The sequence below is a fragment of the Rhinoraja longicauda genome, chromosome 20 (genome assembly GCF_053455715.1).
Source record: "Rhinoraja longicauda isolate Sanriku21f chromosome 20, sRhiLon1.1, whole genome shotgun sequence".
Taxonomy (NCBI): Eukaryota; Metazoa; Chordata; class Chondrichthyes; order Rajiformes; family Arhynchobatidae; genus Rhinoraja; species Rhinoraja longicauda.
The window spans coordinates 8,785,673-8,929,851 of record NC_135972.1 but is presented as its reverse complement, the minus strand read 5'-3'; the positions used below and the strand labels follow the sequence as shown (position 1 = coordinate 8,929,851).

General features: G+C 46.6%; 3 protein-coding genes across 14 annotated transcripts in view; all 3 read left to right on the top strand.

Annotated features, from left to right (window-relative positions):
- Window positions 1-2,422, top strand: part of cadps2 (Ca++-dependent secretion activator 2) — a 454,296-nt gene extending 451,874 nt beyond the window's left edge. For all 9 annotated transcript variants that reach the window (XM_078416922.1, XM_078416921.1, XM_078416924.1 and 6 more), the window contains one exon: window positions 1,430-2,422. In XM_078416922.1, the coding sequence (XP_078273048.1) occupies window positions 1,430-1,609 (180 nt within the window). In that variant the 3' untranslated portion in view covers window positions 1,610-2,422. The remainder of the gene's footprint in view (window positions 1-1,429) is intronic.
- A 37,700-nt stretch (window positions 2,423-40,122) lies between these two features.
- Window positions 40,123-48,077, top strand: fezf1 (FEZ family zinc finger 1). 2 transcript variants are annotated; one of them, XM_078416505.1, is made up of 5 exons: window positions 40,123-40,214; window positions 43,940-44,942; window positions 45,259-45,393; window positions 46,690-46,822; window positions 47,643-48,077. In XM_078416505.1, exons 2-5 carry the CDS (start codon window positions 44,046-44,048, stop codon window positions 47,906-47,908), a joined length of 1,431 nt encoding a protein of 476 aa, XP_078272631.1. In that variant the 5' UTR covers window positions 40,123-40,214; window positions 43,940-44,045; the 3' UTR covers window positions 47,909-48,077. The 2 variants fall into 2 exon arrangements, with proteins under 2 accessions (XP_078272631.1, XP_078272632.1); XM_078416506.1 differs by lacking the exon at window positions 40,123-40,214 and having other exon boundaries at window positions 43,856-44,942.
- A 30,480-nt stretch (window positions 48,078-78,557) lies between these two features.
- On the top strand, window positions 78,558-142,772 carry aass (aminoadipate-semialdehyde synthase). Of its 3 annotated transcripts, XM_078416912.1 has the most exons (25): window positions 78,558-78,811; window positions 79,684-79,763; window positions 85,586-85,825; window positions 88,249-88,425; window positions 92,713-92,797; window positions 92,902-92,969; window positions 94,857-95,003; window positions 97,728-97,806; window positions 99,508-99,635; window positions 102,631-102,779; window positions 103,359-103,481; window positions 103,854-103,965; window positions 106,150-106,212; window positions 106,324-106,391; window positions 112,884-113,005; window positions 116,971-117,100; window positions 119,848-119,958; window positions 120,693-120,801; window positions 124,269-124,409; window positions 126,209-126,376; window positions 134,706-134,801; window positions 137,857-137,972; window positions 139,653-139,741; window positions 140,437-140,613; window positions 142,324-142,772. In XM_078416912.1, the coding sequence occupies exons 3-25, from the start codon at window positions 85,604-85,606 to the stop codon at window positions 142,437-142,439; spliced, it is 2,796 nt and encodes a 931-aa protein (XP_078273038.1). In that variant the 5' UTR covers window positions 78,558-78,811; window positions 79,684-79,763; window positions 85,586-85,603; the 3' UTR covers window positions 142,440-142,772. The 3 variants fall into 3 exon arrangements, with proteins under 3 accessions (XP_078273038.1, XP_078273040.1, XP_078273039.1); XM_078416914.1 differs by lacking the exon at window positions 79,684-79,763; XM_078416913.1 differs by lacking the exon at window positions 78,558-78,811 and having other exon boundaries at window positions 79,159-79,763.
- The last annotated feature ends 1,407 nt before the right edge of the window (window positions 142,773-144,179 follow it).

Here is a 144,179-nt window from a genome sequence, read left to right as displayed (position 1 = left end):
CCAACTTTGTTGCTGCCCACCAGCAACTCTCACCTGTATCCACCTATCACTTGCCAGGCTTCGCCCCACCCCCCCCCCCCCTCCCTTCCAGCTACCTTGCCCCACCCGCCACCATCAGTCTGAAGAAGGGTCGCCACCTATCCATGTTCTCCTGGGATGCTGCTTGGCCCTTCTGAGTTACTCCAGAACTTTGTGCCATTTTCTTTACCCGAAGAAAGCCCCCGTTTACAGATCTCCTTCAAAGCCCAGGGACATTCCCTTGAGTCCATGAGTTGCACTTTTGCAACAGAGCAAAATCGGTGACTAATGCGTGACTAATGACAGCAAGTTCCAGAGAGCACCCGAGGGTGATGCTGGGTGAATACTGCTTTGGGTGCTTGGGTGGACTATCCAGTTGTTCTTTCAATTGACATCCGGTTGGTCTTTCATTTGTTGTTTGTACCTTTTCAGACCTCTAGTTCCCCCCCCCCCCCCCCGACTCTCAGTCTGATGAAAGGGTCTCGACCCAAAACGTTATCTATTCCCTTTCTCCTGAGATGCTGCCTGACCCGCTGTTATTCCATCATTTTGTGTCTATCTTCGGTGTAAACCAGCATCTGCAGATCCTTCCTACACATACAGCAAAGAGGCAGGCCCTTAGACACAACTCATCCAAGATGTCCCATCTATGCTGATCCCACTTGTCTGCGTTTGGCCCATATCCCACTAACCTTTACCCATCCATGTACCTGTCCAAATGTCTTTTCAAAATGTAACGTGATCTGGACAATGGAGATATAAGGAACTGCAGATGCTTTCCCCCCCCCCCCCCCCCCTCAAAAAAAGACACAAAGTGCTGGAGGAACTCAGCGTGCAAAGCAGCATCTCTGGAGAACGTGGATAGTCGACGTTTCGGGTCTGAAGAAGGTATGAGGAAGGGAACTTCACCTGTCCATGTCCTCCAGAGATGCCGCCTGACCCGCTGAGTTACTCCAGCACTTAGAGTCACAGCATGGAAACAGGCCCTTCGGCCCAACTTGCCCACACCGGCCAACATGTCCCAGCTACACTAGTCCCAGCTGCCTGCGTACAGTCCATATCCCTCGAAACCTGTCCTAACTGTGTAAGACACTTTGTGTGTGTGTGTGTGAGTGTGAGTGTGAGTGTGTGTGTGTGGGTGTGAGTGTGTGTGGGTGTGTGTGTGGGTGTGCGTGACTGTGCGTGTGTGTGGGGGTGGGTGGGTGGGTGTGTGTGTGTGTGTGTGTGAGTGTGTGCGTGTGTGTGTGAGTGTGTGCGTGTGTGGGTGTGTGTGGGTGTGTGTGATCCAGACAGCGGTTGTTTTGTACGGTTTTGGTAACTAGGGATGGTTTTCTCCAAACGTTGGCTTTGTACGTTCTTAAAAAAAAAAAACACAAATGTACTTTACAAATATGTTTTTCCCTTGCTTTAGAAATCCTACAGGGATTTCCGACTGCAGGGAGTTCTGGAAGGGACCTTGAACTGTAAGATGTACGAGACGGTGCACACCCGGCTGACGGTGGAAGAAGCCACGGCCTCGGTGTCGGAGAGCGGTGGACTGCAGGGCATCACCATGAAAGACAGCGACGAAGAAGCCGAGGACGTGAAATAGGTGAAAGGGGAGATGAACGCAGCCGGACCCTTTTAGTCTGGTGACCTCTCGGCCATTGTTTGTTCCATTTCTTCAGAGGTGATCAACATCATTCAAGTTGACTAACTCAAGTGTAAGTCGTCCAACTCTCTCGCAGAGAGCAGGCAGCAAGGGAGGAAAGGAGATGACATTGTTGAGTCCCACCTGGGCCGCTTCGCCACGCCCAATGTGCCCCTCTGCTACCGTACCATCTACAGCAGCACCTTGTCAATATCTCCCCACCGCCATAAGAGAGAAGGGGGGGGGGGGGCTGGGAGCAAAGAAAGTTTGGCATCTGACAGACAAAACAACAATGGTATCAACAGTCTATCATGTCTGGAGAATGTCCCTAAAGCCCTGGTGTCATATGGACAGTGTAACACTCTCAGCGGAGAAACCACCATCAAACACTACAGTCTCAGTCCTTTGGAAGTGAAGTGTGTGGGGCTATTTTGTTATCTGTGCTCTTTGTGGTCTTAATTGGTGAGATAAAGCGGCTTGATAGAATACAACAGCCGTGTCATATTGAGATGTCTTTCGCGCCTGATGTTCTGGGCATCGTTGTAAATACAGTAATGCCTGTAGAATTTGCTGTTCGATAACACGTGCGAGCCTCTGTGTGTTTAGAGATGCCTCTTTTTTTCCCCGACTTCCCCATTCTGCCTTGCCCCTACTTCACGGAATCATCGCAGGTCCGCCGAGCATCCCGCCTGGGGAGGGTGAGAAGATACCGAGAATAGTGGAGTGTTTCATCTCAAACCAGTATGGGTGATCCTTGTCCGTCCCACCCCTCCCCCCCCCCCCCCCCCCCCAACATGTTACAAGTGTTTGCTGCAACATTTCAAAACACTCATCGATGGCAAATATATATATATATATCTTCAATATTCGTTTATTTTGAGGCTTTGATTGTAATAAAGTCGTCTGTATTTCCAATTTACATTTATATTTATTTGACCTGCTTCGATTGTGAGTTTGTAAGTTTGGGATAAAAGTGTCATTTTATTTGGTTTTTTTCTCTCTCTCTCTCTCTGCATATGTGTGTGTGTATATATATATATACATGTGTGTGTGTGTATGTATATATTTGTGTGTGTATATATATATACACATGTTTGTATGTGTGTGTATATGTATGTGTGTGTGTGTGTGTGTGTATATATATACATGTGTATGTATATATATGTGTATGTGTGCATATATATATGTGTGTGTATATATATATATGTGTGTGTATATTTGTGTGTATATATATATATATATTTGTGTGTGTATATAAATATGTGTGTGTATATATGTGCGGGTATGTATATAGGTGTGTGTGTGTGTGTATATATATATATATGTGTGTGTGTGTGTAGGGAAAAAACTGCAGATGCTGGTTTAAATCGAAGGTAGACACAAAATGCTGGAATAACTCAGCGGGTCTTGACCCGAAACGTCATCCATTCCTTCTCTCCCGAGATGCTGCCTGACCCGCTGAGTTACTCCAGCATTATGTGTGTGTGTGTGTATATATATATATATATATATATATATTTGTGTGTGTATGTGTGTGTATGTATATATATATATATGTGTGTGTGTGTGTGTATGTATATATGTGTAAATGTATAATTATATATATGTGTGTGTGTGTGTATGTGTATATATATATACACACACACACAGGAAAGAACTGCAGATGCTGGTTTAAATCGAAGGTAGACACAAAATGCTGGGGTAACTCAGCGGGACAGGCAGCATCTCTGGAGAGAAGGAACGGGTGACGTTTCGGGTCTGAAGAAGGGTCTCGACCCGAAACGTCACCCAGAGATGCTGCCTGACCCGCTGAGTTATTCCAGCATTTTGTGTCTATTTATATATGTGTGTGTGTACAGAAGTTACTCTTTAAAAACATTCTTAAGAAACATTGTGTCTTTGGATGTCTGCTGACCTGACGATAGCAAGTATACGATTAAGTGATTTGATTTTCATTTGGTCGGAAATTGAGTTTGTGAGTGACTTCGTCAGTGACGTGTGGAAAAATATGTGTAAAATACATATTCCGGTTTATATGCCAAAACGTATTAATCGGTCAGCATTTGTACAGTGAAAGAGGGGACGAGAGAGTGAACATAGCTCTCTCTCTCTCTCTCCCTCTCTCTCACGTCTTTTGATTGAGCGTTCGGGAGCCGTGTGAGTGAATTCGCATCGTAATCAGAAATGTCAGCTTGAATCCAGCATCCAGCGAGCGGAATAAAGTAATGGTTCGCTCTGCTGTCGCGTTGCGGAGAATGATTATTCCATCTCAATAAAATGTGAACAAACTCACGTCGCATACAAAAACTGGTGGAGAAACATGCAAGAGTTACTGGGCGAGATTATATTTGAGCTTTGAGCGCTAGTTCGATCCCACGACTTCCTCGGAACCTGCTACACATTATTTCTTCCCCCCTCTGCTTTAAATCTCTGCTGCAAATCCCATTGAGTTAAGGATGCGATCAGGGAGTCTGGGCCACAAATTTACCATTAAGAATTGTTACATGAACATGTTGCCTAAACATTGCGGAAATAATCTTTCGTTGTTCTTTCAATTCCTGAACAATGTTCAGCGCACGGTGCAATCGGAACATCATTGGGGTTTACTGTGAAAAAAGCAATTGAACGGTCTCTTTTCTGCAGAGATGCTGCCTGACCCGTTGAGTTACTCCAGCATGTTGTGTCTACCTTCGAACTGAAATCATTCGTTGTCTCTGATGTTTTATAAACCCAGTTTAGGGAGAGAGGTGTATGACTCCGTTGACCACAGATACTAATTTATTAAACACAAGTCACTCATTTATTTGGCGCCCAAGTGGGCTAAATAGCACCGAGTATTTTACTCGAGTTACTAATCACCATTTTGTTCGAAATGTAATTGCAAAATGAGGTATAATTTTAGACTATGTTTGGCAAAGAGGGATACAGAAAAATAGTGGTGGCATGAGTAATTTAGGTAATATTATGTAAAGTTTGTTTAATTTAATGTGTAGGAAGGAACTGCAGATGCTGGTTTACATCGAAGATAGGCACAAAATGCAGGAATAACTCAGCGGGTTAACTCGGGAATAACTCAGCCTAACCCGCTGAGTTACTCCAGCATTTTGTGTCTATCTTCTGTTTAATTTACGTTGAACGGCAATTGCCACAAACATTTTTATTGAAAGTAGGAAAATTCCAACTCGGGTGTTTGTGATATATAATCACAAGGACAGTTCCGATCTTATTGGTGATACCTTGCGTGTATCTATCTCTAAAGTCTAAAGACGACATCCTGTCGTTTGCTGCGCGCTTTCCCAAATCGCCACGTTTGCCGAATGATTCTATTGAACTTGCACCGATGGCTGTGAGAACAGATGGGAACGAAAATGCAGCGACACCTCCCTTAACGTGTCAATAGCAACGCTTACCCTTAATGCTGTAAATATGGATTGCCCATCCATCGAGTGTAATTTCAAACCATCTTAAACTGGGCTAAAAATGCCACAACGCCGGAGATAGCGGGGGTTGCAATTTGAACAAATGTGAAGTGTCTGTTTTCTGATCTCCCTAATCAATGGTTATTCGTTGTGGTGAATTATTTGAAAACCTCGAGGTTGAACCTACAACACCGAGGTGTACGATTCGACCTTACAGTCCATTGCCAGAGAGTATTAATGCCCGTGAAAACCTCCTAGACATTCCTCCCTCCCCACCAGTCTGTCTCGCCTTCTATACCATCCCGTTTTTAGATGCTGGATAGGACTTCCTTTAATTTGCCTGAATTCTTTGCGCGAAGAGTTTATTAACTGGAATTCGGCAGATTGATTTCCTCTGAATGAATGAAATTGTCACCAATCTGTTCTTGATTCGAGTTATAACGCAATGGCTGCAATAGGCCGCTTGAAAGGACCTTATCGCCATTCGGGGCATTTTCCATTGCTATTAAAATGGTCCATGAAAGTTCCTACAAGTTGAGCATTTGAATTTGACTGTGGGCAGATAAATAGCCTTGTCCCTACTACACTCGCAGTGTTAAGGTGGTCTACTATCGTTGACAATTCTCCCCTCCTGCCTGAAATTACCATTCACACACTAGTTTACAAGCCACACATGTGCATGCAAATGAGTGTGTGTCTTCACTTAGTCCTTCGGGTTCTTCGCTGACTGTGATATAAATGTGATGGGATTAGTCCCAGAAAACGGCACCAATTGTGTTTATACCAAGCGCACGCCAAGGCTTCACACCGGGCGAGCAGTGAAAAAGGGGGGGATTTACCCAAATAAATAGGTTAAAAAATAAATAGTTTTTTTTTTAAATTCAAGGAAAAGTGCGTGTAATTGTTTCTGTGATCTAGAGCGCAGCATTTAATTTTGAAGAGATCGCAACCGCTTTTGTGTAAAATAAACAGGACGTCTTACTCGCAGATGTATTGCGAAGCCAGACTTCAAAATCGACAGCTGGTTACTTCAAAGTGGACACATTTAGTAAAAGGGGACGGAGTCAGAGTGAGGACAAGATATGGAAACACACACACACACACTAAAAAAAAATAGAAAGTTCATTAACTCAACGGCGCAGACGGGCTCACTTTAAACAGGTCGTTATTTCTGCACAAATTCGCATCCCAGTGTGTTGGTCCTAAACTGGCCCACGCCTCAGGATTTTGACATTTTGCCAAAATGTTGTAAATTCAGGTAAATGCTGACGATTCCCTCGCTTTTGGCGTCGAAAGGAGACAAAATGCAACAAAAAGAAAATAAGTACGTGATCTTTAAAAAAAAAACGCTGGACACTAATTTATAATATTTTATGAGAAAATGGTATTATTATGTGTGGCGAATACTCTCTTTCCATCGGCTAAATTGTGCTTTACAGGAATAATTTGGGGGATTACAGCGACCGCGTGTTGGTATCAAAAGTAAGTCGTTTCAGAGCCGATTTCTAATTCTTTCGTACAACCTAAGAATCCTATCGCAGGAGTCGTGGTTATTTGCACATTTACCAACCGATTTTTTTTTTCTTTGCAACGTGAATGTAGTTAGTTCTTTTCTCTGTCGGACAACAATGGTGAAAGACTGTTATCTGACAGAGGGAGGGGAGCTAGAAACGGATTTTTATTTGTTTCGGTGGAGTGCCCCTCTCTCTCACAAAAAAAAGGCAGAAGGATTTCAAACACAGCAAGCAGTACGTGTAAATGTCCCGAGGTAGAACATTGTATACGCGCAGCCTTTTAAGTGACCTTGAAACGGCGCCTTGTAGTACAACTTGGAATAGCCCTGTAATAAGGTGCAGCACAATGATGCGAGCCCAATAACCACCAGTAAGTACATTCTTTTGTCAGTGCTTTGTAATTGAAGTGCTTCCAGTTCAACTGCATTGTCAGCTTAAAAAATGCTCTGGGACTCTAATGGGCTATCCATACATTTGGAAACTGGGGCAGCGAAGTTGTCAGATGCAAGGTATTATTGATGCTAACGACGTTTGTGGTGCGGATGTAATCGCGCTGCTTATTTCCGACGGGCATGAACAATATCTAGCATTTTAGTGTTCAAACTCGCCATTTGTTTTCTGTTGTTGCGGCCACGTACTGCGAGACTCTTGTCAACAACCCCTTGTGTCAAAGTTCCCATCGAAGCGCGCGTTTCTGGTCCATATTCTGCTCTTTTGGGGGGGAGTACCCGATAATGCGCCGGGTGCATGTGATAGCTCTTCAGATGTTTAATTGGTAACGAGGAGAAACAGCGGCTGAACGCCGTGTTAACTCTGCATTAAGGGATCAAACATAATAGACTTTTAATGCAAGACGACGATGAACCGCCAATTTGATTGTGTTGCATTCACAGCACGTTGCTCAGAGAAATGGCATTTAGTCGGAGGTAAATACGTCTTCAATTTAACACTAAATGGATTGCTGACGAGCCGCATTGAAAGGGAACGGTCTGAGAAATATTAAAATCATTGTCGAAATCGACCTAGACAACACGTTGCAAAAGATGGTCGCAAAAATATCCTAATATTATGAGAAGATCACACTTAATAAAAATCCTTCGTTATTATTTCATTATTATCCTCCTTAAATTGCAACCCTCGTTTATTTTCTATAATTAAGACGCCTAATTTGAGAACGTGACGTCTTGACATATGCCATTAATATAAGTGATTGTCAGTGTATCCGCCCACACATCGAGCCAGTCCTTTCAGGCTGGTGTGTGTCTCACTAAAAACTAAGGTCATTTAGCTTTATCAAACACAAAGCGATTGTCGAATGAAAATAGGACATTCTGGAAACGCGGGTCGCCCTGATTATTTCCAGCATTTCCTCTGTGGACCGATCATTGTGGACGGTAGAGATTTGAAATCTCTTTTATAAAACGATTGTAGGATGTGTAAGAAGTGCAATGTTTTAATATCCACCGCTGTGGCAAATGTAACCACAAAAAAATACCCTTCCTTCAGAAACATGTCTATCATTTGTTTCAATGTTGAGTACGTTTTGCTAAGCATAGTCGAAATCTCAGTCTGAAGAAGGGTCTCGACCCGAAACGTCACCCATTCCTTCTACCCAGAGATGCTGCCTATCCCGCTGAGTTACTCCAGTGTATATATCTTCGAAATTGAAGATATATCTACAACGCCCGTGGTACAATGTACGGAAAAAATCGATCCATCCATCCATCCACTGCCTTTTAAACCCCCAATCTTTCTCTCCTTCTCATCCCCTCACTTTTCGATAGTTTATGTGGAAGATAGTCTATCTTCGGTTTAAACCAGCATCCGCAGTTCCTACACGGTAGTTTTATGTGGCCGATTCAAACAACGATGAATTATTTGCTGAATTTCGTGGTGAAATCACCACGCTTCTAGTGACAACCGACGGTGAAAACTTTTCAAATGTGTTTATGAATCTTTGTTAGTGGGTCTTATAAATTTGGTCCCGTTCTCTCGGTCAGAGGGGGTCGAATTCAATCGGAATATTCCGAGGCCCTTGTTTCTCGGTTCGAGACTCCTTCAAGCTTGCTTTAATGCGCCACCGAATTTAACACAGTGTTTTTTGTGTTGTTGATTCAGCACCGCTAATTAAACTCTGCCTTCTCTCGCTCGCCCTGCTTGGCTTGAACTTTTTTTGCAATACTGATGTCAACCTATTTTAGGCGTCCTTTTTTCCCTCTCTGCCATTTAATGATGCTCTTGAGTCGTTAATTGGACGTTCAAACAAAACCGGCCTGAAATCGCGCCGCGTTCCAAAATGGACATCACGAAATCTTTGTTGTAAGAGTCCTTTTTTTTTTACACACAAACCGTGGGACGCGTTTCAGTCGGGATAAAAAAACGGGATACGTATTTAAATGCAAAATAAGTGATATCAAATTGCGAGCCACTCTTGCAGAATCATTTGCCCTTTTAAACCATTATGTCGAGGCACTGGTCTTAACACTATCCAATTAACACTTAACACTATCGAAAAATAAGACATTTTAACCATCGCAGAAGACAAATGAATTCTGCGGATTGCGGGTTTTTTTTCTCTCATCCAAATATGTGTTGAACTGTGTAGAAAACACACATCATCGCGAAAGCATCACTTATTTCAATTTGTACATAGGAGTCTGTAGAAGGGTCCCGATTCGAAAAGTCACCTATCCCTGTGTCGGAAGGAACTGCAGATGCTGGTTTAAACCGAAGAAAGACAGACACAAAAAAAGCTGAAGTAACTCAGCGGGTCAGATAGCATCTCTGGAGAAAAGGAGTAGGTAACGTTTCCTTATCCATGTCCTCCAGAAGTGCTGCCTGGCCCGCTGAGATACTCCAACAATTTGTGTGTGTGTGTGTGTTTTGTACAATATTTTAGACTGGATCAAGATGTTTTTCTGGGTAGATTTTGGTCGCCGTTTGCTAGTGTGAGCTTTTACTCTCAGTGTCGTCCTTTCTCAAACCCCTGCGTTCAACCCAACCAAATGAAATCCGAAGACGCCAAGGGGGGGGGGGGGGAAATAATGTTATTTCATACATTAAACATGCATTACACTCTCAAAACAAACGAAATTCAAATGAAAACAGTGATGCAACATTTGTGAAAACGCTAGGGAAACAATTACACATCAGCTGAAATGTGGTAACGGCCTTTAATTAAGGATTGTTCGTTTTGTTAATAAGCCTCTCTCGTCCTGTTAAAGTCACCAGGTGTTAAGCTGCAGACTGTCAGCGGCGGTGAACACGCGTGAAAGGTACAGAGGCCGGAACAAGGAACAAGAATGGAGCTGGCAAGGAGACTGAGAGGCTGGTTATGCCGAGTCTTGTTTTTTTTTTTTAAATCTCCTGGTTTGGAATCTGCCACACGTTATTCCGATTACAATCAAGGCGCTGAAAGATCAGAAAATCTAGTCTTGGTGGGATTTTTTTTCCGTTTGGAATTCCCACAGATCTCTGCAATTCCGCGACCATCTGTTTGCAGACGTGTACGTGACATCACGCTGAATAAACCAGGTGAATCGGCCAAGAGCAGATCAGTTTATGTCTCCGTGTAGACTATGGGATTGGGGGTGGGGGGGCTGCATTGAAAATACTGATGCGTTATAGTCGAGACAAGGCAGATGCGTGGAGAGTCATAGAGTCACACAGCGTGGAATCAGGCCCTTCGGCCCAACTTGCCCACAACATGTCCCAGCTGCACCAGTCCCACCTGCCTGCGTTTGTTCCATATCCCTCCAAACCTGTCCACTCCATGTACCTGTCTAACTGTTTCTTAAAGTTTGGGATAGTCCCTGCCTCAACTACCTCCTCCGGCAGCTTGTTCCATACATCCACCAGCCTTATAGAGTCTCAGCATTACATAGGAAAACATAGAAAATAGGTGCAGGAGTAGGCCATTCGGCCCTTCGAGCCTGCACCGCCATTCAATGTGATCATCCATTACATCTCGGGTCGGGACCCTTCCTTCTTCAGATTGATCGACCAAAATCTACTGTTTCCGAGAAACAAGGAATTGCAGATGCTGGTTTACAAAAACAACAAAAAAAGACACACAGTACTGGAGTAACTCGGCGGGTCAGGCAGCATCTGATCAGTCTGAAGAAGGGTCCTCGACCCGAAACGTCAACTATCAATGTTCTCAGAGATGCTGCCTGAACCGCTGAGTTACTCCAGCACTTTGTGTCCAGAAACATTATTGGTTTGAACTAACACAATTCAAGCCTGTAAGTTGTAATTTTGGAGTCAGCTTCGATGTTTTTTCACTCAGTGGGTCAGGGAACATCTCTGGAGGACATGGATAGGCAACCTTTGGAATGTCATCCACCCATGTCCTCCAGAGATGCTGCCTGACTCGCTGAGTTACTTTAGCACCGAAACATACACACAAACACTAGCACTTTGTGTGTGTCTGTGTGTGTTTTGGAAAACAGCATCTACAGTTCCTCCTACACATGATGCTGCTTGTCTCCCTGAGTCACTCCAGAATTTTGTGTCTATCTGCTGTTCCTAGTGTCTATCTCTTCGATTTGTTATGAAGTTCTCGTTGTTGGAAGGGCTTCCATTTTCTGACCCTCTCTCTACAATAGCACAACGTCGAAGGCCGAAGTCCCCAACATCAAATGGGCCAATGCGCTTTGAAAATCCCAGGACGCTATCTGGATTGACGCTTCGCAACTTCCAACGCGGTTAATTGTGTAGCTCAGTGAATACGTGGGGTGCCGAAGTTATACCCATTACGCATTAGGGCGCAGCGGTAGAGTTGCTGCCCAACAGCGCCAGGGACCGGGGTTCGATCCCGACTGCGGGCGCTGTCTGTACGAAGTTTATACCGTCTCCCTGTGACCGCGTGGGTTTTCTCCGAGACCTCCGGCTTCCTCCTACACTCCAAGGACGTACAGATTTGCAGGTTAAATAGCTTCGGGTATGAGTGTAAATTGTCCCTAGTGTGTGTAGGATAGCGTTAGTGTGCGGGGATCGCTGGGCGGTGCAGACTCGGTGGGCCGAAGGGCCTGTTTCCGCGCTGTATCTTTAAACTAAACTAAACATTACCTTCTGTGCAAATGGTGATATTCAATGATAAATGCTCGTAAGTGCGGTCCTGCCGCACACTAACACAATTTACCCAGAACATGTGTTCAGTTATAACTAGACTGAAATCCTGACATCTCCGTTTGCGGGGCAGCCATTCCCAGTTACTGATTCGCCGTGGCTATTAAACAATAATCAGCTACCATTTCACGTTAACAGGACTCTCCTCAGCGCTTAACCTTGAAATTATGCTTTGAAACACGGAGACTCGCATTTTAATTGTGCAGTTAATTATCGACCTGCAGAGGCAATTTGATTCAAAGTGCAGAGCAATGACTGAATTATTACTCCAATTTAGCAACGCCACACACCAGCTTTTCTTCCATGGTGCAAGTAATCTTCTTCACAAACGCCGCGGTCTCACGGTGTATTGTGGTTTATTCATCCTTGGCACACAATATGTTTAAAAAAAAACTTGGAACACGTTGAACCAGCAGCGTGGAAATTGTTTATTAAAACCCTGAGACGTGGCAGGACTATTGGTTAACAGTCTGAAATTAAATGGGGATTTCTTTGCAACTGGCCAACGCCAATGGTGTGGAACAGAGACGAAGACAGACACAAAATGCTGGAGTAACTCAGCGGGGCAGGCAGCATCTCTGGAGCGAAGGATAGAGTCTCCTCGTGTCCGGTACTCTCTGTGTGGAATTCTTTGCCTCAGAAGGCAATGGAGACCAATTCTCTGAATGCATTCAAGAGAGAGCTAGATAGAGCTCTTAAGGATAGCGGAGTCAGGGGGTATGGGGAGAAGGCAGGAACGGGGTACTGATTGAGAATGATCAGCCATGATCACAATGAATGGTGGTGCTGGCTCGAAGGGCCGAATGGCCTCCTCTTGCACCTGTTGTCTATTGTCTATTGAATGGGCGACGTTTCGGGTCGAGTCCCTCCGTCCCGATTCGAAAAGCCGCCCCGCCCATTCCATCTCACCACCTGTCCCGCTGAGTTACTCCAGCATTTTGTGTCCATCTTCGGTGTAAACCAACATCTGCATTTCCTTCCTACAAAATGTGATAGGAAGCGAGAGAGGGGGACGCGGAAATTTAGAAACGACGAATTTACAGATGCTGTTTGACATACAAAAGGACACAAAGTGCTGGAGTAACTCAGCGGGTCAGGCAGCATCTCTGGAGAAGGTGACGTTTCGGGTCTAGACCCATCTGAATTTGGCCAGGCAGCATCTCAGTCAGACTTCCCTGCCTCAACACTATCAACCCTCAGCATCCGAAAGCTCAACCAAAAACCAGGAAGAACTTAGAAACAGAAATCGCAGGTGCTGGTTTACACATAAAGACACAAAATGCTGGAGTAACTCAGCGGGTCTGGCAGCTTCTCTGGAGAAGAGTAATACGGACGTTTCCAGTCGGAAATATGGGTTCTTCTTCAGTCTGACTCCACCATTTTGTGTTCTCCTTTAAAACTACAAGAAACCTTTGTGAGGAAGGATGAAATTGATTAAAAGATGAGTGGCGCCAGAACAACTATCTTGCTCTCAATGTTAGCAATCAGCTGATTTTGATTTCGGTCCCTTTTTCTTCACACACACCCCTACAAATAATTTGCCCTGATGTGGACTCAATTCCCTTTTGAAAGAGTTCTTTGACTTTGACTCTATATAAAAGAAGCTTTCACATACAAAGTGCCGGACACAAGGAGTCTCTACCCTAAACGTCACATATCCATGTTCTCCAGAGATGCTGCCTGACCCGCTGAGTTACTCCAGCACTTTTTTCGTGTCCTTTCTTGCTGGAGTAACATGGCAGGTCAGGCAGCATCTGTGGAGCAAATGGACGGACGATGCTTCGGATTGGGACGAAAAAGCTCAATCAATGTGGCCTCACATCAGCTTCTGCCAACAGATTCATGCTGAGCTTCCTTCATTATTTTGATCTTTTTATTTTAAAGTTTATACTGTTTCTCAGAATTGATCCCATTTAGTTACCCATCAACAAATGTGAACACCAGTGGGGCTAAATGACATCATTAGTAACTAACTAATGAGCCCACTGTGTTTGTTGCTTGAACATCATACTCCAATGTTGGTCTGAGACTGTCAGTGGCATCAAACGACCGCTTCAATATATTCAACTGAAGAATTAAATATCAAAACTTTTGATTTGAGCAAACACATTCTGCTTGTATTTACACACTGAACAATAGGCAAAATGTATGTTATATGTATATTATATATATAAACAAAATTATATAATCAGTTTAGATACTATTTTGGCTTTGGGCTTGGTTTTCTTGGTTCAGCGCTTATCCTGGTATTATCGCACAAGCATATATATATATATATACAAAATTACAATTAAAAAAAGTATCCCTTGTTCTATCATACCAGGATAAGCACTAAACCAAGAAAACCAAGCCCAATGCCAAAATAGTATCTAAACTGATTATACAAACTTATGCTAAGGGCAATAATTAACTCCACATGCAATAATCAGCTACCTGCATGTTAACAAGCACTTAAAAACTGATCATGTAGATACAAGTATATAATTGGGGTTATCAAGTGGGCACCTCCCTTCATTGGTGTTTCGATGAGTTAGGCCCACAACACCTATATATATATATATTTCTATATGTTTGTGTGTTCGTTTGTATAGGAGCAAAGAGGTCCTTCTACAGTTGTACAGGGCCCTAGTGAGACCGCACCTGGAGTACTGTGTGCAGTTTTGGTCTCCAAATTTGAGGAAGGATATTCTTGCTATTGAGGGTGTGCAGCTTAGGTTCACCAGGTTAATCCCCGGGATGGCGGGACTGTCATATGTTAAAAGACTGGAGCGACTAGGCTTGTATACACTGGCATTTAGAAGGATGAGAGGAGATCTTATCGAAATGTATAAGATTATTAAGGGTTGGACACGTTAGAGGCAGGAAACATGTTCCCAATGTTGGGGAGTCCAGAACAAGGGGCCACAGTTTAAGAATAAGGGGCAGGCCATTTAGAACTGAGATGAGGGAAAACCTTTTCAGTCAGAGAGTTGTGAATCTGTGGAATTCTCTGCCTCAGAAGGCAGTGGAGGCCAATTCTCTGAATGCATTCAAGAGAGAGCTAGATAGAGCTCTTAAGGGTAGCGTAGTCAGGGGGTATGGGGAGAAGGCAGGAATGGGGTACTGATTGAGAATGATCAGCCATGATCACATTGAATGGTGGTGCTAATTCATTCCATTCATGCTAATTCCATTGCAATATTATTGAATTCAACACTACCGAGTCATTTATTTGGAACTGCCTTCCCCCTCTGCTGCCAGGCTTTTGAACAGTCCCTCCATAAGAATCATACAAGCCAACCCCCTTTCCATTGACTCCATTTACACCTCACACTGCCTTGGCAAGGCCAGCAGCATAATCAAGGACCAGTCGCACCCTGGCCATTGCCTCTTCTCCCCTCTCCCATCAGGCAAGAGCTACAGAAGTGTGAGTACGCACACCTGCAGATTCAGGGACAGCTGTTATCAGGGAACTGAACCATCCTACCACAACTAGAGAGCAGTCCTGAACTACTATCTACATCATCGGAGACCCTCACACTATCTTTGATCGGACTTTGCTGGACTATATCTTGCACTAAATGTTATTCATGTTATTCCCTTTATCAAGTATCCGTAATCTGTGGACTGCTCGATTGTATTCATGTATTGTCTTTCCGTTGACTGCTTAGTATGCAACAAAAGCTTTTCACTGTACCTCAGTACACGTGACAATAAACTAAACTAAACTAAACCTCTACCCCATTGCGGACATGGGGCTTTGTCAATAGAATTGTTACAATGCCGAGAACTAGATTTATCTTCCCTTTGATCTGATCTGATTGAAAAGCATGCCAAAATGCTTTTCACTATCTCATTGCATGTGACAATAATGAACCTAAATCCAAAGCCAGACTCTTCTGGGCAGGAAATGTTATCACATGAGCCTAGTAAACAGGTAACATTTGTGTTAGCAGTCCCATCCTGTTTTATGTCTACGATTCCAAATGCTATTGAATTAGACACTGTCAATTTATGCTTCTGGAGTTAATCTGCCTGTAGACTATGATGAACCAAGTGCACTGCAGAAATGAGCACAATTACCAGTTCTCCTCAAGATCCCAGCCTATGGCTGACATGGTGAGGAAAAAATGCGTTGGAAGAAACTGCAGATGCTGGTTTACACCGAAAACAGACACAAAATGCTGGAGTAACTCAGCGGGACAGGCAGCATCACTGGATAGAAGGAATGGGTGATGTTTCGTGTCGAGACCCTTCATCTGTAGAAGGGTCTCGACCCAAAATGTCGCTCATTCCTTCTCTCCAGAGATGCTGCCTGTCCCGCTGAGTTACTCCAGCATTGTGTGCCTATCCTCACTGACATGGTGATATTCCGCTCAGTGTCTAGCCTCAGGGCCTGAAGTCTATACGATGCAAACTCAGTTTATTGATTGTTTTACAGTTAGAGAAAATAAATCAATCAATCAACCCACTCACTGGTAATATGTGAAAACACTTTCTGAGATGCCGTGAATGGCCTGCAGGTCATAGCTTCCTAATAAAAGGACGTGTCTTTAGAAAGATGATGAGGAATTTCTTTAGTCAGAGGGTGGTAAATCTGTGGAATTCATTGCCACAGAAGCCTGTGCTGGCCAAGTCAATGGATATTTCTAAGGCAGAGATAGATAAATTCTTGATTTTTATGGATGTGAGGGGTTTTGGGGAGAATCCAGGAGAATGGAGTTGAGAGGGAAAGATAGATCAGCCATGATTGAATGGCGGAGTAGACTTGATGGGCCGAATAGCCTAATTCTGCTTCTGTCCAGACTCTGTACACTCTGGTTTCACAAATTAACTTTTCAAAGATCTTTTAACGACGTACAGGTTTCACAAATTAACTTTTCAAAGATCCAAAGACATACAGGTATGTAGGTTCATTGGCTGGGCAAATGTAAAAATTGTCCCTAGTGGGTGTAGGATAGTGTTAGTGTGCGGGGATCGCTGGGCGGCACGGGCCCGGTGGGCCGAAGGGCCTGTTTCTGCACTGTATCTCTAAATCTAAAAAAAAACGTTGTCTTGAACTAAGTTGACCATCTCTTTGTACTCACACTAATTGGACTGCTGTTGAAGAACAGGACTCTGTCATGGGTACATCCAGAAAATATATTTATTGGCGAGGCTTCATCTTGTTCGAATACAGACTAAGGATTGCTGAGTGGCTGTGTCTCACCATTTAATTGAGTTGCTTGGAGTTCAAGGTTGACATTAACTCTGCTGGAAAATGGAAATAAATGTAATAAGTGGCATGCTCACCAAATGCATAAATGATATAGTATTACTGCATTAATAATGCCTTCCTAACTTCCATACATTAACTCAAGACAATGTAAAGCATATCGAACATAAGCAAGAGTTCATATTATTGCAGGTGCTAATCTATTCCTTTTTGATCCAGATTGTAAATGCATCGGTGGAACTAAGTATCACAAATATTATAAACTTATAAAATAGGACCGACCTTTTGAGTCTGTATGTTAACCAGCCCTATTTGTTCAGAGCCTAATGACTATATATCAAGCATACAACTTTATTTTTAGAGGAACTTTTACTACCTGGGATTTCAGGAAATTTAAAACTTAATAGCTTTTGAAAAGCAACATGAATGCACCATTTGTTTCCATAAGCAAGGGGCTGGATTTAAAAAATGATCGAATTGAATAAAAGGTACAAGTGAAAAGAGTGGCCATGAAACATTTGAATCTAAATGGTTTGCTAACGTCTTTGAAGAAAGAACTTCTGACAATATTTGCCTCACACATTTATCACAACAGAGCCACAACAGTGGGATGGTTTCTTAGCTTCTCTCTGTGGTCACTTAAAGTCAGAGAGTGATACAATGTGGAAACAGGCCCTTCAGCCCAACTTGCCCACACTGGCCAACATGTCCCGGCTACACTCGTCTCACTTGCCCTTATTTGGGCCGTATCCCTCCAAACCTGTCCGATCCATGTACCCTGTCTAACTGTTTCTTAAATGTTGGGATAGTCCCTGCCTCAACTACCTCCTCTGGCAGCTCGTTCGACTTAGAAAGGCATTTGGTTGGCTTATCAACATTGTTACTGAGTAATTGCGAATGGGCAATGAATGCCTGCTGGCATTGATGCCTCAACAATAAATATAGTTTTAAAATTGTGCTAATGCTCTGGAATATCCAACAATTGATAAAGTTGCTGTGCATTGTCATTTTCAATTGTGTTGATATTTTGGGTGGTGGCACATTCCACTGAAATAATGCTATCTGGCACTTTCCTGTGAATGTTTTTTTGTTTATGATGGAATTCATATTGGCTCGGTAGAGGCATTTTCCAAGCACGCCACTTCGAAGATTTATATTTTGATTCAATGCTGGTGTTGATATAATTGCAGTGTAAAATGATTCAGTATACTCATAATGATTCAAACATACAATTGAGTTGGAGCATGCAAGAATTCAACGGGTTAAACAAGTACATCCTGTTCATGTCCACATGCAAAGGATATCTCTTGACTCATGCTACAAACATTTGACTTGCCTGCACGCAAATTTATAAGAAGCAGAGAACAGTATTAATCAGGAAAATGAGTCCGTTTGTATTCATGTGTAGGAAGGAACTGCAAATAGACTGGTTTACACCGAAGATAGACACAAAATGCTGGAGTAACTCAGCGGGACAGGCAGCATCTCTGGATCGAAGGAATGGGTGACGTTTCGGGATGAGACCCTTCTTCAGACCCGTGTCTCGACCCAAAACATCACCCATTCCTTCTATCCAGAGAAGCCGCCAGTCCCGCTGGGCTACTCCAGCATTTTGTGTCTAACTTCAGTTTATATTCAGGTGCATTTAAAATGCCCTAAAGAATCTTCCTATTTTATTTTAAATAACGCTCCTCTGTCTGCGTTGTTATGATTAAGAAAAACCTCCATACACATATATAGAGTCGCAGAGAGTCATAGAGTCATACAGCATGGAAACAAGCCCTTTGGCCCAACTTGCCCACGCCGCCCAACATGCCCCATCTACACTAATCCCACCTGCCCGCTTTTGGCCCATATCCCTCCAAACCTGCCCTATCCATGTGCCAGTCTTAATTTGTTAAAAGTCTCTGTATTCACCCTATCTATGTGCCATATATTTCGTTTCTAATCTCGAACTAAACTACAAATTGCCTGGGTTGCAATTGGGACATTGGACTTTGTTTTGTTTTTTCACTGCATTGGGCTTTTCATTTATTGAATTTATTTTGTGTTTGCTGTGTTATATATTGAGTACTGTGTTAACAACCTGTTGTGCTGCTGCTGCAAGTCAAAAATTCATTATACCGTTAAATATGACAATAAAACACTTGACTCTTGACAATGCATAATCCCGCAACCTGCATATTACTCAATGACATAGCACCTGATATAGGTGTTTTATTCCAAATCTCCACCTTACTTAAATCCTTCAGCCCAACTTGCCCACACCATCCAACGTGTCCCATCTACACTACTCCCACCTGCCTGTGTTTGGCCCATATCCCTCTAAACCCGTCCTATTCATGTACCTGTGTAATGTTTCTTAAATGTTACAATGGTACCTGCCTCAGCGACCTCCTCTGGCAGCTCTTTCCATACACCCACCACCCCTTGTGTGAAAAAGTTACCCAGGTTCATATTAAATCTTTCCCGCCTCACCTTAAACCTATGTCCTCTGGTTCTCGATTTCCCCTATTCTTGGCAAGGGACTCTGTGCGTCTACCCGATCTGTTTCTTTCATGAGTTTGTACACCTCGATACGATCACCCCACTGTATGTTTCTTTTTTTTTCCCCTAATCAGATGTGCAGCACTTTGGTCAACATGGGTTGTTTTTAAATGTGCTATACAAATAAAATTGACTTGACTTGACTTGACTCAACCTCCTGCACTCAAAGGAATAGAGTCCTAGCCTGTTCAACCTTTCCCCTATCGCTCAGGCCCTCGAGTCCTGGCAACAACCTCGTAAATCTTCTCTGCACCCCTTCCACCTTGACAACATCTTTCCAAAACATGGCGCCCAGAACTGAACACGATGCTCGAAATGCGGCCTCACCAACGTCTTACAATAACTGTAACATGACCTCCCAACTTCTTCACTCATATAAGGTGCACGTATTTTGTTTTGTCTTCCAAGCTTTCAATGTCAGTCTCTTTGTAATAAAACATAAAAGTGCTGGAGGAACCCAGCGGATATCAAGCCGCCTGACCAAGAAAGTTCCTCCTGCACTTTGTGTTTTGCTCATGATTCCAGCATCTGCAGTTCTTTGTGTCTCCGGTCAATTTGTTACGTTGTTGTAAGGTGGTTTACATTTTACATTGTTGACAGCAAGAGACTTGACACCACACACAGAATATAGTCTCACTTCAGTTTCATATCCAATGCAGCAGAATTCCAGCCAGTACAAAAATAGGAATTAATATTAAATTGCAACTTGTATTACCGTGCATACAAGTGATGTCTGATGATACACACTGTCTCCATTTGCTGGGCAAAGACACCAACAGAGACTCAGAAGTTTCGTAGGAAGGAACTGCAGATTCTGGTTTAAACCGTCCGAAGAAGGGGTCTCGACCCGAAACGTCTCCCATTCCTTCTATCCAGAGGTGCTGCCTGTCCCACTGTTACTCCAGCATTTTGGGTCTATCTTCAAAGACTCAGAATTGACCGTGATATCAGGTCCACAAAATCAAAGGAACTCTAAAAAATCACATAGTATAACGTGCCATCAAACCTTGAACACATTTCTGTTACAGGTGTATTGAAGAAGGTTGTGAAAGGTGTGATCCTGCATATTGTTTTAGTACTGGCCGAGTAGAGGTTGATATGTGGATCTGCACATTGTCTGATGACCAATTGGCAACTGTGCCCCTTTGCCTCTTTGGAGATGTGTTAGCTCCATCGGACAACACCGCCCGATTGAATAATGGAATCGCATCAGACCTTTGCTAGACTTGATAATTGGATATCCAAGTTAGCTGGTGTCCAGGTGATCTAGTCACCGCTGGCGATTGAATAGGTAATCTGATTCTTTGTTTGAAACCCGAGAGGCAGGGATAGTAGACAGATGGCCTGGAGTAACTCAACGGGTCTCGACCCGAAACACCACCCTTTCCTCCTCTCCAGAGATGCTGCCTGTCCCGCTGAGTTACTCCAGCATTGTGTGTCTATCTACGGTTTAAAGCAGCATCTCCAGTTCCTTCCTACAGGAATGGGCAGGGTGCTCCAGTCGAGAGACAAGATAGAAGATAGAAAGTCTGAAGAAGGGTCTCGACCCGAAATGTCACCCATTCCTTTTCTCCTGAGATGCTGCCTGACCTGCTGAGTTACTCCAGCATTTTGTGAAGATAGAAACACATTTATCCACATTATGCTGCACCTGCCCTCTCGCCCAACCTGTCCAAGTCACCCTGCAGCTTCATACAATACAATACAATACAATACAATATATCTTTATTGTCATTGTACCCAGGGGTACAACGAGATTGGGAATGCACCTCCCATACGATGCAATAATTTAAGTAATTTAGACAGCAGCAACCCAACGAAACGAAACAGTTTTGGACAGGGTAAAGTGCAGGGTATAGCATCATCCTCGCAATTCACGCTGCCACCCAGCTTTGTGTCATCTGCAAACTTGGAGATGTTACATTTAATTCAGTTCAGATCAGATATTTCAGAACGCTCAACGCTGGGTCGTCTACCAGCGGTATCACCGACGCACCTTTGAAGGCTCGCAAAGTCTTTTTAATTTTGCAAACTGTAGTCTTTCAAGTTTATTTGAAGCGAGGTTTAGTTTAGCGACACAGCGCGCAAACAGGCCCTTCGGCCCACCGAGTCCGCCCACCCCCACCGCCGATCAGCGATCCCGTTACAACCAGCTCTGTCCGACACGATCGGGACAATTTGCAATTTTACAGAAGCCAATTAACCTACAAACCCGAAACCGCAGCGCCCGGAGAAACCCCACGCGTCCACAGTGAGAACATGCAAACTCCACGCAGACAGCATCCGTGGTCAGGATCGAACCCGGGTCTCAGGCAGCAACCAATGCCGTCCCAAAATATGCAGAGGCAAATATAGTTTGTCACTCTGATAATCACCCAGACAGGTGATTTGTTCACCCTGGCGGCCTCATCTTTTCAGATAAACACTTAAGAATTGCAAAACATTCCTGGTGATCACAAGGTCTTATTTTGTCATCAATGGAAACAAATACGTTGACTTTAATCGATTAAACAGCCGTGCAGCGTCGAGAAGCGATGTCAGTTTATGCTGCCTGCTCGCTTGTTCATAAACAAACTAACATGGAAACACAATGAACAAGGACACGCGAATCCAGAACGTTTTAACTGCAGCGACGCCATCCAAAGCAAATGAAAAGATGCAGTGTTTTAAAAACATCCAGACTCCAATTAATGTAAATAAAGTGTAGGATGGAACTGCAGATGCTGGCTTACACCGAACATCGGCACGACCTGCTGGAGTAACTGAGCGGGACAGGCAGCATCTCTGGAGTTCTGTGCCATCTGTGTCATTTTGTGTCTTCTTTCTTCAATGTAAATAAAGTGCCGTGTTATCGTAGAAACAAAGAACCGCAGATGTTGGTTAGTACACAAAATGCCCTTACGTTTCTAGGACAATTTCCACTGCGGGGAACTTCTTTTAAATACGTTTTCCTTTGGCAGCGATGTGAAATATTTTGAAAACAAGCGTCAGCGTAAGCTCTTTGACATGTACCCGAAGCAGCATATATCTGCCGGATAAATAAACTGTTTAGTGGAGGGTGATTTGGAGCTGATTGGTGAGATGGGGCTTCATCTACTGTGAACTCTGTGTTCGCCTCGCTGTGTATATGGCTGGCTAAGATACACCTCTGTGACTTCACATTAGACCAAAAGGAATCGCCTCCCTGAAGCATGTTATGACAGCTCGGGTTTGAGACTATTTATACATCTTCTTTAGCCAGTGGGGTGGCGAATCTGCGGAATAGACGGCGGTGGAGGCCAAGTCATTGGGTATTTTTTTGTTAAGGCGGAGATCGATAGGTCGTAGAAACAAAATGCTGGAGTAACTCAGTGGGACAGGCAGCATCTCTGGTGAGAAGGAATGGGTGACGTTTCGGGTCGAGACCCTTCTTCAGACATTAGTGAGGGTGTCAGGGGTTATGGGGAGGAGACAGGAGAAAAGGGTTGAGAAGTAAAGATAGACGAGCCATGATCAAATGGCCGGGCAGATTCGATGGGCCGAATAGCCTAATTATGCTCTTCTGGCCTATGGTCTTATGATCTATTCTTAACTTCAAAACCTGAAACGCCGAGAATAGATAATACATGCCAAGTGACACCCTGGAAAAAAAAAGCAACGAAGGTGAATTTCTCAATGGTATTGACGTGGTGTTGTGTGATTCTCTGGCACCGTTTAATAATCTGAATAAAGAATGAGAATATCGATTTAAAATGTAGATTAAAACGATTTCTCTGACCGCTCTGTGGTTGAAAAACAATTGCAATGGAAATCATCGGCGGCAGGCGGAAGAATAAATTTGTGATTACCACGGTTCAATTTCTTGGCTTCTCCGTTGCTCAAAATACATATTTTGCTGCCAAGCGCGAAACAACACGTTTCCTTATGGTTTTATAAATGGTCGTTAAAATGAAACAGGCGGGGTGGGGAACGTGTTCCGATCGCCATTGAAAACGGATTGCTTAGGGAGGAATTGCAGATGCTGGTTTAAACCGAAGATAGACACAAAAAGCAGGAGTAACTCAGCGGGACGGGCAGCATCTTTGCAGAGAAGGAATAGGTGACGTTTGAAACATAGAAACATAGAAAATTGGTGCAGGAGTAGGCCATTCGGCCCTTCGAGCCTGCACCGCCATTCAATATGATCATGGCTGATCATCCAACTCAGTATCCCGTACCTGCCTTCTCTCCATACCCCCTGACCCCTTTAGCCACAAGGGCCTCATTTAACTCCCTCTTAAATATAGCCAATGAACTGGCCTCAACTACCTTCTGTGGCAGAGAATTCCACAGATTCTCCACTGTTTGGGTCTGAAGAAAGGTCTCGACCCGAAACCTCACCTGTTCCTTTTCTCCAGAGATGTTGCCTGACCCGTTGAGTTACTCCAGCTTTTTGTGTCTATCTTTGAAAACGGAAGGTTTGAAAATAAATATATATGTACATCAATATAGTTCAACCTTACGAGGGCCACACCGGCTGATCAAAGTTGACAGAGGGTGGAGCTACGATGTTCGAGCGCGAAGGAAACTTAGAATATGTTAACAAGCAAACAATTTCATGGAAAGGACAAACGGCGATGAGAAATCCGAAACGGAATCTTGAAGCTAGCTAGTCTAGTGTGAAGCTGAAAATCACTATCGGTATGTGTAGCAAGGAACTGTAGATGTTGGTTCACATCGAAACAGATACAAAATGCTGGAGTAACTCAGCGGGACAGGCACCATCTCTGGAGAGAAGGTATGGGTGACGTTTCGGGTCGATGCCCTTCTTCAGACTGAAGAACACTATCGGTGGATGCTCTACTGAGCATTTCAATTATATATTTATTGCTTGAAATGTAATACTTCGTCATTTGATCGACCCCAGTCCCATTAAACGCCTTCCAACATAAACACTTAATTCAAAATCATCTGGCATTCTGCTATTCAAAATATACTCTTTGCAATAGTGATTAAAATCAACATTTGCGTCAAACTCTGACCCTGGCCAACAAATTGACATGGACCCATCCACCTTATTCCAATCGTCACAATATAAGAAAATAACTGCAGATGCTGGTACAAATCGAAGCTATTTATTCACAAAATGCTGGAGTAACTCAGCAGGTCAGGCAGCATCTCAGGAGAGAAGGAATGGGTGACGTTTCGGGTCGAGACCCTTCTTCATAACGGTACATTTTCAATTCTTTTCATTTAAAGGATACATTGCAGTTGTCTCTAATATTGGACGATGTTTCTATTTGTAAAAAAAAGATTGTTTCCAGTATAGAAATGTTAACGTTATTTCCGCAATCTTGCATCTCTAGGAGCGGAGGGGGAGGTGGTGGGGAGGGTGGGGTGGGGGGGGGGGGGGGGTTGGGAGTGCCTACTGGGGACTTAAAGGACGGCAGATGCTGTCATGTGGAGCAAAGGACAAACTGCAAAAGGAACTTGGCGGGTCAGGCAGCATCTATGGAGGGAGGTGGGCTGGTCAACGTTTCGGGTTTTCGGACTGACTTAGGAAGGGTCTCTACCCGGCTGACCATTCGTCTCTACATTTGCTGCCTGACCCACTGAGTTCCTCCAGCACTTTGCTTCGTGCTGAGAGACCGTTGGCGCCATCGCCCAGTGCACGGGCGCTGCCCCTGTGTCGTTCACACGTCTACAGTAGGCTGAGTATCATACATCAACCTACGTCTGGAAACAGATTCCATCCCTGGAGGCTGCAGTTTATCCAGTATATTTAAAATATGGATAGTTTAAAAAAAAATCCGTGGCACCACACAGGATTATGGAACATTCCCACATCAGAAATTCGAGACAGACAGATGGGAGCTCTCAACGCCCAGATATTGCACGTTCAACAACACCGGGTCAAAGATATCTCACTGGAACACGCTGGCAATGAAGACTGAATGGGGGAAACACAATTGGCTTTAACCATATTTCATTTTAGTCGCTTGGTATGTTGAGAGTTAGATAGAGCTCTAGGGGCTAGTGGAATCAAGGGATATGGGGAGAAGGCAGGCACGAGTTATTGATTGGGGACGGTCAGCCATAATCACAATGATTGGCGGTGCTGGCTCGAAGGGCCGTTTGGCCTCTTCCTGCACCTATTTTCTATGTTTCTTTGTTTCTACGGCATGTTTCTTTCATAAATTCATGTGATAGGAGCAGATTTGGGGCCATTCGGCCCATCAAGTCTACTCCGCCATTCAATCATGGCTGTTCTATCTTTCACTCTCAACCCCATTTTCCTGCCTTCTCGCCATAACCCTTGACACCCGCACTAATCAAGGATTTGGCTATCTCTGCCTTAAAAATATCCATTGACTTGACCTCCACAGCCCTCAGTGGCAATGAATCTCACGGATTCACCACCCTCTGACGAAAGAAATTCCTCCAAATCTCCTTCCTAAACGAACGTCCTTTAAACCAGAGGCTCTGACCTCTGGTGCTAGACTCTCGCACTTGTCCTTATTTGAAACCCTAACTCGTTTGTATTTTGTTTTTGCTGCAATTTTTGCTTTCCTCCGATCCAGTCGCAATTTGCAATCTTGAATTGGTCAGTAATGTTATTTTATTTAATTTACAATTGCACGTTTGGATTCTGTTTTTTTATTTAATAGGCTACATCGCACATGAAATCTCCGTACAGTTTGCAGCAGCAAGAAGTGATTGCTGGTTAACTGAGTAATTAAACGTGGCGGCACGGTGGCGCAGTGGTAGAGTTGCTGCCTTACGGGTGCTGTCTGTACGGAGTTTGTAAAATTCTCCCCGTGACCGCGTGGGTTTTCCCCGGGATGCTTCGGTTTCCTCCCACACTCCAAAGACGTACAGGTTTGTAGGTTAATTGGCGTGGGTTTGCAAACTTGATAATAATGAACTAGCTAATAATGAAGTAGATTTTCAAAGTCTACAGAGAGACTTGGGCCTTTTGGAAGGGTGGGCTGAAAGATGGCAGATGGAGTTTAATGCTGATAAGTGTGAGGTGCTGCATTTTGGTAGGACAAATCAAAATAGGACGTACAGGGTAAATGGTAGGGAATTGAGGAATGCAGTGGAACAGAGGGATCTGGGAATTACCTTGCATTGTTCCCTGAAGGTGGAATCTCATGTGGATAGGGTGGTGAAGAAGGCGTTTGGTATGCTGGCCTTTATAAATCAGAGCATCGAATATAGAAGTTGGGATGTAATGTTAAAATTGTACAGGGCATTGGTGAGGCCGAATCTGGAGTATGGTGTGCAGTTCTGGTCGCCAAATTATAGGAAGGATGTCGACAAAATGGAGAGGGTACAGAGGAGATGTACTAGAATGTTATATAAGAAAATAACTGCAGATGCTGGTACAGTCTGAAGAAGGGTCTCGACCCGAAACGTCACCCATTCCTTCTCTCCCGAGATGCTGCCTGACCTGCTGAGTTACTCCAGCATTTTGTGTACTAGAATGTTGCCTGGGTTTCAGCACTTAAGTTACAGAGAGAGGTTGAACAGGTTGGGTCTTTATTCTTTGGAGCGTAGAAGGTTGAGGGGGGACTTGATAGAGGTTTTTAAATTTTTAAGAGGGACGGACAGAGTTGACGTGGGCAGGCTTTTCCCTTTGAGAGTGGGGAAGATTCCAACAAGGGGACATAACTTCAGAATTAAGGGACAAAAGTTTAGGGGTGACATGAGGGGTAACTTCTTTACTCAGAGGGTGGTGGCTGTGTGGAATGAGCTTCTGGTGGAAGTGGTGGAGGCAGGCTCGATTTTATTATTTAAGAGTAAATTGGATAGGTATATGGATGGGAGGGGATTGGAGGGTTATGGTCTGAGAGCAGGTAGATGAGATTAGGTCAGAGAAAGTGGTCGGCGTGGACTGGTAGGACCGAACGGGCCTGTTTCCGTGCTGTAGTTGTTATATGGTTATATGGTTATAAATGTAAATTGTTCCTGGTGTGTGTAGGCTTGTGTTAATGTGCGGGGATCACTTGGTCGGTGTGGTCTCGGTGGGCCGAAAGGCCTGTATCCGCGCTGTATCTCTAAACTAAACCAAACTAAACAAAAAAATTAAGTTAGTATCTTGTGAAGGGGACTCATCCCACTCTCGTTTTTCAGCTGTTTAGATCAAACTGATATTGTTCACATTAACCCGACGTGATGAAGCTTCACACCCACGCCACTCAATAGGACCGCAATTAAAAAATAAAAGCGAGGGCCATCTGTTCATTCTGCCGCTGCTTTGCCCTCCGTCCTCTCCAGTGCCACAGAAACACCGGGGGCCAGGACCGACCGACCACAATCCACTACCAGGAAGCAACCGCAGATGCTGGTTTCAACCGAAGATGGACACAAAATGCTGGAGTTACTCAGCGGGACAGGCAACAACTCTGGAGGAAAAAAAACCGAATAGGTGACCGTTTCGTGTCGAGACCCTTCTTCAGACTGAGAGTCAGGGGAGAGGGAAACGAGAGATGTAGACGGTGATATAGAAAGATAGAGAGCAAATGAATGGGGAAAAAATGGGGGGAAAAAATGTAACGATGATAAAGGAAACAGTTAATTCCTGGAACCTTGACTCGGCGAATTAGAAACCTTGAACAAGTGTGATTTTTCTTCAAGAAAACATTTACCGCCGTAACTGATTGAACGGGTGCATCAGTGGGAGTCCACAGAGAAAGAGGTTTCGAGGTACCTTTACTGGGTGCTCCAGCAGCTCAGGCCACGTCTATTCGGGAGATCGGTATCCTTAAGTGTATAGTAATGCAGATATTGTGTAAGTTGTACTAGCACTGTTCAATATTTGTGCCCCCACAGCGCACGTCTATTGATGCTTGTTGCTTTTATAATGGATATTTTATTCCAAGGCAGAGGCGCCTGCTCGCTGTAACATCATCAGCACCTGTCTTCTTCATGCACAGAGATAAATCGTTGGAAATCCTTAATGGGTGTTCGGATTCCGACATTCCTCTCGGTCTAATGTAGAATTTAGGTACAAAATGCTGGAGTAACTCAGCGGGTCAGGCAGCATCTCCGGAGAGAAGGAACGAATGGGTGACGTTTCGGGTCGAGACCCTTCTTCAGACTGAGAGTCAGGGGAGAGGGATTCTAGAGATATTTAAAGGTACGGTGTGCATTTACACGGCATGTAGCAACTTCGAAGTAAACAATGAAAAGAGACAAACGTGCAAAACGGCGAGTTCAGAAGAAAAATAAATAAGAGGGGGTCGTATTAAAGGATAAAAGTCACATCTTGGGTTTTGCTCGCTTTGGTAGATTATGTTTACTTTAACACTGAATATATTGGGGAACGTAAAAGGCACACAAAGCGCTGGGGTAACTCAGCGGGACAGGCAGCATCTCTGGGGAACATGACTGGGTGGCGTTGCAGGTCGGGACCGCTCTTCAGAATCTGAAGAAAGGTCGCAACTCCAAAGGTCACCTATCCATGTTCTCCAGAGATGCTGCCCGGCCCGCTGAGCTACTCCGGCGCTTTGTGTCCTTCTGCTCAAAACCAGCATCTGCAAGAGAGACCCGCGCGGGAAGGAACTGGAGATGCTGATTTACACCGAAGATAGACACCAAATTCTGGAGTAACTCAGCGGGACAGGCAGCATCTCTGGAGAGAAGGAATAGGTGACGTCTCGGAACCTCGTTCTGAATTCTACGCTTGAAGGTAAATGTGGGACGAGGGGTTGGGGTGGGTGGGGTGGGTGGGTGGGGGGGGGGGGAGGGGTTGGGGGGGGGGTGGGGGGGGGGGAGGGGTTGGGGGGGGGGTGGGTGGGTGGGGGGGGGGGGTGGGGGGGGGGGGGGGGGAGAGAGGAGGAGGAGGAATGTGATTGGATTTCAAATGCGTGCTAATGGCCATTAAAAGTTAAAGCAGCTGGCTGGACTGATGGTTATTGTTTAGGGGGCCGGGTCCCACATACCGTGTGTTGGCCACTCGCCAACACAAATGAAGCTCCACAGAGCAGAAATGTAGAAACAAAGAACTGCAGATGCTGATTTATACCAAAGATGGACACAAAGTGACTCTGCGGGACAGGCAGCATCTCTGGAGGAAAAAGGATAGGCGATGTTTCGGGTCGGGACCCTTCTTCAGACCACAGAGCTGACATATGTTTGCAATTATAGAGACTGCCCATACGCTCACTCACACCCACTCCACCAGTACACCATCTTATTAAGAGGTTGGACACGTTGGAGGCAGGAAACATGTTCCCAATGTTGGGGGAGTCCAGAACCAGGGGCCACAGTTTAAGAATAAGGGGTAGGCCATTTAGAACGGAGATGAGGAAAAACGGAGAGTTGTAAATCTGTGGAATTCGCTGCCTCAGAAGGCAGTGGAGGCCAATTCTCTGAATGCATTCAAGAGAGAGATAGATAGAGCTCTTAAGGATAGCGGAGTCAGGGGGTATGGGGAGAAGGCAGGAACGGGATACTGATTGAGCTAGATAGAGCTCTTAAGGATAGCGGAGTCAGGGGGTATGGGGAGAAGGCAGGAACGGAGTACTGATTGAGCTAGATAGAGCTCTTAAGGATAGCGGAGTCAGGGGGTATGGGGAGAAGGCAGGAACGGGGTACTGATTGAGAATGATCAGCCATGATCACATTGAATGGCGGTGCTGGCTCGAAGGGCCGAATGGCCTCCTCCTGCACCTATTGTCTATTGTCTTCCTCGACTTAATTTGCAAGAACAGATGCAAACTATAACAAGACCTTTCCTGTCAACGACAGTGGCATTTCATTGTCTCTCTGCTAATGCTCGCTTCAGGTTAAGAGACAAAATGCTGGAGTAACTCGGCGGGACAGGCAGCATCTCTGGAGAGAAGGAATGGGTGACGTCTCTGGACTCTGCCGAAGGGTCTCGACCCGAAAAGGTCGCCCATTCCTTCTCTCCAGAGACGCTGCCCGCCCCGCTGAGTTACTCCAGCGTTGTGTGTGTGTGTGTGTGTCTGTCTATCTATCGTTACTGTAAACCAGCATTTGCAGTTCATTCCTACGCAGTTCAGACGTTATTACCTACCTGGACTCTCCGACCTGCTGCCCATTCGCTGCGCTTTGTCGGGAATCCGGACCGGCGGGTCAAAAGGATCCTTTCATCGAGCACACACATACACACACACTCTCTAAACCTGGCGAAATATCCCGCCCCTCTCTCTCTCTCTCCGGCGTTGCAACTCGCCAGCCTGTTCTCCAGGGATTCCGAGCGGTCCTGTCGCCGACTCGTCGTCCCTGGAGCGGGTTCCCTCTGTTTGTTCAGGCAGTCCCTCGGGAGGCCGGGGCTGGCTTGCTTTCAGTCCAAGGTCGGCACAAAATGCCCGAGTAACTCAGCGGGTCAGGCAGCGTCTTTGGAGGCGACGTCTCCAGTCAAGACCCTTCTCCCGATTGAGAGGGGAAACGAGAGACGTGAAGAGGTGCATGGAACAAATGGACGGCAGGTATGCGAGAAGACAGATCGAAGCCAGCGACGATGATCAAGGAGAGGCGGAGCCCACAATGGTCCATTGTTGGCTGTGGGGAAGAAGATACAAGCAGTGAAACTCAGCAGGGCGACTAGGGTGGGGGAGGGGCGGAGAGAGAGGGGATGCAAGTGTTAGGCGAAGTTAGAGAAATCAATACCCATACCGCTGGGGTGTCAGCTGCCCAAGCGAAATATGAGGTGCCTGTTCCTCCAATTTGCGTTGGGCTTCCCTCTGACAGTGGAGGAGGCCCAGGTCAGAAAGGTCAGTGTGGGAGTGGGACATGTGCCGGTTCTGAAGTGTTGGTCAGATTATACCTGTTGATTTTTATTTGTTCATTGTATAATATTTGCGTGTTCTTGTTCTTGCAGGCCTGTTATGCAGCTGCGTTAGAATTAGATCAGCCCTGACCGAATGGCGGAGCAGATTCGATGGGCCGAACGACTTTATTCTGCTGATATGTCGTACGATTTAATTTAATGGTTCCGTTGTCACGATAATGAAACGCCCATGAGTCTTGGAGTGAGGCTTGTTGTTTGGGGGGTGAGGTGTACATTGTAATAGATGGAGTTCAGAGGCTGATGGTGGTGTGAAATGTTCAGTTCCGTTCAATGTGTAGGAAGGAACTGCAGATGCTGGTTTACGCTGAAGATAGACACAAAATGCTAGGAGTAACTCAGCGGGACAGGCAGCATCTCTGGAGAGAAGGAATTGGTGACGCTTCGGGTCAAAGAAGCATCTCCGGAGAAGATCCATACTCCATACTCCGCCACCTCCAGTTTAGATCCCATTTGGAATATTTTGGAGGACCAAGAACCAAGAAGAAGAAGAGGAAGAGGAAGAGGAAGAGGAAGAGGAAGAGGAGGAGGAGGAGGAAGAGGAGGAGGAGGAGGAGGAGGAGGAAGAGGAGGAGGAGGAGGAAGAGGAAGAGGAAGAGGAAGAGGAAGAGGAAGAGGAAGAGGAAGAGGAAGAGGAAGAGGAAGAGGAAGAGGAAGAGGAAGAGGAAGAAAGTGCTGCCAGTCCCGCTGAGTTACTCCATCATTTTGTGTCCAGTTCAGTTCAGTTTAGTTGATTGTCACGTGCACCGAGGTACAGTGAAAAGCTTTTGTTGCGTGCTATCTAGGCATCAGAAAGACAATACATGATTACAATCAAGCCATGAGCAATGTATACTGTAGATACATGACAAGGGAATAACGTTTAGTAAGGACAAACTGAACTCTCTCCGTGTTCCATCTGCATGTGTGTGTGGAGGGGAGAGGGGGGGGGGGTGAATAATAAATAATTAGTTCATCTCTAATGGTGTCTCTTGCCCCATACGCCTTGGGACTCACATGCTCACTTCAACAAACTTCCAATTTCTAGACCCCCGTCACGTTGCCTTGACCTTGCCCATGGACGTCTAGCCCCTCCACACCTCCATTTCCATTCCTTCCTTCATTCCTTCCTTGAACAAAGACCCAACCAGTTCCCCTCGACAAACACTCTCCTCTGCCAGAACTTGTTCTCGCCCTCAACAATTTAACTTTTGACTCCTCCCACTTTCTTCAAGTCAAAGGTGTCGTTAGGGGCAGTTGTAGAAGCAACGAGCTGCAGATGCTGGTGGAAAACGAATGGCCCGCTGATTTACTTTGTGTATTTTTTTTCGTGTGGCCATGGGCATTCAATTGACAATAGACAATAGACAATAGGTGCAGGAGTAGGCCATTCGGCCCTTCGAGCCAGCACCGCCATTCAATGTGATCATGGCTGATCATTCACAATCTTCTCTATCAGTACCCCGTTCCTGCCTTCCCCCCATACCCCCTGACTCCGCTATCCTTAAGAGCTCTATCTAGCGCTCTCCTGAATGCATTCAGAGAATTGGCATCCACTGCCTTCTGAGGCAGAGAATTCCACAGATTTACAACTCCTTGAGTGAAAATGTTTTTCCTCATCTCCGTTCTAAACGGCCTACCCCTTATTCTTAAACTGTGGCCCCTGGTTCGGGACTCCCCCAACATTGGGAACATGTGTCCTGCCTCTAGCGCATCCATCCCCTTAATAATCTTATATGTTTCAATAAGTTCCCCTCTCATCCTTCTAAATTCCAGTGTATACAAGCCTAGTCGCTCCAGTTTTTCAACATTCATCAGTCCCGCCATTCCGGGAATTAACCTGGTTAACCAGATTATGCACCCCAGCTACACTTACATTTTGTTGGTTATGTTGGACATTCCTTGTTCTGAATGCACCAGCCACCATTCCCTCACCCTTTTCCCACCAAGGCTGCCTCTTGCACACATGCAGTTTTCCTCAGCTTTACTACTAACTTTCACCCTGCCCTCAACTTCACTTGGACTTTCTCTGGTGGTTTCTCCCCTTTCTCAATCTCCCTTTCTCCATCACTGGGGACAGACTATGTATTGCCATAGTCATAGAGCCATAGAGTGATGCAGCGTGGAAACAGTTCCATGTGCCCAACTTGCCCGCACCGGCCAACATGTCCCAGCTACACTAGTCCCACCTGCCCGCATTTGGCCCATATCGCTCCAAACCTGTCCTATCCAAACGTTGGGATCGGCCCTGCTTCAACTACCTCATCTTGCAGCTCGTTCCACACACCCACCACCCTTTGTGTGACATCTATGACACCCACGGTTACCTTGACCACCCCGCTTCCCACCTGCCTCTTGCACCCATCCCTTACTCTCAATTTCTCCGTCTCCACCACATGTGCTCCCAAGATAAGACTTTAAATTCTAGAATGTCTGAGATGTCCTGGAAGAGCCATAGAATCACACACCTCGAACAGAGGTTCTTTGGCCCAACCTGTCCACTGCGACCAAGGTTTCATGTTCATATGTATGTAGGTTAATTGGCTGGGTAAATGTAAAAATTGTCCCTAGTGGGTGTAGGATAGTGTTAATGTACGGGGATCGCTGGGCGGCACGGACTTGGTGGGCCGAAAAGGCCTGTTTCCGGCTGTATATATATGATATGATGATATGATACGCGGTAGGAGCAGAATTAGGCCATTCGGCCCATCAAGTCTACTCCGCCATTCAATCATGGCTGATTTATCTCTCCCTCCTAACCCCCATTCTCCTGCCTTCTCCCCATAACCACTGACACCCGTGCCTATCAAGAATCTATCTATCTCTGCCTTAAAATATCCATTGACTCGGCCTCCACAGCCTTCCGTGGCAATGATTCTCCCATCTACGCTAGTCCCACTTTTTTTTAGATTTTTTTTTTAGATTTAGAGATACAGCGCAGAAACAGGCCCTTCGGCCCACGGGTCCGCGCCGCCCAGCGATCCCCGCACACTAACACTATCCTACACCCACCAGGGACATTTTTTTAAACATTTGCCCAGCCAATTAACCTACATACCTGTACGTCTTTGGAGTACACCTGCTCGCATTTGGCCCATATCTCTCTAGCCAGGTATGTAGGTAAATTGGCTTGGTAAATGTAAAAATGATCCCTAGTGTGTGTAGGATAGTGTTAGTGTGCGGGGATCGCTGGTCAATAGACAATAGACAATAGGTGCAGGAGGAGGCCATTCGGCCCTTCGAGCCAGCACCGCCATTCAATGTGATCATGGCTGATCATTCTCAATCAGTACCCCGTTCCTGCCTTCTCCCCATACCCCCCTGACTCCGCTATCTTCAAGCTAGCTCTCTCTTGAATGCATTCAGATAATTGGCCTCCACTGCCTTCTGAGGCAGAGAATTCCACAGATTCACAACTTTCTGACTGAAAAGGTTCTTCCTCGTCTCCGTTCTGAATGACCTACCCCTTATTCTTAAACTGTGGCCCCTGGTTCCGGACTCCCCCAACATTGGGAACATATCATATCATATCATATATACAGCCGGAAACAGGCCTTTTCGGCCCTCCAAGTCCGTGCCGCCCAGTGATCCCCGTACATTAACACTATCCTACACCCACTGGGGACAATTTTTTTTTACATTTACCCAGCCAATTAACCTACATACCTGTACGTCTTTGGAGTGTGGTAGGAAACCGAAGATCTCGGAGTAAACCCACGCAGGTCACGGGGAGAACGTACAAACTCCTTACAGTGCAGCACCCGTAGTCAGGATCGAACCTGAGTCTCCGGCGCTGCATTCGCTGTAAAGCAGCAACTCTACCGCTGCGCTACCGTGCCGCCCTATGCCGCCCTATACCATGTTTCCTGCCTCTAACGTGTCCAACCCCTTAATAATCTTATACGTTTCGACAAGATCCCCTCTCATCCTTCTAAATCCTCACCTTTCCACACTTCCTAGTTTCCCTGGCTCTCGGTCTGAAGAAGGGGCTCGAGCCGAAACAACCACCACCCGTCCATTATCTCGAGAGACGTCGCACTGGCCCGCTGAGATACTCCAGGACATTTGTGTCCATCTTTGATTTGGAACTCACGCCCCTTGGCGCTCTGGGATCTGTCCTTTGAAATGTCCACTCCCCTCCACAGATGCTGCCTGACTCGCTGAGTTCCTCCAGCACACTGTTTCTTTTCCTTACAGATTCCGAGGAGCCCGTTTCCATGCCGTGCCATTTGACTCCCTAAGCATTCTTTCAATAGACAATAGACAATAGGTGCAGGAGGAGGCGATTCGCCCTTCGAGCCAGCACCGCCATTCAATGTGACCATGGCTGATCATTCTCAATCAGTACCCCGTTCCTGCCTTCTCCCCATACCCCCTGACTCCGCTATCCTTAAGAGCTCTATCTAGCTCTCTCTTGAATGCATTCAGAGAATTGGCATCCACTGCCTTCTGAGGCAGGGAATTCCACAGATTCACAACTCTCTGACTGAAACAGTTTTGCATGTCAATTTAATCAAATGTCTTAAAAGAAATGTCTTAAAATCTGAAACCTATTCTCATGCATTTGTCAAATAAATATATACTGTATCAGAGAAACAAGCAACTTGTCAAGAAGTTAATGGATATTTTTAAGGCAAAGATAGATAAATTCTTGATTAGTACGGGTGTCAAGGGCTTTGGGGAGAAGGCAGGAGAATGCGGTTGAGAGGGAGTGCTATATCGGCCATGATTGGATGGCGGAATAGACTTGATGGGCCGAATAGCCTAATTTTGCTGCTACCACTTATGAACCGCAGATGCTGGTTTACATCAGAAAGACACAAGGTGCTGAAATAACTCGACGGGTCAGGCAACATCTCTGTCTGAAGAAGGGTCCCGACTCGAAGCGTGACCTTTCCATGTTCCCCAGAGATGCTGCCTGACCTGTTGAGTTACTCTAGCATTTTGTGTCATCAATTCTATTAGAGCTTGGTGTTTCTACTTTGAAAGGGGGGAGCAATTTTTAAGGTCTAATTTTGATCCAGTCAGCACAACAATGTAGATGGACGCAAAGTGCTGGCGTAACTCAGCGGGTCAGGCAACATCTCTAGAGAAAAGGAATAGTTGAGGTTTGGGGTCGGGACCCCTTTTTCAGCGGGTCTGACAAGGGTCATGTCCTCCGGAGATGCTGCCTGACCCGCTGAGTTACTCCAGCACTTTGTGTCTATCTTTGGTATAATCCAGCATCTGCGGTTCTTTGTCTCTACGTCACATAAATTGAGTTTATTGATCACCTGCATATTTGCATTGGTGTATATTCCCGGGAATGTTTAAAATAGCAAACGACTGTGAAACGTGTACTAGTTTCACCAACACAGAATATGAACGTTTCGCGTTAGTGTAGCGCCTTTAGTTACTGAAGGTCGAGCCAAAAGGAACCAAAATAACTTCTTTTGAAACACCGTTACTTTGCAATGAGCCCGGACTGACAAATCTAAGTCATTTTTTTGTTTGGACCGCCTTCGTTGGAAACAAGTTTTAAGTTCAAATTTTAGAATGTACACATGGGTCGGGCTAGGAACTTGATACAACTATCACTAATTTTGAATAATCAAACGGAAGTCAATGAGGTTTTCAACGAAAAATAAAAGGAATACTGTATTGCAGACGAAATATATAGGAAGGAACTGCAGATGCTGGTTTAAACCGAAGATAGGCCCAACATGCTGGAGTAACTCAGCCGGGCAGGCAGCATCTCTGGAGAGAAGGAATGGGTGACGTTTCGGGTCGAGAGTCGAGACCCTTCTTCAGGCTGGAATGGTCACCGATTCCTTTTCTCCAGAGATGCTGCTTGTCCCGCTGAGTTGTTCCAGCATTTTGTGTCTATTCACTGTATGCAGATGCGGGAAATCTAAACTAAAAACAGAAAGTGTTGGAAATATTCAGCAGGTCAGTCCGCATTCACAGGGATAGGACGTTTCTGGTCGAAGAACAGCATTTATACTGATTTTATTTTATATTTAAAGTCGTCCGTGAGTCCAATTTACTTCTAAGATGCTGATTTCGACGGTTTCCAACCAATGAGCAATTCGAGTGTTGCTACGCTGTGAAGAATCGTCTCACGCGTTCCCCTCGTGTGTGTGATCCGCGCTGCGATATCTGAACCCGCCCGACACAGAGGAATATAGTGAAGGAATATATCCATCCCAATAAATGTCAGACGGGATTTGTTGATGCTGTAACCACCGGCTATCTAATTGTCCCGGCAGGTTCCGCTCGCGTCCGGCAGAGGTACAGAAGCGTGAAAGCGCTCGCCTCTGGACATAGGGACAGCGTCTTCCCCTCTGTTATCCGGCATCTGAACGGCCCTTCCATAGGCGAGTGACTATCCTGTTCATCTCGACCCCATTGTGGACATTGGACTTTGTCAATGGAACTGACGCTCTGCAATGCTGAGAGCTATATTCTGCAATCTATTGTGCGAGTGTTTGACTTGATTGTAGTTGTGTATGGTGTTATCTGATCTGGACACATAATGCTGGAGTAACAGCGGGCCAGGCAGCGTGTCTGGAGAAAAGGAATAGGTAACGTTTCGGATCGAGATCCTGCATCACAACCTGATAGAGTCTGATGAGGGGCCTTTTCTCCAGAGATGCTGCCTGCCCCGCTGAGTTACTGCGGCATTTTGTGTCTATCTTCGCTGTAAACCACCATCTGCAGTTCATTCTTACACGCACTGTCTGATCTGTTTGGATAGCGGGCAATACAAAGCTTTTCAATGTATCTCGGTACACTTGACAATAATAAACTTAAACCTATGAAAGTGAAGGCAGGAGACGTTTCATCCGCATTATACCAACGATCGTTGCTCTGGCAACATCGCTCTTGGCCGTACATATCATATCATATCATATCATATATATACAGCCGGAAACAGGCCTTTTCGGCCCTCCAAGTCCGTGCCGCCCAGCGATCCCCGTACATTAACACTATCCTACACCCACTAGGGACAATTTTTACATTTACCCAGCCAATTAACCTACAATTGCTTGCCATCACACCAAGAAGTAAACTTCACCTTGAAGGGTATAACGGGTGTCAGGGGTTCTGGGGAGAAGGCATGAGAATGGGGTTAGAAGGGAGAGCTAGATCAGCCATGATGGAATCGTCTCTATCTCTCTTATCCCTCATCCCTAACTAGTCTGAAGAAGGGTCTCGACCCGAGACGTCACCCAGTCCTTCTCTCCAGAGATGCTGTCTGCCCCGCTGAGTTACTCCAGCTTTTTGTGTCTATCCTCGGTTTAAACCAGCATTTGCAGTTCCTTCCTGCACAGCCACGATTGAATGGCGGCGTAGACCTGTTGGGCAGAATGGCCTAATTCGGCACGGTAGCGCAGCGGTAGAGTTGCTGCTTTACAGCGAATGCAGCGCCGGGGACTCAGGTTCGATCCTGACTACGGGTACTGCACTGTAAGGAGTTTGTACGTTCTCCCCGTGACCTGCGTGGGTTTTCTCCGAGATCTTCGGTTTCCTCCCACACTCCAAAGACGTACAGGTATGTAGGTTAATTGGCTGGGTAAATGTAAAAATTGTCCCTAGTGGGTGTAGGATAGTGTTAATGTACGGGGATCACTGGGCGGCACGGACTTGGTGGGCCGAAAAGGCCTGTTTCCGGCTGTATATATATGATATGATATGATCCCTTATGACCTTATGAACTCGATGGGTGAATCGGTAAGTGTGAAGTCTACACTCTTCCCAATCTGCACTCATGCATTGCTTTTCCCAAGTAGAACGTTTATTGAAGGACAATATTCAAAAAGTTTCCGGAGGGAACACAAAATCTCGAATCAAATAAAATATTAACAGGTGGGGTTAAATATGCCTTGAGGATTCTACCCAATTTCTCGTTTCTCTCTGGCACATTATTGTGGAGAATGAGCACGGGTACTGTCGGAAGAAACATTTTGGCACGGGATTGAAGATTGGCTGGCTACCAGTAAACAGACAGGAGGCTCTAAGCTAATGGGTCGTTTTCCTGTTGTCAATGTAATGATCTGCACGCCGTAGGATTCGATGATGGGACACCGACATCTTGGAATTGATATCGATGATTTGGAAGGTAGGACTGTTCAATTCGCTTAATGAGTTATAGATAAAACAGTAAGCTGTGAAGAGACATAAGGAGACTGTGTCGGGGAACAGATTAGGTGAGCGGGCAAAGAGTTGAGAAATGAACTAGAATGTGGGGAAATGTAAAGTTGCCCAATTTAGCAATTTTTTTTCCTTTAAACAACATATCAAAATTCTGAGAACTTTGGGTCCTAATCAATTATTTGCAAAAGGCCTCTGGCCTATATCCTTAAAGTCGTGGGATAAGATAGAACTAGTGTGAACTGGTGTCAAATAGTCAACGTGGACACGGTGGACCGAAGGATATGTTTTATGCTGCTTCTCTAAACCAAACCAAACTCAACTAAACGATGTTTCAACTAGTGGGAGAGTCTGGGACCAGAGGCCATAGACTCAGAATAAAATGACGTTCCTTTAGAAAAGAGATGAGAATGAATTTCTTTAGTCAGAGGGTGGTGGATCTGTGAAACTCATTGCCACTGACGGCTGTGGAGGCCATGCCAATGGATTTTTTTTAAGGCGGAGGTTGATAGACTTGATTAGTACGGATGTCAGGAGTAATGGGGAAAAGGCAGGAGAATGGGGTTGAAAGAGAAAGATAGATCAGCCATGGTAGAATGGCGGTGTAGACTTGATGGGCCGAATGGCCTTATAATGCTCCTAGAACTTATGAACTGATGAACTAAACTAAACTAGTTAGGGACGCTAACAGGATGCTGTTCTTTAATGCTAGCCGTATGGAACGCAAACGTTGGGAGGTTATGCTTCTTACAGGGTGTTGATGAAACCGTTGCTGGAGGATTTGGGGCTGAAAGCAAAACAGAAAATGCTGGAAGAACTCAGCCAGTCCAGCAGCATCTGTGGCAAGGAAGAGCAACACTCTAAAGACGTGCAGGTTTGTCGTTCAATTGGCTCCAGTAAAATTGTAAATTGTCCCTCGTGTGTGGGATAGAGCTAGTGTATTGCTGGTCGGCGCGGTCTCGTTGGGCTGAAGGGCTTGTTTCTGCGCTGCATCGCTAAAGTCTAAAGAGGAAGCAAGCGGAGTGTAAGAATCTGTTGAGGTAGAGGAACACAGATTCCTGATTAGCAAGAGGATGATGGATTACCATGGGAATGTGAAGTTGAGCGGCGATCTTATGATACGTGGGAGCAGATTCAAGGGCTAGAGTGGTTCACTCATGCCCCTGATTCATATGATTATGTATTTTATACAAAAAGTAAACATGATATGATATCGATCGCGCAAACAAACGTCAACAGTGATATAAGCAGAAACGATTTGGGAATATAAAACCGTGTGGCACCTAAGCTAAATTCTCAAAATGCTGGAGTAACTCAACAGGTCAGGCAGCATCTCAGGAGAGAAGGAATGGGTGACGTTTCGGGTCGAGACCCTTCTTCAGACTGAATCATTCTGAAGAAGGGTCTCGACCCGAAACGTCACCCTTTCCTTCTCTCCTGAGATGCTGCCTGACCTGCTGAGTTACTCCAGCATTTTGTGAATAAATATCCTCGATTTGTACCAGCATCTGCAGTGATTTTCTTAAAGCTAAATTCTAGTTTGCAATGTGAGTCGGGGGGGGGGGGGGGGGGGGGAACTGCAGTTGCTGGTCTATATGGAAGATAGACACAAAGTACTGGAGTACCCCAGCTACCTGACCCTCGTGTCCATCTCCCAGTTTGCATTGCTTTGTCTCTCTTGTCAGCGGTGAAGCACGGCTTCCAGGGCGTAAACGCTGTCAAATTAAATACCCAAGAACATTTAAAACATAATTAGTCCGAGGAAGGGTCTCGGCCCGAAACGTCACCCATTCCTTCTATCCATAGATGCTGCCTGTCTCACTGAGTTACTCCAGCATTGTGTTTATATCTTCGGTGTAAAACTGCATCTGCAGTTCCTCCTACGCTTCTAAAATATAATTGCTTATTGCTGATCGCATGCACCAGTATTTACCTGCATGCGTTGTAGGTCACAAACCTATCCAAGATAGGCGCCAGGAACGCAGCACAAATTTAAGGCCCTTTTATAAAAAAGTTCTGGTTTAATTAATAACTCTATCAGAAATCGTCCAATTCTAACCACATTCTCTATTTTTGACACCCATCGCTACTCCGCTCCCTAACGACATAATTTGATACAAACATCGCCATCCAGAACTGTCTTCGTGCGGGTTGGTAGAATTGCAGAACCTGGAACAAGGGCATGCAAGAGAAAGTCAAATAAGGATGCAGGCAAATGTTCACGTCAATAGTTTGAAGTGGACACGTCTCCGCTGGAATTACAGAGTCCCCCAGAACAACCCGGAGATCTAACAGGCCAACTGTTGACATTATCGACCACCGCCTACGTGTCGCCTGGAAATGAGAGTTTCGAAGGGAAAAGGCAGGCTGAGGTTTACCGCGAAGATGGACACAGAATGCTGGAGTAACTCAGCATCTCTGGAGTTTAGCGCGCCGCTCTCGGCAATACCGCTCCAGGTCTACTTAAAATCTCACCCCGGCCTCTATCACAGAATCTCCACTGGTACCTTTAATCTATAGTCCTCTTTCTCTCACTTTGCAGGGCGCTGTGCCTTGCCAGCGTGAAGTGTTTTTTTCCCCCTTCGAATTTACAGCTGGAAGCTTTCTTTCGGGTTCAATACCTTTTCTCTCTCTCCTCTGAACTGAAAGGGTATTTGCATAAATGAAGGTCTATTTATAACACTATATTGGAACTGTCAGCAAACGATAAAATAGATTATATCACGCTGCCAATTAAAAACGCATTGTTTACATAAAAGCACTTGAAAAAAAAAAGTGTACAGCGCATAATGACTTGCCGAGGGTGTGTTGTAGCTTTGTGCAAATTGATGTTTCCGATAATGAATTCGCTCTTCGTTAACGAATACCGTGTTATTGAACAGTACAATGAGCACAAACCCCTATCCTAGAACATAGGATTTGAAAGCAAGGCGCCCCCAGTCATTTACTCGCAATACCTTGTCCGTCTGAACCTATGTTCAGGAAGGAACTGGTTTAAACCGAAGATGGACACAAAAACGCTGGAGTAACCAGGGCAGCATCTCTGGAGAGGAGGGAATGGGTGACGTTTCGGGTCGAGACCCTTCTTCAGACTAGAGTGAGCAGAAAGGGAGACGAAAGGGAAAACGCGATGGTGTTGAGAGATATTGAACAAATGAATGAAAGATATACAAAAAAAAAAGGAACGATGATAAAGGAATCAGGCCATTTGCAACTGTTTGCCATTTTGCCCAATTCTAACCGTTTTTTCCCCAATCCTACGTTTCTCATAATTTCTGCATTTTAAAAATAGTATTGCATTTATATCATGTCTTTCGTGATTTCAGGACGTATTAGTCGAGCAGCATTTTAGTAGTAGGAAGGAATCAAGGGATATGGGGAGAAGGCCGGCACGGGTTACTGATTGTGGATGATCAGCAACGATCACAATGAATGGCGGTGCTGGCTCGAAGGGTCAAATGGCCTCCTCCTGCACCTATTTTCTATGTTTCTATGAACTGCAGATGCTGTTTTACAACCACAAAAATGCTGGAGTAACTCAGCGGGTCAGGCAGCATCTCTGGTAAAAAGGAACTGGCTCTTCAGACTTGCAGTTTGTAAGCGGGTGGGTAATCGGGCTGATTCTAAAACTATTTACAATTGTAAAAATTGCTATTTCCACATTTGGAAACACACATGTTGTTTATAACTCGTAATCTGTGCCCAGGAATTGTTCTTAAGTGTAGAATATGCCCGATACTGGGATTTCAGAAAACTGCGCGGTTACATTTTTTAATTCTTCAGTCTGAAGAAGGGTCTCGACCCGAAACGTCGCCCATTCCTTCTCTCCTGAGATGCTGCCTGACCCGCTGAGTTACTCCAGCATTTTGTGAATAAACACCTTCGATTTGTACCAGCATCTGCAGTTATTTTCTTATACATTTTTTTTATTGTCAACAAGTGTGTGTCAACCTGGTTTCTCGAAAACGTAGGGATGCAGTGAAATGCAACGATCGCCCGCTGTCTGTTCATGTCGGAAGTGGCCGGGATTTAAAAAATAATAACAATTTGGCCTCCCGGGGAGGCGATTGTGAGATTTGGATGCTCCTGGAGCCGGGAGCGAGGTGTGTGCAGGAAGGAACTGCAGTTTACACCGAAGATAGACGCAAAAAAAAAAGCTGGAGTAACTCCAGAGATGCTGAAGTGCTGACCCGCTGAGTTACTCCAGCTTTTATTATTTGTGTGTGTGTGTGTGTGTGTGTGTGTGTGTGTCTAATGTGCCGGTAGCGAGGCGTGAAGGCGACCTTCTGCTGAGACCCCCTGATACCGTGACTGCTGTTGAACCTTGTTCCAATGTTCGGCGCCGGCGTCAGTCAAACGCTCAGCGCTCCCACTGATTCGACGCCAACCACTGGGCGGAAAGGAAGAGACGGCGAATAAGGTTCTGCCTTCTCCCCTGGGTGGGCGGGCGAGAGTCGGATTTCCAGTGACGACCAAAATCCGAACGCCAGCCCACTGACAAAACACAAATAAAAACTTCATCGCCGTGTACAGCCAGTGAATTGATGACTTAAAAAAAAATATATATATACATGTATTAAAAAATCTCCTCATCTCCAGGAAGGACCATGGATAAGATCTCTGGAAGGTTTTTGGCGCCGCACATTTCAATGGGGCAGGACTGGTAGAGGAATGGTGGTGACAGGACGTGTGATAAACTTGCCGAATGCCAGTGTCTTCGATCCCGTCCACATCCATCACTGGGGGAAAGGAGGAACGTCCGCTCAGCGTGAAAAGAGCGCACAGCTGCCCGACAGCACAAACCAACATGGACAACACTTATTCCCACCGCTACCGAGCAGCTGAGAAGATACTGGCGGCCACTTCTACTGCGAGAGAGAGCCTGCATACCAGCGACGCGATGGTCAACACGTCCAAACCATTGGCTTTCTCCATTGAGCGAATTATGGCCCGGACTCCAGAGCCAAAGTACGTCCCTTACCCAAACCTGCTGCATGGAGCGGTGGCCAAAGGCGAGCCCAAGCACGTGTTCCACCTCAACTCTACGGTGCCCTGCATGATCCCACTCTTGTCCTTGGCTTACGACAGCAGCGCGAAGGGCGGCCTTGCCGAGCACCGCAAAAACCACCTGGAGACCTCTTCCTACGACTGCGGTCACCTGGTCAACTGCGGCCTGCCCTCCAAAGCGGAGATGGCCACCCTCTCGCCGCCCCTGGACCACTACCGGCTCATCCGTCCACGGGTGGTCAACCAGTCGTCCTTCCACGCCATGGGAGCTCTGTGCTACCTGAACTACATCGACGGGCCGTGCCCGCCACCCACCGCCGCCGCCGCCGCCGCCGTTTTCAACGTGCACCCTATGGCGTCCTACCTGCTCGGCTCCCCCCTCGGCGTCCTCGCCGACAAGAACAAACTGGGGCTGCCCTCTGCCGACAGGTACCCCACGGCTTTCAAAGACCTCTCGCCCTCCCAGCTCCAGCACTGCGTGAAGGAGAACGCGCACTTTCTGTCGGAAAAACTGAGCCTCCAGCACTCTTCCAAACTCAGCAGCAGCCCCCCGAACAGCCGGCCCAAAGTCTTCACCTGCGAGGTTTGTGGAAAGGTAAGCGATTGACTCCCGCCTTTCGGGCCCTTCCTTGTTCCTTCCCCCACTCCCTTCCTCCCTCTTGAACGGAGCGAGGAATCGCAGATGCTGGTTTACGACAGGAAAAAAAAGACACAAAGTGCTGGAGTAATTGGAGTCCAGGCTCCAGACCTGAAACATCACCTGTCACAGATCTTCTGAACTCTCAGAGATCCTGCTGAGTTACTCCAACTCATTAGACCAGCTTTCAAAAGCCATCGTTACACCGATTCTAAATCTTTTGCCTTGTGTGTGTGTGTGTGTGTGTGTGTGTTTGTGTGTGTTTTTCCTTTAGGTTTTCAACGCACATTATAATTTAACCCGTCACATGCCGGTCCACACGGGAGCCAGGCCGTTCGTTTGCAAAGTCTGTGGCAAAGGTTTTCGCCAAGCCAGCACCCTGTGTCGCCACAAGATCATTCACACCCAGGTAGGCTGGTCCGCCGCCTCCGTTTCAACGCCTACGCAAAGTCACCAGTGTGCTGGCCCGGCCGTAAAACACACGAGTGCCTCTCCACGCTCAAGCTAACCCCTTGCCTTGTGGCCTACAGTTAGGACTGGCAACACCAAAGGAACACTCCCAAACATTCGGTGCTTTGCGGCAGCGATGTAAAAGTGGAATTCTCTGCCTCAGAAGGCAGTGGAGGCCAATTCTCTGAATGCATTCAAACGAGAGCTGGATAGAGCTCTTAAGGATAGCGGAGTCAGGGGGTATGGGGAGAAGGCAGGAACGGTGTACTGATTTAGAATGATCAGCCATGATCACATTGAATGGCGGTGCTGGCTCGAAGGGCCGAATGGCCTTCTCCTGCACCTATTGTCTATTGTGACCTGCTCAAATCTGCAAGGTCCGAATTTAGTTTAGTCTAGAGAGACAGACCATTCGGCCCACCGAGTCCGCACCGCCCAGCGATCCCCCGCACATCAACACTATCCTACACATATTAGGGACAATGTTTTTATATTTACACCAACCCAATTAACCTACAAACCTGCACGTCTCGGGAGTGATGGGACCGTCAATTAGTTGTAGTATTACTAACGATTTAAGGGTTTTTAGATGACATTGCAGTGGGTGGAAATGGGAACAGCGCGGTGATAATAAAAAATAACATAGCGTGAGAATAGAACGGCGCAGAGATACCTTGCCACCATGTCCAACTCGGCCTCTCGTGTGTAAGAAGGAACGGCTGATGCTGCTTTAAACCGAAGATAGACCTGTCCAGCTTTTTGTGTCTATCTGCAGCCTCTCGCGGCTGCTTTCAAAACGGCGGCAGTGGTACGTTGAAGCGATTCGGAGCAGAATGACTTCTCTGGATGGAGAATTTTGCCAGAAAGCTTACACCAAACAGAGCCATTTATGGGGGATCTGACCGCGTGTTTTATATCCGTTTTAACGGGGTCTAATTTTTGAAGCAGGCATCTGCCCAATTTTAGGTTGATTTGTTCCATATCTCTCTGTGTCACCGCTTATATCTCTCGTCTCCCCTGACTATCAGTCTGAAGGAAGACCCGAAATGCCACCTATTTATTCCCTTTCTCCAGAGATGTAGGCTGTACCGCTTAGTCGCTCCAGTTTGGGTGTCCATCTTAGGCCAACATTGACATGGGTCAATTTGAGAGGAGAACAGTGGTTTAACGCTCTCCGACGTCTGAAAATCGGACCGTGGTAATGTTCCCTGTGTGGCATTATGTTTATTAACGTGGCATTTCCATCACCCGACAGGAGAAACCGCACAAGTGTAACCAGTGCGGTAAAGCGTTCAACAGGAGTTCCACGCTCAACACACACACCAGAATCCACGCCGGCTATAAGCCCTTTGTCTGCGAGTTCTGCGGAAAAGGATTTCACCAAAAAGGTAAGACGGGTGGAAAAATATCAATGCGTCTTCTCCGGGAAGAAACTAAAAACTAGGCAACCGAAGCAGTGAGCCGAACAGGAACAGCGCAATGAATTGTAACAGGCTTGAATTCCCAGTCTTAATACTAGTTCTACACTCAGGTACTTAAGTACGATCGTGCTTTTGTATAGTAGGATTTTTACTGAACTGTACGCAAAATGAAAATAAATGTAATTGTACCGAGGTACCTAGGACCATTCAACCATTGACCAAATTAAACCATTAACCCGATACGATTGGACATTTGGGCGGCTCGTTGGTGCAGCGGTAGAGTTGCTGCCTTACAGCGCCAGAGACCCGAGTTCGATCCTGACTCCGGGCGCTTGTCTATGCGCGGTTTTTGTATGTTCTCCCCGTGACCGCGTCGGTTTCCACCGGGTGCTCCGGTTTCCACCAGGTGCTCCGGTTTCCTACCAAATCCCAAAGACGCGCATATTTGGCTACGGTTTAAAAAACATCTGTAAATTGTGCCTAGCGTGCAGGATAGTGCTCGTGAACTGGCTGGTCGCTGGTCGGCGCGGATTCGGTGCCTGTTTTCGCTACTGTATATCTAACCTAAAATTTCATCCCCAATTACACGAAGACTCCTGCCATTGTATTTTTGCAGAAGTTGTGAGAATTTCGATAAACCTACGGATGTATTCAGTAATATTACTCAAGCTTTGCTTAGCCCAGAGTAGAAGCAATATTTGATAACCAAAATATATATATATATATTTTTTAAAATAAAACCTTGGACTCTCTTAATTTATAAATCAGTGTCACATATTGTTTCCAGGTAACTACAAGAACCACAAGCTGACCCACAGCGGGGAGAAGCAGTTCAAATGTAGCATCTGCAATAAGGCTTTCCACCAGATCTATAATCTGACCTTCCACATGCACACTCACAACGACAAGAAACCCTTCACCTGTTCTACCTGCGGCAAAGGTTTCTGTCGGAACTTTGACCTGAAAAAACACGTCAGGAAACTACACGACAACGCCGCGGGATCTCGCCCGTCAACCGCAGACTATCCTCTCGACGAACAGCCTCGGAAATAAGACTTTGCTGACAAGCAATGGACATTCGTTCATAAACCCTGTTAACTGCTAAGAACTCTTTGCATGCGGAGTTACATTATTCAACACGATTCTAGACTCGTGCACGGAGATTGTTGAGTTTTAACTGGAAAAGGTTCTGGACAAAAACTTCAATTGGTCTCAGCTTCGACGGAGGTGTCTTCTTTTAAAAAAAAAAGTATAATGTATTTATTTGGATTCTATTCGTCTGCTGCTGCATGGATTGATTTTGTCGTTTTGGGATCCCCACCCCCCCCCCCCCCCCCCCCCCCCCTCCCTCCCAAATTTCATCTAATCGCAGATTAGATTCGCGCTCAATGGTCATAAATGGAGAAATTGGGAACGCGTGGTTACTTACACTGGTCGCTCGCTCGCTCGCTAGCCCGCGCTCTCCCTGTAAAAGCGACCCGTCCCTTCATTCTGCTACATATCAGGAGGAGAGATTATTGCAACGGGACTCCGATGTATCTTATGGTGATCAAATAAATTCTTGTAATGCTGCGGATATTGGGATTTTTTTGGGGGTGGGGGTGAGGGTGGGGGTGGGGGGTGGGGATAGGGGATGTGGGGGGTGGGGGGTGGCTGGGGGATGTGGGGGGGGGGGTGTCTTCTGCAAAAGTGATTCCACGAGCGAACCGGTTTGAAAATATTTATTCTATATTATCTCATTTTCTATTACGCGGATGTAATTGTCCACATAGTGCGTGTGTGTGTGTAGGTGTGCGTGCGTGATAATAAAATGAGTTAGGGAAAGATTAGTGTAAATATGTGCTTGGTGCATTTCACCAAAGGGTGGTAGGTATATGGAACGAACTGCCAGAGGAGGCATTTGACGTTGGGACTATCCCAACGTTTAAGAAACATTTAGGTGTACATGGATAGGGCAGGTTTAGAGCGATATGGGCCAAACGCAGGCAGATGGAACTAGTGGAGACGGGGCATGTTGGCCGGTGTGGGGCCTGTTTCCGCGCTGTTCCAAGATTGACCAGTCTCATTATCTTTATTGGCTAATAAAGTTCTGGTTACACGGGATGCTATCAGAATTGAAGAATATAATCTCAAATTGGTGTGTGTGTATGTGGTCGTTGTCATTGCAATTCTATACAAGTTGTTCTGTGCAGTAGACAGACTTTAAGGCAAGACGATAGACACAAAATGCTGGAGTAACCCAGCGGGTCAGGCAGTATGCAAGTTTCAAGGTAAAAAAGAACCATCGTGACATTTAACAAGCAGCGTAATAGCCGACAAGTATTAAAATGTCGTTTTATTTCTATTTTGGCGGGATGCGGGAAAGCATTTTAATGAACGTACTTGACTGTATGTAGTAGGGCGAGATTATATTTTTAACCTCATTCTGTAGACTAGCAGAAACGGGGAGATATTATCGTTGTATAAAACCGTAATCTGTAATATCAACAAGGAAACACGAAGGCAATTAAAATAACTTGCTCCCGATATGTAACAGAGACACACAGAAAGCCGAGCTAGTAGCAGTCTTCATCGGGTCGTTGCCAGAGCTGGAGTATTTATACAACGACTAAATCGATTCTGCAAACCTATTTCGCTATGCGATGCCCACATTTGCTTCTAAATCTTCGTTTGCCCGGCGCCCGAACCGGGTACACATAACGTGGAACACAGCACTACTGTTAGAAGCGTGGGATGGATTTGTAAAAGCGATAGGAAGCTGGGACTCATTGTACAGTTCTTCCAGACTCTAGCTCGGTCTATTTCCGTGGCAGGGTAAAACCTATCTAAGTTATCAGCAAAATAAAAACACAAATGCTGGAGTAACTCAGCGGGTCAGGCAGCATCTCTGGAGGACATGGATAGGCGACGTTTCGGGTCGGGACCATTTTTCAGTCGCTGACCCGCTGAGTTACTCCAGCACTTTGTGTGTGTTTTTTGTGTGTAAACCAGCATCTGTAGTTCCTTTGCCTCCATCGCTTGATCGGTGTCCCAATGAAATAACAGCAGCTAAATTACAGAGCCACAAACTTTTTTACAGGGTGAGTATATTTCCGAACTAGTCTCTTGATTCAATCAAACCATATTTTAAAATCAGGTATATTTAAAACATATACAAAGTGCAATGCGTATCTAGATGGGGAAAAGACGGACCCATCTGTGGCTGGGATCAATCGTTGAATTCTTTATTAAAACCACAGTGACCAAGGGTCAAACATATATAATGTGATTTTCTCTCACGTCACACTAATTCTAGATAGCGTCGTATGCAGCGATATTGTTTAACAGTACTCCAATTCAAACAATAATTGGAATTCAACAAAGTTGCTTTATGGATGAGATGGAATGAAGGCGAACAAAACTGGTACATCTGGTGGAGGATAATTGTTCATTGCCGTTATAAATACACTGCTCACTTAAATGGGAAAGACACTATCTACAGACTTTTCTCCAGAGGTGTTGTCTGACCCGCTGAGTTACTCCAGCTTTTTGTGTCTATCTTCGGTCCATAGACTAGTTATTCTCCTATTAGGACACGGGTCCTTCTTGTGATCCACTGGGTGAAAATGGAATTTTGTTCGTTCATTATCGCCTGCAGCTGGCGGAGTGTTATCACAGCGGCAAACTATCATTTCAATAGACAATAGGTGCAGGAGTAGGCCATTCAGCCCTTCGAGCCAGCACCGCCATTCAATACGATCATGGCTGATCACTCTCAATCAGTACCCCGTTCCTGCCTTCTCCCCATACCCCCTTACTCCGCTATCCTTAAGAGCTCTATCCAGCTCTCTCTTGAAAGCATCCAACGAACTGGCCTCCACTGCCTTCTGAGGCAGAGAATTCCACACCTTCACCACTCTCTGACTGAAAAAGTTCTTCCTAATCTCCGTTCTAAATTTCCAACTCAGTTACCGTGCTAGTTACTCGGCCGGTCCAACCTTTTATCCAAAGCAGACGGCGACGATGAACTCTGGAAGCGCCTTGCAAGCGAAGAAGCGGCGCCGTCCTTTGCTGCACTTGGATAGAGGTAGTTTCTAAAGACCATCGTACCGCTGAGACACCCTCTCCATTGAAATAGAAAAGTGGGTAAGGGGGGATGGAACTAACTTTCAATTAGACGCGTTGGAAAACAATCAGCTACAATCAGAAATACTCCGCCGACCTTTCGTCAGTCTGAAGAAGGGTCTCGACCCGAAACGCCACCCATTCCTTCTCTCCAGAGATGCTGCCTGACCCGCTGAGTTACTCCAGCTTTCTGTGTCGATCTACGGTTTAAACCAGCATCTATCTGCACATTTCAGTTGCTGTTAAGTTGTGTCGCTTCATTGTTGTTGCGGTTAAATTATTTTAAACAGCGGTTAATTCGGAAACATTCTCTGTGGAATACACTTATTGTGGCGTTTATGTTTTGCATTGGAAAACAAGAAGCAACACTCCCTTTATTAAACTTTCCACAGCTACTGATTATTAAATTAAGTTTATTCGTTCTGAAGTGCGTGCAACAAAAGGCGACTGGAGAATCTGCATTAAAGGGACCATTTCGATGGTGTGATCTTACTATGTAGGTCCCTGCCCGACACCACAACAACATTGTAGTCAATGTAAACACCGTTTTATACTTCCAGTAACTTCGCGAACATTTAATTGAGTAAACATACCCATTCCAAAACAGCTGATGCCCCGAAATCACTGTGAACTCGTGTTATAACTAGCTCCCTCGCGAACACAGTCACAGACCTGTTTGCATATCTATCTACCATTCATTTGTTCTGTGTCCACAGTTTAAGAATAAGGGGTAGGCAATTTAAAACTGAGATGAGGAAAAACTTTTTCAGTCAGAGAGTTGTGAATCTGTCGAATTCTCTGCCTCAAAAGGCAGTGGAGGCCAATTCTCTGAATGCATTCAAGAGAAAGCTAGATAGAGCTCTCAAGGATAGCGGAGTCAGGGGGTATGGGGAGAAGGCAGGAACGGGGTACTGATTGAGAATGATCAGCCATGATTACATTGGATGGCGGTGCTGGCTCGAAGGGCCGAATGGCCTCCTCCTGCACCTATTGTCTATTGTCTATTACATCGCCATCTATATCTACCGTTTCACTTTTCCTTGACTCTCAATCTGAAGAAGGGTCTCGACCCGAAACGTCACCCAATCCTTCTCTCCAGAGATGCTGCCTGTCCCGCTGAGTTACTCCAGCATTTTGTGCCTACTATCCCATGCCCAGCTATATCTGACCCCCAGTGGTGTTGAGGTATGACTTGTTTTACAAACAAAAAAACCCCATAAAATAGAGGTATATTAACCGACGTTTGTTCACGAATATTTCACGTTATTTGCTGCGTTGCCATGGCATTGTGAAGAAAACATTTGCCCATGTGATCGGACAGATAATTGCCCCTGCACCCGACTCTTGCCAATAGATTTAGCCACCCAGTGGTATTTTTTTGTTGTAGTTTAGTTTAGGATACAGCCTGGGAACAGGCCCTTCGGCCCACCGAGTCCGTGCCGCCCAGCGATCCACGCACATTAACACTATCCTACACCCACTAGGGACAATTTTTACATATTACCCAGTCAATTAACCTACATACCTGTTCTATGTTATCCCACTTTCCCATCCACTCCCTACACACCTGGGGCAATTTGTAGAGGCCAATTAATTTACAGTTGGGGTGGGGGGCAAACTCCGTTCCTGCCTTCTCCCCATACCCCCTTACTCCGCTATCCTTAAGAGCTCTATCCAGCTCTCTCTTGAAAGCATCCAACGAACTGGCCTCCACTGCCTTCTGAGGCAGAGAATTCCACACCTTCACCACTCTCTGACTGAAAAAGTTCTTCCTCATCTCCGTTCTAAATGGCCTACCCCATATTCTTAAACTGCGGCCCCTTGTTCTGGACTTCCCCAACATTGGGAACATGTTTCCTGCCTCTAATGTGTCCAATCCCCTAATTATCTTATATGTTTCAATAAGAACCCCCCTCATCCTTCTAAATTCCAGTGTATACAAGCCTAATTGCTCCAGCCTTTCATCATACGACAGTCCCGCCATTCCGGGAATTAACCTAGTGAACTGCACACCCTCAATAGCAAGAATATCCTTCCTCAAATTTGGAGACCAAAACTGCACACAGTATTCCAGGTGCGGTCTCACCAGGGCCCGGTACAACTGCAGAAGGACCTCTTTGCTCCTATACTCAACTCCTCTTGTTACGAAGGCCAACATTCCATTGGCTTTCTTCACTGCCTGCTGTACCTGCATGCTTCCTTTCAGTGACTGAAGCACTAGGACACCCAGATCTCGTTGAATATCCCCTCTTCCTAACTTGACACCATTCAGATAATAATCTGCCTTTCTATTCTTACTTCCAAAGTGAATAACCTCACACTTATCTACATTAAACTGCATCTGCCATGTATCCGCCCACTCACACAACCTGTCCAAGTCACCCTGCAGCCTTATTGCATCCTCCTCACAATTCACGCTACCCCCCAGCTTAGTATCATCTGCAAATTTGCTAATGGTACTTTTAATCCCTTCATCTAAGTCATTAATGTATATCGTAAATAGCTGGGGTCCCAGCACCGGACCTTGCAGTACCCCACTGGTCACTGCCTGCCATTCCGAAAGGGACTCATTTATCCCCACTCTTTGCTTTCTGTCTGTCAACCAATTTTCTATCCATGTCAGTACCCTACCCCCAATACCATGTGCTCTAATTTTGCCCACTAATCTATGTGGGACCTTGTCGAAGGCTTTCTGAAAGTCGAGGTACACCACATCCACTGACTCTCCCCTGTCAATTTTCCTAGTTACATCCTCAAAAAATTCCAGTAGATTTGTCAAGCATGATTTCCCCTTCGTAAATCCATGCTGACTCGGAATGATCCTGTTACTGCTATCCAAATGCTCAGCAATTTCGTCTTTTTTAATTGACTCCAGCATCTTCCCCACCGCTGATGTCAGACTAACTGGTCTATAATTACCCGTTTTCTCTCTCCCTCCTTTCTTAAAAAGTGGGATAACATTTGCTATCCTCCAATCCACAGGAACTGATCCTGAATCTATAGAACATTGAAAAATGATCTCCAATGCTTCCACTATTTCTAGAGCCACCTCCTTAAGTACCCTGGGATGCAGACCATCGGGCCCTGGGGATTTATCGGCCTTCAGTCCCATCAGTCTACCCAAAACCATTTCCTGCCTAATGTGGATTTCCTTCAGTTCCTCCATCACCCTAGGTTCTCCGGCCCCTAGAACATTTGGGAGATTGTGTGTATCTTCCTCAGTGAAGACAGATCCAAAGTAACGTTTTAACTCGTCTGCCATTTCTTTGTTCCCCATAATAAATTCCCCTGCTTCTGTCTTCAAGGGACCCACATTTGCCTTGACTATTTTTTTCCTCTTCACGTACCTAAAAAAACTTTTGCTATCCTCCTTTATATTATTGGCTAATTTACCCTCGTACCTCATCTTTTCTCCCCGTATTGCCTTTTTAGTTAACTTTTGTTGCTCTTTAAAAGAGTCCCAATCCTCTGTCTTCCCACTCTTCTTTGCTATGTTATACTTCCTCTCCTTAATTTTTATGCTGTCCCTGACTTCCCTTGTCAGCCACAGGTGTCTCTTACTCCCCTTAGAGTCTTTCCGCCTCTTTGGGATAAATTGATCCTGCAACCTCTGCATTATTCCCAGGAATACCTGCCATTGTTGTTTTACCGTCTTCCCTGCTAGGGCCTCCTTCCAGTCAATTTTGGCCAGCTCATGCCTCATGCCTCTGTAATCCCCTTTGCTATACTGTAATACCGACACTTCCGATTTTCCCTTCTGCCTTTCCATTTGCAGAGTAAAACTTATCATGTTGTGATCACTGCCTCCTAATGGCTCTTTTACCTCTTGTCCCCTTATCAGATCAGGATCATTACACAACACTAAATCCAGAATTGCCTTCTCCCTAGTAGGCTCCAGTACAAGCTGTTCTAAGAATCCATCTCGAAGGCACTCTACAAACTCTCTTTCCTGGGGTCCATTTCCAACCTGATTTTCCCAGTCTACCTGCATGTTGACCACATTTGTGACACGCCAATTTTATCTCCTGATTCAACTTGCACCCTATGTCGAGGCTACTGTTTGGGGGCCTATAGATAACTCCCATTAGGGTCTTTTTACCCTTACAATTCCTCATTTCTATCCATACTGATTCAACATCTCCTGATTCTATGTCACCCCTTGCAAGGGAATGAATATCATTCCTTACCAGCAGAGCAACCCCACCCCCTCTGCCCACCTGTCTGTCTTTTCTATACGTTGTGTACCCCTGAATATTCAGTTCCCAGCCCTGGTCCTCTTGTAGCCATGTCTCAGTGATCCCTACAACATCATACTTGCCCATGACTAACTGAGCCTCAAGCTCATCCACTTTATTTTTTATACTACGCGCATTTAAGTACAACACTTTAACTTCTGTATTTACCTCCCCTCTCACATCGGTCACAAATGGCCCTGCCCTTAATCTCTTTTCCCCTCTAGAACTTCTGTTCCCATTCTTCCGAGAGTCTTCTGCAATATCTCCTGTATTCCCTTTAACCTCATCTTCATATTCACAATTTGTTAACCCCTCCCCCCCACTACTTAGTTTAAAGCCACAGGTGTCGCACTAGCAAACCTGCCTGCCAGAATGTTTGTCCCCCTGCTGTTAAGATGTAACCCGTCCCTTTTGTACAAGTCACCCCTAGCCCAGAAGAGATCCCAGTGGTCCAGAAATCTAAATCCCTGCTCTCTGCACCAGCCCCTCAGCCATAAATTCATACCCTCTATTTCTCTGTTCCTGGCCTCACTAGCACGAGGTACCGGTAGCAGTCCAGAGATAACCACCTTCGACGTCCTACTTCTCAGTCTTTTTCCTAACTCTCTAAACTCCCGCTGTAGCACCTCCTTCCTCTTTCGCCCGACGTCATTCGTGCCCACGTGCACAACGACTTCAGGTTGATCGCCTTCCCTCACTAGGATTTTCTGAAGCCGGTCCGTGATGTGCTGAACCCTGGCACCAGGGAGGCAACAGACCATCCTCAAGTCCCTCCTGTTGCCACAGAATCTTCTGTCCGTCCCTCGGACGATGGAGTCACCCACCACTACGGCTCTTCCTGACTTCGGTCTCCCCTGTCGAGTATCCTTGCCAACAGGTCCGCCACTCGGACTGGAAACGTCTTCTGCCCCGACAGTTCCCAAGAGGGTATACCTATTTGCAATAGGCACAGCCACTGGGGTCTCCTGTAGTCCACGTCCACTCCCCCCTGAAACAGTCTCCCACCTTCGCTCGACCTGGACCCTTGGCGTGACAGCCTCACAATAGGTCCTGTCGAGGAAACTTTTGCATTCCCGGATGGCCCTGAGGTCATCCAACTGCCTCTCCAACTCCACCACACGTCCATTCAGGAGCTGCACCTGGACACAGTTCTTGCAGGTGTAGCTCCCAGAAGCTCCAGCGACGTCCGTATCTTCCCACATCCTGCAGGAAGCACACTGCACCAACTTTTCCGCCATTACCTTGTGTCTATAAACAGTTCAGGCTTAAAACAATTGTAGCCTCCTCGCCTCAGCCTCCTCGCCTCAGCCTCCTCGCCTCAGCCTCCTCGCCTCAGCCTCCTCGCCTCAGCCTCCTCGCACTTTTCTCACTGGGCACTTCCCTCACTGGGCTGCACCCTTTTGCAAGTCTTGCTTATATCGCCAATTAAATTGCCTGATTGTCCAATTTACCAGACTTCTCATTTAAATGATCAACCAATCGACGTATTTTCTTCTAACTGACTTATTACACTGTAATTTCCACTCACTTTCAGCCAACAGTGGTCCTCTCTCCAACTTCCCGACCTTTACAGACTGATTAACACACGCAATCTGTTTTGATTTGTGTCAGGTTAGTTGAGGGGGAGTAAAGGAAATGTAACGTTTACTATGCTGGTCGATGCCAGCACACACGAGATGGACAACACCGTAACATTATTAAAATCGCACTTCAGGGGAAAGACCCTCCCTGGACACAGAGGGGGGGGGGGAGTGGGCCGGGGAGAGGGAGGGAGAGGGGGGAAGTGGGCGGGGGAGGGGGGAGAGGAGAGTGGGGGGTTGAAGGGGCCGGGGGGGGGGGGGAGGAGGAGTGAGGGAAAGCAGAGGAGGCGGAAGGGGGGGGAGGAGGCGGAAGGGGGGGGGAGAGGGAAGGGGGGGGAGAGGGAAGGGGGGGAGAGGGAAGGGGGGGAGAGGGAAGGGGGGGAGAGGGAAGGGGGGGAGAGGGAAGGGGGGGAGAGGGAAGGGGGGGAGAGGGAAGGGGGGAGAGGGAAGGGGGAGAGGGAATGGGGAGAGGGAAGGGGGGGAGGGGAAGGGGGAGAGGGAAGGGGGAGAGGGAAGGGGGGAGAGGGAAGGGGGAGGGAGGGGGGAGAGGGATGGGGGGGGAAGGGGGGGAGAGGGAAGGGGGGGGTTGAAGGGGGAAAGGAGGAGGGGGAGGGGGGAGAGGGAAGGGGAGGAGAGTGGGGGGGGAGAGGGAAGGGGTGGAGAGGGAAGGGGGAGAGGGAAGGGGGAGAGGGAAGGGGGAGAGGGAAGGGGAGAGGGAAGGGGGGAGGGAAGGGGGGGAGGGAAGGGGGGGGAGGGAAGGGGGGGAGGGGGGGGAGGGAAGGGGGGGATGGGGGGGAGGGGGAGTGTCGCCCAGTGTCTCCGGATTATTATTCGCCAGCATCTTGTTTGGACAGTAACCCGTTGGAGTGTTTGAATGATAACGTTGCACGCTATGCTTGCAATGAACAGACCCCGGGTAGGTGAAACATGCCTACACCTTTAATTTATAAGTTTATTTAATGAGCTAGAAACATTTAGTTGATTTCCAACCAACGTATAACAGAGTACAGCGTGGAAACAGGCCCTTCGGCCCACACCGGCCAACATGTCCCATCTACACTAGTCCCACCTGCCTGCGTTTGGCCCACATCCCCTCTCAACCTGTCCTATCCACGTATCCATCTAAACGTTGCGATAGTACCTGCCCCAACTATCTCCTCCGGCAGCCCGTTCCATTCACCCACCGCCCTTTGAGTGTAAAAGTTACCCCTCGGGTTCCTATTAAATCTTTTAGAATTGTCAGAATTATAAGTTCAAAAGTAACACGTCCACCCGCACCGTTGGACTCTCCTCGCCTCTGAAAACAAGATCAGAGCGGGTTTTATTTTCCTCCAAGGCTAAGCCGTGCCTAGCAGAAGAAGGGATAGAACCACCAGCCTTCCTGCCCTTCCAGGTCTTGAACTCGGAGCCGAGTTGAGCTTTGCTGCGACTCTGGTACTCTCGCCCGGACAGCGCACTCTAGCGGGTGATGGAGATGACGGCAGGGCAGAGCCCTTCCTATTCTACACTCGCTCCCACCCCCACTGGGACTGTCCACCTAAAGTGTCAGCAGCCAAAATGCAAGTTCAACAACCTTTCATCAAACATTTTAGAAACATAGAAACATAGAAAATAGGTGCAGGAGTAGGCCATTCGGCCCTTCGAGCCTGCACCGCCATTCAATATGATCATGCCTGATCATCCAACTCAGTATCATGTACCTGCCTTCTCTCCATACCCCCTGATCCCTTTAGCCACAAGGGCCACATCTAACTCCCTCTTAAATATAGCCAATGAACTGGCCTCAACTACCTTCTGTGGCAGAGAATTCCACAGACTCACCACTCTCTGTGTGAAGAAATGTTTTCTCATCTCGGTCCTAAAAGACTTCCCCCTTATCCTTAAGCTGTGACCCCTGGTTCTGGTCCTTAAGCTGTGACCCCTGGTTCTGGACCTTAAGCTGTGACCCCTGGTTCTGGACCTTAAGCTGTGACCCCTGGTTCTTTCAGTTTAATTTTTGTTGAGATTGGTATATAGTCATACAGCGTCGAAACAGGTCAAGTTGCCCACATCCACCAAACATGCCCCGTCTACACTAGTCCCACCTGCTTGTGTTTGGCCCATATCCCTCCAAACCTGTTCCGTTCAGTTTAATTTTTGTCACCTTTACCGAGGTACAGTGAAAAGCTTTTGTTGCATTCTGACCAGTCAGCGGAAAGACAATACATGATTACAATCAATCCATGTACAGTGTACAGATACATGATAAGTGAATAACGTCCAGTGCAAGGTAAAGCCAGTATAGTCCGATATAACATAGTCCAAGGGTCCTCGATGAGGTAGATAGTAGTTCAGCACTGCTCTCTGGTTGTGGTAGGATGATTCAGTTGCCTGATAACAGCTGGGAAAAAACTGTCCCTGAATCTGGAGGTGTGTGTTTTCACACTTCTGTACCTTTTGCCCGATGGGAGAGGGGAGAAGAGGGAGTGGCCAGGGTGCGACTGGTCCTTGATTATGCTGCTGGCCTTGCCGAGGCAGCGTGAGGTGTAAATGGAGTCAATAGAAGGGAGGTTGGTTCGTGTGATGGTCTGGGCTGCGTCTACAATTCGCTGCAATTCCTTGTGGTCTTTGATGGAGCTGTGTACCTGTCTAAATGTATCTTAAACGTACTTGCATCAACTACCTCCTCCGGCAGCTCGTTCCATACTCCCACCACCTTTTGTGTGAGAAAGTTACACTTTTGTGTGAAAGAGTTTCCAATTTTCCTAAAAATATCACTGTTTTGTTGTTTTTGTTAAGGCAAAAAATTCTGGAATTCTCTATTTAATAGCTCTTCAAGCATCTTCACTTATAGTAGTACAAGTCAAGTCAAGTCAAGTTCATTACTCTCAAGGGCAGTTTGCCAGGGAAGCCTAAGTCCCACATATGAATAGGCAATTACAGGGCAACACGAAGGCACAGCAGTAGAGTTGCTGCCTTACAGCGCCAGAGACCCAGGTTCGATTCTGCCTACATGTGCTTGTCTGTAAGGAGTTTGTATTTTCTCCCTGTGACCATGTGGGTTTTCTCCAGGTGCTCCAGCTTTCTTCCACATTCCAAAGATGTGCAGGTCATTAGGTTAGTTGGCTTTTTTAAATTGTCCCTCTTGTTCGGATAGTGCTCGTGATCACTGGTAAGCCGAATGGTCTGTTTCCACGCTGTATCTTAAACTAAACATTACTAATAAAATGAATATGGACACACAATGCTGGAGTAATGTAGTTCGTCAGGCAGCATCACTGGAGAAAAAGGATGGGTGATGTTTCGGGTCGGGACCTTTCTTCAGTCGGAGGTTAGGGTCCCGACCCGAAACGTCACCCATCCTTTTTTCTCGAAAGATGTTGCCTGACCTGCTGAATTACTCCAGTACTTTGTGTCTACCTTCGGTACAAACCAGCATCTGCAGTTCTTTTGTTTCTAATACAACGTATATCCCAGTTAATATTTGTAAACGGAGAATGTGTCATTAATTGTAGCCATGTTGTTTATTAATGGACTCAAAAAAGTCTTGCTTTTAATTTTTCATCATACAACAAGCAGAATAATTCAATCTCCTAAAATGTGTTTTCTCATTTCAATTTACTGTTAGTTTACAGATTAGGCAAGGATTAAGTGGGATCTTTAACATGGAGTCTATTAATTTTGTTTTTTAATTTGGAGACGTATTGTGTGGCAGAAGATGTCTGTTTATGATTAAAAAAAAAGATTACTTCATTTTGGTCCCCCTCTTCTGCATTGCTTAGTGGTGTTGTCATGGCGAACAGATTCGACACACAACTGCATTTACCTAATCCTTATGTAATATCTTTCAGTGAAGAAACATCCTAAAACTTTTATATAGTATAAGAAAATAACTGCAGATGCTGGTACAAATCGATTTATTCACAAAATGCTGGAGTAACTCAGCAGGTCAGGCAGCATCTCAGGAGAGAAGGAATGGGTGACGTTTCGGGTCGAGACCCTTCTTCAGACCTTCTTCAAACTTTTATATATGGGTCACAGATAACCTCTGAACGCTGCCTTAAGATTTTTTCTTTAAAAATATGCATTTCAGCATCAGTTTGATATTGGTAAACAGTTTACACCAGCAGGTATGTGTTATTATCAATTGACAAGGAAGGTAATTTGATTGGAGTCACTGGAGCGAGATAAGCCAGAGATGAGCTTCATATTGAGGGGTTGGACAGGCTAGATGCAGGAAGATTGTTCCCGATGTTGGGGAAGTCCAGAACAAGGGGTCACAGTTTAAGGATAAGGGGGAAGTCTTTTAGGACCGAGATGAGAACGTTTTTTTTCACACAGAGAGTGGTGAAACTGTGGAATTCTCTGCCACAGAAGGTAGTTGAGGCCAGTTCATTGGCTATATTTAAGAGGGAGTTAGATGTGGCCCTTGTGGTTAAAGGGATCAGGGGGTATGGAGAGAAGGCAGGTACGGGATACTGAGTTGGATGATCAGCCATGATCATATTGAATGGCGGTGCAGGCTCGAAGGGCCGAATGGCCTACTCCTGCACCTATTTTCATGTTTCTATGGTGGAATAGTGCTTCAGAATGTATCAGTGCTACAGATGAGTAAATCAAATGAGAGAGGAATTGGTAGAGGTACAGAGGATTTATTCATTGGACACCATTGAACCCACTATACTGGCTCTTTGAAAGAACTACTTACACACACCCATTTCCCTGCATTTTCCCCATAGCCTTGCAAAACATTTTCTTTTAAATATAGATCTGAATCCCATTTGGAAGTTCCTATTGGATTTCCTTTTGATTTAGTTTAGAGATACAGCGCGGAAACAGGCCCTTCGGCCCACCGGGTCCATGCCGACCGCCAATCCCCGCACACCAACACTACCTTACGCGTACACTCGGGACAATTTACAATTTTATCAAAGCCCATTGACCTACACACCTGCACGTCTTTGGAGTGCAAGCCCGAGCTCCCGGAGAAAACCCACGCGGTCATGGGGAGAACAGACGACACTCGTGGTTAGGATTAAACCCGGGTCTCTGGTGCCATAAGGCAGCAACTCTACCGCTGTGCCACTGTGCCACCCTAGTTCTTCAGTGTCTCAAAAGGCCTTTTAATTGGATGGTGTATGACAAGGCAATAAGTATATCTTGTGATGGACTTCCCACGGCTGAAGACAGCCTTTCCTATAGAACGGGTCCAAAATGGCGGGTTCACTCGAAAGACCTCTCAGAATGAGTGGAAGAAAACAAGTTGCAGATCAGTCTTGTGGATGTGGGAACAAGTGTTCCATGTGCACGGGGGAAGTGGTGGAATAAGAAGGAGATCAAGGGGCAAATGGGGTTATTGATGGCGATGGTGGTTTGCCGTCCACTGCTGGGGAATTGTCAGGGTTGTGGTCGGGTGAAGAAGTGGGTGAAGGTTAATGAGGATAAAGTAGGGGATCTGCAGCAAGAGCTAAATACATGGGCTGGGAACTCCTCAGGAGGTGCTCTTCACGCCTTGTCAGAGTAGGTCTCACGTTCACGTTGAAGGCCTCTTTCAGCACATATATCCCACAGTGCAGATGTGAGCTCATTGTTCACATTCACACACTGGATGTTCATAACGGACCCAGTTGCCCATTTATGGTGGACACACAGCAAGTAATATCACAATTGGTTTGCCAATGTAATTCCGAGGTAGGGCACGCTTGTGTGGCACGGTGGCGCAGCGGTAGAGTTGCTGCCTTACAACACCAGAGACCCCGGCTCGATCCTGACTATGGGTGCAGTCTGTACGAAGTTTGTACGTTCCCCCAGTGACCGCATGGGTTTTCCCCGGGTGCTCCGGTTTCCTCCCGCATCCCAAAGACCTGTGGGCTTGTAGGTTAATTGGCTTCCGTAAATTGTCCCCAGTAGAACTAGCATGAACAGGTCGGCCTGGACTTGTTGGGCCGAAGGGCCTGTTTCCATGCTGTATCCCGAAAATTAAAAACTAAAGCATCCATTAATTTTTGTAGTGGAAACGGTATGTGCAATAAATGTGTGAGAATTAATGTGTGAGAATGTGTGCACACATGTGTGTGCGAGTACACACTGAATAAATGTGTGGGCATGTACACTGATTACTCTGCAGTTGATATGGAGCAAAACTGTTATTTGAGACTTTCAAAATTGAAAGCAGAACTTTCTTGAAGACAAACTTTCATTGACTTATCAACTTTCTCCATCTTGTGGAGTCCCAAAGCACTTTAGAGGCATTCAACTACTTTTGAAGTGATAATGTTATGATGCAGGAAATGTGACATTCGCCTTGTTTGTAAGAACAATGCAATAATCAGCAGATAATCTATTCTAATGATCTTAGTTGTGGGATAAATATTGGCCAGGCCACAAAGGAGAACTCTCCTGATCTTTTGTGAAACGTGCTGCTTTTGCCAACATGATAGCGACATGTTGTATACATTTCTGATTAGAAAGAAAAACAACATTGAACAGTTTTATTCCACAACTGCACACAATTAAGCTGTCTTCGGTCATAAGTTCATGTTCATAGGTTATAGGAGCAGAATTAGGCCATTCAGCCCATCGAGACTACTCCGCCATTCAATCATGGCTGATCTATCTTTCCCTCTCAACCCCATTCTCCTGCCTTCTCCCCATTACTCCTGCCACCCGTACTAATCAAGATTCTTTTAATCTCCAGCATAACACTATCCATTGACTTTACCTCCACAGCCTTTTGTGGCAATGAATTCCACATATTCAACTCCCTCTGACTAAAGAAATTCCTCCTCATCACCTTTCTAAAGGTGCGTCTTTCTATTCTGAGTCTATGTCCTCTGGTCCTAGACTCTCGCACTAGTGAAAATATCCTCTCCACAACCACTTTCACTATTTGGTAAGCTTCAATGAGGTTTTCCCTCATCCTTCTCAACTCCAAAAAGTATAAGTGCCGTCAAACATTCATCAGATGTTAACCAACATCATATGTTCATCAACTTGGGCACATTCCCCTTTCTCATATAACATAGAGAATAAGCTGAATGCTGAGAATAAGTGTGGTATTTAGTGAGTCGGAAGGAACTGCAGATGCTGGTTTAAACTGAAGCTAGACACAAAATGCTAGAGTAACTCAGCGGGTCAGGCAGCATCTCTGTTGAGAATGAATGGGTGACGTTTCGGGTTGAGATCATTCTTCAGACTGAAAGTCACGGGAAAGGGAAACAAGATTATGGAACAAAGGAATGAAAGATATGAAAAAAAGTAACTATATAAAGGGAATATGCCATTGTTAGCTACGGCTAAGTGAGAACGAAAAGCTGATGTGAATTGGTTGGGGGAGGGATGGAGAGAGAAGGAATGCCGGGGTTACTTGAAGTTAGAGAAATCAATACTCATACCCCCAGGTTGCAAGCTGCCCAAGCGAAATATGAGATGCTGTTCCTCCAATTTGCGTTTGGCCTCACTCTGACAATGGAGTGCCTAGGACAGAAAGAAGGTATTTATTCACAAAATGCTGGAGTAACTCAGCAGGTCAGGCAGCATCTCAGGAGAGAAGGAATGGGCGACGTTTCGGGTCGAGACCCTTCTTCAGACTGATCAGAAAGGTCAGTGTGGGAATGGGAAGGGGAATTAAAGTGTTTAGCAACCGGGAGATCAGGTAGGTCCAGGTGGACTGAGTGAAGGTGTTCAGTGTATTTGGTGTGTTCTTCAACGTTAGATCTCACTCAACGTGCCAATGTACATCCAACACACCTTCTTCACACATTCAGAACACCAAGTAGCACACTGACAGCAAATGCCGGCCCTGAAAATCATTGCTGGCCTAATGATTGTACTGTGATTGCAGCTTCTGGAAGCCGCAGTAATCCATCCATATTTGGCCCATATGAACATTGTTAGATATATGATTAGACACAAAAATATAATCCTCTTATCTTTTGTATGCTGGTTGACTTCATACAAAAACGCACCACCGATAATAAAAATCTGATGATTCCCTTCTTAGGGGAAAACATGTGGTCTGCAAGCTGGCAACCTAATCATACACTTCTAATCACACGACTGGATCTCTAGGATCACATTTGAACCTGTCACAGAGAGAGTCATAGCATTGTACAGCGTGGAAACAGGCCCTTCCTCCCAACTTCCCCAAACCGACCAACATGTCCCATCTGCACTAGTCCCACCTTCCCACGTTTGGCCCATATCCCTCTAAACCTAACCTATCCATGTACCTGCCTAAATATTTCTTAAACCTTACGATAGTACATTTGTGAGCGATGCGGGTGAGTTTGAAGGAGAGACAATAGACAATAGTTGCAGGAGTAGGCCATTTGGCCCTTTGAGCCAGCACCACCATTCAATGTGATCATGGCTGATCATTCTCAATCAGTACCCCGTTCCTGCCTTCTCCCCATACCCCCTGACTCCGCAATCCTTAAGAGCTCTATCTAGAGAGAATAGGAGGTTGTCTATGGAACTGATGCGCTACAATGCTGAGAACTATATTCGGCACTCTGTATCTTCCCCTTTGCTCTATTTGTTGTACTTAAGCTTGACTTCATTGTTTATATGTATGGTATATCTGATCTATGTAGGAAGGAACTGCAGATGCTGGTTTACACTGAAGATAGACACGATATGTTGGAGTAACTGAGTGGGTCAGGCAGCATTTCTGGAGAAAAGGATTAGGTGTTGTTATGGGTCTCGACCCAAAACGTCACCCATTCCTTCTCTCCAGAGATGCTGCCTGACCCACTGAGATACTCCAGCATTTTGTGTCCATCTTCGGTATATCTGATCTGTTTTTATAGCATTCTAAACAAAGCTTTTCACTGTACCTCAGTACACAAGAACACAAGAAAATAGGAGCAGGAGTAGGCCAACCGGCCCCTCGAGCCCGCTCCGCCATTCAATACGATCATGACAATAATAAAGCTAAACCTAAATCTAAGAAAAAAATAATTGTACAGCCCAAAAGATCCCTATTCTGTGGGTGACGTGTATCACTTTGTCTCCTCTCCCCAGCAACTTTCTGCCAGTACTTGGGTGACATGGTGGGCCACCGGTAAAGTTGCTGCCTTGCAGCGGCAGAGACCCTGGTTCAATCCTGACTATGGGTGCTTGTCTGTACAGAGTTTGTACGTTCTCCCCATGACCTGGGAGGGTTTTCTCCGAGATCTTCGGTTTCCCCCCACACTGCAAAGACGTGCAGGTTTGTAGGTTAATAGGCTTGGTACGAATGGAAAATTGTCTGTAGTGTGTGTAGGATAGTGTTAGTGCGCGGGGATCACCGGTCAGTGCGGACTAAGTGGGCCGAAGGGCCAGTTTCCCGCGCAGTATCTATAAACTAAAAAAACAAAACCAAACGACCTCAGATATAGTAGCAATCACCTCACCTTGGACTTCTCTAGCTCACTTCTATCCGATCAAAACTGACGAGCCACTAAACGCTGAAGTTTACTCTTCCAAAGATTATTTCATCCTTCTGAAACGGTTCATGTAATTTTTCAGAATTTTTACAAAAATTATATTTCTACGACCTTTGTTACTTCTTAAAATACTCTCAACATTCCAATTAACATCACTGTCCCTCGTTATTAACAGTTGTTAAATGGAATCGTTTCAGCCTCACTGCACAGATTGTGATTACTAATATATCTGATGTTGGAAATGTGGATTCTTGGCTGTAATTAGTTTTTAAAGATGTATATGTGGTGACAAGAATTTTAGTCCTTGCGACACTGTGTAAAAAAAGATGTTCAAAATTGACGTTAGATTTAAAAAAAAAAAAGCATTAGAGATTTATCGTTAAAGTTGATTGGAGCTGGAGATCGAGAGAATGAAAGGATGTACCTTTAGGAAGGACCTCAGAATTAAAGGACACTCCTTTGGGAAGGACCCAGAGGTCATTGCCTCAGAATTAAAGGACACTCCTTTGGGAAGGAGATGAGGAGGAATTTCTTTAGTCAGAAGGTGGTGAATCTGTGGAATTCATTGCCACAGACGGCTGTGGAGGCCAAATCAGTGGGTATTTTTGTCAGATTCTTTATGAGTCAGGGTGTCAATGGAGAGAAAGCAGGAAAATGGGGCTGAGAGGGAAAGATAGATCGGCCATGATGAATGACGGAGCAGACTCGATGGGCCATATGGCCTAATTCTGCTCCTATGGCTTATGAACTCAGAGTAAATTTGAACATCTGGTCCATTTACTGCAATTGTACTTAAGTTGTTGCCGGATTGCCTTTGAAATGCCTGCAGAATTAATACTTCACAGCAAGGTTTTGCACTGTATCTGTGTTTACTGGATTATGATCGCTTTATGACCATAAGCATCTGTCAGAGAGTGATCTTCACCCTTTCTGTCTAGACTGGTGACAAATATAAATCCCAAGTCACAACCTTGTCCACGCAGCTCTGTGACATATTTCTCACACCCTCTGGATTGAATTGGCAACTAATTTTACGTTATATTTGCTAATAAGATGCTGAACTTTTAGAATAATTGGAAAATCAGCTTACACATTCACATTCCAACTCTGAACAACAATTTTCACAATTCATAGAGTCGTAGGGTGTGGAAATAGGCCCTTCGGCTCAAATTGTCCACACTGGCCAACATTTTGCAACTACACTAGTCCCACCTGCCTGCGTTTGGTCCATATCCCTCCAAACCCAATCTATGTACTTGGCTGTTTCTTAAATGTTGGGATAGTCCCTGCCTCAACTACCTCCTCTGGCAACGCGTTCCATACACCCACCAGTCTCGGAGATCTCGGAGAAAACCCACGCGGTCATGGTGGCACAGCGGTAGAGTTGCTGCCTTACAGAGAATGCAGCGCTGGAGACCCGGGTTCGATCTCGACTACCGGTGCAGTCTGTACGGAGTTTGTACGTTCTCCCATGACCGCGTGGGTTTTCTCTGAGATCTTCGCTTTCCTCCCGCACTCCAAAGACGTACAGGTTTGTAGGTTAATTGGTTTGGTTAATGTAAAAATTGTCCCTGGTGGGTGTAAGATAGTGTTAATGTGTGGGGATCACTGGTCGGCACGGACCCAGTGGGCCAAAGGGCCTGTTTCCGCACTGTATCTCTACACTAAAGTAAACTAAACTAACACTATCCTACACACAAGGGACAATTTTCAATTTTCACCAAGTCAATTAGCCTACAAACCTGTGTATCATTGGAGTGTAAAAGGAAACCGGAGATTCCGGAGAAAACATATGCAGGTCACGGGGAGAACGTACAAACTCCGTACAGACAAAGCACCCATAGTCAGGATGGAACCCGAGTGTCTGGCGCTGTGAGGCAGCAACTCTGCCGCTATGCCACAGTGCAGCCCGAAATATTTTATTTTTATTTTTAGGAATTGGACACCTTTTCGTTTGCATTAACCAAGGTGTTGCAGATTAGGCTATTTTTAAAACTTGCTGAATGTCAAATCACATTGAAAGAAATACGTGTAACAAAAGCAAATGAACAGAGAGTTGTATTTGTTCCCTCCCAGTCACTAGATTTTTGAGGTGCACTCCGTTTTCTGGTCCGACTAATACCAGTTTCTGGAAGTAGCCATCTTGAAAATGCTCCCACCATCCCACCAAGGAGCGAGTCAAAGGTAAGAGAGTGATACAGCATAGAAACAAGCCCAACCTGTCCACACCGACCAAGACGCCCCATCTATACTAGTCCCACCTGCCCAAATTTGGCCCATAGCCCGCTAAACCTTTCCTGAACATGTCCCTTTATAGTAGCTTTCCCTCTCAACCCCGGCTGGGCTTGTATACACTGGAATTTAGAAGGATGAGAGGGGACCTTATCGAAACATATAACATTATTAAGGGGTTGGACACGTTAGAGGCAGGAAACATGTTCCCAATGTTGGGGGAGTTCAGAACCAGGGGCCACAGTTTAAGAATAAGGGGTAGGCCATTTAGAACGGAGATGAGGAAAAACTTTTTCAGTCAGGGAGTTGTAAATCTGTGGAATTTTCTGCCTCAGAAGGCAGTGGAGGCCAATTCTCTCAATGCATTCAAGAGAGAGCTTGATAGAGCTCTTAAGGATAGCAGAGTCAGGGGGTATGGGGAGAAGGCAGGAATGGGGTACTGATTGAGAATGATCAGCCATGATCATATTGAATGGTGGTGCTGGCTCGAAGGGCCGAATGGCCTGCTCCTGCACCTATTGCCTATTGTCTATTATCCTGCCTTCTCCCTGTAACTCTTGACACCCGCAATAATCAAGAACCTAACAATCTCCACCTTAAAAATATCCATTGACTTGGTCTCCAAGGCCTTCGATGGCAATGAATTCCACAGATTCACCACACTCGGACTAAAGAAATTCCTCATCATCTCCTTTCGAGGAACAGAAATAGGAACATTTTATTGTCACACGTGACTAGGCAGAGTGAGATTCTTTGCTTGCGTACACAATGTATACAAATAGCGGCCAGCGACAAAGTTACAAAGCACGCCGGCTCCCCCTTTTGTTCCCCATCCCCCATGCCGTGTCCCCATTGTCCTTTGTCGTTCCCCCCCCTCCATTGTTCTCCCCCCAGTTCCCTCACGGAAGGCCCACCCCATGCCGGGACCTCCATTATCCTCCCCCTGTCTCCCTCAAGGTGGTCTTCCACGCTCTCGTCGACCGCAGACCCGCGAGGCATCGCCGCCATCACGAGGCTTCTCCATCGCCGAAGCCCCCATCGTCGCCAGGCGTCCCGCTTCTCCGCCACCGAGGTCTCACCGCTGCCGACGCCCCACTTCACATCTCAGTGGTGCCGACCACGGGCTCCGTCGGCCGCTCCGCCGACTCGGACTCCGACCCACGAGGCCCCGACTTCTAAGAGGCGATCCGGGAGGCATCGAGAGCGTGCAGCGTAGGTTCACTAGGTTAATTCCCGGAATGGCGGGACTGTCGTATGTTGAAAGGCTGGAGCAATTAGGCTTGTATACACTGGAATTTAGAAGGATGAGGGGGGATCTTATTGAAACATATAAGATAATTAGGGAATTGGACACATTAGAGGCAGGAAACATGTTCCCAATGTTGGGGGAGTCCGGAACAAGGGGCCACAGTTTAAGAATAAGGGGTAGGCCATTTAGAATGGAGATGAGGAAGAACTTTTTCAGTCAGAGAGTGGTGAAGGTGTGGAATTCTCTGCCTCAGAAGGCAGTGGAGGCCAGTTCGTTGGATGCTTAAGGATAGCGGAGTGAGGGGGTATGGGGAGAAGGCAGGAACGGGGTACTGATTGAGAGTGATCAGCCATGATCGCATTGAATGGCGGTGCTGGCTCGAAGGGCTGAATGGCCTACTCCTGCACCTATTGTCTATTGTCTATTGTCTATTGAGACCGCGGCGCCTCCTTTAAAAAAGGCCTCTGGACACGTTCCCAGTCCACAGCCGCAGCCCGACCGTCGGGAAGGTACATCCTTCTATTCTGAGGCTGTGGCCTCTGGTCCTACACTCTCCCGCTAGTGGAATCATCCTCTCCACATCCACGTAGTATAAGAAAATAACTGCAGATGCTGGTACAAATCAAAGGTATTTATTCACAAAATGCTGGAGTAACTCAACAGGTCAGGCAGCATCTCGGGAGAGAAGGAATGGGTGACGTTTCGGGTCGAGACCCTTCTTCAGACTTCTTCTCCACATCCACTCTATCCATTAGCAGAGTCTTACTACATTCTATTTTGTTGAATCTAATAGAAAATGACGCATATTTTTCCATGCATTGAAAAATTCTACACCTCACCGATTTCTTAAAAAATTGATACTTCAATGGATACAACCATCCATTCAGATCAATTGTTTACAATAAACAATTTGTGGCTGGATTATGTATCTAATATTCCGCACTGCCACATAGAAACTGTTATGCCTTGTCAACCAACATCAAGGATTAAATCATTCAACCAAGTTTGTAGCAGATCAAGATATTTTGAGCTTTACCATTGTCTGGCTCTGTGACAACTGTTTCATAATCCTTTACTGTCTTAATCAATCAAGTGTTATTGCTTTGCAAATCCCCAAAAGGATAGCATTAATAATGAAGGACCAGATTGCAATATGTTTTATAAATCAAAGACCTAGAGAAGTATTAGTTTGAAGCTTTATTTTAAGCATCGCAAAGGTGGTCAGCGACACGCCAACCAATTCCATGCATAAATGTCTTCTCCAGCTGAGAAGGCAAATAGAAATCGAAACAAAAATTGAAAACGGCCAGTTGGAAATTTTTAGTGAAAACATACCTGTAAAATAGTGCACAGTTTGCGAAAAGTCAATTGTCACAGGCTGAGGTGACATCAGGAGGTCGGAGATCATTTAAGGAACCTAATTATCATTTGTTAATTAGTCTATGGATACACCGTGGAAGCAGGCCCTTCGGCCCACCGAGTCTGTGCTGACCAACGATCACTCACACAAGTTCACAAGTTGTAGGAGTAGGATTAGGCCATTCGGCCCATCGAGTCTACTCCGCCATTCAATCATGGCTAATTTCTGCCTCCTAATCCCATTTTTCTGCTTTCTCCCCGTAACCCTTGACACCCATTCACTGGTTCTACCCTACGCACTCGGGGCACTTTACAGAAGCCAATTAACCGACTAACGTGTCCATTTCCCTCTGCAGATGCATCCGGATAGATAGATGGACAATGGGTGCAGGAGGAGGCCATTTGGCCCTTCGAGCCATTCAATGTAATCATGGCTGATCATTCACAATCAGTGAAGTGGGAGAAAACTTTGTGAAGTGGGAGAAAACTGGAGCCTACCCAGAGAAAATGCAAGCGGTCACAGGGAGAAGGTACAAAGTCCATACAGACAATAACCGCAGGCAGGATCAAATCCGGTCCTTGGTGCTGTAAAGCAGTAGCTCTACCACTGCACCACTGTGCCGCCTGCCAAAGTATATAAACTTTTTGGCTTAAATTTTTAAATCATGAGCTTCAATGTCAATTATTTTTCAATACCACAATATCACGTACATGTTGAGAATGTTTAAACACCTGACAACTCAAAGGTTGCTGCTGAATGTAAAGAAAAGAGTTTGGTACCCCACTTTAAAAAAGGTCCTGAAAACATCAACTGGCCGTCAGAAGGTATTTGTAATTTAACAAGGTCTTTTCCCTTCACCACCACCCCTAGCCCTGCAGAATAAAGACAATGTAGGTGTCTCCATCCTGAATTGTTCTGCCTCACCAGTCTACAAACCCTCTATTTCTCAAGCCACAAAGCACAGAAACAGAATTCGGCCCTTCGAGTCTACTCCGCCATTCGATCATGGCTGAACTATTTTCCCCTCTCAACCCCATTCTCCTGCCTTCTCCCCATAACCATTGACGCCCTTGCTAATCGAGAATCTATCAATCTCTGCTTTAAAAACACCCAAGGTCTTGGCCTCCTCAGCCGTCTGTGGCAATGGATTCCACAGATTCACCACCCTCTGGCTGAAGAAAGGCCATTCATTACCCAGCAGGAAGAATCCCAACCTGAAACATGGTTTGTCCATTTCCCTCTGCAGGTGCATTGAGTTGCATTGAGTCTGACGAAGGGTCTCGACCCGAAACTTCACGCATCCCTTCTCTCCCGAGATGCTGCCTGACCCGCTGAGTTACTCCAGCATTTTGTGTCTACCTTCGAGTTCTTCTAGCAGTTTGTTTTCTGCACTGGCAGCTCCATTGCAAAAGGACAAAAAAAGTGACTGGATACCCACCAGGTGGCAGTGTTCTCCACCTTCCAAATAAAAAGTTCATCCTTAGGAATTGAAGACTTAATCATAAGATCCTGCACAGTGTCGCCTCTCCGGCACCTCTGTAAACAAAAAAGCTAAAATAAACAGCGGGGGATTTTAACTAGTGGAGAATTTAACAGCAACCGCTCTGGCACCAGTGGCATCTCGGGCACCTAAAAAAACTAGCACTGCAACACTGCACATGATATTACTGGAGACTCTCCTAACGTATCTAGGGAGCAATGCATTACCTTCTGAACAAGGCTCTGCACTGAGTTCTAATCTGTGTCTTCAGGTGGTCAAGAAGTTGCAACGTTACTCAAAAAGACCAAGAGAGTTCTTCTGAAGTAGCAACCGACAAATATCAGTCAGGAAACAGCGCCAGAATTGCCATTGTTTTACAATTGACAAAGGGTCGGTCTGAAGAAGGGTCTCGACCCGAAAACGCCACCCATTCCTTGCTACCTGTCCCACATTTTGTGTCTATCTTCGGTTTAAACCAGCATCTGCAGTTCCTTCCTATACAACCTTAAAATGTTAACTCTGTTTCTCTATGGAAGGATACGGTCTAACCTGTTATGTATTTGCAACATCAGCTGTTTTTATGATCATATCAGAAACATTATTTGACTAAAAGGGGAGGCTGACGTCAACCGACCGCTGGAGGTCAATGAAGGGAGAGATTGAACTTGTTTTCCGCCTTCTATCACAGTGAGGAATGTGGAGGAGTAACATGTGGAGGAATGTGGTGGATGTTCGTGTTAAAATGTATTCTGTGTGTCCTGTTGCTTTTTATTGTTATGACTGTATGGCAAATGAAGTTCCTCGTATGTTGCAAAACACACTTGGCTGATAAAGTTTTATTGTGATTGTGTGATTGTGACTTATTTTCTGAAGCAGAGAGGTAAATAACAAGGGTTAAAGAATTACATGTAGGAGCGTCACGATGGCGCAGCGGTAGAGTTGCTGCCTTTCAGTGCCAGTGACCCAGGTTCGATCCTGACTATGGGTGCTGTCTGTACGGAGTTTGTACTTTCTCCAAGTGACCGCATGGGTTTTCACCGGGTGCTCCGGTTTCCTCCCACACTCCAAAGACGTCCAGGTTTGTAGGTTAATTGGCTTCGGTAAAAACTGTCCCTAGTGCGTAGGATAGTGTTCTATTACACTATTTACAAGTTTTACAGCACAGTTGCGCAGCGGTAGAGTTGCTGCTGATTAAAGAAAACTCCCCCTCACCTTCTTTCTAAAGGGACGTCCTTTTATTCTGAGGCTGTGGCCTCTGGTCCTAGACTCTCCCACTAGTGGAAACATCCTCTCCGCATCCACTCTATCCAGGCCTCTCACTGTTTGGTAAGTTTCAATGAGGTCATCCCTCAATTTGCTAGCAACAAACTGTTTTTGCTTTTGCATAAAATGTGTGAATAAGCAGGATAAGGTTTTTTTTTAATGGTTGGTTCATTGCAGAGTATCTCAACACGTCCTACAGAAGAGTGTGGGAGTGAGAAAGTGCCATGGTAACAGTGGTGACTTTCAGATGCAGCTGACACTGTGACAGAGACAATATTTGCAGGGGGAACTTGGCACACTCCCCTGCTTTGAGATCACGACGTGACTTTATTGGGATTCGATGGGCAAGATCTCGCTGGAAAAAATAATTGTGCTGTAATAACACGCTGTCATTAAGGCACGTTCAAACCTGCAGGCTGGAGGGGAGGAGATAGGGGTTTAAAACATTAGTATTACAAAATTCAGCTACCTGCCGATCGATTAACCCTGTGTAGGAAGGAACTGCAGAGGCTGGTTTAAACCGAAGATAGGCACAAAAAGCTGGAGTAACTCAGCGGGACAGGCAGCATCTCTGGAGCGAAGGAATGGGTGACGTTACGGGTCGAGACCCTTCTTCCGAAACATTGCGATGTTCAAAATGTGTCAGGCCCTCTCCTCCTGTGCATCAGAAGAAGGGTCTCGACCCGAAACGTCACCCATTCCCTCTCTCCAGAGATGCTGCCTGACCCGCTGAGTTACTCCAGCCTTTTGTGCCTACCTGCTGAGTAGATTTGATGGGCTGAACGGCCTCATTCTGCTCCTATCTCTTATGATCTCACCTTCAACCTGCTCACTTCCCGACCTGCCTGCTTTTACATGTTATGTGTAAACATCATATAGAACAATGATTGAAAGATAGATAAAGAAGTAACAATGATAAAGGAAACAGTCCATTGTTAGCTGTTTGTTGGGTGAAAACAAGAAGCTGGTGCGACTTGGGTGGGGGAGGGATGGAGAGAGAGGGATGGAGAGAGAGGGATGGAGAGAGGGATGGAGAGAGAGAGGGATGGAGAGAGAGGGATGGAGAGAGAGGGATGGAGAGAGAGGGATGGAGAGGGATGGAGAGAGAGGGATGGAGAGAGAGGGATGGAGAGAGAGGGATGGAGAGGGATGGATGGAGAGGGATGGAGAGAGAGAGGGATGAAGAGAGAGGGATGGAGAGAGAGAGGGATGGAGAGAGAGGGATGGAGAGAGAGGGATGGAGAGAGAGAGGGATGGAGAGAGAGAGGGATGGAGAGAGAGAGGGATGGAGAGAGAGGGATGGAGAGAGAGAGATGGAGAGAGAGGGGGATGGAGAGAGAGGGATGGAGAGAGAGGGATGGAGAGAGAGGGATGGAGAGAGGGATGGAGAGGGATGGAGAGAGAGGGATGGAGAGTGAGGGATGGAGAGAGAGAGGGATGGAGAGAGAGGGATGGAGAGAGAGAGGGATGGAGAGAGAGAGGGATGGAAAGAGAGGGATGGAGAGAGAGAGGGATGGAGAGAGAGGGATGGAGAGAGAGGGATGGAGAGAGAGAGGGATGGAGAGAGAGGGATGGAGAGAGAGAGGGATGGAGAGAGGGATGGAGAGAGAGGGATGGAGAGAGAGGGATGGAGAGAGGGATGGAGAGAGAGGGATGGAGAGAGAGAGGGAAGGAGAGAGAGAGGGATAGAGAGAGAAAGGGATGGAGAGAGGGATGGAGAGAGAGGGATGGAGAGAGGGATGGAGAGAGAGGGATGAAGAGTGAGGGATGGAGAGAGAGAGGGATGGAGAGAGAGGGATGGAGAGAAAGAGGGATGGAGAGAGAGGGATGGAGAGAGAGGGATGGAGAGAGAGGGATGGAGAGAGGGATGGAGAGAGAGAGGGAGGGAGAGAGAGGGATGGAGAGAGAGGGATGGAGAAAGAGGGATGGAGAGAGAGGGATGGAGAGAGAGGGATGGAGAGAGAGGGATGCAGAGAGTGGGATGGAGAGAGAGGGGGATGGAGAGAGAGAGGGATGGAGAGAAAGAGGGATGGAGAGAGAGGGATGGAGAGAGAGAGGGAGGGAGAGAGAGAGGGATGGAGAGTGAGGGAATGCCGGGGTTACTTGACGTGAATGGTCTGTTTCTGCGCTGTATCTCTAAACTAAACTAAACTGGTACATATGGCTGAGAAGTTCTTGGTAAGAGCTTTGAGGTTGCTCTGGTAAATGAGTGTACACATTCAACAATTTGATGAACACGCAGCGAGAGGTTGGTAGATGTATACAGCTGAAAACTGCATGTAAAAGCAGGCAGATCGGGAAATGAGCAGGTTGAAGGCTCCTGGCCAGCAAAGCTCTGTACAGAACTGTAAAGGATGGATCCACTGGGCTTGCATTCACTGGAATTTACAAGGATGAGAGGGGATCAAAATTCTTAAGGGATTGGGCAGGCTGGATGCAGGAAAAAAAATTCCCGATGTTGGGGGGAGTCCAGAATCAGGGATCACAGTTTAAGAATAAGGGGCAGGCCATTTAGGACTGAGATGAGGAAAAACTTTTTCACCCAGAGAGTTGTGAATCTGTGGCATTCTCTGCCACAGAAGGCGGTGGAGGACAATTCGCTGGATGTTTTCAAGAGAGAGTTAGATATAGCTGTTAGGGCTAACGGGATCAAGGGATATGGGGAGAAAGAAGGAACGGGGTAGTGATTTTGGATGATCACCCATGATCATAGTGAATGGCGGTGCTGGCTCGAAGGGCCGAATGGCCTACTCCTGCACCTATTTTCTTACTACCTGCCAAAAATGTCAACGTGTCCAGAATAACATTGATTCACAAAGACTCAAAGATGCCAAATGAAAATAATCGTGCTGTTTAAAAAACGTTGCAGCATTTTGTTTAAATATGATTTTTTTAATGGAATGTAAACAAAAATAAAGTTCTAGTAAAGATTTAAATGTTTCAATAGTTCCTGCCTCAACTACCTCCTCTGGCAGCTCCTTCCATACACCCTTGGTGTGAAAAAGTTACCCCTCAAGTTCCTATAAAATCTATTCCCTGGTTCCCAATACTCTGGGCAAGAGACTCTATGCGTCCACCTGATCTATTCCTCGCATGATTTTGTACACCTTAATAAGGCCATCCCTCATCCTCCTGCGCTCCAAGGAATAGAGACCAGGCCTGCTCAACGTCTCCCTGCAGCTCAGACCCTCTGCAGCCGTTCCAGCTTAATGGCAACATCCCAGAACTGAAACCAGTAGTTAGGTTCGATCCTGACTACGGGCGCCGTCTGTACGGAGTTTGTACGTTCTCCCCGTGACCTGCGTGGGTTTTCTCCGAGATCTTCGGTTTCCTCCCACACTCCAAAGACGTACAAGTTCGTAGGTTAATTGGCTGGGCAAATGTAAAAATTGTCCCTAGTGGGTGTAGGATAGTGTTAGTGTTAGGGATCGCTGGGCGGCATGGACCTGGTGGGCCGAAGGGCCTGTTTCTGCGCTGTATCTCTAAATCTAAATCTAAATCTAAAAAAATCTAAATGCGGCATCGCCAACGTCTTACATAACTGCAACATGACCTCCCAACTTCTACACTCAATACTCTGACTGATGAAGGCCAATGTGACTGCAGGACCGCCTGCACTCTCTCCACCCTCCGCCTGTTTTGCGCTCCTTTGGGTGGCTGCACAGTCCTATCTTTCCCGACCCGCAGGAGATGACAAATGCCGGAAAGCCACGTGTTTGTGGCGAGGCCGCTCCTCGTCTGACCGGTTCACTTGTCTAAACAAAAGTATAATGGAGCTGGAAGGTTGAGGTGGAAGCAATGCACAGTCTCTCTCTCTCTCGGCTGGCCACCTCGTTAAAGGCAACGATTTTCAGGTGAACCTCACCAAGAAATGGCTGAAAGCAATAGATTTCATCCATTCAACAAATTGGGAGGGGGACATAAAGCGCTGGAGTAACGCAGCGGAGAGCGCAACATCTTTGGAGAACGTAGAAAGGCGTATCGACCAGAAACGTCACCAATCCATGATTTCCAGAGATGAAGGGTCTCGACCCGAAACGCCACCTATTCCTTCTCTCCAGAGATGTTGCCTGACCCACCGAGTTACTCCAGCCCGTTGTGTCTATCACCAGAGATAGACAATAGGTGCAGGAGGAGGCCATTCGGCCCTTTGAGCCAGCACCGCCATTCAATGTGATCATCGCTGATCATTCTCAATCAGTACCCCGTTCCTGCCTTCTCCCCATACCCCCTGACTCCACTATCCTTAAGAGCTCTATCTAGCTCTCTCTTGAATGCATTCAGAGAATTGGCCTCCACTGCCTTCTGAGGCAGAGAATTCCACAGATTCACAACTCTCTGACTAAAAAAGTTTTTCCTCATCTCAGTTCTAAATGGCCTACCCCTTATTCCTAAACTGTGGCCCCTTGTTCTGGACTCCCCCAACATTGGGAACATGTTTCCTGCCTCTAACGTGTCCAACCCCTTAATAATCTTATACGTTTCGATAGATGTTGCCTGGCCCACCGAGTTACTCCAGCACTTTGTGTCTATCTCTAGCGATGTTGCCTGACCCACTGAGTCACTCCAGCACTCTTAGTCCTTCTAGGTAGGTGGGCTATACCTAGAAAACCTGTGGGCATGTTGTGAACTTTAGGCATCATCTTGATTACAGAAATATGTGGTTTCTGTGTGGGAAAATATCCAACTCTGATGGGAAAAAAAGGATATTTGAGGACAATGAAAATATTGAATGCAGATGTTGATGAGGATCCGGATAGCCTTGAAAAGAAACGCAGGAAGTTAAAACCACCAAGCGATGGGTCGGGGAGGAACTGTGTGAGTTTGGCGGCGTGTCTCCGGCAGTCTGACATGTACTGTGGAGGCCGGGGCCAGCGTTGACACGTTACTGTGGTGCAGTAGCTCTGAGCTGGAGTGGGGATCAGTTTCGCAAGCTCCGAAAATAACCGCGACCTCGTCCGCCTCCTCTGTCTCTGGGCTCCCAACACCACCGTCCCCCGTCCCCCCTCCCGGCTCTGGGACTGTGGGACTGTGGGCAGCAGCGAGGTAAGTGGGCGCTGCCGCATTCATTGCTCTGTCTCCCCGGCCCTCCCGTGGTTTGCTTGTCTGCGGTTTGTGCGTTACATCAACGCCGCTCTCCCCTCCCCTCCCCTCCCCGACATCGCCAGGCCTGCTTCACCTTGTCCCTGTAGCCCAGCCGCACCCGGGATAGTCCGGGACACACACACACAGAGGCACAAACACACAAACACAGAAGCACACACAGACATACGCACACACGCACACACGCACAGACACACACACACACACACACACACACACAGAGGCACGCACACATACACACACAGGCATACACACACACACACGCACACACAGGCACACACAGGCACACACGCACACACACAGGCACACGCACACACAGGCACACGCACATACACACACACGCACACACAGGCACACACACATACACACACAGGCACACACACACATACACACACAGGCACACACACACATACACACACAGGCACACACACACATACACACACAGGCACACACAGACACACACAGACACACACACACAGACACACACACACAGGCATACACACACACACGCACACATACACACACAGGCACACACACAGGCATACACACACATACACACACAGGCATACACAGGCAGGCATACACAGGCAGGCACACACACACACACACACACACACATAGAGACAGAGAGACACACACACACAGATGGGCAATGGAATTGGAGTCCGTCCTGTGGTCCAATCCCTTTAAAGCCTTGCTTCGCGTCAGGCCAGCGCTCCTATATTTGGAAGCTGCCCTTGTGATAACCCGGCAAATGTTCCATTGCACGCAGTGTTTGTGTTAGTTTGTTTTTTGTTCACCGGTTGTTTTTTAAGGAAAACATATATCCAAATCTCTGCGTCCGGTGGATGCCGCCCAGGAGAGGGATGCGAGATTAGTTACTGTTTCGTGATCTGTAAGTTTTTTAAATCTTCCTTTTAAAAAAAAAAAATTTAAAAAAAATCTGGTTGCCATTAAAAACATGGCACGTTTTCTCTCCGAAGAAGGTGTCCCGACCCTACACGCCGACTGTCCGCTTCACTCGACATGTGCCGCCTGGCCAAAGTCCCTCTGGCACTTTGTGTTCTGCTCCAGATTGCAGTGTGTGCAGTTGTTCCCTGAGCCTACAACTTTCTCCTTGTGCTATTGGCACGTCGACCTCTGCTAATGTCCCTGTCAGACCCGACCGTGGTTTAACGAGGAGGGCAGGAGAATGGGATATGTTTGGAGGGACAACGCCAATCAGAAATGTGTAGGAAGGAACTGCAGGTGCTGCATAAATGATCCGAAGATGGACGCAAAATTGTTGGATGGAGTAACTCAGCAGGACAGGCCACATCTCAGGAGAGGAATGGATTGGATGGGTGACGTTTTGGGTCCACACCCTCCTTCAAACTGAGGGTCAGGGGAAAGGGGAGGCAGAGAGGGAGGGAGAGAGGGGAGGGAGAGGGGAGGGGAGGGAGAGAGAGAGAGAGAGAGGGAGGGAGAGAGAGAGAGAGAGAGAGAGAGAGAGAGAGAGAGAGGGGAGAGAGGGGAGAGAGAGAGAGAGAGAGGGGAGAGAGGGGAGAGAGAGAGAGAGAGGGGAGGAGAGAGAAGGGAGGGAGAGAGAGGGGAGGGAGGGAGAGAGAGGGGAGGGAGAGAGGAGAGAGAGAGAGAGAGAGAGAGAGAGAGAGAGATGAAAGATGTGCAAAAAAAAAATGATGATCAAGGAAAGGTGGAGCCCACAATGGTCCATTGTTGGCTGTGGGCTTGGTGGTGATGATTTATACAAATGTGCAGGAAGGAACTGCAGATGCTGGTTTTAATTGAAGATACGCATAAAAAGCTGGAGTAACTCACAGCAGGACAGGCAGTGTCTCTGGAGAGAAGGCATGGGTGATGTTTCGGGTCGAGGCCCTTCTTCAGCCTGAGTTCCGCCAGCTTTTTGTGTCTATCACGAGTTATACAGATAATAAAACACAACAGTACGAGAGTGAAATTAGTACGACTTGGGAGGGGGAGGGAGGGAGGGAGGGGGATGCAAGGGTTGCTTGAAGTTGGAGAGCTCTATTCTTACTGCTGATCAGAAATGCTCGTTTGCACAATTCCCCCCTCCCCCTTCCAGAAAATGGCTGGCTCCTTTCTGGTAACTTGGTGAATGGATGCGAAGACACTTAAACATGGGTGGCACAGCTTATGGAGTTTCTGCCTTGCAGTGACAGAGACCCAGGTTCAATCCTGGCTAAGGGTGCTGCCTCTACAGAGATTGTATGTTCTCCCAGTGACCGTGTGGGATTTCGCCTGGTGCTCCAGTTTCCTCTCGCAACCCCAAAAAGACGTGCGGGTTTGTAGGTGAATTGGCTTCTGTAAATGGTCCCCAGTATGTTGGAGAGAACTAATATACGGGTAAAATTACTGGTCGGCATGGACTCAGTGGGCCGATAGGCTTGCTTCCATGCTGCATCTCTATCTTAAACAAGTAGGCTAGAAATTCTGAAGAAGGGTCTCGACCCAGTCCGTCCCCCTTTCCTTTTCGCCAGAGATGCTGCCTGACGCGTTGAGTTACTCCAGCATTTTGTGTCTATCTTGAGCCTGGACATTAATACTGATTGGAAGGGAGTGAACGTAAAGGCGAATAAGAGATCTCGCCAAATCTTTAAACCATATCTCGGCCCATTAAATGGTTACTTTTTGTGTCATTCTGTGCAGCCAACACGTTGTTCACAGCAAGGTGTAACGGATGGCACTGAAGTGAATAACACAATAATATAGTTGTAGAGATATTGTACGAAACAATGGAGATCTGTTGTGAAATCTTTCACTTCCCCCTGTGAGTGCAAATGGAGCCCAGGGTTTGATGTAAAAGGTGGATGTCCGACTGTGTGCTTGAATATGTTGTTTAAATGTCGAACTCAGCGAGGATGCCAACACTGTGCTGCGGTGGACGCTCCTATGACTTTACTTTTGAGCTGCTAAATCAAAATATTGCAGATGGGAAAATGGAAAGCCTGAAATACTCAGCAGTTCAACTTTAGATAGTTCCTCTGTCCCTCTCTTCCCCTCCTCCTTCCCAGATCTCCCTCTATCTTCCTGTCTCCACCTACATCCTTCCTTTGTCCCGCCCCCCCCTGACATCAGTCTGAAGAAGGGTCTCGGCCCGAAACGTCACCCATTCCTTCTCTCCCGAGATGCTGCCCGACCTGCTGAGTCACTCCAGCACTTTGTGAATAAATACCTTCGATTTGTACCAGCATCTGCAGTTATTTTCTTATACTCAGCAGTTCGGCAGGGCATGCAGTGAGGGGGAGAGAATTGAAGTTCCTGGCGATTATCTTTCATCGGAACTCGATGGAGTTGCAAGTCATTGTTGCAGGGAAGGGTGGAGTGAATGAATGATTACTTTATTGTCACACGTGCCAACTCACAGTGATATTATTCTTAGTTTTGCATTCCCAAGATATTGCCAATAGTCCGCCACATAAAGGGTGCCGACAAGGTTACAAGTATCCCATTTTAACCAAACCATTTTTAACACATTCCATGGGTGGTCGCCCTTAGTTCTCGGTGGCCCCCCCACGCAGGCTCCTCCTGTGTTCTCCCTCTCTCCCACAAATGGACTTCTGTGTAAATTAGTTGATTAAAAAGATAGGTTTAGAGGATGTGGACCAAACGCAGATAAATGGGAGCAGCTTAGATGGGGTAGCAGCAAAGAGCCTTTGGATGTAGACTCGCCCCAGATAGTTTCTTCTCTCTCCTTCGAGAAACACAATAGACAATCGACAATAGGTGCAGGAGGAGGCCATTCGGCCCTTCGAGACAGCATCGCCATTCACTGTGATCATGGCTGATCATCCACAATCAGTACCCCGTTCCTACCCTCTCCCCGTATCCCTTGACTCCGCTATCTTTAAGAGCTCCATCTAACTCTCTCTTGAAAGCATCTAGGGAATTGGCCTCCAGTGCTTTCTGAGGCAGAGAATCCCACAGATTCACAACTCTCTGAGTGAAAAAGAATGATACACATGGTGATGATGCTATCCGAGAAGGTAGTTAAGGCTTGTTAACAGCAGATGATGTTTTAGTTTGTTATTGTTGTCACATTACCGATGTACAGTGAAAGGCTTTTTGTTGTTGTGTGAAATCCAGTCAATGGAGAAAGCTACACAGGATTGCAAACAATCTTCCAGTGTACTGGAACAGGATAAAGGGTATGACGTTTAGTGCAAGATAAAGTCCCGTAAACTCCGATTAAAGATAGTTCCAAGGGCTCCAGTGAGGTAGAAGGGAAGTCTGGATCGCTCTCTAGTTGGTGAGAAAGAAGAAAGACTGGATAGACTCGGCTTGTACTCGCTGGAATTTAGAAGATTGAGGGGGGATCTTATAGAAACTTACAAAATTCTTAAGGGGTTGGACAGGATAGATGCAGGAAGATTGTTCCCGATGTTGGGGAAGGGGGTCACAGTTTAAGGATAAGGTGAAAGTCTTTTAGGACCGAGATGAGAACGTTTTTTTTCACAGAGTGGTGAATCTGTGGAATTCTCTGCCACAGAAGGTAGTTGAGGCCAGTTCATTGGCTATATTTAAGAGGGAGTTAGATGTGGCCCTTGTGGCTAGAGGGATCAGGGGGTATGGAGAGAAGGCAGGTACGGGATACTGAGTTGGATGATCAGCCATGATCATGTTGAATGGCGGTGCAGGCTCGAAGGGCCGAATGGCCTACTCCTGCACCTATTTTCTATGTTTCTAGGATGGTTCAGTGGTCTGATGGAGGAGGTGTAATTGGTAGAAATTTAGATGAAAAAGGAGGGGAAATGGAAAACGTGGAAGTCTAAGATTCAGAATGGAGAAGCAATACACTGGTGCTACTTGATACGGAGTCACTGAGTAACGCCACATGGAAACATGCCCTTCAGCCGATCTTGTTCATGCTGACCAAGATGCCCCATCGAAGATATTTTCCATTTGCCCATGTTTGGCCTAGATCCCTCTAAACCTTTCCTATCCATGTACCTGTTCCATGCAACCATAATCATACTTTATTAGCCAAGTATGTTTTGCAACATATGAGGAATTTCATTTGCCATACAGTCGTACCAATAAAAAGCAACAGGACACACAAAATACACTTTAACATGAACATCCACCACAGTGACTCCTCCGCATTCCTCACTGTGATGGAAGGCGAAAAAAATGTTCCTCCCGCGGTCGGGGGCCTCGAGCCTTCCATTGACGGTACGATCTTGACTCCATAGCCGGCGGTCAGGCCCTCCGTACCGGGGCGATCAAGCTCCTGCATCGGGGGGGAATCTCAGCTCCCCCTCGCCGGGCGATCTGACCCGGGTCGGGGCTGGTCGAACCTTCCGCGTTCTTTGGAGCTTCCCGATATCTGTCTCTACCCGAGACTGGGAGCTCCTCAATGTTGAACTCCGCAGGCCGCGGTTTGAGCGTCGATCCCAGACAAGGGGTCAGCTCCGATGGTAAGTCCACATCCCCGCGGTGGGGCTCAAAGTCAGTCCCGAGCAAGGTCGCCAGCTCCATGATGTTAGGCCGCAGAGCGACCGGAGATACGATCCGGAAAACAATCGCATCTCCGGCAAAGGTAAGATTGGAAAAAAAAAAGTGTTTCCCCGACCCCCCCCCCCCCTCGCCCACCCCCCACATAAAACAAACCAGAGAACATTAACACAAACTTTTAAAACACACTAAAAATAATTTAAAAAAGACAAAAATGACAGGCAGACCATTGGCGAGGCTGCCATAGAGTATAAGCGTATTTAAAATTTTATATTACCTGCTTCAACCATTTCTCTGGCAGTCCATTCCATATACGCACCATCATATCCATATGTGGAATTTAAAACAGTAAATGCTTAAACTAGCCAGTGGGTCAGGCAGCATCTCCGGAGAAAAGGAATACGTCAGAACTCTTCTTCTCTTCTTGGGTCTGAAGAAGGGTTCCGACCCGAAAAATGTCACTTTCTCTTTTTCTCCAGAGATACTGGCTGATCCGCTGAGTTACTCCGGCACTTTGTGCCTATCTTTGGTATCAACCAGCATCTGCAGTTCCTTCCCATGCATAGAATGTAGAAGAACTTGCTCAGCCAGGCAGTGCCTGTGGAGAGAGAAACGAATTGAACATTTTTGAATTGTAGATCCTTCTTCAGAACTCAAAAGAATTTCTTCCTGTACATCATTTTGAGATTTAAACTTTAGACTTTAGGGATCAGGAGTTAAGGGGAGAAGGTAGGAGAATGGCGTTGAGGGGAGAGATCAGCCATGATTCAATGGCTGAGTAGACTTAATGGACCGAATGGCCCAGTTCTTAGGCCTGTTTCCATGCTGTATCGCTATCTTAAACTAGTAGCTTAGAAATTCTGAAGAAGGGTCTCGACCCAGATCGTCACCCATTCATTTTCGGCAGAGATGCTGCCTGACCCGTTGAGTTACTCCAGCATTTTGTGTCTATGTTCAGCCTAGACTCTCAACTAAACTAGACAAAAAATGAAAGATAGACACAAAATGCTGGAGTAACTCAGTGAGACAGGCAACATCACTGGAGAAAAGGAACAGGTGATGTTTCGGGTCGAGACCCTTCTTTCAGACTGAGAGGCAGGACAGAGGGGAGACTGGAGGAATGGAAAGGTGCAGGAAACTAAAATCAAGATGATTTGACGTGTGAATCATATGTTTCTGTTGCTGTTCTATTGCTGTTTCTCCGGGACCTTTTCTAACGCCAGTCTGCACTGTTCTCCCCTTTAGTCACCAAGCGCTCTGAGGATGTATTGGTTGCTGAGGCATAAGAGCCGGGCGCTGAGCCTGTGCCTGCGGTGTGGCCACCCCAGGTCTCGGCACCACACGGCCATCTTGGCGTTGCGGAGGGAGGACATCAACGTGTGGGAGCGCCGGGCGCCCTTGGCCCCCAGACACATCGAGGAGCTGACGAGCGCCGGTTACAAGGTCCTGGTGCAACCGTCCAACAGAAGGGCCATCCACGAGAAGGTGAGTCTCAATGTCTCAATGGACAGAGGAACTGCAGATGCCGCTTTATACCGAAGACAAAGTGCTGGAGTAACCTAGCGGGTCAGGCAGCGTCTCTGGAGAAGAAGGATGGGTGGCGTTTCGGGACGGGACCTTTCTTCAGACTGATGTTTCATATTTCACTTGGGCAGCTTACCACCCAGCGCTATGATTGATCTAATTGCAAGTAACCCTTGCTCTCCGTCTCCTCCCCCACCATAGTCGTTGTACATGACAGCTATGTCAACATTTGAAACATGGATGATGGACAGGAAAGAAGAAGAAGAATAGTCGTTGTACTAGTTTCACTGTCACCCTGCTGAGTTTCACTGCTTGTATCACTCGTTATCACCTTACCTACAGCCAACAATGAACCATTGTGGGCTCCACCTTTCCTTGATCATTGTTGCTGGCTTTGATCTGTCTTTTGGCGTATCTTTCATTAATTTGTCCTACGTACCTTTCCATGTATCTCTCTGTTCCCTCTTCCCTGGCTCTCAGTCTGAAGAAGGGTCTCGACCCGAAACGTCACCTATTCCTTCACTCCAAAGGTGCTGCCCGACCCGCTGAGTTACTCCGGCGTTTTGTGTCTTTCTTTTTCTCCAGAGGTGCTGCCCGACCTGCTGAGTTACCCCAGCACTTTGTGCCTACCTTTGGGCAGAAGGTGAACCTGCCCAAACTCTCCCTTTGAAATATTTTGTCTTATCTTTATCTCTTCTAAGCTTCTAAGGCTGTGTTTGGAATTTGTATTACAACAGTACTCTTTCCAGTTTTCCTGAACAGGGCTTTCAAAGGATTTGTGGCAAACATTCACACTGGTACTGCTAAAGCAAAAAAAAAAGAGTTTTGTTTTCAGATTCAATTTGTGGTGTGAGTTTCCTTAAAGGAAGTAAGTCTGTCAAGATAAAGTTTTTCCACTTGGCCCAGATTGTTTTTCTGGCAACCGTGGGGTGATTGTCTCTACTTTGCCTTCAGCTCCGACAAACCCTTTAATCGCTGCATGAAGCTGGGAAATGTTAATGTTAATCTTAATTGGAGTCTTGCCAAAAAAAACAGTTTGTGCAAGAATTTCTTTCCTTTGATAATGTTGTTTTGTAGTTTTGAACTTCAGATGGGCTTCACACTGTGGTGCAGGTTTGGAGGTTAATTGGACGTCCGTAAAAAAAAATATATATTGCCGCTGGTGTGTTTGGATAGAACTAGTGTTAGTTTAGTTTCGAGATACAGCGTGGAAACAGGCCCTTCGGCCTTCCGAGTCCGTGCCGCCCAGCGATCCCTGCACTCTAGCGCTATCCTACGCACACGAGGGACAATTTACATTCTTTTCTGAATCCAATTAACCTACAAACCGGTACGTCTTTGGAGTGTGGGAGGAAAGCGGAGAACCCGGGGAAGACCCACGCGGTCACGAGGAGAACGTCCAAACTCCCTACAGCACCCGTATTCAGAATCGAGCCGCAGGTCTCTGGCGCTGTGAGGCAGCAACTCTACCGCTGCGCCACCGTGCCGCCCACTCTCTACAGATGCCGCTGCCACACCTCTACAAGTCCTCCATGATCGTAGAGTTAGAGATCTGGAAACCGCCTCTTTGGCCCAACGCGACCTTTGCTGACCAAGTTGTCATCCTGGGCTAGTCCCATCCGCCTGCATTTGGCCCACATCCCTCTTCTGTTTTCCTTTAGTTTAGTTGCACACAGTGAATGCAGCGCCGGAGACTCAGGTTCGATCCTGACTACGGGCGCCGTCTGTAATGAGTTTGTACGTTCTCCCCGTGACCTGCGTAGGTTTTCTCCGAGATCTTCGGTTTCCTCCCACACTCCAAAGACGTGCAGGTTTGTAGGTTAATTGACTGGGTAAATGTAAAAAATTGTCCCTAGGGTGTAGGATAGTGTTAATGTGCGGGGATCGCTGGGCGGCGCGGACTCGATGGGCCGAAGGGCCTGTTTCCGCGCTGAATCTCTAAATCCCCAAATTTAAATGAAAAAATCTATCCCCCACACACTCGCGACGATTTTACATTTACACCAAGCCAGTTAACCCCTGCAAACCTGTACGTCTTTGGAGTGTGGGAGGAAACCGGAGATCTCGGAGAAAGCCCACGCAGGTCATGGGCAGAACGTTAAAAACTCCGTGCAGACAGCACCCGTAGTCAGGATCGAACCCGGGACTGCTGCGCTGCAAGTGCTGCAAGGCAGCAACTCTACCGCTGCGCCACCGTGCCTGTTTAGTTGATTATTGTTAGATACATCTCAAAGTGGAATGGCTTCTTGTATGTGATCAAGAGCGAACGATCAGAGCAGTTCTGAATCTCAAGGTACAGATTTGAATACACAAAAGATGAGCACTGTCAAGTCAATATACCTCAGAAATATATATTTCTAGCATGCATTTCTTTTCCCCCCCAGCATTACAGGAAAGCTGGAGCTATTATCCAGGAAGACATCTCTGAAGCTACCATCATTATTGGAGTGAAGAGGCCACCGGTGGATAAACTGATGCCCAGGAAAACCTATGCCTTCTTTTCACACACAATAAAAGCCCAAGAGGCCAACATGCCCCTTCTCGATGCGATCATTGAAAAGGTACAGTGGAAACTTTTCCATTCACCGTTAATGGCATTTTCTCTCCGCAGCTCGAGTGAGCGTGTCCTTGGAGTGGCTGCGCGGGGAAAAAGTGCGCAGAGTGCACAAAGGAGAGGAAGGAATGTATCCCTTCTTCAGCCACGACCTTTAGTTCAACGTTTTTATCCAGCCATAGAGCCTTACAGGGTGGAAACGGGCCCTTCGGCCCAACTTGCCCACGCCGACCAACATGTCCCAGCTACACTAGTCCAGTCTGCCTGCGTTTGGCCCACATCCCTCTAAACCTGTCCTATCCATGTACCTGTCTAAATGTTCCTTGAATATTGCAATAGTCCTTGCCCCAGCTCGTTCCATACGCCCAGCGCCCTTTGTGTGAACAAGTTACCCCTCAGGTTCCTATTAAATCTTTTCCCCTTCACCTTGAACCTGTGTCATCTGGTTATTGATTCCCCAACTCTGGGCAAGAGACTCTGTGCGTCTACCCGATCTATTCCTCTCATGATTTTGTACCCCTCTATAAGATCACCCCTCATCCACCTGCGCTCCAAGGAACAGAGTCTGCTCAACCTCTCTCAATAGCTCAGACTCTTGAGTCCTGACAACATCCTCATAAATCTTCTCTGTACCCTTTCCAACTTGACAACATCTTTCCTGTAACATAGTGCCCAGAACTGAACACAGTACTCTGAATGTGGCCAACTTCTCTCTCAATACTCTAACTCAATGTGCCAAAAGCCTTTTTGACCACTTTCCGATGAAGGCCAATGTACCAAAAGCCTTTTCTTACAGCATAAAATTGATTTGTACATATTGTTATTACCAAGTGATAAGGGATTTCTGCAGATAACAAAAAATGCGGATACCACTAAAGCTCTATCCTTTGTACTCGTTGCACCCTTAAAATAAATACAGGTTTTAAATGTTAGAGTTTCAACATGGCTCATGGAAAACAGGCCCTTCGGCCCACAGAGTCCACACCGACCATCCGTTCACACTAGTTCTGTGTTATCCCACTTTCTCAGTCACTCCCTGCACATTGGGGCAATTTTTTTAAAGGCCAATGAACCTACAGACCTTTTGGTATGTGGGAGGAAACCCACTTTGTCACAGGGAGAACGTGGGAACTCCACGCAGACAGCACCGAGGTCAAGATCGAACAAGGGTCCTTGGCCCTGTGAGGCAGCTGCACCACAGTGTCACCTATAGGCATTCCCTTTAATATACTCTAAAATAATTCATGTTAATCAATAAGCAACCAGAATTACTCAGATATCTGAAAGAAATTGGTGCTAGCTAATAAACTGCTTCCATTTAAAAATTTACAATCAGTGACCCGTTTTGAAACCACAAGGTGCCATTTGACACAAGTGGTCAGAATCTGACCAGCCGATTTATACAGATACTGAATGTTTTGTCAATGTTTGAGTTTAGTTTATTGTCACGTGTACCGAGGTACTGTGAAATGCTTTTGTTGTGTGCTAACCATTCAGCGGAAAGACAATATGCGATTGCAATCAATAGACAATAGACAATAGGTGCAGGAGGAGGCCATTCGGCCCTTCGAGCCAGCACCGCCATTCAAATTGATCATGGCTGATCATTCTCAATCAGTACCCCGTTCTTGCCGTCTCCCCATACCCCCTGAATCCGCTATCCTTAAGAGCTCTATCTAGCTCTCTCTTGAATGCATTCAGAGAATTGGCCTCCACTGCCTTCTGAGGCAGAGAATTCCACAGATTTACAACTCTCTGACTGAAAAAGGTTTTCCTCATCTCCGTTCTAAATGGCCTACCCCTTATTCTTAAACTGTGGCCCCTTGTTCTGGAGTCACCCACATTGTACAGATACATTATAAAGGGAATAACGTGAATAATGTCCGATCAAAGATAGTCCGAGGGTCTCCAATGAGATAGATAGAAATTTAGGACTGCTCTCTAGTTTTTGGTAGCATGGTTCCTGATTTGCCTGATAACAGCTGGGAAGAAGCTGTCCCTGAATCTGGAGGTGTGCCTTTTCACACTTCTTTATCTTTTGCCCGGTGGGAGAGGGGAGAAGAGGGAGTGGCCAGGGTGCGACTGGTCCTTGACTATGCTGCTGGCCTTGCCGAGGCAGCGTGAGATATAAATGGAGTCAATGGAAGGGAGGTTGGCGTGCGGTCAGGGAAGATGGATTTGTTCCGGAGCAAATTTGGGATTTGGTCCGGGCCCAATCTCAAGTATGTGGACCTGCGGATCGCAAATTATTGAATAATAAGAACTGAGTGTACCAGCATTATTGCAAAAGAGATGTAAGTTGATCATTTGTAAATTGAAGCACCTTCTGATTTCTGGCCTCGGTCCAGAATGAAAGATTCCACTCTGTTTCAATCTGTTACAAATAAAAGACAAGATGGACTGGAATGCATTAATAATTATCATGGAGAGTTAATTTTTTTTCTATTATTACTAAGATTATATCTGCCTTGAATGCAATTTGATTAAGCAAGCAAACACTCTGAAATGGGCAAGTATCTAGTGATTTGTTTAAATCAATATCTGTTCATAGAATAATATTAAAATTTGCCATTGTTTTTGGAATATGAAAACATTCATATTGTTTCCATTATGAAAACAATATTGTTTTCCATTATTATTTTATATTACAATAATATGCCATTGTATTTTTGTTTCAGATTCAGCTTCAGTTAAGTTTATTGTCATGTGTACCGAGGTACAGTGAAAAGCTTTTGTTGCGAGCTAACCAGTCAGCAGAGAGACAATACACGATTACAATCGGTCCATTTGCAGTGTAGAGATACATAGAAACATAGAAAATAGGTACGGGAGGAGGCCATTTGGCCCTTCGAGCCAGCACCGCCATTCGTTGTGATCGTGGCTGATCAACCACAATCAGTAACCCGTGCCTGCCTTCTCCCCATAACCCTCGATTCCACCAGCATCAGTCTGAAGAAGGGTCTCGACCCGAAACGTCACCCATTCCTTCTCTCCTGAGATGCTGCCTGACCTGCTGAGTTACTCCAGCATTTTGTGAGCCGTTAGAGCTCTATCTAACATGATAGGGGAGTTTAAGAAGATCATAGTTAAAGGAAGAAATGTTACTGTAGGAAAAGAGATTTAAGAGTGTGGAACGATTGTAATGTGAGTTTGTAGATCTGCCTCTGTGGCTAGCACGCAAAGAGCCACCTGGGTTGGGCGCCATCTTGGAGAGCATTTATATATTGCTCCAGAAGTATGTGGTTTGAGAATTCCTTCTCCAGGTAAGAGTGGGTGGGGGAGTAATGGATTGGAGAAATATGAAATTAAAAAAATAAAAGTGCTTGCAGTGTAGTTCGTAAGAGCAGAATGCCAGATAATCTTTCATCACAGCCTGGTTTGCCAACTTGAACGCACAGGAATGTAGGAGATTACAAAAAGTGTCCTGGTCCATCACGGGTACAGACCTCCCCACCACTGAAAGGGTCTTCAAGAGTTGTTGCCTGAAATAGGCAGCCAACCACCAGAGACCCACACCACTGGCTGGTATGGGCAAGTTGGGCCTATTTCCACACTGTATCACTCTATGACTCTCTTGGTGTTATAATGTTATTGATTCTTTTTGTTCGTTATATATTATCTGTGTGCATTGTGTTTATAAGCGTGTTAGGCTGTTGCAAGTAAGAATGTCATTGTTCTGTTGTCGACGCACATAACAATGAAACACTTGACGTTGCTGCGTCGCCTGCATCTCCTCCACTCGTTCAAATGTTAACAAGATGTAAAATGGGTAGGCCATTTAGAACTGAGAGCAGGAAAAACTTTTTCAGTCAGAGAGTTGTGAATCTGTGGAATTCTCTGCCTCAGAAGGCAGTGGAGGCCAATTCTCTGAATGGATTCAAGAGAGAGCTGGATAGAGCTCTTAAGGATAGCGGAGTCAGGGGGTACGGGGAGAAGCAGGAACGGGGTACTGATTGAGAATGATCAGCCATGATCCCATTGAATGGCGGTGCTGGCTCGAAGGGCCGAATGGCCTCCTCCTGCACCTATTGTCTATTGTCTATTGTCTAAGAGATGGCTTTGCATTGGTCGCGAGTGATTCCCAGTTTGTCAAAGGAAAATCCTCCCATTTGATGTATAAATGTATAATTATTAAATAGAGTGGGGGAATCTACTTGATCACCGAGTGCAAGCCTGTACACTTGCCACCTGCAACAAGCAGCAGAGCAGGAACATGTACGTGAAACATTACACTGCCATTATTACAGCTACGTTTTTGTTAAACTGCTTTTTTTTGTTGTACTTTAATTTTCAGGAAATTCGTCTGATTGATTATGAGAAAATGGTTAACAGCAAAGGGAGCAGAGTGGTGGCGTTTGGTCAGTGGGCAGGCGTAGCCGGTATGGACCTTTGTTTCCTTCATTTTGCAACCTTCACTTTAAGATTAAATTCAATTGGAGTCAAACGGTATTTTCTAAACGCCTTTCCCTTCTGTCGGTGGCAGGCATGATCAACATATTGCACGGTTTGGGACTGCGTTTCCTCGCCTTGGGTCACCACACACCCTTCATGGTAAGTCGTAGAGCTTTTTGTTTTGTCCGGGTTGTTGCAGAATGAGTGGAGGGCTGCACGTTCAGGAGGGGAGAGGTTAGAGTTAGTCAGGGGAGTGGTTAATGTCACGCCGGCAGTTGGAGATGAAAAGTAAGCATCTGCAGTTCTTTTCAGCCTTGACGACTCGTTCTGCTGGTGTGGTTGTCCAGCTCTTGCTACCAGGCATACGGAGACGTGGCCATAAGCCAGGGCCATAAGATCATAAGATCAAAAGGTCGTAAGCGATAGGAGCAGAGTTAGGCCATTCGGCTCATCGAGTCCACTCCGCCATTTTATCTCTCCCTCCCAACCCCATTCTCCTGCCTTCTCCCCATAACCCCTGACACCCGTACTAATCAAGAATCAAGAACCCGTACTAATCAAGGGTGTGTTCCCGATCTTCCAACCTACCTCATTGCAGACATTGAACTTTTTCTCTGGAACCGTAATGCACTAGTGTATAGTTTGATCTAACTACATCAATCTTGTGCATTTGCGCACTTGCTATCCTCCTGTTCTAAACAAAGCCACAGAGAACAAGAAAAACACATCCTGCCGAGTTCTGCATTTTGGCACCATCTAAAGATCACATGTCACAAGGCAACTCCAAACCTCAGAGGTTGCTCAACACCTCCTGTTAGTGGTTTGACTTTGTCAACCTGACTATATCGGGAATTTAATTGCTGATGGGCCCCTATCTAGGAGAAGGATCTTCTCCATTGTAAGACAAGGTGCCGGAGGAACCCAGTGGGTCAGGCAGCATCTGGACAGATGACTCTTTGGACCAGGACCCTACCCGAAGGGTGTCCATTCTCTCCACAGCCTGAGCCGCTGAGTTGGACATTAGACTTTAGAGATACAGTGTGGAAACAGGACCTTTGGCCCACCCGTTCCGCGCCGACCAGCGATCACCCTGTACACTAGCTCTATCTTACACACTAGGGGCAATTTGCAGTTGACCTAAACCAATGACTCTACAAACCTGCTCGTCTTTGGAATGTGGGAGGGAACGCAGAGAATGTGGGAGAGAACGCAGGGGAGGGGGGTGAAATGTGCGTGCACGTGTCTGTGTACGAGGGCAGGGTTTACAAAGCCAGAGCAATCCCCATGGCCTGTCCACCGATATTCCTGGCGTTGCTCCATCTGCCACCTGCCGCCTGACAATATCTCGTTGATGAGTACGTCAATGGCTCCCATGCCGTTGCTGTCTGGCTCCACTGTAGACTGCGCCTTCAGGGCCTGATGCTCCTTCTTGATTGCTGCCACGAGATAAAGTCACCATGGCGTACACAGGCCCTGGTTCAGTGCACAGAGAGACAGTCGGCCAGATACATGGAGAGGAAAGATGTAGAGGGATTCGATGACTCTTCATTGTCACGTGTGCCTGGGTACAGTGAAATGCGTTGCTCCGTGTACAACCCGGTAAAATCACGTAGCAGTTCTGCCCCACCCCTATAAATGCGCCCCCCTTTTATTCTCAGTGGCTCCCTCGCTGGGTCTCCTCTTTGTCCTTGGGGCCCCCCCACCCGATTTTATATGATTTTACCGGGTTGTACGCCAAGCCAAGCATTTCACTGCCACTCGGTACACGTGACAATAAAGTATCATTAAATCATTGCGTAAGGGCCAAATACGGGCAAATGGGAGGACTACCTTAGATGGAGCATCTCGGGCGGCATGGGTTATGGGGAGAAGGCAATGACTTGGCCTCGGCAGCTGAATGTGGCGATGGATTCCACAGGTTCGCCACCCGTTGGCTCTGACTCCCACTTGCCTTGGGGTCACTGGGAATGCGATGGTGGAGATCCCGGCCATTGTGGTGGAGTTGCCTGGCGGGGTGTTGTAAGAGCTGTTGTCTGTGTTTTCCAGCACATTGGCATGTCGCACAATTACCGGAACAGTGCCCAGGCTGTCCAGGCGGTGCGGGACTGCGGTTACGAGATCTCCCTGGGGTTGATGCCCAAGTCCATCGGACCCGTCACGTTTGTCTTCACCGGGACCGGCAACGTCTCCAAGGTAGGTCGCATGCGGATCCCGGCAAATCTCAGGTGAACGTTTGCTTTGTTGTACCGACACTGGCCCTTCGGCCCGATCAGCGATTCCCCCCCTACACTAGCGCAATCCCACGCAGGTTGGGACCATTTACCATTTTTACCAAGGCCTATCAACCTAAACACCTGTACATCTTTGGAGTGTGGGAGGAAACCGGAGCACCCGGGGAAATCCCACACAGGTCATGGGGAGAACGTACGAACTCCGTGCGGGCAGCACCCGTGGTCAAGATCAAACCTGGGCGCTGTGAGGTTGGAGGAGGTGCAAGTGAACCTCTGCCTCACCTGAAAGGGCCATTGGGCTCCTTAGATGGAGTTCAGTCATCGTACTAGTTTCACTGTTGTCCTGCTCAGTTTCACTGTTTGGACCCCCTCGCCCTCACCTCTTCCACAGCCAACAATGGATCATTGTGGGCTTGGCCTTCCTTTGCACATCCTAGCTGGCCTTGATTTCTTCCTTTCAGACCTTTCATTCCTTTGTTCTTTGTACCTCCTCATTTCCCTCTCCCCTGACTCTCAGTCCGAAGAAGGTTCTCGACCTAAAACTATTCTCGAGAGATGCTGCCTGACCCGCTGAGTTACTCCAGCATTTGTGTCTATCTTCGGTGTAAACCGGCATCTGCAGTCAGGGCCGTTTTTACAGCATTATGGGCCCCCGGGCAAAGCAGTGTACTGGGGCCCCTACCGTTACTCTCCCCCACCCCCCTTTCCCTACCAGCCCCCCCCCCCCCCCCCGTCGTGCCGGCGAAAAGCACTTACCGAAAAGCACTTAGCGATGGACTTAGGGTGCTACATTGTTGCGAAAAGCACTTACAGATCGCTGTGAGAAGCACGTAGTGACCGAAAATGTTACGAAAAAAGCACTTATTGAACCTACATTTTTAAGGTAGCATTTATTTATTGCAAGTCATTTAACATACACAGATCAGCATGGGGCCCCTATGTTCGTGGGCCCCCGGGCAAGTGCCCATCAGGCCCATGCGTTAAGACGGCCCTGTCTGCAGTTCCTTCCTGCAATCATGTCTGGATCAGTCATAGAAAGAGAGAGGTTGGTTACTGTTGTGCAACGGCCCCATCTCACTGCATCATATGATTTCCAGCAGAAAGGGAACTTCCGTGGTTTTATTCCCCCCCCTTTAACAATCAAACGCACTTCTGAAACTCTGCACGTGTTTGCACAGCGTATTCATTCTGAGTTAAAGTTCCAGGGACCTTTCACGTCATTGCCAGCAGAATTGGTTATCGATCAGGTAACAGTTCTGATGTTAAAAAGTCTTGCCCATCAATGATTAATTCGGGGCTTTGAAAAAAACCTCCCAGATTGAGTCGGTGTTTACTCTCTGTGACCAGGATAACAGCAACTGCAACAGGTCTGTGAATCGGTTTCATTTCCAGCTCGAAAAGTCAAACGTTCATCGTGGAAACAGGCCCCTCGGCCCACCGAGTCCGCACCGACCAGTGATCCCCACACATTAAGTACTCCAAAGACGTACAGGTATGTAGGTTAATTGGCTGGGTAAATGTAAAAATTGTCCCTAGTGGGTGTAGGATAGTGTTAATGTACGGGGATCACTGGGCGGCACGGACTTGGAGGGCCGAAAAGGCCTGTTTCCGGCTGTAGATATATGATATGATATGATGATTAACACAGCGATCCACGCGCATTAATACTATCCCACACTTACATTTATATCGAGCCGATTAACCTACAAACTTGTACGTCTTTGGAGTGTGGGAGAAAAACCGAAGATCTCTGAGAAAACCCAGCGCAGTTAAGGCAGCAACCTTTGTAATGGTTTTAGTTTTCTTTTTTTTCTTCGAGATACAGCATGGAAACAAACCCTTCGGCCCACCGAGTCCACACTGACCATTGATACCAGTCGTTTACACTAGATCTGTATTACCACACTCTCTCATCCACTCCCTACACATTAGGGGCAATTTACAGAGGCCAATCAACCTACAAACAAGCACGTCTATTGATGTGGGAGGAAGCCAGGGCACCCGGAGGAAGCCAAGGGAGTTGCAGGGAGAACATGCACACTCAACGCAGACAGCAGCCAAGGTCAGGATCGAACCTGGGTCTCTAGCATTGTGAGGCAGCAGCTGGCGGTGCAGGCTCGAAGGGCCGAATGGCCTACTCCTGCACCTATTTTCTATGTTTTTCTATGTTTTCTATGTGTCACTGTGCCGCCCTTTAATGTTAACTAGACCGGGTGGACCCGTTGGGGCCCAAACCTCTTCTGCATTGGTGCAGCACTCTCTCCTCCTCTCCTCCCCTCTCCCCCCCACTCCACCTCCCCCACTCCCCCTCCCCTTTCCCCTCCCCCCTCCACCCCCCCCCTTCCCCACTCCCCCCATTGAAAACCCAAGTGATTATCGGGTGTAGAACTCAAAGTGCTGGAGCAACTCAGCGGGTCAGGCAGCATCTCTTGAGCGCATGGATAGGCGACGTTTTGGGTCGGGACTCTTTTCTTCGTAAGGTGAATGAGTCCACACTAACCGAGATCAGAGTTGTGGGGTCATGAGGCAGCAACACTACCTGCTGCAACCACTGCGCCACCTTGTTGCTTTAACGGAACTCGATGGACACCAAATAAACCAGTCTGGAAATATTTGGAAAGGGGTAGGGGGGAAGGGGAACAACATGAAACACATTTTGCAATAATAACTCCTGTTATTTTTTCAGGGAGCACAAGAAATCTTCAATGAACTTCCCTGTGAATTTGTTGAGCCTCACGAACTTCGAGATGTTTTCCGATCTGGAGGTATTTAAAAGTGACAACCTCAGTCTTTCATTGCTATATCAGTCTGATGTGAAGACACTCTTGGGGCCTTTGGTCAAGTTCTAAAGTGTTCAAAGCGTACATCTATTAAAGCCCCTTTCATGAGACAGACGGTGGAATTGTGACTAGTTGAGATTAGTTTAGTTTAGAGGTACAGCGCGGAAACAGGCCCTTCGGCCCACCGACCAGCGACCCCCGCATGCTAGCACTATCCTACACACACAAGGGACAATTTACAATCTTTACCGAACCCAATTAACTTTCAATCTGTTTGTCTTTGGAATGTGGGAGGAAACCGGAGCACCCGTAGAAAACCCACGCAGGTCACGGGTAGCACGTGAATGCTCCATACAGCCAGCACCTGTAGTCAGGATCGAACCCGAGTCTCTGGCGCTGCAATGCAGCAACTCTATCACCGCGCCACCTTTAGAAATGGTATTGTACATATTTTAACATAGCAAATTACAAGGTAAAAGTAGATAATTTCAAAGCTTGGAGTTTTGCTTATTAAGTTTACAATCCAACAACAAGCACTGGATATACCTCTATGGTGCATCAATAACCATGCAGAGGTAGAATTACAGAAGAACTAATAGCTAAGCTTCTGGTTAACCTTTCAGAAGGCCATCAGAAGCTAGCGGGAATGTCACAACTGTTAAAATGAATCTGGAAATTATGTTGTGTCGTTTTTCTGGTAGTTTAGTTTAGTTTAGAGATACAGTGTGGAAACAGACCCTTCAGCCCACTAACACTATCCTAAATATGCTAGGGAGAATTTTACATTTACACCAAGCCAATTAACCTACAAACATGTACGTCCTTGGAGCGTGGGAGGAAACCGAAGATCTCTGAGAAAACCCCACGCAGGTCACGGGGCGAACGTACAAACCCCGTACAGACAGCCCCCGTGGTCAGGATCGAACCTGGGTCTCTGGCGCTGTGAGGCAGCAGCTGTAACGCACAGTAGCTGTGCCGTGCATGTAATGTGAGAATCGTTTCGTTCTGCACATGTACGGATGTTTTTCCATGTACCTTGACTCGTGTATTGATACCAACTTGGCACTCTGGTATTCACTCTGAGTGGAATAGGATCCACCCTTTGCTCTGCATGCCCTCTGTGCCCAACCTGGTCTCAGTATGGACCATGTGGCCCAATTATCTTAAATATATATGTAATACCTTTTAATCGATTTTCAAAACAGATGTAAAAATCTATTTTTATTTGTGGAAATCATTATCAGATTTATTGATATATTAGGAACATTCAGTTAGGAAGAATGTCCAAGAATGGAATGGATGGGCATGCAGCACGGTGGCGCAGCGGTAGAGTTGCTGCCTCACAGCGCCAGAGACCCGGGTTCCATCCCGACAACGGGTGCTATCTGTACGGAGTTTGTACGTTCTCCCCGTGACCGCGTGGGTTTCCTCCGAGATCTTCGGTTCCCTCCCACACTCCAAAGGCGTACAGGTTTGTAGATCAATTGCCTTGGCATAAATGTAAATTGTCCCTAGTGTGTGCCGGATAGTGTTAGTGTGCGGGGATCGCTGGGCGGTGCGGACTCGGTGGGCCGAAGGGCCCGTATCTCGAAACGAAACTAAGCTAAACACTGTTCTTCAGTGGTCACAGCGATGAATGTGTCGTGTGTTCTCTTTGGAACTGATAGCCTGCCATTGATTGTACAGATCAAAACAAGATTTACAGCACTGTTCTGAGCCGTCACCATCATCTTGTTCGAAAGAGCGATGGAAAGTACGATCCCGGGGAATATCAGCACCACCCTAAGTTATACACCTCGCGCTTTAACACTGATGTAAGTAACTTCATTCTGCATAAAGTGATACATTTCACAGAACATTCGTTCATAAGTGATAAGAGCAGAATTAGGCCCATCAAGTCTACTCCACCATTCAACCATGGCTGATCCATCTCCCCATCCTAACCCCATGGGCCGCGGGATTTTCTCCGCCCGGCGGGGGCTTCAATGTCGGGAGCCCCGACGTGCAGCGGCGGCGTCTTCGCCCGCCCCGATCGCGGGGCTTGGGTCGGCCCACTGCGGACCTTTCACCGTCCGGAGCGGCCTGGAACGTGGCAACTTCAACAGCCTGATCACGGGAGAAGACGGCAGGGCAAGAGAAAAGACATTCTGGCCTTCCGTCACAGTGAGGAGGTGACTGGAGGAGACTCACTGTGATGGATGTTCCTTTTTTTTTGTTTTGTGTTGGTTTGTGATTGTGTGTGAAGTTGCTTATTTTTATTGCTCTTAATGCTGGACTGTGTGTGACCTTTCATTTCACTGCACATCTTGTATGTGTATGTGACAAATAAACTTGACTTGACTTGACTTGACATTCTCCTGCCTTCTCCCCATAACCCATGATTTAAAACTGCAGCCGGTGACTAGATGAAAGGCCCATTTCCTTCAAAATATCTGTGCCCTTACAGGTTAATTTAACAATATTGCTTTACTTTAGAGATACAGAGCGGAAGCAGGTCATTCTGCCCACCGGGTCCGGGCCGACCAGCGGTCACCCCGTACACTTGCTCTATCCTACACACTGGGGGTGACTGACAATTTACAGAAGCCAATTAACTTACAAACCTGCACCTCTTTGGAGTGTGGGAGGAAACCGGAGCGCCGTTTTCCTTGGTGAGACGTTGACGATTCCGCATTTAGAATATTGTGTTCAGTTCTGGAAAGATATTGTCAAGCTTGAATGGGTTCAGACAAGATTTACAAGGATGTTGCCAGGACTAGAAGGTGTGAACTCTAGGGAGAGGTTGAGTAGGCTGGGTCTCTATTCCACGGAGCGCAGGAGGATGAGGGGGAGATCTTTTAGAGGCGTACAAAATCATGAGAGGAATAGATCAGGTCTCTTGCCCAGAGTAGGGGAATTGAGGACCAGAGGACATGGGTTCAAGGTGAAGGGGAAAAGATTTAATAGGAATTGAAGGGGTAACTTTTTCACACAAGGGGTGGTGGGTGTACGGAACAAGCTGCCCGAGGAGGTAGTTGATGCAGGGACTGTCCCAACGTTTAAGAAACAGTTGGACAGGTACATGGATGGGACAGGTTTGGAGGGATATGGACCAAGCGCAGGCAAGTGGGACTAGTGTAGCTGGGACATTGTTGGCGGTGTGGACGAGTTGGGCCGAAGGGCCTGTTTCCACACTGTATCACTCTATGTCTCTATGACACCCGGGAAAAAACCTACGCCATCACGGGGAGAACGTACAAACTCTGTACAGGCAGCACCCGTTGTCAGGATCGAAGCCGGCGCTGCAAAGCAACAACTCTACAGTTGTGCCACCTTGCCACCCCAATATGTTGAAGAAGAATTTATTTGGACGAGGGAAGTCTTCCTTGCCAGCTGGTCCACAGGGAAGCAATGGTACAATATTTTCTTTAGCCCGTGAGCGTTGAATTGTCAAAGATAGACAACGAGTGCTGGAGTAACTCAGCGCGTCAGACAGCACCTCTGGAGGAAAAGGGTAGGTGAGGTTTTGGGTGGGGTCCCTTCTTCAGACTGAGGAGGGGGGGAAGGGGGGGGGGGGGGGGAAGAGCTGGAAGAGCTGGAGGTGAGACAAGACCAGGACAAATCAGGGCCGACAACAGACGAGCCAATTGCTCGGGAAGGTGTGATCTCAGGAGATACGTTGTGGTGAACTGTGGAACCGGTTAAACAGCCAGGATGGGGGAAGGGGAGGGGAATGTTAGTAGAAGTAACTTAACATTACAGAATACAACGTCCATGTGTACTGACAACAGAACAATCAAGTTGCATGACAGGCCTGTAAACACAACACACATACTGAAGATAATGTATAATTAATGCAACAACAACAAAAATAAGTCAATGTATTCTTTACCATAGGTAGACACACAGTGCTGGAGTAACTCAGCGGGTCAGGCAGCATCTCTGGAGAAAAGTCCTTTTTTCCTCTAGAGATGCTGCCTGTCCCGCTGAGTTACTCCAGCACTTTGTGTCCATCTTCGGTATAAACCAACATCTGCAGTTGCTTTCTACACATTTTCTCTACCAATAAATGAGAATTTTTAAGTTGAGTTTTATTTCGGGATACCGCGCGGAAACAGGCCCTTCGGCCCACCGAGCCCGCACCGACCAGCGATCACTGCACACTAACACTTGGAACGTTTGTTTTAAACATTTATGCCAAGGCAATTAACCTACAGGCCTGTACGTTTTTGGAGTGTGGGAGGAAACCGAAGATCTCGGAGAAAACCCAACGCAAATCACGGGGAGAAAGTACAAACTCCGTATAAACAGCACCCACAGTCATGATCGAACCCGGGCCTCTGGCGTTATAAGCGCTGTAAAGCAGCAACTCTATCGCTGCACCACCGTGCCGCCCATCAACTGGTATCTCATTGTCTCTGCATTTTTTCCCTCCACTGAGTATTTGCACCATTTTGTTTTGTCCTCTCTGGACAGATCGCCCTCGACTAACAAGCCTTCACTTCAAGCCTACTTGGTCTCTAACATAAACCTGTCCTATCCATGCACCTGTCCAAATGTTTCTTAGATGTTGCGATACTCCCTGCCTCAACTCCACCTACCTGCCTCAACGGCCTCCCTTTCCCTCAACAGGTTATATACCTCCAAGTCTGGTGGGTTACTAGTGTAGAAGGGGACATGTTTGTCGGTGTGGGCAACAGGTTAAAAATTTTATGAAATCTATCCTCCTCTGAAAGTCGAGAATATGTCAAATAAGGCTCAATTAAAATTATTTTTAGAGGGGACTGCTTGAAGTTGTTGAAGGTATCAACCTTGCGTGTTATTTTTCAGATTGCCCCATATACCACTTGTTTGGTGAATGGCAGTTACTGGGAACCTGATACACCACGATTACTTACCCGAACGGACGCTCAGAGTTTGTTAGGATCTGCCAAAGTATTGGACCCAGCTAGTGATGGTTGCCCTGACTTACCACACAGGTAGGATTGTTACAAATCATGAATGTAGTAAATGTGTATTTAAAGTGCTCTTTGCACATTGTATCAGGGCAGGTTTCATCAAAAGCGTGCTTGCAACAATCTTGTTCGAAGATTTAAAGGACATAACTTTTTTTTTTAAATCACTAACTAAAGAGCGGCCCTGACTTCCCAACTATGGTATGTAGGTTAATTGGCTGGGTAAATGTAAAAATTGTCCCTAGTGGGTGTAGGATAGTGTTAATGTACGGGGATCGCTGGGCGGCACGGACTTGGAGGGCCGAAAAGGCCTGTTTCCGGCTGTATATATATGATATGATATGATATCCCATTGTAGACCCTCGGATTATCTTTAATCGGACTTTATCTTTCACGAAACGTTATTCCCTTCATCCTGTATCTGGGGGCTTGAATATGTATACTTGTAAGTGTAAATTGTCCCCCAATGTGTGTAGGATAGTTTTAGTGTGCGGGGATTGTCGGTCAGCACGGACGCGGTGGGCCGAAGCTTCTGTTTCCGCGCTGCATCTCTAAACTAAACTAAACGATAATCTGATGTTCGGTATTGTTCTTCTTTTCTAGATTTCTGGCTATCTGTGACATCTCTGCTGATACTGGTGGCTCCATTGAGTTCATGACTGAGTGTACCACCATTGACATGCCGTTTTGTATGTATGACGCAGAAAAGCAGACAATCCATGACAGGTAAGCGTTGTTACGTTTTGTGGAGTTTTACGGACATCAGTTCAGACTGTTTGAACGTCTTCCTTAAACAATTGTTATTTTGTCGGTTTTTGGTACAAATAAAATTCTGAGGCTTTTATTTTCCAATTTGTTGGGCTTTTGTTTCTCAAAAATATTGAGGGATAAACTAAACTAAACTAAAGTGAATAGATGGAAAAAAAACACCAAACAACTGTTATTTCTTTATTGTGCTTCTGAGAGGGATAAATCCCCCAAAACCTAGTGCCTACATTGGGATATCAGCCCAACAATTTGCAGTTGTTCTGTGAAGCAAGAGTAGTCCCATTGCAAGTTTCGCCTTGTCACTGTTTGAATAGCTCTCTGTCATTGCAGGTTGGAAGGCAATGGGATCCTGATGTGTTCAATTGATAATCTGCCTGCACAGCTTCCGATCGAGGCCACCGAATATTTTGGAGACAAGCTTTGCCCGTATTTATGGGAGATGGTAAGATTTTGGAGTCCGTGAAATATTTAAGCCTAAAGGCACCAAGCCTCCAACTTGCGCTGGTCCTCACTCTGACAATGACAAGATGTCGAGGCAGAGGTTCACTTGCACCTCCTCCAACTTTATCTACTGTATCCGTTTGGGCTGTTATACGTCGGCGAGACCAAGCGCAGGCTCGGCGATCATTTCGCTGAACACCTCCGCTCAGTCCGCCTAAACCTACCTGATCACCCAGTTGCTCAACTCTTTAACCCCCCCCCCCCCCCCCCTCCGATTCCCACGCTGACCTTTCTGTCCTGGGCCTCCTCCATTGTCAGAATGAGGCCCAGTGCAAATTGGAGGAACAGCACCTCATATTTCGCTTGGGTAGCTTACACCCCAGCGGTATGAACATTGACTTCTCTAACTTCAAATAGCCCTTGCTTTCCCTCTCTCTCCACTTCCTCCCCCTTCCCAGTTCTCCCACCAGTCTTTCTGTCTCCGACTTCATTTTATCTCTGTCTCGCCCACGCCCGTGACATCAGTCTGAAGAAGGGTCTCGACCCGAAACGTCACCCATTCCTTCCCTCTAGAGATGCTGCCCGTCCCGCTGAGTTACTCCAGCATTTTGTGTCTGCGACCAAGTTATTTGCCTGTTTGTGTGCTAACAGTGTATCTGTACGCTGTAAATAGCTCGATTGTAATCATGTATCGCCTTTCTGCTGTCCTGTTGGCACGCAACAGAAGCTTTTCACTGTACCTCGGTACACGTGACAATAAACTAAACTAAACCAGCCAAAACATACCACACATGCGCACAATCAAACTGTACACAAGTGCATTAGTCGAGTAGAAAGAGCTGGGATACATTGGAAGAAATGGTGTTGGAGAAAATGCAGGTTAAAGAAAGGTGCAGTGGCCACAATGAGGTAGATTGGGAGATTGGGACGACATCCTTAGCTTATCAGAGGTCCATTCAATAGTCTGATAACAGCAGGGGAGATGCTGTTCCTGAATCTGGTGGTACGCGCTTTCAAGGATTGCTGTTAAAAATGTCTTGTTTTGCATAGTTTTCATCGCTTCCAAAGTTTGTTTTTGAGTTAAACCTTTTCTTTTGCCTGCAAAAAGGACAACAATTGGTATATTAAATTTACCTTGAAAGGCTTAATATCTATCAGCCAACTTTTACTGAAGTGGCTGGTATGTAATAACAATGAATTGCAGGCGCTGGTTTATACCAAAGATAAACCCAAAGTGCTGGAGTAACTCAGCAAGTTCAGTCTGAAGAAGAAGGGTCCCGACCCGAGACGTCACCTGATCCATGTTCTCCAGAGATGCAGCCTGACCCGCTGAGTTACTCCAGCATTTTGTGTCCATCTTTCCTGAAGTGGCTTATGCTTTTATTGCTGATTTAAGTACTTAAAAGTCAATGTTTCCACTTGGATCAGAGCTGCTGGAAAAAAAAATAATGCTCCTGTGATCTGAATTCTAAGAAATAGTCATGTTGGAATAACTAACTGAAGAAGGAGATGAGGAGGAGTTTCTTTAGTCAGAAGGTAGTGAATAGACAATAGGCAATAGGTGCAGGAGGAGGCCATTCGGCCCTTTGAACCAGCACCGCCATTCAATGTGATCATGGCTGATCATCCACAATCAGTACCCCGTCCCTGCCTTCTCCCCATACCCCCTGACTACGCTACCCTTAAGAGCTCTATCTAGCTCTCTCTTGAATGCATTCAGAGAATTGGCCTCCACTGCCTTCTGAGGCAGAGAATTCCACAGATTCACAACTCTCTGACTGAAAAAGTTTTTCCTCATCTCAGTTCTAAATGGCCTACCCCTTATTCTTAAACTGTTGCCCCTTGCTCTGGACTCCCCCAACATTGGGAACATGTTTCCTGCCTCTAACGTGTCCAACCCCTTAATAATCTTATACGTTTCGATAAGATCTCCTCTCATCCTTCTCTGTGGAATTCATTGCCACAGATGGCTGTGGAGGCTTAATCACTGGGTAATTTTAAGGCGCAGATAGACGGATTCATGATTAGTACGGGTGTCAGGGGTTATGCGCAGGAGAATGGGGTTGAGAGGGAGATAGATCAGCCATGTTTGAATGGCGGAGTAGACCTGATTGGCCGAATGGCCTAGTTCTGCTCCAAAAACACGAACATGAATGATTTCACACCTCTCTCTCCCACTTTGCAGCTGGCTTCTGATGCAACCCAACCCTTTGAAAAGGAGAATAGTTTTTCCCCAGTCGTCCGGAATGTAAGTGTGGTTTTCACCCTTGGCTTTCGGGGAACATGCAAATTTCAACAGACTAATGCAACCTCTGTTACGTGCAATGTACGTTTCTATTTCAATGTTGTTACCCCCTAGGCTGTCATCGCGTCCAATGGCTCACTGACTCCGAAGTTCAAGTACATACAAAAGATGAGGGGGAAAAGGTATGCCATTGTACTTTAAACTGTTCCTGTGTCTGAAGGCACCATTACACAATGGGGACAGTCAGATAATTGAGCTGCTGCATAGGGTTGCACTGTTTAGGAAGGAACTGCAGATGCTTGTTTGAACCGAAGATAGACACAAAAAAGCTGGAGTAACTCAGGAAAGAACCTCAGATGCTGGTTTAAATCAAAGCTGGACACAAAATGCTGGAGCAACTCAGCGGGACAGGCAGCATCTCTGGAGAGAAGGAATGGGTGACATTTCGGGTCGAGATCCTTCTTCAGTTGCACCATTTAGTTTAGTTGAGAGATACAGCGTGGCGGGACTGTCGTACGTTGAAAGTCTGGAGCGACTAGGCTTGTATACACTGGAATTTTGAGGGATGAGAGGGGATCTTATCGAAACGTATAAGATTATTAAGGGGTTGGACACGTTAGAGGCAGGAAACATGTTCCCAATGTTGGGGGAGTCCAGAACAAGGGGGCCACAGTTTAAGAATAAGGGGTAGGCCATTTAGAACTGAGATGAGGAAAAACTTTTTCAGTCAGAGAGTTGTGAATCTGTGGAATTCTCTGCCTCAGAAGGCAGTGGAGGCCAATTCTCTGAATACATTCAAGAGAGAGCTAGATAGAGCTCTTAAGGATAGCGGAGTCAGGGGGTATGGGGAGAAGGCAGGAATGGGGTACTGATTGAGAATGATCAGCCATGATCACATTGAATGGCGGTGCTGGCTCGAAGGGCCGAATGGCCTCCTCCTGTACCTATTGTCTATTGTCTATTGCCTATTGAAACAGGCCCTTTGGCCCACCCAGACTGTGCTGACCAGCGATCCCCACACACTAACGCTATGCTGCACACACTAGCGACAATTTACATTTATACTAAGCCAATTAACCTACAAACCTGCACGACTTTGGAGTGCGGGAAGAAACCGGATATTTCTGGAGAAAACCCATGTGGTCTCGGGGAGAACGTACAAACTCCGTGCAGACAGCACCCGCAGTCAGGTTTAAACCTAGGTCTCTGGCACTCTGAGGCAGCAACTCTACCGCTGCGCCACCGTGCCGCACACTGTGGCCCTCACATTGGATACTGGTAATGGATCCGGGGCGGCACGGCGGCGCAGCGGTAGAGTTGCTGCCTTGCAGCACCAGAGACCTGGGTTCGATCCTAACCTCGGGTGCTCTCGATACGGAGTTTGTACATTCTCCCTGTGACCATGTGGGTTTTCTCCGGGTGCTCCGGTTTCCTTCCACATCCCAAAGACGTGCAGGTTTGTAGGTTAATTGGCTTCTGTAAATTGTCCCTGGTGTGTAGGATAGAACTAGTGTACGGGGTGATGGCTGGTCGGCACAGACTCAGTGATTCCACACTGTATCCACACTGTATCACTAAGCTAAACTAAACTCAAAAGCTGGATTATTTCAGTACAGAAGAATTTGTTTAAATCAGATTGTTTACAAAATTATAAGATTACTAAGGGCTTGGGCACGTTAGAGGCAGGAAACATGTTCCCAATGTTGGGGGAGTCCAGAACCAGGGGCCACAGTTTAAGAATAAGGGGTAGGCCATTTAGAACGGAGATGAGGAAAAACTTTTTCAGTCAGAGAGTTGTAAATCTGTGGAATTCTCTGCCTCAGAAGGCAGTGGAGGCCAAGTCTCTGAATGCATTCAAGAGAGAACTAGATAGAGCTCTTAAGGATAGCGGAGTCAGGGGGTATGGGGAGAAGGCAGGAACGGGGTACTGATTGAGAATGATCAGCCATGATCACATTGAATGGTGGTGCTGGCTCGAAGGGCTGAATGGCCTCCTCCTGCACCTATTCTCTATTGTCTATAAAATGATTGAAGCGATTTGAAGCTGGTCAAGTATATCTCTCTGGTTGACCTTAGCTTACAGATAAGTCAAGAGAGCAAGTATCACAAGGTTATTGAACTCAGTAGGTTCGGACCCTGCAAATGTGGTCAGATCCTGACCATAACACACTCACGTCCAGCAAAGATCACCGTTTAGATCATAAGGTTATAAATACATAAGTACTAAGAGTAGAATTAGGCCATTCGGCCCATCAATACTACTACGCCATTCAATCTTGGCTGATATATATCTCTCTCTCCTAACCCCATTCCCCTGCCTGCTCCCGATAACCTCTGACACCCGTACTAATCAAGAATCTATCTATCTATATATCCATTGGCTTGGCCTCCACAGCCTTCTGTGGCAATGAATTCCACAGATTCACCACCCTCTGAATAAAGAAAACTCCTCCTCATCCCCTTCCTAAAAGATCGTCCTTTAATTCTGAGACTGTGACCTCTGGTCCTAGACTCTCCCACTGGTGGAAACATCCTCTCCACATCCACTCTATCCAGGCCTTTCACTATTCGGAAAACGCATCATTCCATTTGCAATTGATAAGGAAATTATGTCGGGCTCTCACAGTTGAAAGATTTCAGAAAACACCCAAGCTAATGTTGTGAGAGATGACCTTGAAATGACCTTCTCAGTTTGATTCTGGAGGGCGGTGGAGGAAAAGATTAATTTCCAATTGCGTAATGCTGCCAAAAATACCAGTGTGGTATCAAATTTCTAGACGTTTGAATTTTAATCTTTGTAGAAGCCTGTCAGGTTTTGTAAAGTGACACAAAACGCTGGAGTAACTCAGCCGGTCAGGCAGTATCTCTGGAGAGGAGGAAAGGGGTGATGTTTTGAGTCGAGACCTTTCTTCAGACCCACAAAGTGGGTGTCAAGGCACCTGAAGAAATAATGCATGGTTTAGTTATTGGTGTTTATTGTCACCTTTAGTTTATTTTAGTTTAAAGATAAGGCATGGGAACAAACCCTTTGGCCCACTGAATCCCACACCAAACCATCAATGTAACCGTTCACGTTGGTTCCATGTTATCCCACTTTCCCATCCACTCCCTTGTGTATTGAGAGCAAGGACTTATAAACACGCACATCCTTGGAACGTGGGTAGAAACCGGAGCATCCAGGGGTATCACAAGATGCTGGAGTAACTCAGCAGGTCAGGCAGCATCTCTGGACGTTTCGGGTCCAGACCCTTCCTCAGACTGATGACAGGGGGGGTCGGGACTAAGAAAGGATATAGGTGGAGACAGGAAGACAGCGGGAGAACTGGGAAGGGAGAGGGGAAGAGAGGGACAGAGGAACTATCTAAAGTTAGAGAAGTCAATGTTCTACTCGCTCGGCCGCTCGGCGCAGAAACTGTGATGCAGTAAATAAATTTGTGTGCATGCTATCCAGACAAATCATGCCATATCCGAATGCATCAGGTAGTGAAAGTAAAGAGTGCGGAGTACAGTGTTGCAGCTTCAGAGAAAATGTAAATTTAAAAAAAAGGTTAATGTCACAATGAGGTAGATTGGAAGATCGGCACATGAGAGGTCCATTCAAGTCCGATAACAGCGGAGAAGTAGCTGTTCTTAGTCTTTAGGACTTTAGAGACACAGCGTGGAAACAGACATCGGCCCACCGGGTCCGTGTCAACCAGCGATCACCCCGTATACTAACATTAACACTAACACTAACGTAACACTAACACTAACATTAGGCTTGTATACACTGGAATTTAGAAGGATGAGGGGGGATCTTATTGAAACATATAAGATAATTAGGGGATTGGACACATTAGAGGCAGGAAACATGTTCCCAATGTTGGGGGAGTCCAGAACAAGGGGCCGCAGTTTAAGAATAAGGGGTAGGCCATTTAGAACGGAGATGAGGAAGAACTTTTTCAGTCAGAGAGTGGTGAAGGTGTGGAATTCTCTGTCTCAGAAGGCAGTGGGGGCCAGTTTGTTGGATGCTTTCAAGGGAGAGCTGGATAGAGCTCTTAAGGATAGCGGAGTGAGGGGGTATGGGGAGAAGGCAGGTACGGGGTACTGATTGAGAGTGATCAGCCATGATCGCATTGAATGGCGGTGCTGGCTCGAAGGGCTGAATGGCCTACTCCTGCACCTATTGTCTATTGTCTATTGTCTATTATCCTACACACTTGGGACAATTCTACTGAAGCCAATTAAACTTTAAAGCCTTTAACCTGAAGCCAATTAATTAGAATTAAAGGGCGCCTTTTTCGAAAGGAGGTGAGGAGAAACTTCTTTAGTCAGAGGGTAGTTAATCTGTGGAACTCATTGCCACAGAGGGCTGTGGAGGCCAAGTCAGTGGATATGTTTAAGGCAGAAATAGACAAGTTCTTGATTAGAATGGGTGTCAAGGGTTATGGGGAGAAGGCAGGAAAATGGGATTAGGAGGCAGAGATCAGCCGCGATCGAATGGCGGAGTGGACTCGTTGGGTCGAATGGCCTAATTCTACTCCTATAATTTGTGAATTTGAGAACCTGCAACCTGTATGTCTTCCAGCTGTAATCTTGAGCAAAAATCAAAGTGCTGGAGGAAATCAGGGAATCAGGGAAAGATTACTTTTCAGATCAAGGCCCTTCTTCAGACTATCGATTCCCTCCACAGATGCTGCCCGACCCGCTGAGTGTCGAGTGGCATGGTGGTGCAGCGGTAGAGTTGCTGCCTCACAGCGCCAGAGACCCGGGTTTGACCCTGACTACGGGTGCTGTCTGTACAGAGTTTGTACTTTCTCCCTGTGATCGTGTGGGTTTTCTCCGGGTGCTCCGGTTTCTTCCCACACTCCAAAAAAAAAACAGGCTTGTAGGTCAATTGGCTTTGGTAAAATTGTAAATTGTCCCTCGTGTGTAGGAATTGTGCTAGTGTACACGGGGTGATCGTGGTCGGTGCGAACTCGGTGGGCCGAAGGGCCTGTTTCTGCACTGTCTCTCGAAAGTGTAAAGAATGGTGTTGGTGCAAAAGTAACTTGGAAACGATCTGTACACTACCACTGAAACACAGGTTAAACCTTAACTTTCAAGAACGGTGTGCTGGGCTTGAACTGTAAGTTGAAGGGGGAAAAGGTTTAATAGGAATCTGAGGGGTAACTTTTTCACACAAAGGGTGGTGGGTGTACGGAAGGGGCTGCCAGAGGAGGTAGTTGTGGCAGGGACTATCGCAACCTTGAAGAAACGTTTAGACAGGTACGTGGATAGGACAGGTTTGGAGGGATATGGGGCAAACGCGGGCAGGTGGGACTAATGTAGATGGGACATGTGGATCGGTGTGGGCAAGTTGAAGGGCCTGTGATCACGCTGTATGACAATGACGATGTATATTCACGTTTTAATGACCTGATACCTGATCCCAACACAGCCGGTGTTGATTTACTGTGGGTTGATCTTTAGTTGAATGCCTGATCTATTTGTGGGTGGAGCGTCACGAGCGCTTGCATGTACAAAGGGTGCTCAGTTCATGCAGCAACCTGCCTTCAGGTTTTACATTGCCTGAGCGGATTGATTTCCCAGCTGGGCCTGACGTGAAAGGCAGGGGGAGGGGGAGAGAGAGAGAGAGAGAGAGAGAGAGAGAGGGAGAGAGAGGGAGAGAGAGGGAGAGAGAGGGGGGAGAGAGGGGGAGAGAGGGGGAGAGAGAGAGAGAGAGAGAGAGAGAGAGAGAGAGAGAGAGAGAGAGAGAGAGAGAGAGAGAGAGAGAGAGAGGAGAGAGAGAGAGAGAGAGAGAGAGAGAGAGAGAGAGAGAGAGAGAGAGAGAGAGAGAGAGAGAGAGAGAGAGAGAGAGAGAGAGAGAGAGAGAGAGAGAGAGAGAGAGAGAGAGAGAGAGAGAGAGAGAGATTGGGAGAGATTGGGAGAGAGATTGGGAGAAAAGGAGGTAGGGAGAGTCGCAGAGTAATACAGCGCGGAAACAGGCCCTTCGGCCCAACTTGCCCATGGTGACCAAGAAGCTTCATCCACACTAGTCCCACCTGCACGATTTTGGCCCATATCCCTCTAAACCTTAGACAGGTGCAAAACTGCTGGAGTAACTCAGCGAGTCAAGCAACATCTCTGGAGAAAAGCCTCCTCTGTCTGAAGAAGGGCCCCGACCCGAAACGTCACCTATTCTTTTTCTCCGGAGATGCTGCCTGACCCGCTGAGTTACTCCAGCACTTTGTGTCCATCTTTGGTATAAACCAGCATCTGCAGTTCTCTCTAAACCTTTCCCGTCGATGAAGAATTTCAACGATTGGTATTTCTATGTTCATTTAGAGTTTAGAGACACAGACCCTTCGGCCCACCGAGTCCATGCCGGCCATCGATCACCCGTTCACACTAGTTCTATGTTATCCCACTTTCACCTCCTCTCCCGACACTTTTGAGGTCAATTTACAGAGGGCCAATTAACCTGCACACCCGCGCATCCTTGGTACATGGGAGGAAACCCAAGCGGTCACAGGGAGGACGTGCAAACTCCGCACAGGCAGCACCCGAGGTCAGGATGGAACCCGGGTCTCTGGCGTTGTAGGGCAGCTTCTCTATCAGCTGCGCTCTGTTTTACTTGCACTGTTTCCATGTTTCTTTGCTCAATAATGTGCATCGAGTCGACTGGGGCTTAACTGTAATGTCCGTTTTCACAGGGAATCTGCTCAGATTCGGACGATGAGTCCAAAAGGGCGAGTGCTTCTGCTTGGTGCCGGCTATGTGTCTGGGCCCGTCCTGGAGTATTTCACGAGGGACACTGACTTTGAGGTGACTGTCGGTAAGCGAATATTTTCTGCCCTTTCCCGGTAACTTCCAAATCAGGCCTCCTATCACGGTAGCTTTTACCTGATTATATATCGTTAGGTTGTAGAAACACGAATGCTTAGTTTAGTTTAGAGATGCAGCGTGGAAACAGGCCCTTTGGCCTTCCCGCTGTGTCCGACCAACCAGCGATCCCCGCACATTGTCGCTATCCTACACACACACACACACACACACACACACACACACACACACACTAAGGACAATGTTATATATACACCGACCAGCCAAGACAGTTGAAGTGAATAACATTGATTATCCTGTTACAATGGCACCTGTGAAGGGGTGGGATATACTAGGCAGCAAGTGAACAGTCTGTTCTTGAAGTTGATGTGTTGGATGCAGGAGAAATGGGCAGGAGTAAAGACCTGAGCGACTTTGACTAGGGCCAAATTGTTATGGCCAGACGACTGGGTCAGAGCATCTCTGAAACGGCAAGGCTTGTGGGGTGCTCCCGGTCAGCAGTGGCGAGTACCGACCAACGACAGTGGTCCGAGGAGGGACAAACCACAAACCGGCGACAGACAGAGTGTTGGGTGCCCAAGGCTCATCGATGCGCGAGGGCAACGAAGGCTATCCCGTCTGGTCCGAACCGACAGAAGGTCTACTGTGGCACAAGTCACAGAAAATGTTAATGTCACAGTGGTCACGGGAGGAATGTGTCACAATACACAGTGCATCGCACCCTGCTGCGTATGGGGCTGCACACGGAGGACCAACAGCATATTAGGCAGGTGGTCATAATGTTTTGGCTGACACCAAGCCAATTAGCTGACAAACGTCTTTGGAGTGTGGGAGGAAACTGAAGATCTCGGAGAAAGTCCATGCGGTCACTGAGAGAAAGTACAAACTCCGTACAGACAAGCACCTGTAGTCAGGATCGAACCTGGGTCTCTGGTGGTGACAGTGCTGTAAGGCAGCAACTCCACCGCTGCGCCACCGTGCCGCCCCAAAATGTTGCTTTAAGGAAATGCCTTTTTGATTAGCGTTTCAAGTAAAGCTAGAAATATGCAAATAGCTAAAGAGAAAAAGTTTGCATCAGACTGTTGCGTGAAATGTTACGTGGGGCGGGACAGTGCGGCCACTGCCTCGCAGCGCCAGAGACACGGGTTCGATCCTGACCTCCGGTGCTGTCTTTGTGGAGTTTGCACGTTCTCCCTGCGAATGGCTGGGTTTTCTCCCACATCCCAAATATGTGCAAAGGTGAAGAAGGTTTTGCATTTATATAGTGACAAAGGGAACTGCGAAAGCTGGAGTAACTCGGCCTTGTCCACCTATATCCCTTCCTCTGGTGTTATATGCCATTCCTCTTCTCTCCTTATCTGACATCCTTTGGAACATCTTCAACCTCTGTTTTTGTCACTTAGTCCACCCATTTGCAAAGCAAACTCCCTCACCTGAATCCACCTATCACTTGCCGGGCTCTGTCCCACCTCTACCTCTCTTCCCAGCTTTCTCTCCCCCCCCCACTCCCCCCCTCCCCCCCCCCCCACCACAATCAATCTGAAGAAGGGTCCCGACCCGAAACGTTGCCTATCTCATTTCCTCCACAGCGCTGCCTGACCCACTGAGTTACTCCAGCACATAGTGTTTGTCAGGGTGTTTTCAGAACTCCTTATGCAATATGAACTATTTTGGAAATCTGACACTAAATTAAACCATTGGCGGCGCAGCGGTGGAGTTGCTGCCTTACAGCACTTGCAGCGCCGGCGACCCGAGTTCGATCCCGACTAAGGGCGCTGTCTGCACGGATTTTGTACGTTCTCCCCGTGACCTGCGTGGGTTTTCTCCGAGACCTTCGGTTTCCTCCCACACTCCGAAGACGTCCAGGTATGTAGGTAAATTGGCTTGGTAAATGTAAAAATTATCCCTAGTGTGTGTAGGATAGTGTTAGTGTGCGGGGATCGCTGGTCAATAGACAATAGACAATAGGTGCAGGAGGAGGCCATTCGGCCCTTCGAGCCAGCACCACCATTCAATGTGATCATGGCTGATCATTCTCAATCAGTACCCCGTTCCTGCCTTCTCCCCATACCCCCTGACTCCGCTATCCTTAAGATCTCTATCTAGCTCTCTCTTGAATGCATTCAGAGAATTGGCCTCCACTGCCTTCTGAGGCAGAGAATCCCACAGATTCACAACTCTCTGACTGAAAATGTTTTTCCTCATCTCAGTTCTAAATGGCCTACCCCTTATTCTTAAACTGTGGCCTCTTGTTCTGAACTCCCCCAACATTGGGAACATGTTTCCTGCCTCTAACGTGTCAAACCCCTTAATAATCTTATACGTTTCGATAAGATCTCCTCTCATCCTTCTAAATTCCAGTGTATACAAGCCTAGTTGCTCCAGTCTTTCAACATATGACAGTCCTGCCATTCCGGGAATTAACCTAGTAAACCTACGCTGCACGCCCTCAATCAGTGGGCCAAAGGGCCTGATTCCGCGCTGTATCTCTAAACTAAACGGAACTATTGCTTGTGCAATATGATGTGTTCTGGAAATTTGCCATCTGATTTGCCAGCAGCAAGTTCTCGGAAAGGACAGGCGTTAATGATGAGATTGTTTCAATGGTGTTAGCGGTCTACAAAGAGCATTGCCGTGCAATCTCTTTACATGAGGGTAAAGTAGAACTCTGATGTTCGTATCTCTCAGAAGTATGGTGCTTGCTCACACTTACTCTGAATTACAAGGCCTTGCGTAAAGCGACTGCAAAGAAAGTGTGCAATGTCACTGAGCCAAAGCTGATGAACAAGGCAACATGGGCAAGGTAGACCATCCCATTTGAACTCGATGAACATGTTCATAACCTCATAATTCGCAGGAGCAGAATTAGGCCATGTGGCCCGTCAGGCCTACTCCGCCATTCATTCATGGCTGATCTATCTGTCTCTCTCTCAACCCCAAATCTGCTACCTTCTCCCCGTAACTTTTAACACCCACACTAATCAAGAACCTGTCAATCTCTGCTTTAAAAATACCCATTGACTTGGCCTCCACAGCTGCCTGCGGCAATGAATTCCACAGATTCACCACCCTCTGACTAAAAAAATTCCCGTTCATCTCCAGTTTTGTTTTGTAAGAAAGTAACTGCAGATGTTGGTACAAATCGAAGGTATTTATTCACAAAATGCTGGAGTAACTCAGCGGGTCAGGCAGCGTCTCAGGAGAGAAGGAATGGGTGACGTTTCAGGTCGAGACCCTTCTTCAGACTCTGTTTTGTTTAGTTTAGTTTAGAGATACAGAGCGGAAACAGGCCCTTCGTTCTACTGAGTCTGCACCGACCAGCGATCCCTGTACACTATCACTACCCTACACACACACTAGGGACAATTTACACTTGCCAAAGCCAAATTAGCCAACAAACCTCTGCGTGTGGGAGGAAACAGACAGCACCCATAATCAGGATCGAACCTGGGTCATAAGTGATAGGGGCAGAATTAGGCCATTCGGCCCATCAAATCTACTCCGCCATTCAATCATGGCTGATCTATCTCTCCCCCCACCTAACCCCATTCTCCTGCCTTCTCCCCACAACCCCTGTCACCTGTACTTATCAAGAATCCATCTATCTCTGCCTCCACAGCCTTCTGCAGCAAAGAATTCCACAGATTCACCACCCTCTGGCTAAAGAAATTCTTCCGCATCTCCTTCCTAAAAGAACGTCCTTTAATTCTGAGGCTATGACCTCTGGTCCGAGACATCCTCTTTGCATCCACTCTATCCAAGCTGTGTCTCTGGCTCTGTAAGGCAGCAGTTTTACTGGAAAGGAAAATTCCTGTAAGCTCTCAGCTTTATTTGGGAGACTGCCAGTAACCAAACCTTTTAGTGCTATTTCAATAGTTCACAAGTGCGTCTATTTGAATGCCTTCCAAAGCCAAGAAATATCTGACGATTAATCTGTATATTTTTTTTGTTCTGCAGCTGCAATTCAGACAGACCAACTGGAAAAGCTTGTTGCAAACCACAGTCACACCACTCCTGTTACACTGGATGTGCAGAATGACCACAGCAAACTCTCAGAACTGGTCAAATCTCATGACATTGTAATCAGGTAGCATTAATAATAATAATAATAATTTATTTGGAAAAAGGGACAATGTACATTAATTGACATTCAAACAAATATAAATGTACTCGAGTTGGCCTAGAGGCTAGTTTTCATCGACAGTCCCTTAGCCTGATGTTGTTGGGCACCTTAGAAAAGGAATACAATACGATATGTACAATAGTTAAAAACATAAGCAATACAGTTAATTAAAATGAGCAGACAAAACCCAAATAGCAGATGTAAAAATACAGTGTGAGTTCAGTCTTAATTTAAAGTGTACATTTTTTAAGTTTAAGTTTTAAAAGTCACGTTCAAGTTGGATAAAACTAGCATCAGTGTTGACATAGTGTAAGAAAATAACTGCAGATGCTGGTTACAAATCGAAGGTATTTATTCACAAAATGTTGGAGTAACTCAGCAGGTCAGGCAGCATCTCAGCAGAGAAGGAATGGGCGACGTTTCGGGTCGAGACCCTTCTTCAGACTGATGAAGGGTCTCGACCCGAAACGTCGCCCATTCCTTCTCTCCTGAGATGCTGCCTGACCCGCTGAGTTACTCCAGCATTTTGTGAATAAACACCTTCAGTGTTGACATTGTTAGTTCTCAATAAGCCATTTCTTGACGTTACACTTAAATGAATAATGTGATGGGGAATCTCTAACTGATTGTGGTACTGAACTCCATTGATGTGATGCTCTGAAGGAAAAGACAGCCTGGCTAAATGCAGTTTTCCTGAATGGGATAGTGTAGCCCCCCCTAGCTGCACCTCAAGTAGCTCTGTTTATGATACGATACGATACTAATTATGATACGATACGATATGATGGAACGTTATTTATCCCAGGAGGGAAATTGATCTGTGGAATTGATCTGTGGGAGTTACATCTTGTGTTAGGAAAGAATGCTAATTTTATCTTTCTATGATTCGTAGCCACCTTCCCCCTGTCAGCATCGATCTATTCTACATTTTCCTTGAGCTCCGTCCCCTTTGATGTCTTGTTTTCACACCCTACCCCTCCATATCTCTGTGTCTCCCTCTCCCCTGACTCCTAGTCTGAAGAAGGGTCTCGATCCGAAACGTCACCCATTCTTTCTCTCCAGAGATGCTGCCTGACCCGCTGAGTTACTCCAACTTTTTGTGTCTACCTTTAGCATTACATCCTGTCCACTTGTATGAAGTTAAGTTCACTTTGACTCAGCAGTGAATTTGTGTTAATTAATTCCAGTTTTGGCTTATCCTGCAAGTTATTCATTAACCTTGTCAGCTGAGGAGAGGAGTTCAATCCTTCTGGTCATCATTTCAAGAATACTTCTGGATGAACGCCACATTTTAGAGTCATACAACGTGGAAACAGGCCCTTCAGCCCAACTCGCCCATGCTGACCAACATATCCCATCTACACTAGTCCCACCTGCCTAGTTTTTCCCTGTAAACCTGTCCTATCCATGGACATGCCCAAATGTTTTTTTAAAGTTTTTTTAATATAAATATTTTTTTCCTAAACCTGCCTCAACTACTTCTTCTGGCAGTTTGTTCCATATATCTTCCACCCTTTGTATAAAAAGTTGCCCCTCAGGTTCCACTTAAATCTTTCCCCTCTCATCTTAAACCTCTGTTCTCTGATTCTTGGTTCCCCTACCCTTGGTAAACCTCTCTGTGCGTCCACCCGACCTGTTCCTCTCATGATCTTTGTACACCGCTGTGAGATCACCCCTCATCCTCCTGCGCTCCATGGAATAAAGCCCTAGCCTGCTCAACCCCTTCCTGTAGCTCAGCCCCTCGAGTCGTGGCAACATCCTCGTAAATCTTCTCCGCGTCCCTTTCCACCTCAAACAAGCATCTCTGGAGGAATTGGACAAGTGAGGTTTCGGGTGGGGACCCTTCTTCAGACTGATTGTAGTTAGTTGGGGAGGGGAGGGATTGGAAGCGAGGGTGGCAATCGGAGGTGGCAACAGATGACCACTAGCCAGGAGGTTCCCTGATAGGCTGAGTGTAGGCCGGAGACGACTGTGAGCCCAAGAGGTGTAAGAAAATAACTGCAGATGCTGGTACAGTCTGAAGAAGGGTCTCGACCCGAAACGTCACCCTTTCCTTCTCTCCTGAGATGCTGCCTGACCTGCTGAGTTACTCCAGCATTTTGTGAATAAATACCTTCGAGTGAGCCCAAGAGGGATATATTGGTGCGAACTGTGGAACTGATTAGATGCACAGAGTCTCCTGCCCAGAGTAGGGGAATCGAGGACCAGAGGACATAGGTTCAAGGTGAAGGGGAATAGATTTAATAGGAATCCGAGGGGTAACTTTTTCACACGGAATGGTGGTGGGTGTATGGAACGAGCTGCCAGAGTCGGTAGTTGAGGCTGGGACTATCCCATCGTTTAAGAAACAGTTGGACGGGTATGTGGATAGGACAGGTTTGGAGGGTTATGGACCAAGCGCAGGCAAGTGGGACTGGGGTAGCTGGGACATTGTTGGCCGGTGTGGGCGAGTTGGGCCGAAGGGCCTTTTCCCACACTGTATCAATCTATGACTATGACTGACTATGATTAATGGACTTTTAATGGGGGGGGGGGGGGGTGAGGTGTTTGTAGAAGTGACCTAAACTTGGAGAATTCAACGTTCATACCACTGAGTTGCAAGCTGCCCAAGCGAAATTGCAATGTTGGTCTAAGGCCTGAAGCCAGTCCTGCCAATTGTATTTGGTCTGAAGTATTGTTCAGATCTGTGTTCATTTTTAATCCCTATTTAGTTTGCTGCCTGGTAATTTTCATGCCACGGTGATGGAGGAATGCATCAGACAGAAAGTAAACATGGTAACGGCAAGCTACCAGTCTCCCGAGATGAAGGATAAGCACCAGAGGTAGGTTTTGCAGCGAGCCGATTATTCCTTGTGGAATTTGCCAGGTTCATACGTTCATCAGCGATAGGAGCAGAATTAAGCCATTCAGCCCATTAAGTCTACTCCGCCATTCAATCATGGCTGACCTATCTTTCCTCCCAACCCCATTCCCCTGCCTTCTCCCCGTACTAATCGAGAACCTTATCAATCTCCACCTTAAAAATATCCATTGACTTGGCCTCCACAGCCGTCTGCGGCAATGAATTCCACTAATTCACCACCCTCTGACTAAAGAAATTCCTCTTCATCCCCTTTTTAAAGGTTTATCCTTTTATTCTGAGGCTGTTGCCTCTGGTCCTAGACTCTCCCAGTAGTGGAAACATCCTCTCCACATCCACTCTATTCAGGCCTTTCAATATTCGGTACATTTCAATGAGGTTCCCCCCCGCCCCCCCACCCCTCATCCTTCTAAACTCCAGCGAGTGCAGGCTCCAGCGAGTACATTAGCTCCAGCTTCTGTACTCCGTTCTCCGACTGATGGCCAGTGTGCCAATCGCCTTTTTGACCACCCTATTTACCCGTGACGCCACTTTCATGATGCTTATATTAACCCTTGAATGGAGCATAAATGGCCAGACATTGTTCACTGACCCGTTTTGATGAGCCCACTCGGCATTTGTAGTGGTAGGGCAGAAGTGTTGGTGATTTCCCATTTAGTTGCACTTTTCCTCTTTAGTTGTACTTTTCCTCTTTAGTGCGTTGGAAGCAGGCGTTACAATTTTAAATGAGGTCGGTCTGGATCCAGGGATAGACCACATGTTGGCGATGAATCGTATCGATGAAGCGAAGGAACAAGGTTCAACAGTGAGTGCCATTGTTTTAAGCTGCCGATCTCCCCAATCAAGCTCCCCCCCCCCTCTTCTCCATTTAGACAATAGACAATAGAAAATAGGTGCAGGAGGAGGCCATTCGGCCCTTCGAGCCAGCACCGCCATTCAATGTGATCATGGCTGATCATTCTCAATCAGTATCAATTTCGACCAGTAAATTGAGTTCCAAGAGTCAGAGAGCTTTACAGCACAAGAATACACTGGAATTCAGAAGGATGAGAGGGGATCTTATCGAAACATGTAAGATTATTAAGGGGTTGGACACGTTAGAGGCAGGAAACATGTTCCCAATGTTGGGGGAGCCCAGAACCAGAGGCCACAGTTTAAGAATAAGGGGTAGGCCATTAAGAACTGAGACGAGGAAAAACTTTTTCAGTCAGAGAGTTCTGAATCTGTGGAATTCTCTGCCTCAGAAGGCAGTGGAGGCCAATTCTCTGAATGCATTCAAGACAGAGCTAGATAGAGCTCTTAAGGATAGCGGAGTCAGGGGGCATGGGGAGAAGGCAGGAACGGGGTACTGATTTGAGAATGATCAGCCATGATCACATTGAATGGCGGTGCTGGCTCGAAGGGCCGAATGGCCTACTCCTGCACCTATTGTCTATGGTCTATTTTCTAAGAACAGGCCCTTTGCCCCAACCCGCCCATGCCGACCAAGTTGCCTAACCAAGCTCGTCCCTCTTACCTTTGCCTGCTCCTCCGCCCCTCCAAATGTTTCCCATGCACGTATCTGTCCAAGTGCATTTTAAATGTCGTCACTGTACCCTGTTCAACCACTTCACCCGGCAACTCGTTCCTTGTACATTTCACCCTCTGTGTGGAAAAAGGTTGCCCCTCGGGTACTTTTCAGATCTTTCCATTCTCACCTTCCACCTATGCCCTCTAGTTTTAGGCTTCTCTACCCAAGGGATCGAGGCTGGGCCTGTTCACCTTATCTGTGCCCCTCATCATTTTATATACCTCCATAAAGGTCATCCCTCAGCCTTCTATGCTACAGAGAGAAAAGAGAGACACCACAAAATGCTGGAGTAACTCAGCGGGACAGGCAGCATCTCTGGAGAGAAGGAATGGGTGACGCTTCAGGTCGAGACCCTTCTCCAGACAGTCACGACCCGAAACGTCACCCATTTCTTCTATCCAGATACGCTGCCTGTCCCGCTGAGTTACTCCAGCATTTTGTGCCTACCTTCGGTGTAAACTAGCGTCTGCAGTTCCTTCCTACACAGGGAGAAAATACCCACCTGATCCAGTTTCTCCTTGTAACTCAGATCAGGGCGGCATGGTGGCACAACGGTAGAGTTGCTGCCTTGCAGCGCCGGAGACCCGGGTTCGATTCCGACTACGGGTGCTGTCTGTACGGAGTTTGCACGTTCTCCCCGTGACCTGCGTGGGTTTTCTCCGAGATCTTCGGTTTCCACCCACACTCCAAAGACGTACAGGTTTGTAGGTTAATTGGCTTGGTATAAGCGTAAATTGTCCCTAGTGTAGGATAATGTTAATGTGCAGGGATCGCTGGTCTGTGCGGGCTCGTTGGGCCGAAAGGCCTGTTCATGCACTGTATCTCTAAATTTAACTAAACTAAAAATCCAGTTCCATCCTCAAATCGTTTTGCACCCTTTCCAATTTAATGACATGCTTTCAAGAGCAGGGAGGCCAGAACTGTACATGGTCATGTGGCCTTATCAACATCTTGTACAACTCCATAACCTGGCCCCATCCTACCTGACCGACCTCCTCCACAGGCACACTCCCACCTGCACCCTCCGCTCTGCTGCTGCCAATCTCCTATCCCCCCACATCCGGACCAAACTCAGATCCTGGGGGGACAGGGCTTTCTCCATCGCTGCTCCCACCCTATGGAACTCACTACCCCAAACCGTTAGAGACTCCTCCACACTCACCACATTCAAAACATCGCTGAAGTCTCACCTGTTCAGTACTGCCTTCAACCACTGAAGGTCACCTCACCTTCTGTCTCCTTTCTCTGTTCGTTTATTTATTTACTTATTTATCTATTTATTCATTTCCCTATGTTCTCTAAATCTCTGTAAAGCGTCTTTGAGTATATGAAAAGCGCTATATAAATAAAATAAAAAAATAAAAAATAACTTGATATCCCAACTCTGGTACTTAATATGTGGGAAAGAACTGCAGATGCTGGTTTAAATCGAAGGTAGACGCAAAATGCTGGAGTAACTCAGCGGGATTGGCAGCATCTCTGGGGAGAATGAATGGGCGATGTTTCGGGTCGAGACCGAAAAATGTCACCCATTCCTTCTCTCCAGAGGTGCTGCTTGTCCCACTGAGTTACTCCAGCATTTTGTGTCCAGTACTTCATACCCTGACCGATGAACACAAGCATACCACCTCTCTTCTTCATCAATCTGTCTACCTGTGTTGCCCCCTTCATGGAACTTTGTACCTCCACCTCTCGGTCTCTCTGCTCAACCACACATTCCAAACCCTTGCATCCCAAAATTCAAATAGCAATTCCATTGAATTGAACATTTTCAAAGAACACTGTTCATTAAAGCTGTCCATTCTGTGCCTTAGGAGACTTTCCAAAATACCTTTTGCATATTTGAAATTTTTTTTTGGAATGAACGAGCTGCCGGAGGAACGATAGTTGAGGCAGGTACTATCGTAAAGTTTATGAAACATTTAGACCAGTACAAGAAAGGTCTCGACACGAAGCATCACGCATTCCTTCTCTCCAGAGTGCCTGTCCCGCTGAGTTACTCCCGCTTTTTTATGTCTATCGTCAGTACACGGGTAGGACGGGCTTAGGTCTCCTAATCTGAGGAAAGACATTCTAGCCATAGAGGGAGTACAGAGAAGGTTCACCAGATTGATCCCTGGGATGGCAGGACTTTCATATGAAGAAAGACTGGATAGACTAGGCTTATACTCGCTGGAATTTAGAAGACTGAGGGGGGATCTTATAGAAACATATAAAATTCTTAAGGGGTTGGAGAGGCTAGATGCGGGAAGATTGTTCCCGATGTTGGGGAAGTCCAGAACCAGGGGTCACAGCTTAAGGATAAGGGGGAAGTCTTTTAGGACCGAGATGAGAAAACATTTCTTCACACAGAGAGTGGTGAGTCTGTAGAATTCTCTGCTACAGAAGGTAGTTGAGGCCAGTTCATTGGCTATATTTAAGAGGAGTTAGATGTGGCCCTTGTGGCTAAAGGGATCAGGGGATATGGAGAGAAGGCAGGTACAGGATACTGAGCTGGATGATCAGCCATGATCATATTGAATGGCGGTGCATGCTCGAAGGGCCGAATGGCCTACTCCTGCACCTATTTTCTATGTTTCTATGTTTCTAGATGGACATGGGTCAATTGTAGACAGGTGAGACCAGTGTCGATGGGACATGTTGGTCGATGTGGGCAAGTTGGACTGTGTGACTCTTTGACTCTATGACTTCTTTTCTTTCAGGTAGAATCATATCAATCTTTCTGCGGAGGTCTCCCAGCTCCTGAGTGTTCCGACAACCCTCTTGGATACAAGTTCAGCTGGAATCCATCTGGAGCTTTGTTAAACACCATCCGCCCAGCCATTTTCTTATTGAATGGAGAGGTAAAATGTTAAAGTTTTACTGAGTACTTCCTCAAAGTTTTCTTTTTGGAGCAATAACTATTCATACTCTCATTAAACACCTTCATTCAGAACTGACTGTGAAAAATGATTGTGATTGCTACCAGACGGGAACTTATTATCTATATACTAAAACGCTCGTTTGTTATCTTGTTTGTGACTGAACTTCAGCCAAAACGGTACCCGATAGCGCGACAATTTTAGGCCCACCTTACTCACCATTGTCACTTTAGTGATAATGCAAGTAGTTTTATTGAAATCGGTGTTATATTTTTAAAGTTATTCACATTTTAAAGTTTAAAAGGAGGGGAGGGGGAAGGGAGGGGGGAAGGGGGCAGTGGGAGAGAAGGGAGAGGGGGTGGTTGAGGAGAGAGGGGGGGAGGGGGAGGACAGCGTGCTGCACCAATGCAGGAGAGATTTGGGCCCAATGGGTCCACTTTGTCTAGTTAATGAATCTCTCTCTTCGTACATGAATCACAGTGCATGCTCTTGATCAGTTGCATTTACCCCTCAGGAGTGTGGGTGCAGATATAAGTAGCTGCAACCCCCCACCAATTGACCCCCTAAAGTTTATAAGCAATTGCACTTATCCACAAATTACCCTCTGAAGTTTACAAGTAGCGATATTTTCCTGGATTTCTCCGTCGGACGTAGGAGCAGAATTAAACCATTCGGCCCATCGAGTTTACTCCGCCATTCGATCAGGGCCGATCTAGTGTTCCCTCTCAACTCCATTCTCCTGCCTTATCCCTGCAACCTTTGACACCCTTGCTAATCAAGAATCTATCAATCTCCACCTTAAAAATACCCAAAGACGTGGCCTCCAGGGCCGTCTGTGACAATGAATTGCACAGATTTACCACCCTCCAAAGCGCGGGGATTGATAGGTTCTTGATTAGTAAGGATGTTGAAGGTTGTGGGGGGGGGAAGACAGGAGAATGGGTTTATGAGGGAAAGATGGATCAGCCATGATTGAATGGCAGAGTAGACTCGATGCGCCGAATGGCCTAATTCTGTTCCTATGACTTATGAACTTGTGAAGCACTCTCATAGAGTTGTACAGCATGAAAACAGTCCTTTCGGATGAACTTGTCCGAGAAGGATCAAGATGCCCCATCTGTGGTAATCCCACATCCCTGCCTGCATTAGGTCCACATCCCTCTAAATCTTTCCTATCCATATCCCTGCTTTACTCTTGTGTAGGAAGGAACTGCAGATGCTGGTTTAAACCGAAGATAGACACAAAATGCCGGAGTAACTCAGCGGGACAGGCAGCATCTCTGGAGAGAAGGAATGGGTGACGTATCGGTGGGCTGAAAGGCCCGATTCCATGCTGCAGCTCTAAACTAAAAACGAAACTTAATAGGTGCAGGAGTAGGCCATTCGGCCCTTCGAGCCAGCACCACCATTCAATGTGATCATGGCTGAAAACTTTAAAACAAACTAATAAAACATCTACTGTTGGAAATAACCAGCAAGTAAGGCAGCATCTGTGAAGACAGTGAAAGACAAAACATTCAAGATGATACCTTTTACAAAATCATTCATCTGAAACGTGAACTAAAAGTGGGATAACATGGAACTCGTGTGAACGGGTGATTGATGGTCGCGGCCAGCATCGGTGGGCCGAAGGGCCTGTTTCCATGCTGTATCTCTAAACGGAACTAAGCTAAACTAAACGTGGGGGGACTCAGTGGAAGCTTGTGTCTCTTGCCATGTTTGTGCGTGCTTTCCCCCTGGCTCTTGCTGAATGCAGTGTGTCGGATGTGATTATTCCCCAGGTTGTGGATATACCAGCCGGAGGGGCAGTACTTGACCATGCTCGGCCGATGGGTTTCTTCCCAGGATTTAATTTGGAGGGTTTACCGAACAGAGACAGCACCAAATACGGCAAGCCATTTGGTATCGAGTCAGCCAGCACTCTCTTGCGAGGCTCCTTGAGATACAGGGTAAGCATGGAAACTGCGAACAACTGTAAACATTGAAACGGCAATTCTGGCCCGCCAGAAAGAAGCGTGATGGAGGAGACAACAGGGGGCTTGTTGTATCGGGAGAAACTGCAGACGCTGGTTTACGCCGAAAGTAGACACAAAATGCTGGAGTAACTCAGTGGGACAGGCGGCATCTCCCTGGAGAGAAGGAATGGATGACGTTTCGGGTCGAGACCCTTTAGCGTTGGTGGCCCCGGTCAGCAGACAGCCAGGGAGGCGGTGATGATCGGTGGCAGCGGCCGTGGCCCTAGGGAGGCGGTGAGGTTCGTCAGCGCCCCCCGGGGAGGGAGGGAGAGTTGGCGGAAGTGGCGGTGGCCCCGGGATGGCGATGAGAGTCATCATTGGCCCTGGAGAAGGCGATGAGGGTCGGAGAGGTGGTGGGTGTTGGTGCTAGTCCTCATGGTGCCAATGGCATCCCGGGTCTCAGCCCCCTGGTGGTCGGCCAGGCGGCGCGGTGTTGCGGTGGACTTCTAGCACTGCGTTTAGTCATTCGGACACCAGCTGCAGCCCTTCCAAGGATGGAAGAGGATTCACGGATAGTTAGTCCACGTGGGATGCTGTTTAAGCGGACCAGGGTTGGCACAGTGGTGCTGTCTTGCTAATGATAATTTCCAGAAAAATGTTCAATAAGTAGCTAGCGAAAGCTAAAAGCTCGAATAATTGAAGGAGAATTGTTGATCTGATTTGAAGATTGTTTAGGCGTGAGAAGATGAAAGCATTATGAAGTTTAAACTAGTTGCCCTTTCTAACTAGCTACGCTATTTCAATATTTCCAACTCAGATTTGTAACCGTAATTAGGAGTTTTGATTTGGACTCATTTCCAGTTCATTCAATTTTGAGAATGCAGGATATCAATAGACAATATATAATAAACAATAGGTGCAGGAGGAGGCCATTCGGCCCTTCGAGCCAGCACCGCCATTCAATGTGATCATGGCTGATCATTCTCAATCAGTACCCCGTTCCTGCCTTCTCCCCATACTCCCTGACTCCGCTATCCTTAAGAGCTCTATCTAGCTCTCTCTTGAATGCATTCAGAGAATTGGCCTCCACTGCCTTCTGACGTAGAGAATTCCACAGATTCACAACTCTCTGACCGAAAACGTTTTTCCTCATCTCAGTTCTAAATGGCCTACCCCTTTTTCTTAAACTGTGGCCCCTTGTTCTGGACTCCCCCAACATTGGGAACATGTTTCCTGCCTCTAACGTGTCCAACCCCTTAATAATCTTATACGTTTCGATAAGATCTCCTCTCATCCTTCTAAATTCCAGTGTATACAAGCCTAGTCGCTCCAGTCTTTCAACATATGACAGTCCCGCCATTCACTAGGGCCCTGTACAACTGCAGAAGGACCTCTTTGCTCCTATACTCAACTCCTCTTGTTATGAAGGCCAACATTCCATTGGCTTTCTTCACTGCCTGCTGCACCTGCATGCTTCCTTTCAGTGACTGATGCACTAGGACACCCAGATCTCGTTGTACGTCCCCTTTTCCTAACTCGACACCATTCAGATAATACTCTGCCTTCCTGTTCTTACCACCAAAGTGGATAACCTCACACTTATCCACATTAAACTGCATCTGCCATGCATCCGCCCACTCACACAACCTGTCCAAGTCACCCTGCATCTTCCTCACAGTTGACACTACCACCCAGCTTTGTATCATCTGCATATCAGTGTGGAAAAATCCTTTGCATAAAGCATAAAGGAGGTTACCAATGTTCCTTTCCCTGGAGTATTTAAGTTGCCCACTCCTGTTAGTTAGTGTAGTTAGTCAATTTAGTTTATTGTCGCGTGTACCATCCTTTTGATGCGTGCAAACCAACCAGCGGACAGTCCATGATTACAATCGAACCATTTACGGTGTACAGGTGATACACATACATGATACATGTACCATACATCTTGGTACGTGATAAGGGAATAACGTTTGGTGCAAGGTAAAGCCAGTAAAGTCTGATCAAAGATAGTCCGAATGTCCCCAATCAGGTGAATAGTGATTCAGGACTGCTCCTCCCTGGTAGTTGTAGGATGATTCAGTTGCCTTATTAACAGTCTGGAAGAAACAATCCCTGCATTTGGAGCTGTGCGTTTTCACACTCTTATACCTTTTGCCCGATGGGAGAGAGGAGAAGAGGGAGTGGCCAGTGTGCGACTCGTCCTTGATTAAGCTGCTGGCCTTGCCGAGGCAGCGTGAAGTGTAAATGGAGTCAATGGAAGGGAGGTTGGTTTGTGTGATGGTCCACAATTCTCTGCAATTTCTTGCGGTCATGGTTGGAGCTGTTCCCAAAGCAAGCTGTGATGTTGATTTCTGAGGCAGTGTCATGAATCTTCTGCGGGTACAGATTTACAAATCTGCGAACTGCTCGCTGCTTACCTTCTAATGGGCTCGTATACTTTTAAGCCACCTTTAACTGCGTCAATGGTTATCCGTTTTAACAACTCTTAAGCTATCTGGTTCTCGTTGTGCTTGATAAAGCTCCTGTATGCAACGCTGGGGATATTAAAATGATAAAGATGTTACGTGGGAGTTTAATCCGAACAAGTGTGAGTTGTTCCACTTGGGGAGGTCAAATGTAAGTGGAAGAATCTAGAGATGGCCTTTAGACAGGCGCATGGATATGCAGGGAAATCATGAGCTCTAGGTCACGTGCTGGCAGAACAGAGCAAGTGTGAGCTGTTGCACACTTTGTTGCACTCAAATGTAAGCGTGAGGTATATGGTTCACTCAAATGCTGCCTGGGTTAGAGAGTATTAGCTACAAAGAGATGTTGGACAGACTGGGATTGTTTTATTTATTTAATTTGACACAAATTTACACAGGACATCAACAAACAGTGGTGGGCGGTACAGGACAAATATACCCCTCTCCCCATCCCCAAGGCTCAAAAAACGCAAAACGAGTCTTTGTGTTCAAATGTTACATATTAGCAACAGCAGCATACAAATATAAATAAATGATTATGACTGTGTAGACAATATTTTCAGTTAAAGGAAAAATCTTTAATAAAATCTATAAAACGGTTCCAGGTCAGAACGAAGTTTCCGCGGGCCTTGCACCGTTTATACCTGATCGTTTCCAGGGATAACAAGGAGAGCACCTCCTTTAACCGCTGCAAAAAGGATGGAGCTTTTTTGACTTCCAGTTAAATAGAATAAGCCTGCGAGCCAGCAATGATGCAAATGCTAAAGCATTTGCTTGCAAATTTGTAAACTTACAGTTTGGGATTCCAAAGATAGCTGTGTGCAAATCAGGGTTTATAGTCTGTCTGCAGATATGGGAGAATACCTCAAATATATTTCCCCAGTAGCTGTTGAGAGAGGGACATGTCCAGAACATGTGTCCTACAGAGGCTGGGCTACGGACACATCTAGGGCAGCCAGGGTCTGTGATAGAAAAGATTCCGGCAAGTTCGTCTCTTGAATAATGAAGACGGTGAAGCACTTTAAATTGGATCAACCCATGGCATATACACAGCGACGAGGTGTGTATACGAATTAAGCTCTCTCGCCACGCCTCATCAGAAAGCTCTACACCCAGGTCTCTCTCCCATGCCGTTTTTGTTTTGTCCCAGGTTATCTGTTTTAATTCCTGTATTAATGTGTAAATCGTTGAAGCACGTTTCCTGTCAAAGGGGTCCAGCTCCAGAATAGTGTCTAATTGGCTCTTAGTGGACAGATGAGGAAATGAGGGAAACACTGTTTTAGCAAAGCTACGTATTTGAAGATACCTAAAGAAATGGGATCTGGGTACATTATGGTTTAAAACAAGCGTTTCAAAGGGAGTGAAGGTTCCGTCAGTAAACAAGTCACAGACATATACCAGTCCATTCCTATGCCAATATGGAAATCCAGTGTCTAGCATGGAGGGTGTAAAAAATTGATTATTTGCAACCGGAAAAAGCCTGCTGATACCTTTTAATCCAAAATATTTCCTGAACTGTAGCCATATTTTAAGCAAGGTTTTAACCACCGGGTTTGTCATTTGTATTTTACGATTATAAGGTAGCGAGCAGGTAATTATCGGTAGAGGATCAGATAAGAGTTCCATCTGTGCCCCGTTTACTCTTATATGAATATGTCCAATGTAAACGTTTTCCAATATTTGCAGCCCAGTAGTAATAAATAAAGTTAGGCAGCCTGAGACCACCCGCCTTCTTAGGAACTTCCAAGTATATTTTCTTCATCCTGGGATTTGAATTGTTCCAAATAAATGATTTTTTTTTTAGATTTAGAGATACATCGCAGAAACAGGCCCTTCGGCCCACCGGGTCCGCGCCGACCAGCGATCCCCGCACACTAACACTATCCTACACCTACAAATTGTGACAATTTTTTACATTTACCCAGCCAATTAACCTACAAACCTGTAAGTCTTTGGAGTGTGGGAGGAAACCGAAGATCTCGGAGAAAACCCACGCAGGTCACAGGGAGAACGTACAAACTCCGTACAGACGGCGCCCGTAGTCAGGATCGAACCCGAGTCTCCGGCGCTGCATTCGCTGTAAGGCAGCAACTCTACCGCTGCGCCACCGTGCCGCCTCACGGTGATGAGATTAGTCTATCTATTTGCTGAAAAGTTGTCCTAGGTATAAATATAGGAAACATTTGAAAAAGATAATGAAATGTAGGTAAAACCGTCATTTTAACGATATTGATGCGGCCTACTAATGAGAGTGGTGGTGTTGACCACATTTTGAAGTCCTGTGTTGTTCGTTCTAATAATGATTTAAAGTTATGGCTGTATAAACCTCCCATAGTATGGGTGACTTTAATTCCCAGATAAGTAAATACATTTTTCTCAAGTTTAAATGGGAAGCTGGAGTAGTCGCCGTCAGTGTGATTGATTGGGAACAGCAAGCTCTTTGAGTAATTTATCTTATAACCTGACAGGCGGCCAAAAATCTCTAATATATGCAATAGCTTTGGTATGGAGTCAGTTGGATTGGATATAGATACCAGCAGATCGTCCGCGTGCAGCGATACTTTATGATATTTACCACTTCGAGAGATACCACCTCTGATACCATCTTCTGTCCTAAAAGCTCTAGCAAGTGGTTCTATTGCCAAATCAAATAAGTAGGGAGAGAGGCTTCAGCCTTGTCTGCAGCCCCTGTGGAGCTGGAAGTAGTCGGAGATTATATTGTTGGTCCGCACATTGGCGCAAAATATAATATTTTAATCCATAACAAGAATGATGGGCCGAAGCCAAATCTTTTGAGAACAGCAAACAAATATTGCCATTCGACACAGTCGAATGCCTTCTTGGCGTCGAAAGAAATAATTACTTCCGATTGTTCTATGGTGTGAGGTGTATACAATACATTAAGTAGGCGCCGCATGTTATAGAACGACTGCCTGCCCGGTATAAATCCAGTTTGGTCAGGGTTAATAACTTTGAAAACTACTGTTTCAAGATAGGTGGCTAAAATTTTTGTGAGGATTTTATAATCACAATTCAACAAGCTTATAGAACCACACAATAGTGGGTCTTTATCTTTTAAAAGTAGGACTGATATGGTTGCCTGCGACGTTGTTTGAGGTAGTCTCTGTTGGCTAAAAATGTCCTGATACAGCAATTTAAGTGTTGGAGCCAGTTTGATTGGAAAGTCTTTTTTTATTTCAATTGGGAAACCGTCTGGTCCTGGGGCTTTGTTGCTCTGCATCGATTTAATTGATTGTAATATTTCTTCAGTTGATATTTCCCTGTCAATTTGTGTCTGGTCCTCTGTAGTAATTTCTGGGATGTGTAGGCTGTCTAAGAAGGCAGGAATACCTGCTAGATCACTGGGTTGTGTATGTGTGAGGGGTGGTAGTGTGGGTGGGGGGGTGGTGGTGTGGGTGGGGGGGGTGGTGGTGTGGGTGGGGGGGTGGTGGTGTGGGTGGGGGGGTGGGGGAAACCTTTCTCTTTTAGGTCTCTTCCTCACGGCGCGGGGTGCGGCTCGGCCGCGGGGCCTTCCATCGCCCGGTGCGGCTTGGCCACGGTGCCTTCCATCGCCCGGTGCGGCTCGGCCGCTGGACTTAACAGTGCCCGGTGCGGCTTGGCCGCGGGGCCTTCCATCGCCCGGTGCGGCTCGGCCGCGGGGCCTAACATCGCTGGTGCGGCTCGGCCGCTGGACTTAACAGTGCCCGGTGCGGCTTGGCCACAGGGCCTTCCATCGCCCGGTGCGGCTCGGCCGCTGGACTTAACAGTGCCCGGTGCGGCTTGGCCGCGGGGCCTAACATCGCTGGTGCGGCTCAGCCGCGGGGCCTAACATCGCTGGTGCGGCTCGGCCGCTGGACTTAACAGTGCCCGGTGCGGCTCAGTCGTGGGGCCTAACATCGCTGGTGCGGCTCGGCCGCTGGACTTAACAGTGCCCGGGCCGTGGGGCCTAACATCGCCCGGCGCGGCTCGGCCGCGGGACTTTTCTTCGCTGGTGCGGCTCAGCCGCTGGACTTAACATCGCCCGGTGTTTGTTATGGCAGCCATCACTTCAGACAAGTCAACAGACTCACTATCTTGGGGCCCCGAGGCTTTAGCGGCCTGGTGTTTGTCAGACTTGGCAGACTTTGTTTTTCCCATGGCGTCTTCCACGCTGTCAATGTGCAAATGCGAGGTCACTAATTTGGGTGTGCCTGCACTTCAATAACGCGCATCTTAAACCCAAATCGTCTGAGGTTAATTAAAAAAAAAAGTTATTAGTATAAAAAAAGTTCGCCCTGGGCAGGAGCTCAGAAAAGCACGTCCCTACACGTCACGGCTCACCAGCGCCCCCCAGGATTGTTTTCTCTCGGAAGCTGGAGGTTGAGGGGAGACCTGATAGAAGTGTATAAAGTTATGCGAGGCATAGTTATAGTAGACAGTCAGAACCTTATTCCCCAGGGTGGAAATGTCCAACACTAGAAAGCTGCGGTTTAAGGCAAGATGGGAGAAAGTTTAAAGGAGATGCGTGGGGCAAGTATTCTGAAGACGGAGGGTGGTGGGTGAGTGTCTGGGTGCACCTTCATGGGTGATGGTGGTGGAGGCGGATACGATGGTGGTGTTTAAAAGACTTTTAGATATGCAGGGAATGGAGGGTCATGGGATCGCGTGTAGGCAGAAGAGAGTAGTTTATCTCGACGTCTTGTTCAACACGGGCATTGCGGGCCGAAGGGCCTTTTACTGTGCTGTACTGTTCTATATTCCACGCTCTACTAATGCAAGTTATTATTCTCCTCCTGTTATTTCTCAGGAAAAAACCCCAATTCATAAGTTCACAAGTGATAGGAGCAGAATGAGGCCATTCGGCCCATCTAGTCTACTCCGCCATTCAATCATGGCTGATCTTCCTCTCACTCCTGACCCCATTCTCCTGCCTTCTCCCCATAACCACTAATCAAGGATTCATCCATCACTGCCTTAAAAATATCCATTGACTTGGCCTCCACAGCCTTCGGTGGCTTTGTTGAATTTACCAATGCTGAGAATTAATTTGAAAATCTCCTTTAATCCATCATCTTTCACAGAAATATTAAGCAGCTTCACTTTGCTAGTATGACTGCTTTTTTTTTTGTCGAGACATTGTGGCTGCCTAACTGGACAGGTTTATTTTCTTACAGAGGAGTTCTTGCCTATTATCCAACACCAGCATCTGGGTTTTTTTCTGTTTCGCGTCCTTATTGGGAATAATCCTGAGCGTTATGATTACAGAGGATTCGGGGAATTGAGTTTCATGCTTGGAAAAGAAAGATTTAAACACTTTATATCTTCTTAGTGAACAGATTGATTCATTAACTCTTCGTCAGCAGCCAATAAGCCATTTCGCAGAAATCTAAAAACCGTGGATAGACACAAAAAGCTGGAGTAACTCAGCGGGACAGGCAGCATCTCTGGAGAGAAGGAATGGGTGACCTTTTGGGTCGAAGAGCCTCTACCCGAAACGTCACCCATTCCTTCTCTCCAGAGATGCTGCCTGTCCCGCTGAGTTACTCCAGCTTTTTGTGTCTAAAAACATATACTGTTGGAAATAACCAGCAGGTATGGCAGCATCTGTGAAGACAGTGGAAAACAAAACATTCAAGTTGGTACCTTTTTCAAAATCGTTGATCTGAAACGTGAACTAAAAGCGGGATAAGGTAGAACTAGCGTGAAGGGGTGATTGATGATCGCCGCGGACTTGGTGGACCGAAGGGCCTGTTTCCCTGCTGTCTCTTTAAACTAAACTAAAGTTAATCGCCCATCTGATCTCAAATAACGTTTAAGCTGTCGAATGGCTCTTTATTTAATGGCAACACTAATAGACATTGCCTTGTGCTCTTTTCCAGGGATTCGCAAATACAGTGAAAGGCTTTCACAAGATTGGACTCATCAACCCTGATCCGTGCCCCTTCCTGACACCAGCAGCTCCTCCGATTACCTGGGTAGGTAACTTACCTTCTTGGAAAAGCACAGAGTGTTGCTTGACAAATCTAGACGTTTGGACCATTCAACCTTGCCATGTAATAGTGATTGCCACTGGTCTTTTCTAACCTTATTTCCGAACTGACGTCCGGTATTTACGCTTTATTTCTTGGTGTTTTTATGTGCTGTTCATTATTAATTTCAAGGGTGGTGCTTCTGGTGGAGCCGCCGCCTCACAGTGCCGGTGACCTGGGTTCGATCCCGACCTCGGGTGCTGCCTGTGTGGAGTTTGCACCTTTCCCCCTCGTGACCTTTGTGGGTTTCCTCCGGGTGCTCCGGTTTCGAGAATCGATGGTGTTTTATTGTCGTAAGTCCCGGGCAGAACAATGAAATTCTTACTTGCTGCAGCACAACAGAATAAGCAAAGATAGTACTCTGTAAACAATATAATAAACGAGAGAAAGTAAAGTCTCCATGTCCCAAAAGACATTTGACTCTGTAGGTTAATTGGCATCTGTACATTGCCCCCTATTGTGAAGGGAGTGGGAGAACATAGAACTACTGTGAACAGATGATCGATGGTCGGCATGGATTCAGTGGGCCGAAGGGCCTGTTGCAACTTTCTATCTTTCAATTCAAAGTCAGTTCAATGAGAGTTTCAGAGAACAAACTTGGTAGGCAACACGGAAGTTGTATTACATTATAAAATATTTTGCTTTCATTTTTGATTCTAAATATTTGAGTTCATATTATTTTGTAATATTATTTCGTTCGGCCCACCGAGTTCGTGCCGATCAATGATCACCCAAACACGAGCTCTACCCTACATGGCTGGGACAATTTAACGGACACCAATTAACTTACAAACCTGCGCCTTTTTTGGAATGTGGGAGGATATACATTAATGACTTAGATGAAGGGATTAAAAGTACCATTAGCAAACTTGCAGATGATACTAAGCTGGGGGTAGTGTGAATTGTGAGAAAGATGCAATAAGGCTGCAGGGTGACTTGGACAGGTTGTGTGAGTGGGCGGATACATGGCAGATGCAGTTTAATGTAGATAAGTGTGAGGTTATTCACTTTGGAAGTAAGAATAGAAAGGCAGATTATTATCTGAATGGTGTCAAGTTAGGAAGAGGGGATGTTCAACGAGATCTGGGTGTCCTAGTGCATCAGTCACTGAAAGGAAGCATGCAGGTACAGCAGGCAGTGAAGAAAGCCAATGGAATGTTGACCTTCGTAACAAGAGGAGTTGAGTATAGGAGCAAAGAGGTCCTTCTACAGTTGTACCGGGCCCTGGTGAGACCGCCCCTGGAGTACTGTGTGCAGTTTTGGTCTCCAAATTTGAGGAAGGATATTCTTGCCATTGAGGGCGTGCAGCGTGGGTTCACTAGGTTGATTCCCGGAATGGCGGGACTTTCGTATGTTGAAAGGCTGGAGCAATTAGGCTTGTATACACTGGAATTTAGAAGGATGAGGGGGGATCTTACTGAAACGTATAAGATAATTAGGGGATTGGACACATTAGAGGCAGGAAACATGTTCCCAATGTTGGGGGAGTCCAGAACAAGGGGCCACAGTTTAAGAATAAGGGGTAGGCCATTTAGAACGGAGATGAGGAAGAACTTTTTCAGTCAGAGAGTGGTGAAGGTGTGGAATTCTCTGCCTCAGAAGGCAGTGGAGGCCAGTTCGTTGGATGCTTTCAAGAGAGAGCTGGATAGAGCTCTTAAGGATAGCGGAGTGAGGGGGTATGGGGAGAAGGCAGGAACGGGGTACTGATTGAGAGTGATCAGCCATGATCGCATTGAATGGCGATGCTGGCTCGAAGGGCTGAATGGCCTACTCCTGCATCTATTGTCTATTGTCTATTGTTTATTGATAACCGGAGCAGCCGGAGAAAACACCCACGTGGACACAGGGAGAATGTGCAAACTCCAAGCAGACGTGGTCAGGATCGCACCCGGGTCTCTGTCGTTGTGAGGCAACAACTCTACCGCCGTGCCGCCCTCAAAATGGCCACTGAATGTCGACTGAATGCTGGCAATCAAACAAGGCAGCGCCTTTACCACCTCAGGCAGCTGAGGAAATTCAGAGTGTCTCTGAGGATCCATCAATGCTTCTACTCTGGGGCTGTAGAGAGCATCCTGTCCGGCAACATCACAGTCTGGTTTGGGAACAGCTCTGCCCAGGACTGGAAGGCCCTGCAGAGAGTAGTGCGTTCGGCAGAACGCACCATGGGAACTACACTCGTCCCCCTGCAGGACCTATACATCAGGAGGTGCAGATCCAGAGCAAGCAAGATCATGAGGGATCCCTGCCACCCCAGTAATGGACTGTTCCAGCTGCTGCGGTCAGGCAAACGCCTCCGCTGTCATGCTGTGAAAACGGAGAGGATGAGACGGAGTTTCTTCCCACAGGCCATCAGGACTGTTAACTTTTATAACTCCAGGGACTAAATTTTCTTTTCTGTATTAATTTATATGCTGTAATTGTAATTTTTTTTGCACAACCGCAGGCATTTTTTTTTTTAGAGATACAGCGCGGAAACAGGCCCTTCAGCCCACCGAGTCCGCGCCGCCCAGCGATCCCCGCACATTAACACTATCCTACACACACTAGGGATAATTTAAAAAAAACATTTACCCAGTCAATTAACCTACATACCTGTACGTCTTTGGAGTGCGGGAGGAAACCAAAGATCTCGGAGAAAACCCACGCAGGTCACGGGGAGAACGTACAAACTCCGTACAGACGGCGCCCGTAGTCAGGATCGAACCTGAGTCTCCTGCGCTGCATTCGCTGTAAGGCAGCAACTCTACCGCTGCGCCACCGTGCCGCCCCGTGCATTGCCACTTTCATTTCACTGCACATCGTGTATGTGTATGTGACAAATAAACTTGACTTGATTTGAGTTGAACAAAGTGATTGAGTTTTATCCGTTGTGGTATAAGAATATTGCTGCTTGTTTTGTGTAACACCTCCCCAGCCAGCGGCCCCAGCCTCGGCCGCCTAGTTTCTCACTCTGTTTACTCCTTGACTTGAAAATCTACGTCAAACTCTTACGTTTGTGTAGCGGGACCTGATGTGCCAACTGGTGGGAATCCCAGCATCCAGCAGCGTCCAGAGTCTCGAGGAAGCTGTGTACGAAAAGATTGAAAGAGATGAGCACAGAATGAACGCGTTGAAATGGTGAGGGGAAAATCTGCATTTTGTTTCTTCCCGTAGTTTCTCTGTCAAAGGCCACTTGAATGGTTTGGGTCTGAGAGTCGTTTAGCTTAGTCTACAGACACAGCACGGTAACAGCCCCTTCGGCCCACCGCGTCCGCGCCGTCCAGCGATCCCTGCACGCTAACACTACCCGACACGCACTAGGGACAATTTTACATTTATATCAAGCCAAGTAGCCTACAAACCTCTTTGGAGCGTGGGAGGAAACCGAAGATCTCGGAGAAAACCCACGCAGGTCACAGGGAGAACGTACAAATTCCGTACAGACAAGCCCCCGTAGTCAGGATTGAACCTGGGTCTCTGGCGCTGTAAGGCGCCCAATTGGATAGATGATGCTGTTTACGCAGCAGTTAGTGTTCGCTAGTTATCTGCCAAGAAGATCTACATGAATCATGATGATCTATACAGTTTATATGCTGAAGTAGGGTCTCGACTCGAAACGTCACCCATTTCTTCTATCCAGAGATGCTGCCTGTCCCGCTGAGTTACTCCAGCTTTGTGCGTCTATCTTCTTTGGTGTATACCAGCATCTGCTGTTCTTTCCTACACAGTTTACTTGCATGCACCTCCCCCATCTGTGATGGACCACCATGCATTTGATGGCAGTCCATTGAGCAGCCAAGCTGAGACCTTGACTGTATAAAGAGAGGCATTGTTGAGACTCAAACCTGCCATATTTAGGTTTGCTTAGAAAAAGGGAAAGTAGGCAGGCGCTTATTGATTTGTATCAGCAGAACAAGTATTATAACCAAGATAAACTTCAGGTAATCTTAAGATAGTTCTTCATTAAGACATAGTTTAAAATACAGTATGATAATACAGTCTGCCCTCATTATTACGAACCTCTTTATAATGGATTTTGTTTATAGCAGACAACATCTCTTGTAACCGAGGCACCCTTTTGTATGGGGAATAAAGGACCAAGTTGGAAAGGGTGCAGAGAAGATTTACAAAGATGTTGCCAGGACTCGAGGGCCTGAGCTTTAGAGAGAGGTTGAGTGGGCTGGGACTCCGAGGATGAGGGGTGATCTTATGGAGGTGTACAAAATCATGAGAGGAGTAGATCGGGTAGATGCACAGAGTCTTATCCAGAGTCAGGGAATCGAGAACTAGAGGACAGGTTTAAGGTGAGGGAGGAAAGATTTAATAGGAACCTGAGGGGTAACTCAAAGGATAACTTCACGCAAAGGGTGGTAGGTGTATGTAACGAGATGCTGGAGGAGGTAGTTGAGGAAGGTACTATCACACCATTTAAGAAACATTTAGACAGGTCCTTGGTTAGAACTGATTTAGAGGGATATAGGCCAAATGCAGGCTGGTGGGACTAGAGTGGATGGGGCATGTTGGGCCGATGCGTTTGATTTCATGCTGTAGTAAGTGAATGGAAAACAGAGGTTTCTGCCTCTTATCTAGTCGCAGTGCTGTGGCGGTTCACTGCTTTCTCCACAGTGTCCACTCTATACTGATCATAATCCTAGCACTATGTTGAATCAATCAGTGCAATGTGAACAGTCCTGATTCTCCTGCACTCACTTGACCTTGCATGACCGAACAATGATGTCCGCACCATCTTTAAAGATTCCTCTCACCAACTTGTTTTGGGCAATCGCCTGGTCTAACGTTTGTTTGTTTGTGACAAAGGCTTGGGCTGTTCGAAGATGAGCCGGTGAAGAAAGGACACAGTCTTCTCGAGTCTTTTGCAAAGCACCTTGAGCCCAAACTTTCCTACGGTAAGAGAGGCTTGGCATGTTCTCATGCAATAAGCTGTCACTGTTTTACTGTTAAAACTTAACTAAAAATAATTAGTTTTAACTAGACCAAGTGGACCCGTTGGGCCCAAACCTCTCCTGTATTGGTGCAGCATGCTCTCCTCCCCCCCCGACTACCCCTCCCTCCCCCCCTCTCCCCGTCACCCTCCTCCCCACTCCCCTCCCCCCTCCTACCCCCCTCCCCCTCCCCCTCCCTCCCTCTCCCTCCCCCCCTTCACCTCTCCCCCTCACTCCATCCCCCTCAACCCCCCTTATCCTCCCTCCTTCCCCCCCCCCCTCCCTCCAGCCCCCTCCCTCCCTCGGTGATAGATTTAAACTTTAAAATGTGAATAACTTAAAAAATATAACACCGATTTCAATGAAACTTCTTCCATTACACCAAAGGGACGACGGTGAGTAAGTAAGTTCCATTAGCCCTAACTCTCTTGTGAAAACGTCCAGTGGATTGGCCTCCACTGCCTTCTGTGGCAGAGAAATCCACAGATTCACAACTCTCTGGGTGAATAGTCCCAGTCCTAAACGGCCTACCCCTTATTCTTAAACTGTGACCCCTGGTTCTGGACTCCCCCCAAAAGCGGGAACATTTTTCTTGCACCTAACCTGTCCAATCCCTTCAGAGTTTTATATGTTTCTGTAAGATTATGCTTTTGTTTCAGCTCCTGGTGAGAGAGACCTGGTCGTGTTGCGGAACGATGTTGGGATTAGACACCCCTCGGGTCAACTGGAAACCAAGCACGACAGTCTGGTGGTCTACGGTGATGTTGGCGGTTTCTCGGCAATGGCCAAAACTGTTGGCTACCCATGTGCAATCGCAGCTGAGATGGTCTTAGACGGTAAGTGTTCCTTCACTTCACGCGAGTCTTTTTGTGAGACGGTTGTAAATATTTCCCTGCAGGGAGAGGGATTCTGAATGCTTGTTTTGCGTTGAATAAGAGGACAGCACTGTGGCACAGAGAGGTGGCATGGTGGCGCAGCGGTAGAGTCGCTGCCTTCCAGCGCCAGAGACCCGGGCTCCATCCTTACTGCAAGCACTGTCTGTACAGTGTTTGCCCGTTCTCCCTATAACCTGCGTGGGTTTCTCCGGGTGCTCCGGTTCCCGCCCACTCTCCAAAGATGTGCCGGTTTGTAGGTTAATTGGCTTCTGTAAGTTGTAAATTGTCCCAAATGTGTAGGTATAGTGCTCGTTTATGTACGGTGTGATCACTGGTCGGTGGGGCTGAGGGGCCAGTTTTCACATTGTCTCTAAAGTAAAAAGGAGAGGGATTTAGGATCTACAGAAAACCAGCAGAATTATCCCAGGGAAGTCTGGACAAAATGGAGGCTGGAAAGGTGGACCCTCTTGCCCTACTATATCACCACTGCCCCCAGTCCCAGACCACCCCTCTCTTACCCTGCTCCCACCTCCTTGTGCATTCAAATCCGATTACAGAATTTGACAGGTTTGGAGGGATATGGACCAAGGGCAGGCAGGTGGGGCTAGTGTAGCAGGGACATGTTGGGCTGAAGGGCCTGTTTCCACACTGTAGTACTCTGTGACTCTAATCCAAACTTCTGTTGAAGTGCTGTGCAGATGGAGTGCAGGATTTCTGGTTGCATTATCTTTTATCTGAGACGCCTGGCATTTTCTCTTAATGCAAATACTTCCTAGAACTCTGGTCATTTGTCCTTGAACTCTTTCTCTGGAACTTTGTGCATATCTTCTTAGTCCCCTGATTATTCTACGAATTTGTTAGTTGAGAAGGATTTAGTGTCTTTTCTTTTTGCTGATTTAAGCTGCCTTCAACTTAATAATAAAACTTTTACACTTACAAGTCATAGGAGCAGATTTAGGCCATTCGGCCCATCGAGTCTACTCCGCCATTCAATCACGGCTGATCTATCTCTCCCTCTTAGAATCTGTTCTGGCACAATGGAAGAATAATTTAGTTTAGTTTAGAGATAAAGAGCGGGAAAAAAGGCCCTTTTGGCCCACTGCACATTAACACTATCCTACACACACTACGGACAATTTACATTTACACCAAGCCAATTAGCCTACAAACCTGTACGTCTTTGGAGTATGGCAGGAAACCGAAGATCAACGTGCAAACTCTTTTCAGTGGAAAGCTTTTGTCGCATGCTATCCATTCAGCAGAAAGACAATACATGATTACAATCGAGCCATTTACAGTATTTAGATGCACGATAAGGGAATAACGTTTAGTGCAAGGTAAAGCCAGCAGAGCCCGATCAAGGATAGTCTGATGAGGTAGATAGTAGTTCAGGACTGAAGATAGACACAAGAAGCTGGAGTAACTCAGCGGGACAGGCAGCATCTCTGGAGAGAAGGAAAGGGTGACGTTTCAGGTCGAGACCCTTCGTCAGACTGGGACTGCTCTCTAGTTGGCGTTAAGATGGTTCAGTTGCCTGATAACAGCTGGGAAGAAACTGTCCCTGAATCTGGAGGTGTGTGCTTTCACACTTCGGTACCTTTTTATACCTAAACAACGTTCCGATGCCACTGTATTGATTGTGTTTTTTTTTTGTTTAAATCTTGTTTACAGGTGAAATTACTACCAAAGGAGTGTTTGCACCATTGACCAAAGATATCTATCGACCAATCCTAGATCGTATCAAAGCCGAGGGAATTGTGTACACTTCGAGCACCACTTGTACATGAACACGTTTTGTGACTGGGAAATAGCACGGAAATATATTGTTTGCTACAGATTGTATTCTTCAAAAGCACATAAAATGTTTTTAAACTGTAAATTCCAGGTGGCTACTCTGAAATGTGGGCACGGCTGACCTGGCTGAGGCCATTCATTTAAGGATGTTTCCTTCGTGTTCATAATGCGAGTTAATTGTTTCATTAAAACAATGTGATAATTAATGATTGAACCTTAATCGTTGATGGAGATTGTAATTTGGTTGTTGATAAGCCGAGATGCCTTTGGGGAAAAGTGTTCTGGTGCCAATCTCCCTTTGAGCTTTGAATGTACCCGCCATTAAACAGGCAGCTTTCATGTAAGTTACCATTCATTGCTAACGCAGGTGTATGTGGTCTTTTAGCTATAGTCATAGACGTAAATTGTGCAGGTACCAGAGTCATACTGACGTGTATCCAAGTGAGGAGCATTGAGCCCGCCCCAGTTCCACCACCAGATTTATCCATGGGGTTTTACTGGGCTAGATCATTTACAAATGATGGTGTTTCAGTGTGCGTTGCCTCCACCTCCTCTTGTGCACAACTCCAGCGATTCAGTGGCGCAGCGGTACAGCGCGAGAGTTCCATCTTTATTCCAGGTGCTGTCTGTGCGGTGTTTGTACGTTACCCCACCTCTGACCCCTCTGGGTTTTCTCCGGGTGCTCCTGTTTCGTCCCACGCTCCAAAGACGTACAGGCTTGCAGGTTACTTGGCTACTGTAAATTGTCCCTCGTGTGCGAGGTAGAACTAGTGTGCGGGTGACCGCTGGTCGGCGTGGAATCAGTGGGCACAAAGGGCCTGTTTCTGCCCAGAATCTCCAAAGTCTAAAGTAAAGACTGGTTCAATCCTGGTGCTGTCCGTGTGGACCTGTGACCATGTGGATTGCCTCCCACAATCCCTAAGACAAGCGGGTTAATTGGCCTCTGTAAATTGCCCGTAGCGTTAGAACTTGGGAGGGTACAAGGAGGAGATAATGGGAACGTGGGGGGGAATTAAAACAAAGCTAGGTGTAAGATTGGGATCTTATCGAAACGTATAAGATTATTAAGGGGTTGGACACGTTAGAGGCAGGAAACATGTTCCCAATGTTGGGGGAGTCCAGAACAAGAGGGCCACAGTTTAAGAATAAGGGGTAGGCCATTTAGAATGGAGACGAGGAAAAACCTTTTCAGTCAGAGAGTTGTGAATCTGTGGAATGCTCTGCCTCAGAAGGCAGTGGAGGCCAATTCTCTGAATGCATTCAAGAGAGAGCTAGATAGAGCTCTTAAGGATAGTGGAGTCAGGGGGTATGGGGAGAAGGCAGGAACGGGGTACTGATTGAGAATGATCAGCCATGATCACATTGAATGGCGGTGCTGGCTCAAAGGGCTGAACGGCCTCCTCCTGCACCTATTGTCTATAAAATGGGTGCTTGATGGTCCATACCCCCTGTAGATGTGGTGGGGTGATGCACCACTTTCCATGCTGTGAGGCCCTACGTTCACTTGACTCCATGACTTCACTCCAGATCTGGCCCAGACTGTTTGAGTGCACGGCCTCATTTAATTACAAACCACGAGTTGCAGGAGACATCCAGATACAAGTCCTTGGAATGCGGAAATGTAAAGAAGGGACTGGTGTAGGTTTGGAGCAAATGGACGTGTTAGACCTGGCCCACACTTGAAGGGGCAAAGGGCCTGTTTCCACATTACGTGACTCTGCAATGCCAGAATA

Excerpts from the sequence above, each read along its gene's own strand:
- aass (XM_078416914.1), top strand. The coding sequence starts at position 85,604 with ATGTATTGGTTGCTGAGGCATAAGAGCCGGGCGCTGAGCCTGTGCCTG. Across the intron at positions 119,959-120,692 it reads ATGAAGGATAAGCACCAGAG|TGCGTTGGAAGCAGGCGTTA; the intron begins GTAGGTTTTGCA and ends TTTCCTCTTTAG. Across the intron at positions 124,410-126,208 it reads TTTTCTTATTGAATGGAGAG|GTTGTGGATATACCAGCCGG; the intron begins GTAAAATGTTAA and ends ATTATTCCCCAG.
- fezf1 (XM_078416505.1), top strand. The coding sequence starts at position 44,046 with ATGCCAGTGTCTTCGATCCCGTCCACATCCATCACTGGGGGAAAGGAG. Across the intron at positions 45,394-46,689 it reads ACAAGATCATTCACACCCAG|GAGAAACCGCACAAGTGTAA; the intron begins GTAGGCTGGTCC and ends ATCACCCGACAG. Across the intron at positions 46,823-47,642 it reads AAAAGGATTTCACCAAAAAG|GTAACTACAAGAACCACAAG; the intron begins GTAAGACGGGTG and ends TATTGTTTCCAG.